Consider the following 122,387-nt stretch of genomic DNA (forward strand, 5'->3'; position numbering starts at 1 on the left):
CAGGAACTGGTTCTCTTTGGGATTTTGGCTGGGGGATGGGCGGGGGAGATGGCGCTGGCGAGCGCCTTTGTTCCCCACCAAACTGAGCTCTGTCGTCCGGGGGCTCAGCAGCTCTCCCTCCCTTTGTCCTCCAGCCTTCCCACTTTCCGAGCAGAGCTGTTAACTTATGACCTCCCAGACGCTAAGTCGCGCTTGCTGTGGGAACACAGTCCGTCAGGCCCCTCCGCTTTTGCAAGCCAGACTCGGGGGCTCTGCTTGGCCGGTGAGCCGCCCCTCCGCCCCGGCTCCCTCCCGCCAGTCCGTGGAGCGCGCACCGCTTCGCCGCCCTTCCTACCCTCTTCCGTGGGCCTCTCGTCTTCTTTTGGCTCCAGCGACTCCATTCTGCTAATCCTCTGGCGGTTTTCTGGGTTATTTAGGCAGGTGTAGGTGGAATCTAAGTGATCAGCAGGACGCGCGGTGAGCCCAGCGTCCTCCTAAGCCGCCATCTTGCAAACCTCTCTCTAGAATAGTCTTTAATAAAAAATAAAAAATAAAAAATAAAAAATAACTGAGTTAAACATCATCACCAACTTCTAGTCTGAAATTTCATGAGAAAGTTACTTTGGTAATGTCACATAATTCTCTCAGATATCTCATGAGGCTGGATCTCTCTGCAATGTTTAGTCTTGGAAATGCTTCCCCAGAGATTCTGATGTCTTTCTTGGAGTAGACTCCATCCTCTTCCCTATAAGAACCACCACGGCCTCAGTGGGTCAATGTTTACTCTGCACAATGAGTTGTACTTTTGCAGCCAGGACTTGGTGCATATCTCAGTTCCAGGGGAGTGATTTAATGACGCATCTCTACCTTGTTCCTTATGACCCATATGCTGGAAAATGTCCTACAGCATAATACCTTGTAAGTAGCTTAGAGAGTTATTGCCTGTCAGATTTAGGTGCTCTTAATGGGAACATTTAATTTCACATTGTGAATCATTCCAGTTCCTCCCCACAATTTCACAAAATCCCCGACGTCACCATTCTGTTGTTTCCTCTCTTCTCCACACCCATGACCATGTCAGTCATTGAGATTCACTGACATTCAACTCCACACCTCACTAGTTTTCTCAAGATACACAGTCACAACCTGCCTATGTTTGAGGAGGTTATGGTGAGGTCGTGTGGTGTCCCTGAAGTGTGGGGATTCTGCACCTCTCCATCACCTCATTCAACCCCTCACTTTCTGCCCATCCTATACTAACTTCCAAAGACCCATATTTCTCCTCTGTAACCTTCCCAGCAGACAGCACCATACAGGAACTCTTCTTGTCTAACACTCCTACCCCACATTTGTTTTTGTTATAAGGAGATAAAACAGTAGTCCAACAAAGAGCCAGTTTGCATGACCTATAGCCCCATTCATTAAATATGATTTCTTTAGGGGTGCCTGGGTGGCTCAGTAGGTTGAGCGTCTGACTCAGCTGTGCTGACAGCTCAGAGCCTGGAGCCTGCTTTGGATTCTGTATCTCCCTTTCTCTATGCCCCTCTCCCTGCTCATGTGCGCTCTCTCTCTCTCCTTCAAAAATAAATAAACATTAAAATTTTTTTAAAAAGAACTCTCTTTCTTATGTGCATATTTGAAGTAGGATGCTTATTGCTTTAAGTTTTTAGCATGGCCAAGTGTCACATGACATGTCACCTTAACATTTAATACTAGCTATATTAGCAGGCACAATTTCCCTGAAGGCGAATGTAACTCCAAAGAGCACCATGATTATGGTATTATCCCACTCAAATGGAAATAATATGAGCAATTTGCCTACTAGGGGATGAAGTTTAATGACTGAACTCAGATCTTCAGAGGACATAATAAAACACTGGAAAACATTCTGAAATGATCAGAATCACGGAAGATGCGAGTTTTTAAAAAATATAACAGGTTTTTTTAGTGAGAAGTCATCTGAAGATAAAATTGTTTTAGAACCTTGAAAATCATCTGACCTTATTAAAATCATGTAGATCCAGACTACTTATAGCCCCCCTCCTTCTTAACTGTCTTCTAAATTTTCAGTATCATTTAAAGTTAAATCATTTTCTTGAAAAGAAGTATGATTTCAATATTCAAATAGGCTTGCCACTTAAATGTTACAGAGGAGCTAATCAGTATTAGTTATCCAATCTTAGAAACTTAGATTTTGTTGGATGGGAAGGAAATAAAAGAATTAGAACTCTCAATCAGTTAACTTTTGCTACATAACAAACCACCCTAAACCTTAGTGGCTTAAAACAGTAATCATTAATTTAGCTTATGAATCTATGGGTTAGTAGCTGGGGCTGAGCTTAACTATGTGGCTGTCCTGGCTCACTGGATTAACTCACATGTCTGTGGTGAGCTGCCAGGTGCCTGTGGCTGGCTAATCTAGGCTGATCTCACCTAGAACAGTTCATTTATGTTCCACACTTTCAAAATATCTTTTAGCAGGGTATCTGGATGTGTCCTCAGGGTGGTGGCAAAGTCCCACGAGAAAGACGGAAGCATGAAAGATCTCTTGAGGTCCAGACTCAGAACAGACACAGAGTCACTTCTGCTGCATTTGTCAAAGCAAGTCACAGGCCAGATCAAATTCAATGGATGAGGAAAGAGGTCCCACCTCTCCATGAGAAAAACCACAAAGCTGCAGGGTGAAGCGTCATGGGTACAGGGTACAGTGCTGTGGCCATTTTTTCAAGCAATCTACCACAAAGATATTTCCCAACCTACAAAAGTATGTAAAAACATTACCCAGGGAGTTCTCGAGAAAAAAACAACAGGATCACTACCTGTAATTGCTGTCAATTTATAACCAGCTATTTATCCTTATATCTCTTTGAAGTGACTTTTCACTTACATGCTCAGTCATGTTTGTATTCCAACCAGACCTGTCCTCTTGTATCTTCTTCTTTGGTTTTCTTCAGTTTCCTAACAATAATAATAATAATAATAATAATGGTTAATTACTGATTATTGTCCAAAACTTTCCTGTAATAGTTAATATATGTGGCAAATATTTTTGATATTCAGTCCGGATGAAGAAGTTTTACAACTCTAAGGGCTTAATAAAAGTCCTGTATTTTCCCTTAAGGGACATTTTCTTTTTAATTTTTTAAAAAATGTTTATTTATTTTTGAGAGACAGAGAGAGAGTATGAGCAGGGGAGGGGCAGAGAGAGAGGGAGACACAGAATCCGAAGCAGGCTCCAGGCTCTGGCTATCAGCATAGACCCCGACGTGGGGCTCGAATTCACGGACCTTGAGATCATAACCAGAGCCGAAGTCGGATGCTCAACCGACTGAGCCACCAGGCGCCCCCTTCAGGGGTATTTTTAAAGTCATTTTTGAAGTTTGGCACACACTTATCCAAGGGAAAAAAGTACAAAATGTTTTTATAAACAGTCCTGTACTTGAGATGCAGGCTTAAAGACTTGAGGGTCTTATACGTCCAGACAGAAAGGCTAAATGCCACTTATCAGAGTACCGGATAATGGATTTAGGCTGTGAGTAAACAGCATTAGTATCGAAGCCCACTTCTGGACTTGGACCAGTGCAGGACTGAAGTGCAGACAGGTTGGCATGTGTGAGTAATTCCCTCTGGAGCAGTGTCATGCAATAGAAACAGAAAGTGAGCCACTTGTATAAATAAGTTTTCTAGCATTCATATTTAAAAAGTAAAAAAGAAATAATGAAATTAACTTTAAAAATATATTTAATTTAACTCTATATATCCAAAAAATTAGATCTTCAACATAAAATAAAGTACAGCCTCCATTTTGCCTTTAGGGGCACAAAGCATGTCATGGTTTGTAGGCTCTGTGTCTAGCTCAGTGCTTGGCACATAATACATGACCAATAAATGTCGGCTGAATGAAAAACAATATAACCATTGGGTACCTGTTATATATTATTAGGTGATTCAGTCTTTAATGACTGTATTGTCCTTACCTAAAAATATGACCATTTTTCCCATGCATTTTTGATTTCAAATTCTTGTAACTAAAAGTCCGACTAGCTTAATCATATACTCTTAACCCTTAAGTTATATAAACAACTTACATTGTCCCTGAATTCCACTTGACAACTTATCTGAGAATAGAAATTTCTTAGACATGGAGTAAGTTTGGCATTTAGACTAGTGTTAGAATAACCTAGAGAGTGTGGTCAGAACAGTCCTTGGCTGCCTTGGTCCTTCATAAAGAAATATTTTTTTTTCCAGCAAACAGATTTCATGTAGTTTACACTTACAATTCCCATTTGACTTTGGGTTCTATGACAGCTATTTTTTTTTTCTGTTATAAAAGCGCTTAGTCTCTTAACTCCACTTGATGGGTATTCCTTCAAATATTCATAAAGTTTTCTGTGAATGTCCAAGTTTCCTTCCTGCATCTATAAATATATCAGTAAAAGAAGCATCACATATCAAACCAAGGCATGTTCAAATGTTAGACTGAGATTCTCTTTCAAGTTAACAATCTCTAAAATACAGATCACAGGTTTTTTTTTAAGTGATTTTTCTTGACCAAAAAAAAAAAAAAAAAAGACTGAGTCTGAAGTTAGGGGAAATATGTGCAAAAGGAAGAATTCTGAGAAGCTGGTAGATTCTAAAACTGTACTCACCAATCTGAGCAACACACACGACGTATTTCAATGGGCATGAATCCACATGGCTAAGAATATCAATGAGGGACCTCTCAGTTTTTTATCTCCCCGATCATTTAGTTAATAAAACAAAAACTGTTGAAAATTTACTATCAAACAGTGCTGAGCAAGGCACAATGGATAGTGCTATGTGAACATAAGTGAAGATCCCTTCTTTCAAGTTGCTTAAATTTTATTTGGTAAATAAACTCAAGGTTGCCTCAAGGTTACTATTCCTCCTTACTTTCTTTCTGTACATTCTGTTCAATGGGGCAGGATTACCTCCTTAAAAATGCTTGCTTATCACCCAAATAACATTCTATGCCATACCTTATTATTTTAAATTATTGCTGTTATTAGTACCTAGAAAATACAAAAGAAGATAGATAGATAGATAAGTAATACCTTATTATTTTAAATTATTGCTGTTATTAGTACCTAGAAAATACAAAAGAAGATAGATGATACATAGATAGATAGATAGATAAGTAGATGTTTAACTGGGATCCTTTCTGTCTTTAATCTGGCTCGGGCTCTAAAAAGCTAAGAATGAACCAGTAAGTGGCAGGTTCTTGCACATTCTAAAATGAAGTGTTAAGCGCCATCTTGCACAGGATATTGGGGAGTGTATGAAAAGTTTAAGAAGGAACATCTCAGAGAAAAGGAATTTGGGGAGAGCTGTTGGTTTCCTTTGGATTTTCACTCCCTCAGCCATTTTGTCCCCAGCCTATTAGAAGCTTCAGAGGATCTTTTGGAAACTGTCTCCTAGGTGATGCGAAACAGGTGGAAAGACTCATGGTGAGAAAGAGACTGTGGCTGTTTCTATTAGTTGGTAAAGTGAGATTTATTTATAAATGAAAAGAAGAGTTTTGACTAGTCCATAGGGACTGGATACTTTTATTACTGAAATGAAACTGTTTTGTGCCTAAAAGTGATGGCAGAAATTTTTATGGTTGAAGTGACGATAGTTGAAGAAGAACTGGGATTGGACCAATATTTCACCCACAGAGACTAAGAACTCATTTCACAGAGGGTTTGAATAAGTTGCAGACAGGAAAGAATGGTGTTATTTTATGATAGCTCCTTCTAGATCTTGCTCTTACAACAAGCAGTTACATATATTTATGTGCTTGCTTATTTTCTGTCTTCCCCATTGGAACATAAGCTCCCCAAGGGCAAGGACCTTATCTCTTTTTTCTTTGTTGATTCCTCTGAGCCTAGGAAAATGTCAAGCACATTGTGAGTGCTTAATAAATATTTGTTGAGTGGATACATAAGTGAGTAGCAATGCATAGGGGATTAGAGGCTCGTCTGTATGATTTTTCTTGAGGGAAATGTCTTGGCTGAAATTAAAAAAAAATAGAGATACACTTAAATGTTCTTTCCAAAAGAAATAGAGTAAGAATAGTGCCTTCTCAATGTAGCCATCATTTACACTGGCTTCAGTGGAGAAGGCTCAAACTCACATTATGGCTCCCGTTGTCTAAAATCTCAGCTGCCTAACGATATTCAGCTTATGTAACTAATTGCTACTGTGGCAGCTTTTATTCCTCCTTTGCATTTTCTCATGTGATATTCTATTGCTAATAAAACTGTCAATTTTCTTTTACTTCAATAAAAGGTCACAGATGACAACAACCTCCTTCGCCTACTAACAACAAGAGCCTTTATTAATATTTTAAATGTACACAGTGATATTTCCAAAAGGTCAGATTTTTTAAAAGACATAAAATGTCAGTCCTAATTCTTTTCCCTCCTTTTCTCTGCTCCATATCACTACCGCTTTGCTCTTCAGCCTCAGATATTGTGCTTATTATAAATTATGTTTGACCAGGTAAACATGAGGGGGGGGCATCAGGTAGGGGGCACAGAATAAGAGGCACATGTCTCTACCATCCATAGTTTTCCTGCAACTTAATGTACAACCATGGCCATAGTAAGCTGCTTTCTGAATATAAAGATTCTAAAGAGCCATCACCTACTGGTCTTATGATTTTCATCCTTTTTTTTTAACAATGTATAGCAAACTATACCAAAATTTAGTGTTTTAGAGTAACAGACATTGGGGCGCCTGGGTGGCTTGGTCGGTTAAGCGTCTGACTTCGGCTCAGGTCATGATCTCACGGTCCATGAGTTTGAGCCCTGCGTTGGGCTCTGTGCCGACAGCTCAGAGCCTGGAGCCTGCTTCAGATTCTGGGTCTTCCTCTCTCTCTGCTCCTCACCTGCTCATGCTCTGTCTCTCTCTGTCTCAAAAATAAATAAACGTTAAAAAAAATTAAAAAAAAAAAGAGTAACAGACATTATTTGTGAATCAGAAGCATAAGTGAGGCTCATGCCACTGTACTTCAATAATATATATATATATATATATATATACACATATATATATACTTAATTTGGGTGAAGCTTAGTGAGTTCTCAGTCTCTAGGCTTCTCAAAAGCTTCAGTCAAGAAGTTGACGCAGGTTGCAGGCACCTCAATATTCAATTCAGGAAAGATTAATTTCCAAAATCACTGATGTGGCTGTTGATGGGATTCAGTTCCTCACAGGCTGTTGGGCTGAAGGCTGGCTTTTGGTCAGAGGCCTTGACAGTTTCCTTACCACATGGTCATGTCCATAGGGTGGCTTACAACATGGCAACTAGGCTTCCTCAGAATAAGCAAGGAAGAGGGCAAGAGAGAGTGAGCAATATAAAAGTCATGCTCTCATAACAATCTTGGAAGTGACATCTCATCGTTTTTGTCATATTCTGTTTGTTAGAAGTGAATCCCTAGGTCTAGTCTGCAATCAGGGGAAGGGGATTATAGGAGGGCATAAATACAGGGGTAGGGATCATCAGAGCTCATCTTAGATGCTGCCTACCACCAATATTAAGCATGAATTTGCAACAATCGCTGAAAAAAAAAAGCTGTTTGATTGCTTACTATGTGGCAGGCATAGTGCTAAGGATTTTACATGAAATAATTCATTATTTTAGAAAAGCTCTATAAGGGGAGTGTTATTAATACGTACATTTTATAGGTAGAGGCTATAAACTGAGGTTCAGAGTCATAAGGCAACTTCTTCAAGATTTTGCAACTGGTCTGAGGCAGACTTTGACTTTTATTGACTATTCTTCACAACTTTATTCTGCTCCCTTTCAAACCCTTCTTTGTGAGCAGTGATAGACATTGATAAAGATAGCTGGCTTGCATTTGGGCCACATCTGTGGCTGTGAGAGAGTACACAATGAGCCAGGCTATTTAAGAAGAGAAACATAACTGACACATAACATTTTTTTTTCTATGCTGGGAACTAGAGATAGAAGTTAATCAGATGGAGACATTACCTTCCAGAAGCTACTATGTGGTAGGGAAGCTGAACTCTAAAGTTGCTGGTATAGGGCAGAATGACCAGTGATGGAATTCTACCCGGAGAAGGGAGCATCAGGACAGGATTTGATCACTCATTTGCCTAAGAAGGGCCAAAATGTGTTTTCTGACCATGGATAATTCTTAAGAAACCTACCACACAAAATGAGGGTGGCAACCTCACTGCAGTATCAGTGAACACCACGAAGAGAACTAGAACTCCAACAAGGAATCCCCCTCACCTTAGTAGTCGACAGAACCTGGAAGTCTGTCTCCATCTGACAGTAGCGAGATGGCCCTTCCAATAGCTTGCACTGCTGGGACTGTGTAAGAAAAGGCCAACTGAAATAAGAGGTTTACATAAGATCCAAAGTCTCATGATGTAATGTAAACATATGAAGGTTTCAATAAAAAATCATTCGTAATGCTAAGGACCAGGAAAATCTAAAACAGAACTGAAAATGACAGTGAATCAATGCTACTACCAAGACTGCAGAGATATTAGAATTACTTGACAAAGATTTTAAACCATCCATGATAAAAATGCATCCATGAGCAATGATGAATATGCTTGAAGAAACAAATAAAAATATTCACTAAAGAAATAAAAAAGTTTCAGCAAAGAAATATAAAGCAGGGCCAAATGGAGATTTTAGAACTGAATAATAAAATAACCAAAATATGGCTCAATGGATGAGCTGAACAGCAGAATGGAGGTGACAGAGGAAAGAATCAATGAATAGAAAAATAAAATAATATAAATTACCAATCCCAATACCACGGAGAAGTTAGAATAAAAATTAAAATGAACATGGCCTCAGGGATCTGTGGCCCTAAAACAAATATCTACTATTTATGTCACTAGAATCTTGCAAGATGTGAAAAAGGAGAGCAAAGTTGAAAAAATATTTAAAGAATTAATGGCTCAAAACTTCCCAAATTTGACAATGTACATAAACCTACAGATTCAAGAAGCTGAGTGAAACAAACAGGATAAACTCAAGTAAATCCACAAAATGTATCTAAAGCAAGCAGAAGAAAATAAATAATAAAGATAAATAAATCAATGGGATTGAAAAAAAAACAATAAAGAAACATTAAAACAAAAAGCTGGGTCTTTGAAAATAGTAAAATTTACAAACCTCTTGCAGTACTGACAAAGAAAAGTAGAAAATAAAAACTGCCAATATCAGAAGTGAAATGGGATATTACTAAAAAAACCTGTAGAAATTAAAAAAATACAATAAAGGAATTCTGTAAAAAAAACTCAATATACATAAATTTGGCAACTTAGACAAAATGGTCCATTTTTTTGGAAAATCCATTTCAACAATTATGAAATAGATAATTTGCATAACTTTATTACTGTTAAGAAAATTGTATTCTTTTTTGCAGGATCCTGTGCATTTAACTATACAATAGCATTTTATTTTATTTTTTATTGAAGTGTAGTTGACAGGAAATTGAATTCTTTATTTTTAGTGATTATAGATTTATTTTTTTTAATGTTTACAAATTATTTATTTATTTATTTTTTATTTAAATCCAAGTTAGTTAACATATAGTGTACTAATGATTTCAGGAGTAGAATTTAGGGATTTATCACTTACATATAACACCCAGTGCTCATCTCAACAAGTGCCCTCCTTAATGCCCATCAACCATTTAGTCCATCCCCCCCACTATCTCCCCTCCAGCAACCTTCAGTATGTTCTCTGCATTTAAGAGTCTCTTATGGTTTGCCTCCTTCTCTGTTTTTATCTTATTTTTGCTTCCCTTCCCCTATGTTCTTCTGTTGTTTCTTAAATTCCACATATGAATGAAATCATATGATATTCATCTTTCTCTGACTGACTTATTTTGGAAATTTTATTCTTACTTTAAAAATGACCCCCAAAATAATCTTCAAGCCCAGATGTTTCATTGGAGAATTCTATCACGTATTTAAGACACACAATTTAATAATTAAGATCAATTCTATACATCCTTCCAGAAAACTTAAGAGGAAATCATACTTTCCAACTGATTTTATGAGGCTAATATTTCCCTGATAACAAAACAAATATAGTGCAAAAAAGAGAGTAATAGTTCAATATTTTTGATGATTATAAATGCAAAATCTTTAACAAAATACTAGCATTTAGATCTGCAATATATAAAAAGAATTATGGACCATGACAAAACAGGGTTTATTTTGGGGACATAAGGCTGGTTCAACGTTCAAAAAATCAATCAATTATAGTGCATAATATTAACAGGCTAAAGGATAAGCATGTGACTATACTGGTCAATGTAGAAAAAGCGTTTGAGAAAATGTAACACTAATTCATGATAAAGCTCTTAGATAAATAGGGGGAAATGGGAATACCCTCGAATTGATAAAGCACATCTATTTTAAAAACCTTCCTACTAATATTATAATTAATAGTGAAATACTGAATGCTTTCTCCCTAAGATTGAAAATAAGGCAAGAATGTCCTCCCTCACTAATTTTATTCAACATAGTACTGAAAGTTCTAGCCAGTGAAATATGGCAAGAAAAAGAAAGAAAACACACATATAGATCAGAAAAGAATAAACAGTACTGTTCCTATATGCAGGTGACATAATTATCTATATGGAAAATCACAAGGTATCTACAAAAATACTCCTACAACTAGCAAGTTCAGCAAGGTTTCAGGATACAAGGTAAACATACTAAACTCAATGATATTTCTACATACTACCAATGAACATATGGGCACCAAAGTTAGATATAATGACATTTACAATCTTTCAAAAAATGAAATACTTAGATGTAAATCTAACAAAATATTTACAGGATTTATTTGCTGAAAATTATACAACACTAATGGAAGAAAATAAGAAGATGTAAATAAATGGAGAGAAAATGCCATGTTCCTGGATTGGAAGACACAAAAATGATGTCAGTTCTCCCCAAACTGATATGCAGGTTTAATGCAATTACTATCAAAACCACAGCAAGATTTTTTATAGATACAGACAGAACTATTCTAAAATCTGCATGGAAGAGAAAGAGAACTAGAATAGCTAAAACTGGGTAAAGAGCAAAGGGTATCTCTCTGTATTATTTCTTACGACTGCATGTGAATCTGCAATTATCCCAGAATAAAAGGTTTAATTTGTAGAAATTGGGAAAAACCCATAAAAGGTGGTGGTGGGGTGGGGAGGAAGGATGACATCTGTGTCTTCTGTGAACTCCCAAGATTTATGCTATCCTGTATATCCAGAACTACCCCAGGATCCCTCTACTTGGAGGGAAGCTAAGCCCTGCAGAGCAGGGGTTTTGTTTTGCATTTCTCTTTAGAAGTAATGAACTTAAGCGTCATTGAAACTACAAGGTAGCCACACAAAATGATGATGAGGATGTGGTCACCAATTTAAAGACACTTAACAGAGATTGTAACTGAAAATCAGTACTTACAGAGATTCAGTAACTGTATATGTTATAGAAATCTTCCACATTCTTTCTTTCACAGAATATTAGGAAATCCCACTTAAAGAAAAGGAGATACCATGCTTGGCAACCACAGGACACCTGAACCATTCCAAGCAACTGGGAGCTGCTAGCTAATACCATCTAATTAAGGGTCACCTTAGAAAGAATTTTGAAATATGTGGAGAATAAAGTTCAGAAAGACTAGGTGAGTAGGCTCTTGACATAGAAGGGAAATGGGTTTTGCTAAACATACTTCTTTCAAAACAGAATGTAAGGAAATCCATGTCAGAATAAGTGTAGAAATGTCCAGCTTACCCATCTCAGTCAAAGCGGCAGGGAGTTAAGATCTGATTCATTTTCTGTCTTTTGTCCCAGGTTCTTTCCATAATATCATACTATTCCTCCTGAAAGGCAGTAGTAGATCGTAGACTGTTGTTGGGTCAACCTTATTTCACTTTCTACTGCCTCAAATTTAAGAATAATTTACTTAAAGAAAAGATAAAATATATGTATAATCATCCATAGAAGTAAGAAACAAAGCAAACAAAGAAACAAACAAACAAGCAAACAAAAAGTCGGAAACAAAGAAAGGGGCAGCAAGAAGACCAGGAACGAAGTGTCACTACTATTATGAATATTCTTATGACTTTAGTAAAGTCCACCATCTTTGGGTTTCATGCCTTCATGTCCTATTGCTGGAGCTCTTGTTTTAATATCAAATGAAATAAAACAAATCAATGTAACTTGAAGAGTTAAAAGCACCATGTGAAGCACCATGTAAAGATAGATCTATTATTAAATAATTGTTGCAAAAAGAGAAATTAAAGTAGCATACATCCAATAAAAAATACATCTGCCTGAGCACACCTATTCCAGATCATGCCTGAATTTCTACCTTTCTTTACCTGTCTTCTAAAGCCTCTCAGTTGTAAATCTCAATAAAACCTTCAAAGGGCAATTTGGTAGAAAAATGTTTTAGCTAAATGCCTTTTGCAATGATATGTCAAAGAGGATTTAATTCCTCCTGCTTATGCTTCTCTCATCTTACAAGGATGTTGAATACCTAAATATCCCTTTCTGGATGGTTCCTCAAGCAGAACAGAGTTGGCTTCCAGTTGATGATCAATTTAACTCCCATTCACACTAAAATTTATTTTCAAGAACTGCACGAAAGAAAGAAGAAAGAGAAAGAAAGAAAGAAAGAAAGAAAGAAAGAAAGAAAGAAAGAAAGAAAGAGGTGGGAAGTGGTGAAAAGCTTTTAAGAATCTGAGTTCTTGTTTTTATCCATTTCTCAAGAAGAATTCAAATCTGTTTTTATGAGCAAGATTTAATGGATGTCGCATTGCATGTCTTGCTGCTTTTATACCTATGTTACCCACAGCCAATATAAGCCAGATCATCAGTGATTAATCCAAAGAACCAATACCAGGGGTCTGATAAATAATGGTGTAAAAACAGAATATGGAGAGAGGATAAAATAAACCAGCATGGGATTATTAGGAGAAATGTACAAGGCAACGTTGGTTCAGCTTAAGGTGGCTGGTAATAGAAATTAAGAAAATGAAATTTAAAGATAATGAAAAAGTTCTGTTTTCCTATCTCTCTCCTTTGCCTTGGGTACAGCTATGGATGTGTCTGAAAGTTTTGACAATCTGTATCCTCCCTGAGTCATTAGTAAGAACAACAACCCAGAAATGTGAAAATGACTTAAGTGGCTGCTCTGATTTGTTAATGGAATGCTACGATTCAAGACTTTACAGAGATGGAATGAGCCAGCTAGAGTATCAGAAAATGAGCTACATGTTCTCCAAAATGGAGTGACATCACCTTGTCTTAACACCTCTCCAATTTTTTCCTGTTGCTTGCCCTTCAAGTACCACCATTCTTCTGGGGACACAGAAAAGGAACCTTTTCCCTATAATAAAGCAAAATTGATGTTGCTTCCTCTCACTGATTCCTTGATTTTGCATTGAACAAGTCAGTCATCTCTTCCACATGGGATCCTTTCAAGTATTGGAAATGAGCTATCACCTTTCTGGTTTTTTTTTCCTCACAGCTATAATAAAATACAAAAAAAGTGTATACATTTTAATTAGACTACATAAAAAAAGAATGAAAGAGGCACACTAAAATGGAATGGATAGGCTATGAATTTTTTTTCTTTTCTATTTTTTCCAAATGTTTTCCAAGAGTTTGTGAACTTGCTTAGGTAGTGGGGAAAATATATGAAAATGAAAAAGACAATATTAACTTTCCCCCTGGAAAAAAAATGTAAGTAGAAAGAGAAATGAATATACATTTGCTGAATTTTGGCAAAAGAAGAGATTGTATAATGCATTTTTTCCCTTGTGTATATGGTAAAACTGAAGCCAGAAGAGGTAAGGAGTTGACCATGGTGACCGCTCTAGATGTGCGGCCATGGTGTTAAATATTAGCCTTTTGATTCCCAGACTAGCACTCATTTTGTTACACAGAATCACATAGATTGCCTTAAAGCCATGGTATTGTGGTTTTTCCGTTTCCTTAGCCCAACTGATTAATATTCCTTAGATTGCTTCTCAGGGTTCATTCCTTGGTAATAGAAATTAAAGAAACAGAATTTGGAGACATTATGAAAAAGTCCCATTTTCCCCTGTGTCTCCTTTGCTTTGCCTTGGAGATATCTAATATTTTTCACATTTGTGTTCTTTCTGGAAGAGTCATTAGTAAAAACATCAACCCAGAAATGTCAAAATGGCCACTTTGAGTTTGCTAATGGAAGGATAACATTGAGGACTTTATAAAGATAGAAGATTGCATGGGACGCCTGGTGGCCTAGTCAGTTGAGCATCTGACTCTTGGTTTCAGCTCAGTTAATATTTCATGGTTCGTGAGTTTGAGTCCCACATTGGGTTCTGTGCTGAACGTGCAGAAACTGCTTGGTATTCTCTCTCTCCTGCTCTCTCTCTGCCCCTCCCCTGCTTGCTCCCTCTCTCTCTCCCTAAATAAAAAAAAACTTTAAAAAATTTAAAAAAACAGATAGAAGATGGCAGTAAAATCTCTCAAGTTTCTATGATTTGAGTTACAGACATGCCCATTTTTAATGCCACATGACAAGAATGTCAAGTAATAGCCAAAGCATTTATCCAGCTCCCATTTGTTCCGATTCATCAACTAACCAGGTTTTTGAACTTCAGGTGCCTATCCTGAGAAGACAGATAAACACAGAACTGAAGCAGCCTAGACAGAGAGTGATGTTACTAATGTCTGGGTCGAGGTAAACCCAGGTAATGTGCTCTACTCTGGTTCTACATTACCTAACTTCCCCATCAGTGTTAAGCGCCAGTGGCCCACAATGAAAACCTGCTTGATGACACTCCTTTTTCTTCCTTACTTCCCTTCCATTACTTCCTGGAATCACTTTCCAATAAGCTTTTAACACTCACAACTTTGTTTTAGGATCTACTTCTGGGAAAACACAATCTATCACAACCCCTTCTACATATCTTCACACACCTGAATACACACATCTAAGACCAGCAGGTGTGCTATCATGTCTATCAGTTAGAAGAAATCCAGGTGCCAGCTGGAAAATAAATGTCTCACCTATTCTTGAACATGATTGAACAGGACCCTGTTTTGAGTCAAGTCCCATTGGAATTTGACTAGGAGGCAAATGATTCATGGAAAGAATTAAGTCCATTCATCTTGAAGGCACATCCTTAGTTACTCCATCACCTCCTTCATAGGTGTGTCCTCTTCTCCATTGTACTATGAAATATCTCTATGGAACAACTTGGATGGAAGACAGATTTAACTTATCAAAACAGTCATTATAGCAGCCTCAGTGGAAGTGACAGGAGTAAACATAGCAACAAGCCTTGTTTTACTAGATAGTGACATGCTACCTTCCTCTTTCTTCTCAGGGTGTGTCACTTTATAGGCTATTTCACCAAAGTTTCCCATTAAACACCTGAATTTAGAAGATAAGTGAGCTGACTTGCCATTAAAAGTCACATTACTAAATCAGTCCATGGACATTACTAAAAATGTCTGGACCTTCCAGATAAGGAAGATAAATTAACCTATGAAAATGCCAAAATGTGCTGCTTTTGCTACCTTCCATGGTGCTTTGGAATTTGTTCTCTTGGGGAGAGAGTTTAAGAAACAGTACGCAATTTCATTGAAGTATTGACTCACAACTTATGAAATGGTATAACAATGATCTGTCAGACTCTTGTCCATGGGTGCTATTGCAAATCTTGAGCATCTGTGGTAGAACACCAAACAATCAGATCAGCAGCAGGAAGCCTGGGGAGATCTGAAGGGTCCTGAGAATGGACTTGGGGAAACCAGAGTGGTCATGGGGCCTTAGAGAAATGGCTCTTTACCAACCAGTTACTGTACAGAAAGGTTTAAATATTTTATGACCAGTTTGATTGTCAGGGTGGGTCCCAACTAAATATTATGCCCTGAGCAAGGCTGAGGTGACGAGCTTCTAGCATGCGCTCACCTCTCTGCTTCTGTTTGCTGCCACACAATGAAAGCTGGAAAGTGTCAAAGACTAACAGGTGCCAGGTAACCACAGGCAGTTCCTTTACCTCAAAGGGAGGCTCCAGAGCTTCCATAGGCTCAGGCTGAGGCTGGGATTTCTATAACTGTATACTAATTAGCTCCACCCTCCCCTTTCCCTGCCATGCTTCCTCTCCACCCTCACTAGTTTCTCCTGGAAGCACACCAATCCTGACCTCAGGGTCTGTCTCTTGGAGACCTGACCTAAGAAACTCTGTAAGCTGCAGCAATTATTTAGCTCTGAATATAATGGATTCCATTTTTTTCCCTTCCTTGACCTTGTATGAGGCTCCACACTGGCCCTTACCGAATGGCATCTTAATGTTTATTTTCTTGTACAGAGCCTCTGTTCCAAGCCCAGAAGATATTGTGTCTCCAAGTCTCAGAGCTTGGTTTTGAAAAATCACCAAGTTTGTGTCTATTGCTTTAACTACATATGCAATGAATTGGTGCTGCTTAATTCCATGCAAATGTGGAATTTCCAAAAATATGATGTTCTTTCAGAGGAAATGGTTCCCCTACAGTGCCCTTAACCGATGTCTGAACATCTTTCCTAGTTGTGGTACTGCTACCACTAATAATAATAATAGCTATCATTCACCAAGCACTTACTTAGATCTGGGTCTCTAGAAGGAATGTTTTATGCATTACATAATTTAAGTCTCAGAAAAACACTTCAAAATGAACATCATTAATTCCAATGCACTTTGGGGGAAACTGAGGCAGCAAGCATTAAGGAATTTTCCAAATGTCACATTTCTACCATTGGGTAGAGCCAGGCTATGGGTTCCCAACTATTTAGTACCAAAAATTGATTCTGATCCCACTGCTAATTGTGTCTCCCCATAGGGAACTAGGACTCCCTGTAGGACAGAGCTTCCTGCCATGGATGGGGCAAGGATAGAGCCCAGGTTATTTTCTTCAATAGCTGAAAGCTCTTTGGACCCAGCTGAGCCCTGCCTGTTTTTTCTCCTGTTATCAAGACCCTCATGAGAGCAGCCTGGGCACAAGCTGTCTATTTTCTGCCCTGTCGAGGTCCTGCTCAGACACCCACCATCATCCAATTACATTATTGCTTCATTTAGTCCCAATAGCCAGTTGTCTCATTATCCTTTCCTGAGGTTCTCAAAAAGAACCCACAAAAGCATTTCTAGTCAATGTAAAATTTATGGAAGCAAGCATCTTAATTTGTATGGGAAGCATTAATAGGTGTAGGGATCTGCTCCCTCTTTGAACTACCCCCACACTCTTTGTTCCTTCTTCTCACAACATTATTAAAATTCTGTCTCTTAGGTGGATGTGGAAGCCAGTCTGAAACTGACTTCCATACTACAGCCACATATCAAAGGCTTTTTTTCGGAAGAGACAGCCTTCTCCCACAAATTAATTTCTTAAATCTGTTGCTAAGAAGATAAATATTTCTTTCCTATGTTACTTACACATAAGGAAAGCTATCTAAATTGGGTAACGGAGCACCATTTACAGCATCTTTCTGACCCCCAGAAAATGCAGAGGACTGAGATGCATGGCTTCTTGAAGCCCTGTCATCTCTTGTGGTACACCATATATTAAGCAAAATAAAGAAAGATCAAAACAAAGTTCAAAACCTGTGGTCAATAAGATGTGTTTATATTGAAAAAAACCTCAACAATTTTAATGTATACACACAAATGTATTATAATATAATGCTATTCAAGGACAGTCATAGAAATTAGTTTTAGTTACAAAAAAATATGTCATGTACAGCAAGTTTTTTGTAGTGATCCAATCATGAATTCAGGTCTAAAGTTGTATGATGAATGTTTTTTATTGGCACCAGGTTATCTGGTGTATAAGTTTGAACTCATTTGATAAAATATCCAGTTCTAAATTTAAGGCCCTCCATGAATGTAAAAGCCTGACTAAATGGGCCTTTCTCTCCCTTCCCTAACTCATTGTATTATGCCTTGGATAACTATCAACCCAAACAGCAAGACCTATTCCTATTTGAATTTTTTAAATGTTTATTACATTTTTGAGAGAGAGAGAGAGACAGACAGACAGAGGATGGTGGGGAAGAGGCAGAGAGAGAGGGAGATGTAGAATCCAAAGCAGGCTCCAGGCTCTGCGCTGTCAGCACAGAGCCCAACGCAGGGCTTGAACCCACAAACCATGCGATCATGACCTAAGCTAAAGTCGGGACACTTAACTGACTGAGCCACCCAGGTGCCCCAAGACCTATTCCTATTTGAATAAAAGTATCCCTTACATAGACACCGACTAATACATAGGATCATATACACAAAAGATAGAACATTAAGGGGAAAATATACAACCTGAATAAGTAAATGGGGAGACACATTTAAACAGACCAATTACTTTCAGGACTGTCCCTAACTAATGCATCAGTCTGTCCAGTTATTGTTTTTATTCAGTTGCATAAACAAATAAATCCTTCCTTATAGGAAGACTGTCTTGCTGTGTATACTACCTGTATTTGAAGAGTCACATCAACTTCAAATTAAGGAAGCATTCTACATCATACCATCCAAATTGTATGATATTCTATGATGGATGAGGTTCCACAGAACATTGAGTTACTTGATAAGAAAGTGCCACAGAAAAACAAAACAATTCAAACTCTAGGTCACCACAAATACACCTCTTCTTTAAAGGATAGTATAGACTACACTCAAGTTTGTAGTTTTCACTGGAAACAGTGGATAGCATCAATGCCTTGTCAATGAGAAATATAAAAGAGGAAGTGCCATCCCTTTATTCACCAAAGGCTTGGAATGGTAGAGCTTCTTAGGTGAATAGGTATCATCCAGCTGTGGACTGTGGTAAAGTGGTTCTAAAGATAATGGTACCAATTCCTTCCTGTTCATGCTGCACTTTACATCAAGAAGTGGGACCTACTTCCCCTTCCCCCAAAACTGAACTGGCCTTAGTGACTTGCTTGACCAATAGAATGCTGTAAAGTGACATTCTGAACTTCTGAGGCTAGATCTTTTGAAGATTTTACCTGGGCCTCTTGGATGCTCACTCTGTGAACTCAGCTTCTATGCTGTGAGAAACTCAAACCACAGAGAGACCACTTGTTGGTGTCCCAGACAACAACCCCAGATGGGCTCCCAGTTTAACAGCTGGCATCAAATGCCAACCATGTGAGCAAGCCGTCTTGGGTGTCTGGCCAACCAAACCTTGAGATAACTGCATCTTTATATGCCTTCTGACCACAAGTGGATGAACAACCCAAAGTGAGAATCACCCAATTGAGCCAAGTCAACCCATAGAATCATAAGACATACTAATATGCAGTCATGTTACATTGTAGTTTCAAGCCACTAAATTACAATGTGGTTTGTTACATAGCAGTAAGAAGGGAAGAAGAAAGAGCAAAAAAAAGCAATAAAAGCAAAAAAGAAGTTTCTGGAAGTTCTATCAAGTTACACACAGGAGACCTATCTTGCTCCTACAAAATTTGTATGGTAAGAGAGTGGATCTAACCAAGAGATGTGTGTTTTGAAAATATTTCCCAGTGTCAGTGACTTTTTGATATAATCTAGTCAATGTGGGACAGAGTTGCAGCTTGCAAACATTAAGCATTTAAATTTTGAAACCCAGTCCTTAAATGAAACAGTGAGGTCAATCTGCTAATTTTATAAGTAAGAGACTATAAGAGATGGTAAGTGATCATGCAAGGATAGAAATTATTCAATTGGTATAGCATCAAAGTGATTTTTGAGTCATTTAAAGCTAATCTTTAGTTTATCCCATGAAATATTACTTCCTGATATAAACTCAAAATTTGAGAGTTTAAGCCTTCAAGTGCTGCTTGAACCCCTTGAATATTTTCATTGCCAATGCTTTTAATTTGAATAATTCAATTTTGAATTATTTAGTGGAATAATAATTAAGAAGGAAGAGAATTATTACCTCATTCATTTATATAATTTATAATAGGTGATATATCTTTATTTACTTAAATTGTGTTAATATTTTTGGTTTAGATGAACAGGCGTTGGCGAACTTATGGAAGGAACCAGAGAAAATATTTTAGAGTTACATAAAGCCTCTGTTATATATTTTTTCTTTTTTCTTTTTTCTTTTTTCTTTCTTTTTTTTTTTTTTTGCAAACTTTTAGAAGTGTAAAAAACATTATTAGCTCTGGGGTATACAAAAAGAGGCTGTGGATGTACTTGGTTCATGTGCTCTAGATTGCTAACCCCAGATTTAGAGAAAGAGTTTATACACAGAATATACAATAGCACAAGAAATTTATAGTGTTACACGAATAAAAAGAAATATCGTTGGTTGAGTGTTATTTTGACAATGCTGGATTAAACAAAGTTAAGCAAGTTTCTTTATTGCAGGACTTCTTAGAACCTTTAGTTTGTGAATAGGGCTGCCTGGGTGGCTCAGTCAGTTAAGTGTCTGACTTTAGATGTCACTGTTCATGGGTTCGAACCCCACATCAGGCTCTGTGCTGACAGCTCAGAGCCTGGAGCCTGCTTTGGATTTTGTGTCTCCCTCTCTCTCTGCCCCTCCCCCACTTACGCTCTGTCTCTCTCTCTCTCTCAAAAATAAATAAACGAAAAAAAAACACTAAAAAAAAAAGCTTTAGTTTGTGAATATGTATCGCAAATCACCAAGAGATGGATGTAGTGTTTGACAGTTTCTAAACAAATGATTAACTTTAGATATCACTTGTAATATCATCTTAAGGGAATAGCATTTTCCATAAAACTCTCTGGGAAACACACCTTTAGCCTAGTGGAATAAAATCTCAGTTCTAAGAAAATTACTGAGGGATATGTGTGAGCTAATGAGAAGGCTGAAATACCAGCTTCCTTTTAGTCCAGCAAACAGTGAGCTCTGGTTACTGAGGTACTGGTTGGAGCTGTTTCCATGTTGAAATTTAGTTCCTGAAATCATTCTGGATCAAACGCCTATTGTACATCGCTGTAAAGCCTACCTTTTCACAGGAAAGCCTTCTAAAAGGTCTGTCAGTTTCTTATGGATGGCGGGCAGATGTGTAGGTCAGACCAAAACAGCAGCATCCACGCTCAAAAACTAACTGTCTGCTCAGAAAATTACTTCTCTGACCAGGAAGTTGCTAAGAACAAAGTCATAATTTTCCTTCCTTTCTTTCCTTTCCTTTTTTTTTTTAATGTATCTGACAGCTTCAAAATACAAACGAATAATGTTATTTTCCCCCTGATGTGATAAAAGGCCTGATAAAAGAGGAATTAAAATGATTGGCTCAGATGTGAAATTTTGGTGACCTCCAGTTTTGTTACCCGTGGAATTTTTTTAACCCCTTTTCTTGGGGTCACTAATATTTTATTCTACCAACAAAACTTCCATTTCTTTGCAGCTCTTCATTTTGTCACTTGAGTTTCAGGTTAGTGTCAGAGAAAGAGCACAGGTTCATGTTGCAACTCAGTTATGCATTAATTATGTGACTTTAGGAAGCTCATTTTACTTCACTGGGCCTCAGTTCTTTGTGAAACTTTTGGAAAAATTAAAATGACACATCAAAATTAAATGACATGGCTAGAGTTTTTATCAGGTCATATACATGGTAGATGATGACAAATTATTTTCTTTGCTCTCCTTTTTTCCCTTTCCTGTTGCCTAAATTACTCTCAGTTCTAGGCTTGCACAACACAACACACTTGGAATAACACAAAAACTGACACTATGGGTGTGAGCCTGTGATCCAAGATGATAAGCAGAGTCAGCTATGGCTCTGGAAGGTCAGCTTTCGACATTCACAAGGATGTACCAGAGCTTTGGAAGAAGATCCAGGGCTTAGTGACCCCCAAGGGTGAGCGGCTGAATTTCAGAATAGTAAGTAGTAGGGAGATAGGTTTTTGCCAAGCAACATTCTCACGGACATGACTATTTTTGTGAGCTGTGCAGCATCTTAGACTTTCCACAATCTGAAAACCTTCCCTACCTTTTCTTGCCACTCAGATATGCCTGCCAATTTCCGTGATAGGAACACAGCAGAACATATACAGTTAAGGTACCTTCCTATGCTTCTCTTAGCAATTGTGTGGTGCATGTTTGGAATTTCTATTTTTTTTATTTCTAACTTTATAATAGCTCACCAAAGAAATGCAAAGTGCCCAAATAGCCGTCAACGTAATTCCAAGAATATGATTTCTCTATAGTTAACTGATTATCAGTGCCTATTCTTGAGCAAAAGTTGACCAGAACCAATTCTAGAAAATATATACAACCTAAAAAATTCAATTGTTATTGGGGGAAAAAATATTTCAAAGAACTGCCTCCCTAAAAAAGCCTCAAGTACAGATGGTTTCCCAGGCGATTTTGACTAAACCTTTAAAGCATAGATCTTTGTAATGTTTATTATTTTAAATTTGTTTAAAGTACAGGAAAAAAAAAACCTTCAAGCTTTTTTCTTTGAAAATACTATAGTATTGACAAAGTACAATAAAAGAAAACTCCAGATTAATCACATAATGAGAAGTGATATAAGAAGCCGAGCAAAATAGTATAAAGCAAAATGCAGCAATATTAAAAAACTAAGACAGAATATTCAGGTGGGATTCAATATTAAAATGCAAGAAGTATCAATATCAAATCAAAAATGAATTCATCATCATATATATGTTCATATGTGCTATAAAGGTCTTTAATAAGAGTCAAAATCCATTCTAAAAATAACACTATATAGGGGCCATATCCATTTTAAAATAACACAATATAGGGGCGCCTGGGTGGCGCAGTCGGTTAAGCGTCCGACTTCAGCCAGATCACGATCTCGCGGTCCGGGAGTTCGAGCCCCGGGTCGGGCTCTGGGCTGATGGCTCAGAGCCTGGAGCCTGTTTCTGATTCTGTGTCTCCCTCTCTCTCTGCCCCTCCCCCGTTCATGCTCTGTCTCTCTCTGTCCCAAAAATAAATAAACGTTGAAAAAAAAATTTTTTTAAATAAAAAAAATTAAAAAAAATAAAATAACACTATACAGTAGGAAAAAATAATGCTCAGAAATATAAATGATCATAATCCAAAGTCAGCACTAGGTGTATTGGGGAAACACTACTAAACATCTTCACTAATGTTAGAAATAAAATAAGGATGCTGCTGTCACCATTATCACTTAATGTTGCTGCAGAAATCCCAACCAATACAATAAAACAAAATAAAGACAAAGATTATAGTGAAAAACCAAGATATGAAATGACTGTGTACAGATGTTAATATGGAAAATTAGAATCTAGTTAAAAACTGCTGCAAACAACTTGAGAATTCAAAAATTATCTGGGCACAGACATCAGTAGCATTCATGCACACAAATAACCAGAAGATACAGTGGAATACAAGACATCCTGAAGAGTAGAAGCCAAAAAATATAAATCAATAAATTTAACAAAAATATAAACAATCTATAAAGAAATATTTTGCAAAGCTAGTGAGATACAAAAAAAAGAGATTAAAAACATGGAAAGAAATCCTATGTTCTTAGCATCATATGATATTAACCACATTGGGGCCATCTATCAATTGAAGGTGATCCAAAGGAGAAATTGAATAGTATTCTATTTGGAGCTAGATAAACTCACTCTAAACTTTATATGGAGAAATAGCCAAGCAAAAATTATCTTGGGGATTTTGGAACATTATTATATGTTGGAACATTAAGGAGAGAGGACTAGAGCCAGCAAGTGTTGAAGCATATTAAATAACCACAGTAATTTCAATAGTGTAGTGCTGACACATGAATAAGACATGAATACTTGAAGTCCAGAAATATCTATACACACATGGCAATTAAATATGCAATAAAGATAACATTTCAATTCCAGGAGTAGAGGAAGGAAGCTTATTTAACAAATATATTGGAACAGTTTAATAGCCTTCTGAGAAAAAAAAAGTATACATATATATCTTAAACTCTATACCTTAACTTTAAAATAAAGCAAATTTAAGATTGATTAGAAAAACACTTATTATAAAACTAAAACCAGAAAATTACTGAAAGAAGATATACAAAAATTTTTAAATATAATTTTAAAGTGGACAAGACTCCCTGGTGTGATAAAATATGTAGAGAGCTTAAAAAGAAAGGTAATTAAACTACATTAAAGATTCTTCTTTAATTATTTCCAAAGCACTATATACAAAGTCAAAAGTCAAACAATAAATTTGTAAAAAATATTTGTGGCTCATATTACAGAAAATTAATTCCTTTAATATACAAAGAGTTTCTACAAATCAATTTAAATAATAAAACCAACAACTCAATAGAAAAAGTGAACAAAGGATGTGACTTAGGGGTGATTAAAAAGTTTGAAATATTGAAAAATATGTTAACTTCACCTACTATGGAAAAGTTGCATATTAAACTTTGACATTAACATGAAAAGATTAGAAGGGATCATAAAGTTTGAAAACAGGTTATGCAGATCATCGTGAAGAAAGCCAATGTCTTTCATTGCCAGTAAAAGCATAAATTGGAACAACCTCTATGCATGCTAAAAGATGTATCGGAATTAAAAATGCATATACCCTTTGAAATAACAATTCACCTTCTAGGAATATATTCTACAGATATGCATGTGCCAAAGATAGCTATCCAGCTTCATTCCTTGGAGCACTGCTTGTAGCTGCAAAATATTATAAACGACCTACAGGTCTACTAACAAGGATAGGTGAATAAATTATAGGCTAACATATAATAAAATACTACATAGTCATTACAAAAAACCAAAACTAGCACATCTGTTTGAGCTAATGTGGAATGATAACCTTTAATTTTTTTTAACATTTATTTATTATTGAGAGACAGAGAAAGACAGAGCATGAGCGGGGGGAGGGGCAGAGAGAGAGGGAGACACAGAATCAGAAACAGGCTCCAGGCTCTGAGCCATCAGCCCAGAGCCCGACCCGGGGCTCGAACTCACAAACCGTGAGATCATGACCTGAGCCAAAGTCGGATGCTTAACTGACTGAGCCACACAGGCACCCCCGGAATGATAACCTTTAAAAATATCACAACGTAGAATTGCATGTACAGTACGTACTATTTGTGTGATTACAGAAAATAATACAGATTCCTCCAGAAGGATATGCAATTGACTGGTAGTTCTTAGTGCCTCCAAGGAGGGCAACCCTGAAGCTCCAGAACAAAGAAGGAAGGTGACTGGCACAGATGCTCTTCACTGCCTTTAATCCCCTTTCACCCACTCTTATTCAACATGTCAATCGGCCCTAACTATGACTAATATGGATTTTCTTTTTTTTTCCTCTTGTTTTCCCTTCTTGTTTGGGGGTGATTTATGAAAAGAATCAACTATATGCTGTCATTTCTAAATGAGAAATTTCCATTCTTTTTTTGCTTTTCAAATTTTTAACCAACACATCTATCACCTATTAAAATAAGAGAAGTAATTTAGAAAAAACAAGATTCGCACAAGTCAAATGTTTAATTTTGGTTAATGAGCCCGCCTAATTTTTGGTCACTGTTATGAGCTAGCAAAGTCCTAGGGTCTTAGACCCACCATACGAGGCACAGGAGGGGAAAGAGAGGATGGACTGTAGAATTATTCTCATTTTCACTTTAGTAAGAGATTTTTTTTCGGGTTTACCTATTAGTGCTCTGAGTGGAAGATTTCAATAAAAATGGATTCTCCTTTAAGTGTATAAACTGTTCCTGCAGTTTATGGCACCATGGAGGCACTTTTAGATAATTGGTTACCCTACATTTAAGGCTACCCTGCCTAAAGTATAATTTTGCTATTTCAAATTATTTCCATGGTTCATAATTGTTATGTGTTCATTATTTACACCTATTTTTGATGGTTTTTAGAGTTACTTAAGGCTGAGCCCTCGATTGGGAGTGCACTTACTCTGCTTGTTGCCTGTTTATTTCCTATTGCGTGTCTTTAATGCATTCTGGTGAAATTGGAAGTCGCCTTAGAATATCTAAATTTTGTAAGAAAATCCATGATCCCTTGAGATATCCAATACAGCCATACATTATAGTTTCCTGGCTCTATACTTTCTCAGTATTTGGCTTAGTTGCCTCAGTAAGTAATTATACATTTACTTTATATTTATATAAGACAACCAGCATTTTATGGATTGCTATGTTCTGGGGAAATACGCCAAGCATACTTCTTAAGTCATTGTGAAAATATAATTTGTAGAACTCAGCAGTTTCAACCAACGAGTGAGTATTATGAGGTAGATTGCCAGTCATAAAATAAGAGATGAATAAAAATTCACTCTGAATTTATACATTTTCTAATTGCTACTTCGTAATCCTCTAATAGGCATGGAGTCCAGAATCACACAGGGAGGCTGAGAGCAAAATGGGGTTTGTAGATACAGCTCTTCTGACTTCTTATCAAATGCTGAAGTCCTTGGGTTTGGTGTTGCAGGTGAAGAGCAAAGAATGGGCAGATGAGATGTTGTTTCTTCTCTGTCCTAGACTATGCTGTTATTAGCTCTGGCATTCACAATCTATGCATTGTAGATGGGAAGCATGTCAGAAGTGGCTATACTCTCCATTAACTGTAAAAACAAGCAAACAGTAAAACAAAACCAGAGGTGATAAATCTTGGATTTATTTCAAAATCCTTGGTGTTAGTGTTTCAAATAATGGTATTTCTTTATCCCACTTCTTTTGATAAACATCTTTTAGGTTTTCACCTCACCAGGTAGGAGTTGTGTCTACCAGGCACTGGCGACCAAATGATTACATGCTTTGCAATCTTTGTCTTCTAGGCTAATGATGGAGACAGACGTGGACACAGATCATGAGGGAAGCCTACTGGTTTTTCCTGGGCATGGCAGCACAAAGCGGGGTGAGATGGAGTCTAGGGCCTGGAGGTGGTGGGAGAAAGATTGTGGTGAGGAAATGGGGTGGTGAGAGAAAGTCTCCACAATGAGAAAATAGATTAGCTGAATTTAAATGATTAGTAGAAGCATTTCCAGCTTCTAAATAACTACAGAGACTCCTTGATTATTTAATTGGGCAAAGACATAGGAAGCATGTGCAGGAGCAGCAGCGGAAAGTGAGGTCAGAGAGGGACAGGACCAGATTGAAATCTCTGGCCATGAGTGCCCCACCTGTAACAGAAAGTTAAGCAAGCTTGTGGGGTTGGCTTTTCTTCCTCTTACTGAAAAGCAGTGAGAAAATGGCAGGGATTCACTGTCCCCTGAATTCGTCTGTGCTCAGCAGTCATTGCATTGCCGAAATCCTCTGACATGTCGTACTTCTCCAAGCTAAAGTTACATCAGTTTTAAATTCTGCAGCTAATATCAGCATGGCATAGGAGATAGAGAGGTAAGGGGGAAGATAATGAGAGAGAGCAAGAGCAAGAGCGAGCGTGAGAGAGAATGTCATCTCCTATGACCTTTTTTAGTCATCACCTGAGATACCAACCTGGGAGCTTTAGATCTGATGAGGAGTCTACAGATGCAGGAATGCTGTGTCTGCAAACTCAGTCTTGCACTCAGCTTGGCTGTGTCACTCTGGTTTCCACACATGGTGGCTCTAAAGCAACAACTGAAAAACATATAAGAGAGTAAATTTTATTTGCCTCTAATTTTCGGATGTTCAGTCTACATAACAATATGTACTCTGGCTGAAACTGCTGAGTTCTACAAATTATATTTTTGTAGATCATCTTTTTAAAAACTGCACATTCAGCACTGTCATCTTACAAGCCACCCAATCTTAGGTACTGCCATCTTTGCAAGCCTCAATTTTTTTCCCTCAGAGAAAGAGAGCATGAGCATGAGTGAGACAGGGAGGGGCAGAGGGAAAAAGAGAGAGAGAATCTCAGGCAGGCTCCACACCCAGCCCACAGCCCCATGAGGGTGAGATCATGACCTGAGCTGAAATCAAGAGTCCCATGCTTAGCCAACTGAGCCACCCACGTGTCCCGACAAGCCCCAATTTCAATTATGATTTCTCAAAATCTGTAAATCCAGTCCTGGATCAGCAAACATCCATGTGATGTGAGTGTGTTTACATACATGTGGACAGATTGTGCATTACACTTTATTGGCATTCTCAGCACCTAGAAAAGGGATCTTTTGCACAGAATAGGAATAATAAGTTGGACAAATGAAGCACATGGTGTGCCCAGTAAAATTAAGTAATTGTATTGAATTATATATAACCATCTGGATCCAGAATTAGCCATCTACATCCTGTAGAGTAGACACCTACATGCTATCAACCTACCACCTGCAATGAGGAGAGGGACACTTGGAGACTGTCCAAATCCGTTTCCAAATTCCTAAGCAGGAATAAAAACAGAAGAGTATTTTGTCAGACGGGAAAATGTCATTTTGAAAACCATAATTGTGGGCTGCATTTTCCCAACAAATTATAGTAGACATCCAGAGACAGCTGCTTGTGTCTTTATTAAACGTAAGGACATTACAGGAAAAAGGCAAGCTAAGCATTGTCTAGTTCTTTCCAGGTACTCTAGCCACACATCCAGCAAGTCTAGAAACCAACTGACTTGTAAACGTCCAGCCAACTGACCACTTGAGAAATCATGAGAGGTGGCCAATAACTGTCTTGCAAGAGTTCTGCTGAGCTCAGCTAATGCGGTTTTGCTTGGAATCACAATCAAATTTTAGTCTCTCCATTAGGAGATAAAGAAGCTAATGTATCTTAAACTCATCTTTTTTCCCTCCTCCCGTCGCTGTCCCTGCTATCCTGGCCATGATTCTTTTAAGGTAATGGGAAAAGAGTCAGCATTTATTGCTGCAGGTGCTGAGTTCAAACAAAACTCCTTTTCCTTTATCCATGGAGGTGCTTTCATGTGTGGAAAGAGCCCTATCTGGAAACGCAGAATTAGCCCATCTGTCCATTGTTCATTTTCCTATCTGTGAAGACTCTGTCTTCTTTTTTTTCTTCTTAATATTTGTTTATTTTGAGAGAGAGTGAGCATGAGCAGGGGAGGGACAGAGAGAGAGGGAGAGAAAGAGAGAATCCCAAGCAGGCTCCACACTGTCAGCACAGAGCCCAATACAAGGCTCGATCCTGTGACCGTGAAATCATGACCTGAGCCAAAGTCAAGAGTTGGACGCTTAACCCACTAAGCCGCCCAGGCACCCCAAGACTCTGTCTTCTTATTTTGTGTCTCTCATAGATGCTGGTGCAAAACTCATGGTATAATGGAATCATTGCCATCCTTTCTCATGTTCCACCTTGTCTGGTAAAATGCTGCTGAAACCATAGGAAAAAAACCTAAAATCACAAAATGACCTCCTTCACTTTATTATTTTATAATGCAGTTGCTATGATATATGATAGTATTATATAGTTACTATAGCCAATTATAAATTTCCAAAGGGTATCTTAATTAAGAAGAACATGTCCTTGTTTTCCACACCAATTATATTAAGAAATGCTTACAATGAATGTGAGTAAAACAACTTGTCAAGAACTAGTGCTAAAGCTTAAAAGCTTTACAAATGCTTTCAGAAAAATATAAATTCTTTACAGTAGAGTCCATCTGAAGGGTTACTCTATTCATTAAAATCATAAGAAAATTTAAAAAATTTTATCGACAGCAAGTCATATCTCCATCCTCAGTCCCTAAAATTATTTTTCAGCTCTTTTTTAAAGTATTTATTTATTTGAGAGAGAGAGAGAGAGAGAGAGAGAGAATCAGATAGAATTGGAAGCAGGCTCCAGGCTCTGAGCTGTCAGCAGAGAGCCTGATATGGGGTTTGAACTCACAAACTGAAAGATCATGACCTGAGCTGAAGTCAGATGCTCAACCAACTGAGCTACCCAGGCACCCTGATTTTAAGCTCTTTTTTATTAAAAAAAATACTTCTCCTATTATAACATGTATAGACCAAGTAATTTAATTAGAAAGCATCATCTCAGAAAAAAAAAACACCTTAATTTTGGAAATTTCCAGCTGAATTACCATGTTTCCATTATCATACAGTAGGACATACATATAACTGGTAATAGGTAATATTTATTGTTTCCTTATTGTGTGACAGATCTTGTCCTAGGCATTATACCTATCTTATTGTGTTTATTTTCACATCAACCTTATAAGATAGGTGCTCTGATTATTTTGCTCATTCTACAGATGTGTATATTGAGACACAAAGGTTTGAATAATCCATAATAGTTCTCAAGAACAGCGTGTGGCTGTGCTATAAGACCTAGTGTCTCTGGCCCCAGCCTATGCTCTGATCCACTTGAATATACTGTCTCTGTTTCAAATGCAGCCTTGCTTCTGACTAATGACCTACAGTCATTAGTATTGGTTAAATCTTCAGAATGATGTAAAGAATGTCTCAGAGGATGAGGGAATGGTTTCAGGACTCTGGGTTTCTCATACCAGCAAAACTAAGGACTTTTACAAAACTAAGGACATGAGGTTTCTAATTCTTTATTCTGCTTGAGAAAGTATCTTTTTAAAATACCCATCCATTATTACTATGTTGCCTAAGAGAAAAAGATTTAATATCCAAATGTTGGAAAGATATAATAATATCAGAGTAGATTTATTTACCTTTATGGAAATTTCCCTGTATTGACTTTTATTTTTTTTCCTCCATGGACTAGGAAAAAAAAAGTCATCTCAGTTTAGAATTGATCCATAGATGCATTTTCAAAGACTTCTGATTTAGGTTATACAGTCTAAATTGTCTTTTGCTGTCCTTTCTTAATATTTTTCCTCTTCTCCTCCTCCCCCAACTCCCATCCCTCTGTCTCCTCTTCCTGCTCCTGCTTCTTCTCTCTCCTCCTCCCTTTCTACCTTCCTCTTCTTCCCCTCCTGCTCCTCTCCCTTCCCCCTGCCTCCTGCTTCTTCTTCCTCTTCCTCCTCTTCCTATTCTTCCTCATTTGTTTACTATGATGGTCATCAAAAATATGGTCAAATATAATCCAACAGGAAGAAACAAAGGATCAGAGCCTAGGAAATCTACACGCTGAGTAATCATTCTGTGGATACTTAAAAAAATGGTTATTTATTTATTTTGAGGGAGGGAGAGGGGTTGAGAGAGAGAGGGAGAGAAAGAGAGAATCTCAAGCAGGCTCCGAGCTATCAGTGCAGAGCTTGTTGTAGGGTTCAAATTCATGAACTGTGAGATCGTGACCTGAGCCGAAATCAAGCATTGCATGCTTAACCGATTGAGCCACCCAGGTGCTCCCTCTATGGATACTTAAAGATTAATAGTAGATGGTCAGTAACTCAAGTACCCTTCCTCAACACAGAATCAATTGTACCAAATGTTTTGTCACCCCTGTGATATCTTTTTGGCTCCCTCTGCTTTATTTTCCTATGTGCAGGATTTTCTTCTGCCCTTTCCAAACTCATCCCAATTCCCAAATAACTTTCTTGAAATCAACTCCTTCATCATGATGTCACCATCTGTAACATACCCTGTCACTGCCTCCCTTCTGCCTTCTTCTTGAACCCCGCCTGCCCCTCATGTGAGGTAACTCCAAGGAATATCCACACCCTTTCCCAGAGCTTCCCAATGAGACTGATTTCCAGTTGCCTCCAGTGCTTACTTTATAACCCATGCCTTATCAGTTTCCTTCCCCTACCCCCCATGACTCAGTTTTTTCTCAGCTTGCCTTCCCAATAAACCACTTGCTCTTGAATCCTTATCTCAGGATGTGGTTGTGAACTAAGATAGTATCTTATTTCAGAGTGACGTTGGTCATTACTAAAATCATATCCCAAGAAAATGAGTGGCATAGCAAAAGAAATGTGTAAATGTAAATGTGTAAAAGTAAAACAAAGATGCTGTCTTCCTAGAACTGAAGGGAAGTCTACAAAACAGGCTGGGACCCACCCTGGCCTTCAGGCAGCTACCTACAAATCAACATTGGTTGCTGAGTCACCTACCATTGAGTGTTTCACTCAATGTGGAACAAATGATGTTGTTTCACTTCAGACATTACACAAAGAACCAGTTTGAGAACACTGAGTTTAGACCCTGTGTTTGCTCATGTGAAACACTCCTGTGCTAAGATGGTCCCAGAAAGTTAACAAGCATTTCAGAAAGTCTGGTGGCTGTGAATATGAATGAATCCTTAAAACTTTCCAATTCTCTGCTGAGTGATTCATAAAAGGCCTTCCACAAGCTTTGATTCACTGCCCTCCAAGAATGCATTTTCATGATGGATAGGAGCCATTTTGATCTATAACACCATTTTTTTTCCTGCTATAAATGAGCAAAGTGGGTATCCCATCTCTGGACATACTTGGTTATGCAGGAACTTAAATTGCAATGCCCCCATTAACATCCACTGTTGTTTTGTGAATAGCACATTGAAGATCTTTTGCCTATGTGAAACTGGATGCATCCATCAAAAATTCACCTTGGGTTGCTATGTTTGGAAAGGCCACACAATGCCTCATCTTTGATTTTTGAACTATGTAAAATAAATGTGAGATAGTTCAACTTGAGCAACAGAATCCCCAAAGAGGGGAGGGGATGCAAATCCTCCCTTTTCTCTTAGCCAGTATTATTTAGCTTGGATTTTCTCCTAGAATTTACAAAATACAACTCATTTCACCTAGCGGCAAAGACTAATACCCTATTCAAAACAATTGCATTTCTTGTCATTTTTTTTTTCTACTTTATTGACCACTGAGCAATTCATTAACTACTGACCTGAATCTTAAAATGAAGGATTGCCATGTCAACAGTGAGTCACTCTGTTGACAAGGAATCGAAGAAAACAAGTGACTCAACATGTCAAATCTGTAATAGGACTGGACGGATGCACTAACATAGCACCTGCTACAAGCCCAACTTCTTTTTTCTTTTTAATTTTTTTAAGTTTATATATTTATTTTGAGAGAGAGAGGGAAAGAGAGAGATAGCAAGCAAGAAGGGAAGGAGCAGAGAGAGAGGGAGAGAGAGAGAATCCCAACAGGCTCTGCACTCTCAGCACCAAGCCCAGTGCAGGGATCAAACCCATGAACTATGAGATCATGACCTGAGCTGAAACCAAGAGTTGGGCACTTAACTGACTGAGCCACCCAGGTGCCCCCCAGCCCAACTTCTAAAGTTAGAAACCAAGGGACTGCACTGGAGTCAAACCCAGATGTGTGCTTTTACTCCCAAAAATTTGGTTTGACACCAACCTGATTGAGTCATTGTACTTTCTGTTTTGCATACTGTTTTAGATGGAAATTCACAGGTAATGATGTCAAGAAGCTTCTCAGGAACAATTTAAGAGTAGATAACTCAAAATGGGGTGGTAAAGTACTGTTACATTATTGCTTCACGTCTTAGTAAAGCTTTTCCCACCATTGTTCTAAACTCAAATTGGTCACTTATGACAAATAAGCAGTACTTTTGAACAAGTTTTGTTCTCCTTCCTGAAACTCTAGCTAATATTTGAGGTTGTGATGAGCTAAATAGAGTCTCTGACTTAAGGCAAAATTGCCTTCTGTTAGCCTTGACATTAGAGCGGGTGGAGGAAGGAAGCTTAATGTTCTGAAGTTGTCAGGGGAGGAAAACAAACCACTTAAATGTATGACTAGTTACCAGCCAGAACTCGTTATAATAATCACACAATCCTTTGTGAAAATCAGTTAAGTGCAAGGCATTTTAATTTGCTCTCTCTAATTCTCATGGCAACCAAGCAAGTAGGGGTTATTATCACTCAGTCTTAGACAAAAATCAAGACTCCAAGAGGTTACATGTGCCCCAAGTCCAATAGCGAATAAATACTGGAGTTTATATATGAAATCAAGTCTCATTGATTCTGAAACCGACACCCAATCCGCTACTAACCTAACGTTTTCTGGCTCTGCTTTGTAGCACACTTTAATGAAATGAAATTTACCTGGACCCCTGAGATGTTAAGGAGATAAAAGAGTGGTTTCTTTTGTGGAATTGGGAGGAGAAAGCCTGGAGCCTTTCTGCAGAGATTCTTTTTCCATTATTTCCCAGCCCTCTCTGCAGCAGCCCCATGGGCATTATGGAAAGTCAGGCTCCATGGAAGCCCCGTGTTAGGTCTTTTATTGCAGCAACACCCCCCACCATAGACGTGAGCATCCTCATGCATATCAGGGATCGCACATAGATGCTTCCAATACAACCACAATGCACCTTTGAAATAAATGGAAGTTTCTTTTTCTTTGTCAGCCATGAGCTTTAAAGTCCCAGGTCTCTGTGGACTAATGTGGTCATTTTTACACTTAAAAAAAATATTTTTATTTATTTTTGAGAGAGAGAGCACAAGCGGAGTAGGGGCAGATAGAGAGAGAGACACAGAATCCGACACCAGGCACTGAACTGTTGGCACAGAGCCGGACATGGGGCTCGAACTCACAAACCACCAGATCATGACTTGAGCCGAAGTCCGACGCTTAACCAACTGAACCACCCAGGCGCCCCATGGTCATTTTTAATTTTAATTTCTGAATCCGAATTCCAAACTCAGAACATTAAAGAACATTAATGAAAGGCCATGTAAACACGATAGTCAAGAAAAAGAAAAGAGAAAGATCTCATTTAACAAACATGGTACAGCCCCTGGAAAGGTGACACTATTTACATTTTTGAATATTTTCTAACCCTACGTGGTATATATACTACATGTATCTCAAAGTGTAGTACATTTGCACACAAATATAAAAAGTAAAATTAAACTCTCCTAGGTTTCTTTATGCATTAAATATAAAATTAGAAAAAAACCATCTATCCACTAAGGAGTTCTCCTCTGGCAATGTGGCTCAGGGCAGAATGATGTTATTTTAAATTCTTCTCTCATTAGGAGGAAAAGGAGTTTGCTTCTTCAGAGTGTGTGTGTATTTATACCAGAGCTCAACTGGCATTTTCATCGTGGTGTTTATGAATCGTAATACAGTTCCACTGCAGTTTCTGACACACTCATTAATTTGTTCCCAGCGGCGGTTCATTACCAACATCACAAGCAAAACACGCGCTCTCCCTGGGCACTGAGGGTCCACCGGAAATTAAGCAGACTGGGCTGCCGAGCTCCTCAGAGCAGAGCCAGCCGGCTTCATCTCCCCCAGCAGGCTGGAGGCAGCGCGAGGAAGCAGCCAGAATAAAAGGCACCCTTGCCTTCCGTGTGCCTCTGTGCCTTCTGAGTCTCGAGCTGACAGGGAGCAGCGATTCCTTGAAAAGCATGAGATCTTGCCGTCTTCCTTTCTCAATGATGTGCCTCCTCTGATCAGCCTGCTTCAGATGGGTTAAAGCCAGGGCTTCAGATTTTTAGTGCTGAGAACAACTCAGGAACTTTCCTTGCCTTCGACTGTGGCTTTGCTCCCCGTGCTGACCCTTTCTGTCCTGGAGAGGTTGGCGCTCTGAGTTTTGATGAAATTATGAGGTGGGTTTCGTGAGCAAATGGCTGAGAAAAAACTCCTGAGACGTTTTCGGTGCAAAAAGGTGATTTTATTACAGCACGGGGACAGGACCCGTGGGCAGAAAGAGCTGCGCTGGGGTGGTGACGAGTGACTGATTATATATATTTTAAGTTCGTGGAGGGAGGGGATAGAGATAAAGTTTCTAAGGAATTTTATAAGCAAAGCTTTCAGGACCTTGAAGGGTTAGCTGCTGTTAAGATAAGATTACCGTTAGTTTTTAATAAAACAAAAACATTAAAGCAGTAAGGCGGCCGTGAGTTCCTTGAAGAAGGTCATGCTCTGCGTGTTTCAGGTGTCTATCGTTGGCTGTGAGCTGTAAGGAGATTTAATTTAAACTACATTTCTCTTGCCTTTGTTTCCTGCATCAAGTTTGGCTCTGCCCAAGTCTCCTGTGAGAGATGTTAAGTAAGCCAACAGATCCCACAAGAAGAAACGGAGTTTCGTTGAATTTTGCTCCCCAGAAAGCCCTGTTTTTAAAGGAACTCAGTGTCTGAATAAGCTAGGCTGAAGGGAAAAAAAAACCCGGGAGGCTCCTTAGTTCTCTGTTGTCAGCCAGCAGTGTCCCAGGTCCCGCCCATGGCATGCAGCGCTGTGCTGAGTGTTAGAAGACCCCAGGCTCACAATGAGCAGAGAAGTGTGGCCACTGGGCATCTCAGTGAGTACTTCTGAGCTTCGCTTGTTCCCACTGGATAGCTCCTTGGTGTCTGTTCCATGTACTGGCAAGGTCACGGAGAAGTGTAGATGAGGCAGGACATGGGAATGCCTTGGGAAGCCCACTAGGATGGTTTGGATGGAGGTAACCCTGCTACACTGGAGAAACCATTTCAGTCCTTGACCTGGAGCTGCATCATTTGTAAAATCAGGATAGTGAGAGGATTCAGGATAAGAGGACCACATGGAGTCCTTCCCAGTGGTTAATGAATTATTTGAATGAGATTGACTTTTGTTCAGTTCTGAAGTGAGGTATGAATCTGAGTTGGAGACTCAGAGGAGAACTGGAGGAGAGAGGCCTCTCACAGACACTAGCAGCAGATTCTCCCCAGAGCTCAGCCAGAGGCCTGCCATGAAAAATATAACCCTTTCTTGTTAACAAGGCCTCAGGATGTAGATCAGGGTCCTGGAAATGTCTGTTAAAGGGGGCTCTCCCAAGGTCTTAGCCAAAACCAGGAGTGTCACAACTTGACCCCAGTCTCTTGCCTCACATCGGACCATGCTCGGTGGTATCAGTTTCCATTTGGCCTATGCCACCATTATCTATCCCCGAAACTCTGAAAAAGCCTTTTAACAAGATTCCTGCTTCCACCCTTGCTTCCTCTTGTCTGTTCTTTTCACAGCAGCCAGAGCGACCCTTGTTAAAACATTAAGTGAGATTTCATCAGGTTCCTGCTCAAAGCCTGGGGTGGCTTCAAGCAGAGTTAAATGCACAATCTTCATCACAGCCAGAGTGATGTCAGTGGTCCAGCCCTTGCTGCCTCCGTGGGTCTGTCTCCTCGAGCTGCTCAGCCCCCTCCCTCTGCTCCTGGTGTACCAGCTGACTCTCCTTCCCTGGGAAGACACACACGCACGCATGCACACACGTAGGCACACATGAATGCTCCTGGCTTGGAACAGTTTCACTCCCCTTCCCTCTACCTGAAACTCCCTTTCTCAGGAGGCAGGTAGGGTCCTGCTGAGATGTCACTTTTACAGAGAGGCCTTCCCTAACCACCCTATTTAAAATAGCCTACACACATGCACACATGTGTATATGTACTCTCCCAACTTCTAACCTGCTTTATTTTCTTTTAGGTACTTATCATCACCCTCTTTACATTCATTTGTTTATTTTTTCTATTGTCTGTTCTCCTCTTTGGCCCCTAATTAGAATATGAACATAAGAGCATAGAATTGGTCTGTTTGATTCACTACTCTACCCCCAGTGTCCACAATAGTGCATGATACAATCAGTGACTTAATACATATGTGTAGAAATGACAGCATGCATGATTTAGTTCAGATATTGGAAGTCATCAGAGGGCACCAAGTTGGCGCTATTAAAAAAGTTATTGACTTTGATGGTGCAGAAGGTAGTCATGACTTCCACTAGTAGTTCCCAGGGGACAGACAGCCACATTAACTTTGGTATCATGAGAACAACCCTAGGTTTCATGGGTAAATCTCCCATGGTCTTGTAAAGAGGCACCTCTTTGGGCAGGAGGCCCCATACCTTAAAATTTATTATGAAGCAACTAGGCTGAGTGAATAATTTATATGCTACCTGTGCTGTCCTCCACACTAATGCTGATGTGCTTTCAGTATTCCATCCCTCTTGCTTCCTCTGCTATGTCTCAGACAGCAGTTTCATGCCACACAGAATATGTATCTCACAGGTGAATTTCCATCCAGGGTACAGTTCTCCCACTCTTGATGTGGAGAAAAATGTAAACAAAGCCACAGTAAAAAGTTCCTTTTGAGGCTGAGAACAGCCTGCAAAAAAGCAAGAAAGAGGTTGGAAAAACTTATTTAGGAGATGGAAAAATAAGTAAACATCCCTAACTCATTTTCTTCAAAAGTTGGATAATATTCAATAGGATATACGTACCACAATTTATTCAGCCCTTACATCCTTGATGCATTTTCCAGTTTACTTTCCATTTTCTTCATCTGCAGAGCTTCAGTACTCTGATCCATATATCAGTACCTTCTGGTGCTTTTATTTCTGTAAGCAAAATTCCCTATCGTGGGCTTCTTTGGACAAAGGGTAGCAAAAATTTTTTTTTACTTGTAAGCAATATTTCTAGGTAACTTTCTCAAGTATAGTAGCAACTTGCTCTCCCTCCAGAAATGTGTGACAGCATCCCCCAATCTGCCTCACCATTATCCCCCTAAAAGTCTCTGCACATTGGATTGCAAATCTGATGACTGAAAAAATCGTAATTCATTTTCAAGTTTGCACTGTGGTTGAACATCTTTTTCTAAATTTATTGACTTTCTCCAGTTCTTCTTTTCTGAACTGTCTAGTCATACGTATTAGAGTTATTTGTCTTTGGTTTTAATTTTACATATTGAAAGAGCCCTTTGAACAGTGGGACTCTTTACTTATTTCTGTCGTAATTATGTGAACCAATATATAGTTTACATTTTCACTTTACTGATGCTATATTTGCCATACTATTTCTTAAAATATTTACATAGCCAACTATATTTTATGATGTTTTCTGAGATTCCTGTCTTGTTTAAGAATGTCCATCATCCCTAAGTTATGAAAATATTCCCCTGTAATTTGTTCTAAGATTATTATTTTTGTTTTCATTTAGCTCTTTAATTCAACGTGAATTTATATCTGTGTGTGGAGTAAGGAAGGAACCTCATGTCTTCTTCCATATAGGTAGCAATTATTACAGCATGATATAGTCAATAAACTATCCTGAATTAAAATGAAATTTTAAAATGCCAACATTTTTCACAAGACTAGAACAAATGACCCTAAAATTTGTATGGAACAATAAAAAACCCTATATAGCCAAAGCCCTGGTCTTGAAAAAGAAAATCAAAGCTGGAGGTATCACAGCCCAAGTTTCAAGATATACTAAAAAGCTGTAGTAATCAAACCAGTATGCTACTGGCACAAAAAATAGACACATAGACCAATGGAACAGAGTGGAGTCTCGAAATAAGCCCATACTTTTATGGTCAATTAATCTACCAAAAAGGGGAAGCAAGAATATCCAATGGGGAAAAGACAGTCTCTTCAACAAATGGTTTTGGGAAAACTGAACAACTGTGTGCAAAAGAAAGAAAGCAGATCGCTTTCTTACACCATACAAAAAATAAACTCAAAATGGATTAAAGATCTAAATATGAGATCTGAAACCATAAAACTCCTAGAAGAGAATATAGGCAGTAATTTCTTTGCATTGACCATTGAAACATTTTTTTTTACATGTGTCTCCTCTAGCAAGGGAAACAAAAGCAAAATTAAACTCTTGAGACTACACCAAAATAAAAAGCTTTTGCACAGTGAAGGAAACCACACACACAAAAAAAACAAACCAAACCAAAACAAAAAAACAGATTCTTAAATATAGAGAACAAACTGGTGGTTGCCAGAAGGGAGGTGGGTGGGAGAGATTTAACTATTTCACTATTTGGCTTTTTATTTTGGTGTAGTCGCAATAGTTTAATTTTGCTTTTGTTTGCCTTGCTAGAGGAGACACATGTAAAAAATGTTTCAATGGCCAATGGTAAAGAAATTACTGCCTATGTTCTCTTCTAGGAGTTTTATGGTTTCACTATTTGGCTAAATAGTTAAAGGGGATTAAGAGTACATTTATATTGATGAGCACTGAGAAATGTATAGAATTATTGAATCATTATATTATACATTCTATATTATATACCTGAAAGAAACATAATACTGTATGTTAATTATATTTGAATAAAAGAAGAAAAAAATGCAATCTTGGTTGCATGATAAATTCCCTTATAAACCTGGATGTAATTTCTGTTTTTCCAGGTGCTCTGATGGAAGCAGCTTTGCTGAGAATCATTATGATCACCTGAAATAAAATGTGATTTGTTCACAGACCCTGACCAGATAGTGGTCCATATACTTTGTCAAACTTCCAAGCAGAAAGTTCTCTTATTTAGTTTTACGTTCATTTGAGCTCGTTGATCAAATACCCACTGGATCCTTACTATGCACCAGACATGTTTTTAAATACTTCTCAGAGATTTCTTTTTTTATTCCTTATATTAATCCTGTAAGGCAAGTGTTACATTTATCCCTATTTTGCATATTAAGAAACTGAAAATTAGATATTTTAGTTGCCCTAGATGACAAAAGATGGCAAAATGTTCAGGCTTCCAGTATGATTCCAGAGTCTTTATCCTTAACAGCTCAAGTTTCTAACAATGCTCTTTTGGTTTTGTATCTTAAATACTCCACTTAACACAGAGGCACACAGTGAATATTTGTTGTACTGGATTGAACTGAATTATTCTCCTGTAACACATTAGAATAAATTTGTCTTCATTTACTATCTCTGATGGAGACCCATTTAAATAGTCTCTGTCTTCCTTCATATGCCTGCAAAAATTCCATCCTAAAATAAACTAAAATCAGTGGAATTTAGATACCAGAATGAGTGTTCAAACCCTTCTGATTGGATTAGATCTTTGGCTTAAAAAAACATAAAACAATTTTTTCATACTATAGTCATAACATTCAGAAATAATGACTTGAAATGAGTTTGCTTCTTAAAAACCCTGAGTAATTTCAAAACAGGGTAATTTCAGTAACAGCAAAGGAACAGCTCTAATGAGTTCTGCTTAGAGAATCTTCTTCTCACCAGGAAATGATTGAAGACAAGGAGATAACCTCTCATTAATTCCTTACTAACTATTTTAATCAGGATTACATCACTGTCTCACTCAGAGCACAGACAACTGCCACAGGCTTTGGTGCTCAGTTTCATGAAGCTGACAAGGTGGAAAGGTCTGGACAGCCAGAGGGGTCATTTTTGTCTTTCCCCCTTCCCCAACCACGGGGCCATACTTGATGAAAATGTGACACCCTCATTTCTCAGAATGGTGCTTTCCACTTCTAGGTTATTGCCACACATCGCTCAAAAGCCTGACACAAATGGCTTCTTTCAATGAGTTCCCAAATGCCTGTGGTGTACCTGGGAGCACAGAGCCCTCCAGGCAGGGCTGTCTGACAGACGAAAGAGCTCCTACACTGGGGTGGAGCAACCACTCAGCATGGCCATGGAGGGCTCCCATCCCCAAGGTCACAGAGGATCCAGCCTCTTCAGGTCCATCACTCTGCAGGTGGGACTGGTCCACTCCCACTGCCCAGGGCTCCAGGAAATCATGGCCAAAGCATAGGAAATTACGTCTATGTGTGTCTGGGGGGACAGGGAGGGGAGCCCATTCTGGGCTTCCATTTGAGGATACCACACGCAGCTCACGGCCATAGATATTGGTCCAGGGATTGGTGTACATGGCCTTATCGGAGCCAATGAGATACATACAAAGGGCTTCCTGGGAGGTCACACTGGAGAGCAGATGCCCGGGTTTGAGTCCCCATTTGGCAAGTCACTTGGAATGTTACTTAACCTGTCTTAACCTCACTTTATTTCTGAAATAGTTAATAAGCTAAATACCATCTCACGTGGAAGATGTAAAGATAAAAGGAGTTGTTGTATGTAAAGTACTTGCATAGTAAATTCCAAATTAAAAGTATTCAAGTATCAGTTTTTATTATAATTGTTTTTGTTTTCCCCTGAGATGTCTAGGAGAGAAATTCTCACCCTTTTCTAGGGAATTTGAAGCTCAGAAAATGTAAGGTCTGGAAAAGCCATAGTCAACTTAAGTCTGTGAAGGAAGCATTTGTCTGAAAATAAAGCTGACATGGAACTTTGTTGTTTAAGAGTGGCCTAGAGAGTGAAACTGGTCCTGGTTTTATCATATGAGGCACAGATCAAGCTGTGCCTAAAGCAAGCCCTGTTCCCGCGATGTTATTTTTTTGTGGCACCAGTCTGATTTGGTTTTTCCAGAATTCCCACTCCTAACAAGTCTTAGCTGATTCTCTGTCTGTGGTGGGGCTCTGAATAATTCTGGACTATGGGGTCTGCATGATGCAGTGAACCAAAGTCTAGAAAGAAAGGCTGAAATTGTTCTTCCACACTCATATTCTTGGAAGTAAAGGGCCTGAAAGCTGATGCGGAGGGGGTGTGGGCTTGTGACCGTAACACAGAGTTGCATGGGCCTGCATTCCTTCGAGTCTGAAAAAACTGATATTTCACAGCCTCTAAAACATCTGCATGAATTAGCACATGGGCAGAGTCCATACCGATGAGCTAAAAAGATGCAACCCACAAGGAGTTGCGATACCTTGGGCCCGAGTGCTCACCTCCTGGGACACATGGGTGCCTTTCCAGGATGGAGAGGAGCAGAGGCAGTCAGGCCACCTCTAGGTGGATGCGAGGGTCATGGCAACAGTAGGACAGGTGTGGGTCCATATGTATTCATCTGTTCAGAAATCCAGAGTTTTGCTTAAATCCCAGCATCCATCTGCAGAACTCAAGCACATCCTTCTCTTTCTTTCTGTACTAAAAATGGTTCCATTTTCAGCCTCTAAATTCATTTTATTTTTTTTTAACGTTTATTTATTTTTGAGACAGAGACAGAGCATGAACAGGGGAGGGGCAGAGAGAGAGGGAGACACAGAATCTGAAACAGCTCCAGGCTCTGAGCTGTCAGCACAGAGCCTGACGCGGGGCTCGAACTCACGGACCGCGAGATCATGACCTGGCTGAAGTCGGACGCTTAACCGACTGCGCCACCCAGGCGCCCCTCTAAATTCATTTTAAATGCCTCCTTCCTTTGCTTAGGTGATTGCTTTGATCCAAAATGTGCATGCATGTATGTGTACACATATGTACATATACATATACACAAATATGCATACCCCATTCCTCTTTGGTTTCTAAATTTTCCAAATCTTTTAAGATACATATTTCCTTCTTTGCATCTTGAATGATTTTAGCCTACAAAGCTCTGCCCTTTTTGTGAAATCCATTAAATCAACATTTCTTCAACAACACATATGTGTTAGATCCTATTCCTACAGGCATGGGGAGAATAGCAGTGAAAATAAAAGGTCTTGCCCAATGGTGCACTGGCAATGTTAAAGGACTTCCTCCAACCCACCAAAAAGAGAGCCCTGATTTGTAGTATTTGCCAATCTCCATGGTGTAAATATATCCACTATGGCCAATTTTAAGCTACCAACATACATTGGAAAAAAATTGGTACTAGTACACCACTATATATTTTTTCCACCCTATAGATACAATTGATTTAGATAACTTCCAGAGCAGGGATAAGAATAAAATGTAAAAAAGCAATTAAAAAGTGATTAAGATTATTTACTACCTTTTTCAGCATAATTCATTTAATTATAAACTGATTTAATTTTAACAATGTGTTTTAAAACCAGCTCTCAGGGGGCGCCTGGGTGACTTAGTCAGTTAAGCATCCGATTTTAGCTCAGGTTATGATCACATGGTTCATGAGTTCGAACCCTGTATTGGGCTCTCTGTCCTCAGCACAGAGCCTGCTTTGGATCCTCTGTCTCCCTCTCTCTTTGCCCCCTCCCCCACACTGGGGTTTCTCTCTTTCTCTCTCTCAAAATAAATAAACTTTAAAAAATAAATAAATAAAACCAGCTTTCAAAATTTCTAGGAATTTAAGAGTTGGCCCTTGTGACTTAATACGAGCTGGATATAGCACACTACTGTCCTTTCTTTAAAGGCACTTACCTTCTAGAAAGAGATATTGAAAATAAATAAAATATTAAGCAATAAATGAAACAACAAATAATGTAAAATAAATATATAATAAAATGTCTGATGGCAATAAATATTATGAGGAAAAACAAAGCAGGATAAAGGGCTATTGAGCATCAGGAAATGGGAGTCTGTTTAAGGCAGAGTGAACAAGAGCATCTTTTCATCTTCACTTAAATGAAGTAAGGGAGTAACAAATGAGAAAATCCAGAAAACTGCTTTGCGGTTAGAGAGGATGGCATGTGCAAAGGCCCTGAGGGAGAGGTAAGCTTTGTGTATTCAGGAAATAGCAAGAAGGTAAGTGTAGCTACAGTGGAGTGTACAAATGAATGCTCCTAGGACAGACAGGTGGTTGAAGAGATCATCGAGGTCCAGATCATGTAGAACTTTGTAAGCCATAGTGAGGATTTGCTCTTTCAAGCTGAATAGTGGGCTAAGAAGCCATTGGAAGCATTGTCCTTCAGAAACACACTGTAGGCCACAAATATAATTTTAACTTTTCTAGTAACCACATTAAAAAAACAAAGAGACGGGGTATCTGGGTGACTCTGTCGGTGAAGCGTCTGACTCTTGACTTTGGCTAAGGTCATAATCTCATAGTTTGCGAGATTGAGCCCTGTGTGGGGCTCCATGCTGACAGTGCAGAGCCTGCTTGGGATTCTCTCTGCCCCTCCCTCACATGCACATGTATGTGCACTCTCTGTCTCTCTCAAAAGAAATAAAAAACATTAAGAAAAAGGCAAAAAAGAAGCTGGTAAGATTAATTTTAATTATATTTAACGCAACATTTCAAAAACGTTATTTCAATGTGATTATGCTTGGTCTTGACAGTTTTTAACTCGTATTTGAAAGAGAAGTCAGTCTTTCACTGTTTTACAAATTATACCCTTTTCCTTCATGTTTTATGCAGGGGGATAGCAGTTCTAGCAGTTAATCCTCATTGGGAAACCTCTATTGATTTAATTCAATATATTCCTACCTCTAGATTCTGTGAGAAACTTTAGAGACATGATCTTCTGCCTGTATTGTACCAAAATGTCACAATTTGTGGCAATTAAACTGTTGGATGGAATACAGAGTCACTAGGTACTTTTAGCCCCCACAGTGAGGTGAACAATAATGGGCAGTTAGATGTCCCTCTCTGATCTTAGCATAATGTCTGTGTCTCTTGGGGTCTCACTGGAATGTGGTTCATCCATGGTAGTCTGAATCCTGATCTTATGTTGTATAACAGCAAATGCTTAACTTAAATAGCCTATTCATTCTCTTCTTTATAAAAATATAGTGTCTTGGCATCCATATTTCTGTTGAATTGCTGTTAGGTAAGGCTTTGCCCAAGGTCAACATAACAAGCCTCTCTGCCAACTACCATGGCCAACTTTAATATATTCGGGGGACTTATGTCAGATTCCAGCCACTAAAGATTGAGCTGATAATCATAGGTATTTGGCCGAAGTATTAGCATTTCTGTCTGTACAGACTTCAAGTACAGAATTCTGCATGGAAAAATTAACCAGGGTGGCACATCACTTTGATTGCTAATGAATATGACTACACAGACATGAAGATGTCAAAAAACAACATTAGGGGAAGAGAGAGAAAAAACATGCTTCCTTGTGCAATCCCTCTGTGAAGGCCCCTGTGAATAATTTGCTTGGAATATAGTGAATGATTTTCTGTTCTCCCAAAGAATGTACAGTCTAGCCCATCCTGCAAGGTACATTCCAACAGTAGCTACAGTATAGGCCTCCTTTGGGAAAGTTGCTTTCTCTTTAAATGCAAACAGTTACAAAAAGAAAAATACATACAACATTGTATGTAATAACTCAGAAGAGGGCATGGAGAAAAGTGAAAAGGACATAGTAAGGGTCAATGAAAAAAAATAGCCAATGGAAGTCTTCTGAACAGAAAAACAGAGCTCTTTTAAGCACCAGAGTTGAAAACTGATCATGCTGGTTTTGCTGAGTCTAAATGTGCTTTATGATTATCAGATGGTGAGGCTAATGTTTATAATCTGAGCCACTAAACTGTGCAAGGGAAATAGAGTCAGCTACTGGAGTAGGAATTTTATGGCCAGAAAATATATGACCCTTTTTAGAAAAAAAGAACTTAACTTTTTCCCCAATCATGTTAAGTAATCAACCATTGTTACACCAAGAAAGAACTAACATACTCTGATTCGGGCACCTTTTGGAAGGTAAGTCAGTTCTTGTAGGTCATCAGGCCAACCCCACGGTGGCACTGTGCTTTTTCAATGACCTTTGTGCTCCGTGAGACCCTAAGTCCCCAGATGCCAAAGGTGAGGACCATTTACTATATTTTTATATATTTCAACCCTCCCAGCACATTTTTATCCATAAAGCCAATCTAACATAGAAGTATGATTATTATTTTTAATCACTATTGTAGAAATTTCCCATAAGAATTGTAAGACATATGTATCTGATTTTTCTTTTGTTTTATTTTTTTATATTTTTATTTTATTTTTATTTTTATTTTTGTTTTTGTTTTTGTTTTTATTTGAGAGAGAGAGAGAGTGTGAGCTGGGGAGAGAGCCAGAAGAAGAGACAGAGAGAATCTTAAGCAGGCTCCATGTTCATTATGAAGTCCAACATGGGGCTTATCCCACGACCCTGGGATCATGACCTGAGCTGAAATCAAGAAAGAGCTGGTGGCTCAACCGACTGAGCCACCCAGGCACCCCAAGTAGATCCAATTTTTCGTGGTTGAGCATATGTTGAGGACTCTTTTTTTCCACCTACACCTGCAGTCTTAACTCCAAGATACTGATCTTGACCATGAACTTTCCCTATCCATGTTGTTACAGGGATTCTGAAGGATATTGTGTTGCCAGTTTGCACAGGGAATGGCTGCCCTCTGCCTCATAATGCAGGCACTCTGAGGCTGCATTGATGAACTCACTCTTCTCTCTCCTTCACAGAAACAGAAGAGGCAACTATGAAAAGCAGGTATTTGTTCCGTACTTTTCACTAAATGAAAGAACTTAGAAATGTTTACTCTTCCTTTAACTTCAATTCAACATGGCACAACACAGGAAGTGTGTTTTTTTCTAATATTTCCAGTTCTCTTAGGAAGTCTGCTTCCCACTTTGGTGAATGCATATTGAATCCCTGTTGTGCATAAGGCTGGGTATGCAACAAGGCAGTGCATTCAGAGATGTGCATGACAGAGCCCTGGCCTCGTAGAGTTAGCTATTCAGTAGGAGGAGTAAGACATGGACACGTTATTCCTCTCCAAGGCCATTTGACAAAGCGTTTTTCTGAGCAAAAAAAGACTGACCCAAAAGTATATATATTATATAATTCCATTAACGTGATGTTCTACAACAGAGGTGTCCTCTAGAGTATGGATGTGACTGGCTAAAGGTATAAAGGCCACTTTCTGTTTTCGATCTTGGGAAGGTTTGGGTTACACAGGTGTATGCACTTGTCAGACTCAACACATGATGTACTTTAGATGTGAGCATTTCATTGCATGCAAATTTTACCTCAAAGGGAAACTATAAGTGTATTGAACTCTGGTTAATGACATGCCACAGCAGTATTTAGGGAGAAATGTACTAAATCCTGCAATTCACTTTGAAATGCATACAAAATGAGATGGGTTGGTGGATGGGTGGATGGATGGATGGATGAAGCAAATACAGTAAAGTGTTAATGGTAGAAACAAGGTGGGATACATGGAGTGTCACTATACAATTCTTTCAACTTTTCTGTATGTTAAAACTTGTAATAATAAATGTCGGTGGGAAAAAATAGCTTCCTATATGAGGAGGAAACTTGAAATGTTCCTTGAAAAACATGGAAGTATTTTGAATGCTAGAAAGGGCATTCACCACTTGGGAAATAACAAAAACAGAATGCAAGAAAGTAAGAGAATAGTAGACTATTAAAGGGGGAGAGTCAGGATGGAGGGGAATATAGCAGGGTCACATCATGAAGGGGAAGCCTTCCAGGCCAAGCTGAGAAATCTTGTATCTCTGGGTACAATGGGCAGCCATTGCTGAGTTTCTGAGCAGGGGATCAGTAGGATCAGAATTTCCATTTAAGAAGGGAACTTGGGCAGTGGGAGAGCAATGGGGCAAGGAAAGTCATTTGTTGGCAAGTAATGGGAGTCTGAACCAGGAAGGCAGCAGAGGAACTAAAAAGCAGAGGATGCTTGGAGGTGAGAAAAGCATAGTGTGGGGGATGCACTGGTCACAGAGCTGAGTGTGAGCGAGGATTAAAACATGAGTCTGAGGTTTTGGCTCTGTAACAAAAGGAGATTCGCTGATGATTTGCTTCATGGAAAAAGAGAGTTTATATAAACAGGTGAGTTACAGAGCAGAAGGCTTGATACATGAAATTTACAAAAGATGCGTCAAGGAGCAATAGTGTTATGAAAAGAACTCACTAGTAACCAGGAAAATACAAAATTTAATAGTGAGAAGGCATTTTCACATATCATACTGGCAAAAAGTTAACAAGAATGATAATTTCCAGTGCTAAGGAAGGTGAAGGGCAAAAGGCAGTCAAACACACTGTTTATGAGTGTTAAGTTAGCAATGACTGTCATGAGGACATTTGGGAGTCTGTAGCAAAACCTAAAAGTTTTATTTACTTATTTTCATTTTGAGAGAGAGCAGGGGAGAGGGGATGAGGGAGACATAAAGACAATCTTAAGCAGGCTCCATACTTAGTGAGGAGTCCAATGTGGGGCTCGAGCCTACAAACCTGGGATCGTGTCCTAAGCCGAAATCGAGAGTTAGACACTCAACTGACTGAGCCTCCCAGGTGTCCCCAAACATAAAGCTTTTTGTATTCTTTGATACAGAATTTCTATTTGGGAAGAATGTATTCTAACCAAGTACTTGCATCATATATACCTAAATATGAATATAGAAGGTTTATTTGCAACATTGCAATAGTGGAAAATTGGAAATAACTTGTCTATCAGTAGAAGGGATATATTTTATGGCTTATTATCTGTATTAGTTTTCTATTGCTGCCATAGAGATCACCACAAATTTAGAGACCTAAAACAGCACACACTTATTATCTCATAGTTCTGTACATCGGAAGTCCATTATGGTCTCATAGAGTCAAGATCAGCAGTCAAGATTGAGGTAAAATGTCAGCATGCTGTGTCCCTTTTGGAGGTCCTAGGAGAGAACGGTATCCTGTCCATTTAAATTGTTAGCAGAGTCTAATTCCTTGAGACTGTGGGATTGAGATGGCTGCTTTCCTGCTGGCTATAAGCTGAGGAGAGTTCCCAGCCTGTAGAAGCTGCTACATTTCTTGGCTTATTGCTCCCTCCTTCCATCTTCAAAGCCAGTAAAGGGAAAGTTGAGTCTTTCTTGTATCATTTCTCTCTGATCCATTTTTCTGCCCTCTTCTTCTACTTTTAAGGACTCATGTGATTAGATTGGGCCTACCCAAATAATCCAAAATAAACTCCCCATCTCAAGGTCCCAAGGCCATGCCTTAAATCACATTTTGAAAGTCCTTTTGGCCATGCAAGGCAACATATTCACAGATTCTGAGGAATGGAATGTGGACATCTTTGGGGGCCGTTATTCTGCCTACCATTACCACCCTTACTGTAGAGAAGTTACTTCAGTTTCCTTATAGCTAAGTTTCCAGAAGGCCTGTTTCTCAGTTTATCAGACCCCTCAGAGTTTTGGCAATTCGGTCCCTCTATTTTGATCTAAAGATGTGATTGTTAATTATCCTTATTATGGTTTTTCATATTTTCTGTTTAAAAAAAAAAACTTTTTTCCTAACTTCAACAATCAAACCTGATGATATGAAGGAGAAATAAAACAAGCACTATTTGCATTCTTATCTTTATACTCCACCAACACTGTTGCCACTGTGCTAGCATTTCCCAGAAGAGGGCTCAGCCCTCCAAACAAAATACACAATATGGTGGAGGAAGCATGGTTGCAGCTTGGGACCCTGAGTAGATCTTGCCTTTGCTTTATAATGACACTTGACCAGTCCTTCTATTTCACTTCTGTGATAGATTGATTAAAAAAATTGTCTCTAAGTCCCCACCTTTCCCTGTATCTACATACTAGACAATATGACCTTTCTGTTCCATCAAGAGATGAAATCTATTCTACTTCCTCTTAAAGCCGGTCTGGTCTTGTAGCTTGCTTTTGCCAACAAAATTTAATAAAGCGATGGCTTCAAAAGGACCTGCAAACTTCCACTCACTCTCTTGGATTCTTCCCAGTACTCTGTGATCAAGCCCAGGCTAGCCTACTGAAGGATCACCTCAGTGAACAGCTAGTCATGTGACTAAGGGCCACCCTAGATTAGCCCAGCCCCTGCTGCCCCACTGACTGACCAAGCATGCATGAATGAACCCAGAACCCAGTTCTAAATGAGAACAGAAGACTCTCCGAAGTGCCTTGTAGGCTAATATAGATTAAAAGAAACAATAACAACAACAACAACAACAACAACAACAACAAAATTTTAAGCTAGTGAGTTCTGGAATGGTTTGTTAGGCAGCAAAAGCTAACTGAAACAACATGGTTGGGCCCCAAAGTTGTCATTTGTAGACAAGGGGATTAAATGAAATAAATTCTAAGGCTTTTATTATTTTGTATATTATTTCCCCTAGCTTCATCCATCTGATGGTTTTTAGCTGAAATGAAATATAGATATATTGATCTGCTGGACAGTGAGGAGATGATGGGCATTTGCTATACCATATGTCTACAAAACACCCAGGCACTTGGAAACATATGCACAATACACAGGTGGGGGGTGGTGGGAGGGGAGTTGAGAACACACTTAATAGCAGGATTCAGAACTCAGTCACCTGCCAGGACAGGGTCAGTCATTACTCTGGCCTCACACACCAGCTCTCTCCTCACTGCAGGTCCTCTTAGATTTTATCTGAGAAAAGCACTTTGATTTCTTATATTGATTTTATACCCAAATCTCTCCTTTTCAGATACGAACAAGACTGTTTTAAGACTCAACAATTGGCTGGGATTTATATGGTCAAATGGATTAAGCCTCTAGAGAAATCATTTTGCCTTCTTTAAAAAACAAACCAAAAGTGCCCTACTGTTTGCTTAATGGAACAAAACAGTCTCCACTCAGAAGATCTCTCAGGGCCAAATAATGCGTATAATAGTATGGGAGTTCCATTGATCCAGATGAACACATCTGTATTCGCTAAGCTGCCTTCCTTTTTCCTAAGATAAGTCATTTAAAGGCACTGAACCATTTAAAGTTTCCAGTTTTGGTCACTCACCAACTTTGAGTTGGAGTGAGTTAGTTAACCTCTCTGAATAGTAGAGAGGGATGAATTAACTAGGAATCATATGACCAGTATCATAGGGTTATTTTGATAATTAAAGGAGACTCACATGGAAACCTTTTTAGACATTCTCTGTCGCTCAGTTATAATTCATTTTCCTACACATCATTCAAACTTGAGCTTAGGTTAGGCCCTTTTGTAAAGTCTTTATTATTCATATTGTCAGCTCATGTTTTCTCTCCGTCTTATTTATTCAAGCAAATTTTCTAAGTCTGAGCTAAGCCCAGGGATATAGATGTTAACAGAACTGTTCCTGCCACATGTAGAGATGTACAATAAACAATATAATACATGATTAATTAAACTCATCATGATGTGGGTTACCCAGCATTGTTTGGGGACATTATGGGAGTATAGAAGAGAGTTGAGTCAGGGAAGGCTTCTCAAAGAAGTGCCACTGAAAAAGAGATGGAGGGAAAGCAGATCTTAGTCACTAGCTGGAGAAAGCTAGGCCCTATCTAAACTCTGACGATGTTTTTTTTCCAGAGATACTCATTGGTGCTTGAACTTTATGTTGACCTATGAAATTTTCTAATAGCTTCATCTGGCTTGTCATCCCAATTACATTTTACACTCATCTGGAGAAGGTCCTGTGTGTTGTTCTTCTTTTAAAACTTCCTCTCCAGAGCATAGTAGTGCCAGGCAAATGTTGGTGCACAATAAAGAGTTGATTGGTTAATAACAAAAGACACTTGAGTTACTTAATTCTGCCTGCTCTTGATTTATAAGCTATCTCACAGTGGCCTACCACTTTTTTATGATAATTTTTGAAGTATAGAATATATACAGGAAAGAGTAAAAACCATGGGTGTACAACTTCATGAGTTTTCATGAAGTGAACAAGCCTGTATAAATAATACCCATTTCAAGAACATTGCAACCATCCAGAGGCCCCCTTGGATCCCCTTTCAGTTACCACCACCTCAAGGGCAACCATTATTCTGACACATCACAATAGTTTTTGCTTATTTTTCAGAGTTCATATACAGTGTGCACTCACTGGTGTCTAGCTTCTTTTCCTCAACATTTTGTTTTCAGAATTCATCCATGTTGTCGAATGTGGCTATGGTTCTCTCATTCTTGCTGGCATATAATACTCTGTTGTGAGAATATAACCTTTTTATCCATTTACTCTTGATGCTCATTCAGTACACTGGTCTGGACATTCCTGTACATATCTTTTTGTAAAGATATACATTCATTGCTGTTGGGATATGTACCTGGGAAGATACACATCCTGGGTCGTAGGGTATATGTATTTATCCTGACTTTAGTCGATACTGCCCCAAAGCTTTCCAAATGAATTGTACTAACTATTGCTTTCACCAGCATATGCTTACTCATTTTTAAAATACAGCCACTCTGAGAGTGAAAATATTTCTTGGATCTATGCATGTTACAGAGCACAGAAGTTGTGCTGTTGGTACCAAGTGTTTGAAAGGATACCTGAGCATTATCTTTGTGGGCTTTTCATAATCAACTTAGTTCCCTCAACTCCACCCACATCTTGATAACCTCTGGTGGAGAAATGTAGCTGAGTTTCATAATAGTGCATGTTTTCCAAGATGGAATGGTTTTTATTTTTTTATTGTTTTTTTAATGTTCATTTTTGAGAGACAGAGTGTGGGTCGGGGAGGGGCAGAGAGACAGAGAGACACAGAATCTGAGGCAGCCTCCAGGCTCCGAGCTGTCAGCACAGAGCCTGACTTGGGGCTTGAACCCAAGAACTGGGAGATCATGACCAGAGCTGAAGTCGGACGCTCAACCGACTGAGCCACCCAGGCATCCCTGCAGTGGGTTTTAAAAGCAGCCACTGTTGTTTGGTGTGACTTGTGAAGTCACTTGTGAAGTCACTGACTTGTGAAGACAGACTCTTTTTTCATCATCTCTCCCATTTATTCTGTTAGAAGGAAAAATACTTGTTTCTAAAGGCTGGAAAGATGAAAAAGTAAACAGGCCAGGGAATGGAGGCAAATGCATATTTGATATTTCCCATAACTGTGGAGTTTCTTCATTCTGCCTGTTCTTCCACACTGTTCAGCCAGGTGCTTCAGTTGAATCTCTTTCACCAGGGCTCAGCGGCAGCCTATGCTCCAGCATGGCCTCTTTGCCCTGAGCAAGCCATGAATACATAGACTTCTGGGTCAGAACGACTTTTACTGCCATCGTCAGCACCTTCTTGTTGTTGGTGGCCCAGGCTAGTTAAGAACACACCCACTGATTAAGTAAGATGCTGATTTTCTGTTGAGAACGAAACAGATTGTGAATGTTAGCCTTGGATTTTATAACCATATACTTGAAATTCGTACATTTTTATGGTGCTTTTGCACACAGCAAGAGTTCAGAAAGGATTAATTGCATTGAGGTCTTGCCCTTCACGATTGGGGACCACATTTATAAACATAATGGCTTGAGTAAGATACGTGAGTAAAACATTCCCTCACTGGACTGTCAGCCCTCTGAGGGTACTGCCCCCAGGACATTCCTGGCATGTAGCAGACAGCTTGGCAGAAATAAGGACTCCTTACACAGATATCACATCTTCAATATTAGATGCAATTAAGAGCAGAGGCAAACATAAAATGGTTCAGATAACTGATAGCTAATCAGAAACTCAATTGATAAGTTACTTGAATGTTCTTCCTTCATCCAAGATGTTGTCTGGCATTCAGCCTTTGGTTCTAACAGGGACATGGGGCTTATATCCACATACATGTTTTGAAATAGAAGAACATGCAGCAAGCTCTACACCTATTATAAAAACTGCCTCTTCAAATAATGTTATGTCAGGCATGCCTTTTTGAGCAAATATATGCCAGTTAGACAGGCTTATATAAGTCTTTGAAGGAAAGAATTTTCCCCCAGTTAGCTTCTTTCCACTATCCAATAGGGCCAGCTTACCCATACCAAAGTGATCATAAACCAAATCATAAGGATCTCTTGACATATTTAAAAGTGGTAATGTAATCACATATGATTTAATCAAGTTCATTTCAAGTTTATTGCTAAGGGATATAAGGTCTGGCCATGTTCCCCAGGAAGATTCTAAAGACATCTTGGTTTCGGCTTGTGGAAAAGAAAAGCAAATGGCAAAGCCGGCCTGGAATGTCATCTCTTGAAAAAAAAATAAAAATGTGTCTTAACTTGGACTCCCCTGTTTCAACATTCTATTTGAGATCAGTCTTTTATACCACCCAGATGTTCTGTAAGGGAATGACATTAGCACTTGTTTAAAGAAGGCCCAGAAGTATTTTCCCTTTCCAGTACTTAATGTTGTGTTTTTCCTTTAAGATTATTGTAGATTGTGATGCCAAAATTGTTAAATCCACAATGCTTCAGAGGGAAGGCAGTTGTAATAATACTGCTATATGAGAGAACAGACTCTTTACTGCCTAAGCCTCCTTATCAGTTTGCCATGAGTCATCGACCATCTATTGCCTCTTTTTCTAACCTTGTTTTGCAAAGTGATTTGTCCACACTTATTTATTAAGGATATTATATCATTTACAGCTTGTTCATCGACAGCCTGTCTCCAAATGTGACAGGAAAACAATATAATTTGCCGTCCTTCCTAAATATCTAAGGGGAGAAAAAGAAGATATTATGTCAAGCTTCTTAAAATTCACAAATGAGGCAGGATAAAAATCTCTGAAGAATTTATAAAGTCTGCACAATTCTTTTGATCTTGATGTATTACAATCCCACCCTCACTCTCCCTTCCACAGTGATGCCTTCAATATTTTACTGTGCTGGCCTAACACACAGCTCACAATTTTAAACTGACAAATCTAAGAGCATAAATTTTAGATGCTTTCTGCAAAACAGCAAGGCTGAGGACAGAAGGTACATTCAGAATATTATAGCCTATTCTAATTCATGCCATTTTCACACACTTTTTCCCCCTTTGGAGGCTTTAGGGGCATATTTCAAACAAATATCAGTGCTTTGTGTTTATGCCACGTAATAAAGAGTACCTGGGCCTGTCTGTGAGAGAATATCTGTGTTCCAAATCATCTCAGTTATGGAGAGAAAATTGATTCTATTTTGAGTCCAAATATAAGGGTAGGCCCCCCAGCAAACATTTAAAATCTGTTCATTTGGGATTTGCTAGGGGGCTTCCAACCATTTATCACTAAAATAGATTCCATCCAAAGGTGGGTGCCATGTGATGGGGGTTACAAGAAAAGGTTAGCTGCTTCCAAGTATTTCCCTTTCTTCCCAACGCCTCCCGGTCCACCTCCCCAGGCCTGTTGGAGTACATGACATCTAACTATGAGAAAGGGTAGATTAGGGAAGAGCATCTTTGGAGTTAATTCCCTACTATATGGTCAGTGCCTCTGGGAATTGTCCCCCACTCTTTATGGCAATGGCTTAAATTAGTTGAGAAGCAGCTTTCTTTTAAAGAAGAAAGGAAGAGCCAGAGCATAAAGGAAGAGCTGGGGAGAATAGACTTGGTGGTTAAATGTCTCTGAGTAATGGGATATAGTCAGTGTGGGAGCCAGAAATGGTGGCCATGTTACCACCACTCCCTCCACCATGCCCATGAAAGATATCCCAATCCACCGTGGCTCTACTTCTTTGGAGTTTTGATGTGTCCTCAGACTCCTGTCAACACTCCGGTAGCTGTTATGGGCCAGTGGGAGCTGGCAGGTGGTTGAAATTACACCACCCCCAGTCTACTACAGGAGTCATTAAAAAGGATGATGGGATCACAGGAGTGGACTTGAAAGACAGGACAGGAAAAACAGATTTGGAACTGAACTTGAAAACCAGCTATGCTTCTTACTCGTTGCACAGTATGAATAAAAACAGTTACCACGATAGGACTAGAGGCTACCATTTATTAAGTCCCTACCGTGTGCTTGATATTCTGCTGGATGCTTTACTTAGTGCAGTAAAGTATGGTTATTAAATCGGTGGGCTCTAGAGTCAGACTGTCAGAATTTGAATGTTAGCAAAAGAGGATACAGAGAGAATTCAAGCCCTAGTCCCTCATCTGTAAAATGGGGATGATAATGGTACTACCTCACTGGATGATTGCAAAGACAATTGAGATAATGTGTTGAATGCCCTCAGCATATCGCCTGGCTATCAATCAGTGTCAGTTTACTCCTGACACATAATCGGTATTCTGTTAGAGATTACTATGTAGCAGCATTATATCTTAAATTATAAATTGAAGTATTTTCTGTTTTTCTCCTTCCCCTCTTCTCTCTTGGGTATTTTGAGAGCACAGATTCCTTCCCTAGCCACACCAAATAGGTGCAAAAATTTAAAGACTTAAAAATATCTAATGAATATGCTATTTACCAGTTTTTCCTCTCCCAGAGACAAGGTAAGCATCTGTGGGGCCACTTGAACTAGAAATAAAATGGGCTAGAAGGATTAGATGCAGCCAAAGTGGGAAATAGAAAAAGAGCCTTTTATGAGGGGTCCCAGGACAAGGTGTAGAAGGAATAAGGAGGATGTGCCTCTCTTACTTCCCATTCACATCCTTGAAGAGAGGGTGGATAACTTGGAATCTATTTGTGGGAGGTGGGGCTATGAAGCCAGAGCTGGCCTTCTCTCTCTTTCCTCTGCTTCCTCTGGTGCTCTAACAAAATGGAACAAGCAGAACCTACGACTCTAAGTGGGACAGTGGTGAACTCACAGCCATGGAGATGGTGTTCATCAGCCATAACCTGTAAGAATGCTGTCCAGCAGAAATAAAACATGCTGCGTAGATAATTAAAAATTGTTTTCTAATAGGCACATCTAAGAAAGTAAAAAGCAACAGGTGAGATTAAATCTAATAAATGATTTTATTTCACCCAATGTATTCCAAATATCATCATTTCAACTTGTAATCTGCATTCAACCAATTGTACCAAGTCTCTGAAGTCCTGTATGTGTGTTAAACTTATAGCACATCTCAATTCGGAGCAAGCTACATTTCAAGTGCTCAGTAGCCACGTATGATTTTATCAACCTACACTGATTCCTTGGGCTTCTTCATGAGGAAACAGGAATAATCCATACCTTTCTGAGGTCAAGAAGAGGGCAACAAAATTAAGGAAGCAAAATTTCACACAAATATTCTACCACCATCACCATACAAATTTTTGTTTTTGCTCAGGATCTTCACTGACCTTTTTAATACAATTTATGAAGCATCAATACTATCATAGATGCTTGCATTGGGGATGAGAGGGCAGCCGCCTGATTCTTCACGCCAAGCAGGAAATGCCCAAGGCCACAGGGTAGAATGTTTAAAGCAGTGGGACTCCAGTTCAGCCAAACTCAGTAATGGCCATTATCACCCTGCATGGGAAGTAAATTTTCTTTACTAGAAATTCCTTTTGCAGTATAGAACTCTCAAAATCACCTCCTAAGTGGCTAGAAATTTACAGGAGGAGGAAGTACAAGGCTGGAATAGTCCCAGAGATGCCACTACCTGTCTCTATTAAACACTTAGTGTGGTTCCTTTGCTCTCTCCTCTTTCACTTTGACCCAGATGATGAGAACCTCCAAATTTTTCTCTAGAGACTCATTCAACCTTTGGAGAAATATATGCATTACATACATGCAGTGTAAATCAGGCTCAAAATTAGAAAATTAAGAAATCGAAGTCTCATATTGCTGGTGAGAAAATTTGATTTAGAAAAAATGGGTGAATGCCCCCAAAATCACATAGCCTGTAAGCATAAGAGGAGTATTATAAATCTCTTGATTTTCAAAAGAATATTGTCAACCCACAGAATGAAAGAAGTCATTGGCAATATTTAGGTCTGATTAAGTCTCAAATTCAGGATACATACCAACTCCTATGAATCAGTAAAAGACAGGTAACCCAATAAAAAAGGAAAAATGAGCAAAAAACTTTAACAGAAACATTATGAAAGCAAATATACAAGTTACCAGGAAAGAATTTGGTGGGCTATGGCTATCAAAAGCCATGTATAAAATGTTTCATAGAAGCTATATAATTTCTAAAACCTGGAAAAAACACAAATTTCCACCATTGCTAGAATGGATTAAAAATAACTGTGATATGTTCACACAATGGAAATGAGAAGCAATGGGAATGAATGAACTGCTGTCATATGCAACACAGATGAATGTCACAAATACAACATTGAGCAAGAGAGGCCAAAAAATAAACACATTGTACAATTCTATCTGTGTAATGTTCCCAAACAACTAACCTGTAGTTTTCAAAGTCAGGACAGTGGTTAGTTGGATGAGAGAGGTTGGTAGTGACAAAAAGTGGCATCTGTGTGTGGGGGGGTAGTTCTAGAAGGCTGAAAATGCTTTATTTTTTTTTTTATCTTGGTGCTGATTTATTTCTGAAAATGTATTTAGCTCTACTCTTACAGTAAGTATAATTTTGTGTATGTATATTATGCTTTAATGATATATTTTACAAAAGAAACTAAAATTGCTAAAATTCTCTCCAGACTGGATGTTTGTTTTAGCTAGTTGATTTGGGGAAATTTCAATCCTCCTTTCTACCCTTCACACCTACCACTGCCAGTCATGGCTATGCTTCAGGAAAATGTCTTCTGGGTGATTAGAAAGTCAATTTAATAAAATACCTGAATGAACATTTAGGGCAGGAGTTACACTGAGGTCACCCAAGCCCCAAAGTTCTGGTGAAATAGTATCAGGATGATGCTCATGTTTAGGACATTTTTTCTTTCCTCTCTTATAACCTAGAGCTCTCCCCAGGGTTCCCAAGCAAGAGTCTGCACCAGATATTTTGCACAAATAATGCAATAAAGATTGGCTTTATTGCCCCATTTCCTGTGTCTTATATATAGAGGAATGTCAAAACAGCATTTAGAAAGGAAGCCAACTTCAGCTTTGGGGCTTTATAATTTTAGCAACATCTCCATGATGTTGTAAACCCAAACTGTCCTGTTCACAATATTTAGGAAGGCTCCCATCCCAAAGGGAGTCTCTGCAGTGCTAAGATAATTCTCCAGGGTCTTGTTCCAAAGGCCTTCAACAGTGTCAGGCATTGATATATTTACTAAAGAAGGTGTAGGAACTGGTTCTTAACCTTGCAAGAAAAACAACCTACAATGGTGAAGTAATATTGTAGGGGATATACTGAATTGACCCCCCCATCTCCTTCTTCCACAGTCCTTGCCCCCCATCCCTGGCACTTGAATCATTTCTTTTTTCATGGTCACTATTGTAAAATTCAGAAAGAGAGAACAAGTTAATACTCGGCCTTCACTTTCAAAGCAGACCTTAGAGAGAAAGGTAGAGTCATGACAGTGCTCTTCACCTGCACATCCACCTCGAGCTACTGGAATGTGTCTAGCAGGTGTCTGCCATGCTCCTGGGGGCTCCCTACGTGGTTATCCTTAAGAGTAACACCAGTCAATGCACGTCACAAGCAATTTCAACACAGCCATGGGTGGGCAAATGGAAGGCTGTGCTGAGGTCCCTGAGTCAACAAGGAGGCATGGTTGTGGCCCCCAAGGCCATTAAGATGGGCAACTGGCAGACCCAACAGTGTGTTCATCAATAAGAAGATGGATGGTGAACTGTGAGACTGTTCTCTAGGACCACTCAGAAAGATGCAGGGTGAGTCCTGGAGCACCTAGCTCTTCACCCACTAAAGAGCCTAGGAATCCATCAGCATGGAGATGCTACTTGACATACATGTTGGAGCTGGATTTGCCCTCCATCAGCCGTCTCACCATCAGCAAGATGGCACATGGTGTGGTTTATCACACTGGGTCTCCACCCAGGAGTCTTCGTCCTGGCAGCTGAGAAGGCGGGCGTGTGGGGAAGAGTAAGGGGTGGCTGTTTGATCACGACCAGGAAACTACAGGGCACTACTTCAGAGTCCAGAAGGGCAGCCTCTGCTGAAACAAAGCATACATGTGCTGGGGAGGGAGCTTCCAGCAGCAACTTCAGACACCTCTCCATTTCTGTCCCCATGGCCCAGACTGCTCAGTCTGCAAGTGCTAAACCAAAATATTCTATCTCCCCATCTCACAGCCATTAAAGGTCTGTGTAGAATTGGGGGAAAAAAGAGCCTTTTTCCTCCATGGAGTTCATTCCAGATGGACGAGAGCAATATGAAGACATCAAGTGACATGTCTTCAGCTGCTCAGTGCCACTATTTATAATCACACAGCTGCCCTAAGATCCTGTCTCTATTCAGTTTTTATCAGCTTTATTTAGTTATAATTGACATATGTATCCAGAATATATTTAAATTATGCAATTTGATATGTTTTGACATATGCAGACATCCATTTAACTATCACCACAATCATAATAATGAACATATTTTTCACCCACAAAAGTTCTTCATGATCTTTTAAAATCTCTCCTTTTTGCCTTATCCTTCCACAAACATTGATCTGCTCTCTGTCCTATAGATTCGTTTGTACTGTGTACAGTTTCATATAAATGCGGTCAAATAGTGTAACATGCTGTATGACTTGAGATTTATCCAAGATATTGCATTTATCAATAGTTGATTCTTTTTTATTGCTCTTTGGTTTCTATATACAGGTATCAGAAATTCACACACAGAGTTTTTAAGGCTATGTCAAAGACATTTTTTTAAAAAGCAGACATAAGCTTCTTTCCCTGCTCCCACCAGCCTTTTCAAAGACTCCACAGCCAATGGAGAGTATAACCTTCTATGAAAATCAAGACAATCAGACCATTGGTTACTCTCCACGCAAGAGGCAGACCAAAGTGGGGTGGGAGCAGATGATGGGAGCATCCTCAGTTAGATTTGGGAACCCCAGAATACAGGGCACTACTGTCCTAAGTCCAGCTAGAAGCCCAGATATTTCTGTGATACGAATATAGGACAGCAATGACCACCAGGGCACCCATGTTAATGTAAGCATGGGGGTAGGAAACAGCATCAAGTAATTCCCACCATGAGAAGAAGCATGAGAAATCCCTAAATTGAGAAAACCCAGAACCGCCTTAAAAAATGCTACATGATTATATTTACCCTAAGATTTATGGTTCTCTAACTAGAATTACATTTAGTTTTATAAAAGAACAAAAGTTACATCTTGCACTTAGACTATGAAGTCACACCTGCTGCATGATCTGGTGAGTGGCCCTAATTAATTATAATCTGGATGTTGATTCCTAATGATAAAGCTGCTCATAAGGTACTAATATACAAAATTGAGAAATGAAAACAATTTTGCCTACATTTTCCTGCCTCTCCCATATATCATCTTTGCCTTGTAATAGCTCCCTCTCTGGCTTTCCTACCTGTGCCTGTTCGCCTGCTTCTCTACAGAAAGGCAGATCTTGAATCCTGTTAAATGCTTAGAGCATGTCTTTCCTCTGTTCAGAATCCTCAGATAGAAGCCCATGCCTTTGCAGTGAGTTCTAGCTCTACATGATTTGCCTGCCTGCTCTCTCTGTTCCTCCCTCGCCACTTAGCCTCAGCCCCTAAGTGCCCCACCACCACCTGGGCTGGCATGCCTGTGAGTCCCTTTGCCTGCTGTTTCTCCAACAGTTCCCCAAAGCTTTTACTTAAAAGTCCTCTGCCACTCTGACCTAAAATTCCAACCTCTGGCCCTCTCTTCCCCCCAGATAGATAGGTAAATAGATAATTTATTTATTGGGCACCTGGCTGGCTCAGTCGGTTAAGCGTCCGGCTTCGGCTCAGGTCATGATCTTGCGATTTGTGAGTTCAAGCCCTGCATCGGGCTCTGTGCTGACTGCTCAGAGCCTGGAGCCTGCTTCCCTTTCTGTGTCTCCCTCTCTCTCTGCCCCTCCCCTGTTCACACTCTGTCTCTTAAGAATAAATACAAGTTTAAAAATAAAAAATTAAAAAGAATAGATAATTTATTTCCTGACTCCCAGACCAAGAGGATAAATACTTTAGGAGGCCATGGATTTGTGTTTGTTTTATCCCCAGTTGATAGAATAGTGCACTACATAGATTGGACCCTCAGTAAATAGCTGTTGAGAGGATATAGTGGAGTTTACTTAACTTCCAGGAAGATACACATGCCCATCCACCTGACAATGCCTTCCTTTCTTGTAGGCAAGATTCAGTGGTAGATGAATTACAATCTGTAGGAGGAGTTTGCTCTAGAGTCCAAGATCCAACATTATATTCCAAGGGGGACTGGCATCTAGGCTCTGAGAGCCACACATTTCTGTTTCCACTGTAGGATTTCACCTGCCTCTTTTGGCCTTATGTGGAGGCATCTACTCCAGGAGGCATCTACTCCAGGACAGGTAGCTGTCCTGAGCAGCTACCAGGTACTGCTCACGTTACCCTCTGTGCCCCACCCCCACCCACAACCAGCCAGAGGGAGCAATTCCCAGAGGGCAAGGCAGGATCCGTCTTGTGCTTCATGAGTTTTGTTTAACTGAACTCTCCTTTTCCAGTGCTTCTAAGATGGGCCGGGTCCTATCTGGTGGATAAAGTCTTTCTTTGAATATATCACTGTGTTTAACCAAGCTTCAGCCAGATATCGGGGCTCTTGATATCATTACAATGCCTGCATATATCCACTCCAGTTTGTTATAATTAGACACTAATTCTGAAAGGGCCTACTTAATTTTAAGTTTGTGGGGAAATATCATTGTAGCTCTAGAGAATGTTTGCTCTAACTACCAAGACATATACTTGCAGATAATAATACAAGGAAGCATGTGCAAGGGTTAATGAAAATAATAATAACTGAATTTAATCACCTCCAACCATGTCCCAAAAAGTACCCTAGCACTTTACATTACTTACTTAATATAATAATTCTGAGAGATAGGTACTATTTTCTATCCCATTTTACAGGGAAGGGAACTAAGGAATAAAGAATTAGGGAACTCACTAAAACTGCATAATAATGATTGGCAGCATTATATATATTAATAATAATAAATTTGAAAAAAACCAAGAATAATATTTAAAATATTTAACAACAAAAGCAGTGACATAAATTACTATATAAATCTATTTATAAGTCAAAACATAAAGGAAAAACATAAATTTTTATTCTCTAACTTCACTAAATTTTAAAGATAAATAAAATCATAAAAGTGCTTATTAGGTGGTATAAATGACAGCACAAATCATTCATCAACCCAACCTAATAGTTTCCTAATCTTGTCTCAATTCTAGAAGCTGCTACGTATCTTTTTCAGGATGTGGCCATCCTCAGTTACAGCTATTTGACTCTCAGGTGATGGGTAGTTGCACGATGCAAGGTCTCCTGACAGTTTCCTTATTAAATCAAGAGCAGCCAGGTCCCTGGAGGTCAAGGCTTTGCTGCAGCCCGGGACAGCTGGGTATGCACCTTGATGCTGGTGTTACGCACTGCCCTGGACTCGAAGAATTGACACCTAAGCTCCCACATGAAACACCCTGTCACCAGCACCCGCTGCCCCTGTTCCGTGGCTAGACCGCAGCAGGACAGGACTGGAGCAGTACCCACTGTGGTGTGGTTTCTGTGGATCGCTGTGTGGGAATACTGCATAGAAAGAACAGTGTCTGTAAAGCTGCACAGAGAGCTTGACAGGAGTAGCTACCTCGTCAGGCCCATCTGAAAGCGTTGAAAAGCAAATGTTTCATGTATTATTTTTGTAAATAATGTTTCATAAGCAAAAATATTTCATAAGCTGAAATGTTTCTTCAAATTACTTTTATACACCTAGCCAGTTAGCTGGAGAAAAACAGATTTTTTAAAAATGAGTATCTTCCGTCTTTAATGCTAAATTCTTCACGTGGACCCACATTGTCCTTCTCGAATCTAATATACTTTTCTACTATTTTCTGGATAACAGTTGAACTTCAGCTCACATTCTTAGTGGGGAACGTTCTTTGTTACACTTGGCTATTGATTCATTTAAAAATAATTGTTTTAATGAGCATCTACTCTTGCCAGGCCTGGTGCTAGGTCATGCAGATGAGGAGTGAATGCAATAGACGTAGCACCTGCTCACAGTGCCGTGAATGGAGATGGGAATTTCTACAGTGGAAAAGGAAACATTTCCTCTTCACTGGGGCCTCACAAACAGGGTGAATAATGAAGAGTAAGAATTGGGGAAAGGAGGCAGGCACCTGAACTCACAGGGTTCAGTGGGAGGACTCTGGACTAATTCATGGAGCACCGATGAGGTTCTAACAGCTAAGCTGACTGATCAGATTTGTGTTATTTAAAAAATCACTGGTGATGGGGCACCAGGGTGGCTCAGTTGGTTAAGTGTCTGACTCTTGATTTCCGCTCAGGTCACAGTCTCACGGTTCATGGATTTGAGCGCTGAGTCAGGCTCTGTGCTCACAGTGTGGAGCTTGCTTAGGATTCTCTCTCTCTCTCTCTCTCTCTCTCTCTCTCTGTCTCTCTCTCTCTGCCTCTCCATGTGCTCCCTATCTTTCTCTCAAAAAAAAAAAAAAAGCTTAAAAAAAATCACAGATGCGAGTTGGAAGAGTGCAACCAATGCCAGCTACATCTGGTTTTCCAATAGTCATAGGATTAAAATGTAATAAAATGCAATCAACACCAAAACTCGACTGGAAATGATATAATTCCCAATAATTAGGAAATGACAAACAAGAGACAATTCCGGTCCCTAGAGAGCCAGGTAACAGAGTTCACCAAGGGTTTAATGTGGAATCATTACCAGTACTATCCCAATTTTCCTTTTTTAACCAGAAGATAATTTAAAGGAAAAGATGGATCCCATTTGTACAGATGTGGCCCATTATCCTCCCTGCGACCCCAAAGCTTGCCTACTGTCATCCTCAGCCTCTGATTGTGTCCTGTAATACATGACATTTATCCTGTGCATGTTCTCACAGATGCTAAGCTATGGGTTTTTGTTGATGAATCAAATGACCATGATATTTATTAGCTGAGGTTTACCCCACTGCAAGTTTCTGATTCCTCGGGTCTTAAACTTAAATGCCTTTATTTCCAATTCAATAACTCAGCCAGTTGTCACATTTCTCTCTTTTAGATTGGTGAGTATTCTTGATAAAGGATCTCAGAAGACATGGAGCTCAGGATACCTGAATTATTACACATCAAGCTTCTAATCGGGGAGTGCTACCTAGTGGGTTGGAAATAATGTGCTTTTATCACACAGCTGGCAGATGAAATACTGTGCTTGTTTTATAACAAATGTCATACTTAAAACTGGAGGCATTTGCAGCTCTGAGGGGTAATAATTTCTATTCGTTTACCTAAACACAGGTGTCCGTTTCACATGCTCCTCTTTAATACGAAAGTCTACCAAAAGCAGCGCCGCATCGCTAAATCAACCACAACTGGAAAGCTGGGGTGAACAAACATACTTTGGGAATGTAGTGCTTATTCCCATTTTCATTTTACAAGGTTTAGGAGAGATGAAAACAGTGTAAACATGAAGGGCACAGAGTAACCACTGAGGTCCCTCCTGTTTTCCTCCAACTGGAATTTCTAATAAAAGTGTATTTGAGTGTGAGCCCGGCACGGCCTTGGCAGGGCGCCCAGCGTCACAGTTGCAGTGGTGTTAGAAGGCGCTCAGAGAGGTGGCAGGTGGTGGGGTGGAGACCGAAGGTGGTGCCCAAGGCAAAGGAGAAGAGCCCTGGGGGCAAGACTGGCTGCATAATTAGTGGACTCAGAGCAAAATGAAATGCGGGGGGTCCCTTATTCAAAACTTATAAAGAATCTCAGAGAGAGTGATGGCAGAACATTAAATCAAGCACGGGCCCCTTCTAAACATGGGGTTCTGTGTGACAGAACACAGAAGTGCAGGTCAGGGATCTGTGCAGGGTTTGGATTGAGGCTCCTGAGAACGCCCACGGGGAGAGGAAATTTACAATAGGCTTCTTTAAACAGCCTGGGCAGCTGCAAAGCCTTTGTGTATTTTTTTCTTACTTTTCTTTTCTGGACAGGGAGGCAGAGATCAGGAATACGTTAAAATATAAACAGGGTTATGGTCTAAAAGCTATTTATTCCTTGTAAAGTTAGAAAAGACTCAGCCAAATGGCTAAAACTAACCCAGCTGGGGGTGGGGGGGAGGAAAAAGGTTGTAAACTACAGATTTCCTACTGACACCAGGAAAGGGGATAAGACTTCTCTAGAAACAGCTGGTTGCCATGGTAAAATGGCAGAGAGAGCTTGCTTCAGTTTCTGTCTTCTGATTAGGAAACACAAAACCGAGCAGAGGGGCTCAGAGAGAACTTCAAGCAAAATAGCTGCACTTAGACCTCGTGTAAAGCAGCAAGAGGTGATGTCAGAGAAGTGGTTAGCTGAGGTGACAGGGCTGGCTCACCCCAGTGCCTGGTGGAGGAGCAAGCAAGGATGCAAAGGTCCCAGGAATGGTTGAAACTTGGAATGGGATTGTAATCACTGCTTATTGAGCATGGATCCTATCTCCAGAGCTGTGCCAGGCAGCTTCTATACATCGTTTCATTTAATGTGTGTATTCCTCAGAGCACGCTAGCATGACATGTATTACCATCACCATTTTGCAGAGGGAGAAACAGAGATGGAAAAGGTCACACAACTTGGCCAAAGTTGTATTGCTACTAAGTAGCAGGCTACAGCCCTGACTTTTGACAGGATGTGGCCTGTTTAAAAAAGAAATGAGCGGGGTGCCTGGGTAGCTTAGTCTGTTGAGCGTTCAACTTCAGCCCAGGTCATGATTTCATGGTTTATGAGTTCAAGCCCTGCGTCGGGCTCTGTGCTGACAGCTCAGAGCCTGGAACCTGCTTCGTATTCTGTGTCTCCCTCTCTGCCCCTTTCCCCACTCGTGCTCTCTCTCTCTCTCTCTTTCTCTCTCAAAAATAAATAAACATTTAAAAAATTTTAAAAAAGAAAAAAAAAAAAAAGAAATGAGCAAGGGCACCAAGATGGGGACCTGTTGTAGAAATTGTGAACTTTGTAGCAATAATGTGAGTGTAATAAACTAGGAGAAGGTTAAAAGTTTAATTGGATATAATGGTTTGACCTTAATTGGTAGGACTTAAATATTGTTTGAGGGACTTCTGGGTGGCACAGTCAGTTGAAGGCCCAACTTCAGCTCAGCTCATGATCTCACCACTCATGAGTTCAAGCCCCACATCAGGCTCTCTGCTGTCAGCATGGAGGCTGCTTCAGATCTTCTGTCTCCCTCTCTGTTCCTCCCCTGCTGGCACTCTCTCTCAAAAACAAATAAACATTAAATATTGTTTGAAATTATGTTTATGTTTCTATCTATTAGAGATGAGTTTTCTAAGTATTTGGTCAAGGTTCAGATCGTTTTTTTTTTTTTAATCAGAAGAGAAACTGTTTACTTTTTGAACAATAGAAAAGCACACGCTCCATCTAATATAGCAACTTAAACAGATATTAAAGACATGCCATACTTAAGAGTTTTGTAGGCTAAGTGGCACATACTAAATGTTCAATAAACACCTGATGAATGAACAGTCACAAAATGGGGAAGGAAGAAGTATAAAGGTGCATGTAGTAAGAAGACAGAAATTTTCCTGTTTCTGTCAAAATTGTTAATATTTAACGTCAATGCCAATTTGTACTTCTAAGCAGGTTGCTGTATATTAAGTAAGGGTTATAAACCTTTGTTCGACTGTATGTCCTCTAAACATATATTTATCAAACTACCAGTGTCATGGACTTGCATTTTATGGTAGAAAGAAACTTGGCCAACCTGAACACTCATTGCAACCTCTTCATTTCTAGGAATAATTTCACACTGGCTAAGAATTCTGTGTGGCAACAGCAGAATTTCTCTTACTAAACTCTGGTTACTCTCCTATCTCAGAAGTAAGCCAAGGGAGATAGGTATTCATTCTCCCTCATTATAGATCATCCAGGGGCCCTAGAACACCACAGAGGGAGGCAAAGTGGGTCTTTACAATGCTCCTCTCTTCTCCCTGCCCCATTTTATCTTTGGACTTGCGATGGGAACCCATCACAATGGCTACCCAACTCCCCTTAGGATGGTTGGAAAGGAGCGGGCACAGTGCCTGGTCCATGGCCCATGCCCAACAAATGTTTAATACTCTCCTTTATAGCCATGGCCCATACCCTGGCCCCTCTATCCACCATCTCCCTATCCATAATGAAAATTTATGTCTTATTTCCTTGGGAGTGTGTTCCCAGGCAGCTGTCATAGCTGAAAAAGAATGTGTCAAGCTAATTCCTACTGAAGTGTTAATTGTTGACAATAGCATAATGTGTCACCTGTTCAGAGATATTTGTATTTTGTAGAGGGTCTTAGAAACAGCCACCTCTTACCTAGCACATAACCCAGTGGCTGTTTCATGAGCAATATTTAATGAATTGTTTGAACGAAACTCACCAAAGGAATGAACCTCTAATAGTAGGCCTTTAGGTACCCATACAAGCCAGTAGGGAACATGTTCTTGAACAAAAACATTTTCCAAATGTCCCTCAAACCCCGCATAGAGCCAACTTCAATTCTGACTCTCCATTTTAATCAGAAAATCTCTGCCCACATGTGAATGGAATTCCTTTCAACAAAATTTAACATAAGTCCTTTTGTACAATGCTCCATGGAGAATTGGCAGAGTCCATTGTTTTCCTTCACACAAAAACTTTTCATATATTTGATGATTATAGTACTGGGGGGGGGGTAACAGAAATTGATTTATTATCCAAGTGAAGTACTAACCTACCAGAGTTCTTCTATGAGCTATACGGAACAATCCAAATATATAAACCTAATATTGTTTCGAATTAACTTGTAGTGCATATTTACTTGCTTATGCTTTTCCACTAATTAGCTAGTACTAATTATACAAAAACAAAACAAGAAAAAACCAAAAATGTCCAATCTTCATTATGGGGATATGTTTCAAGAAAACATGGATGCTTAGATTTGGGTTTTTTTTTTCCAGTTGAGTGAAATATGAAAAATCGTACTGGATTTGGATCCCAAAGAGTCGCTTTCCAGTTCCAGAATATCTCAGTTGTATGACCTGGGTCAGTGAATTTAACCTTCTTTAGCCCTTGATTCTCTGTTGGCAGATGGGGGGACTTCATTATTTAATGTTACGTAGTGTCTTCTCTAGGCCACATACTGGTCAGAGTGCTTCACAAATGTGAATTTATTTAATCCTCATGGCAACCTCAGAGTCCAACACTATCAGCACACTTATCTTACAAATGAGGAAACTGGGGAAGAGAAAGATTAAACAATGTGACCAAGATCATACAACTAGCATGTAATAGTCAGGACTTGAACTTGGGCAGTCTGGCTCCAGAGTCTGGGGTCTTAAATACTTCTTTCACATCAGCCTGCCCTCATAAACTGGAATCTCAGGTCATGCTGTAGGAGGGGGCTTTAGGAATGACTTGGTCCATATCCTTAGCCAATGTTTAACTTGCACAGGAAATGTGATCTTCTTGACACACAGAGGCCTTGAACTACCCACAAAGCAGGAGGATGGTCTTTGTTAGGTGCTTATGAGCATTTGGGTTCCCCTGGAAGTAGTCGTGAGATAAGAATGCAGTTTATTCAAGAAGTGATCACAAGAAGATCCCTAAGAGAGCAGAGGAGTAGGGAAGTAATTCAGGGAAGGGATGGAAGTCTGTAACGCGTATGTTTATGAGAAGGTTACCACTTGGCAATGGTGGGTTGAACCCACTGCAGACCTCTGGGACATGGTAGACATGGTAGAGAATGGTCTCAACTGAAGGGCATATGCAGCTATCAACTCCCTTTGCTCATCATTTGAGGGTACTTCTAGGGGAATTAGCTCCCTGGTAGTGTGAGCCCATGCTGGATGTGGGTCCCACAATGTTGCTATGGACAGAGAAAACTTTCAGGCACAGACAGAGGTGCTGAAGCAGGAGGGACAGCAAACACCCAGGGCACAGGAAAGAACACTGACAGCATATACAACAAAGTGCAAGGTGCAAATACCAAATTATAAACATCTCCACCACCTAAGAAGAGTCATGCAGTCTTCTGTGTGCTGTCGGCCCTCCAATATGGAGGCATTCTCTCTTCCTGGACTTTCACTGCTGTCTGTTATTAGCATCATGCCCATCTCAAAGCATGACAAGAAAAAGAAAAAAGAGTTTCAAGGATTCATTATTTCATCCTACAAGTTTTTACTGAGCACCTCTCTGAAGCAGGAACTCTTTTAGACACTGGGGATACAACAGTTTAATACATACACACACACACACACACACATATATGTATATGTGTATATATATATATATATGTATATGTGTGTGTGTGTGTGTGTGTGTGTGTGTGTGTGTATATATATATATATATATATATATATATATATATAGGCCAAGGTCCTTGCCCACATGGCACCTGCACTCTGGTAAAGGAGAAAAAATATATATACAATAAAACCTTGGGTTGTGAGTAACTTCTTCTGCAAGTGTTCTGTAAGATGAGCAAACATTTCTCATAAATTTTAACTTGATAAACAAGTGGTGTCTTACAATACAAGTAGTATGTGTCACCAAATGCCACAGGATCACAACTGAGCCAATGGTTCTTCTCTTTCTCTGTCTCTCTCAGTGTAGGATTGCGGGTGATAGTCTCCCATGCTGGGATGCTTGGTCTCAGGCATGATGTTTGGCAGAAATCAGTGCTTTTTCAGAACATTAGAAGTGCACAAAACTGGCAGTACTGTACTTTTTGTCACCTTGAAGCACCTATGGACAGTCCTTTGCTTTTCCATACAAGAGTAAGTTAAGAATGCTTTGCTTCCGGGCACCTGGGTGGCTCAGTCGGTTGAGCGTCCGACTTCGGCTCAGGTCATGATCTCGCGGTCTGTGGGTTCGAGCCCCGTGTCGGGCTCTGTGTTGACAGCTCGGAGCCTGGAGCCTGCTTTGGATTCTGTGTCTCCCTCTCTCTCTGCCCCTCCCCTTCTCATGCTCTGTCTCTCTCTCTCTCTGTCAAAAATAAATAAGCATTAAAAAAAAAAGAATGCTTTGCTTCATTCTAGGTCAGGCTGTCTGCAGATATAGACCCTTTCTTCTGCTACCTTATTGCCAGTTACATCAAATACAGTATATGACAAGAATTTAGGAATACTGAACTGTAGTCAACATCTGTGCAAGCATATACAATGGCCCCCATGCAGAAAAAGGTTGAAAAGAAAGGTGATAAGAAGGAGATCAATACAGTGGAAGTTAAGAAGGAAATCATCAGGAAGTACAAACGAGGTATGCAAGTAGCCGAAATTGCAAGATTCTATAAGAAGTCTGCATCTGCATCTAGTCTGCAGAGGAGGAGGAGAAAAAGGTGGAGGAATCCCTCACTTCAAATGAGATTAGGGAGATGTGTAAAACGTGGGAAAGAGTGCAAAATTTTTTAGAAAACACCACCCGAATAAGGCTGTAGCAGTGTGAGCGATGAATCTGTTTAATGACAACCCAATGTCACATTTCTGCAAAATCCTCAAAAGGAGGCAAAAGCAAGTGTCAGTGGATAGGTTCCTTGTTAAAGCTGCAAGAAAAGAAAAAAATTCCATTGAGCCAATAGACAGCCATGATTCCATTAGTGAGAGTGAAATTTGTCCTACACAATAACCCTCCTCTCTCATGTCTCCTTCACACCAGCCACAAAGGTTTTCAAAGATAAGTGCAAGTTAATTTGTGTATTTTTATTTATATTTTGTATTTTCTTTATTATTTTGTATTTTATTACAGAATTGTCATCATTTTTATCTGAATATGTTTGGGTTGTGGAACGAATCATCTGAGTTTCCATTATTTCTTATGGGGAAATTCGCTTGGATATACAAATGCTTTGGATTACAAGCATGTTTCCTGAACAAATTATGCTTGCAAACCAAGGTTTTACTGTAATTGATATGTCAACTATATTATATATCAGAAGTTTGGAGCTATGGGAAGTAAAAAGGCAGAATAAGGGGATTAGCAAGTACCGTGGAGTTGATGCACTTTTAAATGTAATGGTCAGGGAAAGTCTCATCTAGGAGATGGCAGTTGAGTAGGGGTTGAAGGGGTGACAGGGATAGTCATGATCATATCTGGGATATGGTGGGGTTGGGAGGGAGCAAGAAGAGCAATCCAGCAAGGGGAACGGCTGACACTTGGACGTGGATTGAGGGCCAGGGGGGAGGAGGCTGGCTCTGTGGCTGCATGGAGATAATCAAGTGAGAGACGGTAGGAGATGGGATCAGAGAGATGAACCCGGGTCAGGCCCTCAGGCACTAGGGACATTATAAGCACAGAGAGAAGAGGTGTGTCACTGGGGAGCAGTATGGCAGGATTTCAATAAGACGATCCAGTCTGCTGTGTTGAGAACAGACTGTGGGGGGCAGAAGAGAAAGCAGATGGGTCAGTTCAGAGGCTGCTGTGATAATTCAAGTGAGAAATGAATGAGGAAGCTGGACCAGGTCCTAGCTGTGGAGATAGTGGACAGAATCTGCCTATATTTTGCTTATAAATGGGATTTCCAGAGAGGCTAGATACGGGAGAGGAGAGAATCATAGTGTCATAGAATATATAGTCTCTGGAGAGGTACTGTAGTCCCAGACTCCCATATTCTCAGAAATTCAGAGAGCTAGATTTGCTTACCCTGCAGGAGGTAGACACACAGATGAGCTGGGAGTAGATGCCAGGACCTCCAGCTTCAGTTTCAGGACCCCAAATGATGCCTTCCAGTGATGGCAGCAGTTTTTCAGGCCAGCCAGGCCCTCTGGGAGACACCATCAGTAAATGACCTGGAAGATGTATGCACCTCTTGTGGGCCCCACTCTCACTGCAACTGGCCTGTTCTCTCTTGACAGCAGAGACATTTTTCTTGGGAGAGGTATCCAGTCCAACTAATGATGATGTTCTCGTGGAAGGCATGCACAACAGACCTCCCTTTTAATTTAAGGATAAATAGTAACCTCTTGGTAAAATCTTGGAGTCTTCTCATAATAATAATGGTATATATACTGCTGGGAACATCCTTGCCACAATGAGTAATGCGTTCTGTTCTCCTTCCTTTGGTTATCACTCTGACATTTCTCACAAATGCACCTTTCACTCTCCCAATAACATCTATAGAGCTATTTGCCTGTCAACAGCAGAACCCTGTTGGGTAAACTCAAAACCCTGAAGAAGCAAAAAACTTGGTTTCCCATGCTTCCTACTCTCTATTTTGTATCAGTAGGGACCCTCTGCCAATAATACCTCTATTTATATACTAGAAAAGAAACTTCATAACAAATACATAAAGAGTGATTTTCCACCCATATGTGGCTGAATTAAGGACACTGGCTCTGGAATGTAGCCAAAGTAATTTGGAAGAAAGGCCATTTTGTCTCCCCCATTCCCTGGCACTGCTATGCATCCCTTCTCTCCTGTGTTTATACATATGTAATTGATGGAAGCACCCATTCATCAAATGTAACTTACATTTGTGTACAGAGTACAACATGTACAGTCGTTTTACATAATATTTAGGTTATTGGTTAGATTTTTCTTCAATCTAGTAAAAGAATCAGTTTTCATCCTCTGAGCATATATCCATCAGCAAGCAGGAGAAGCCTCCAGAAACCTGCTGAGAGACAGGAAGGAGTCTGCCTTGACGCAAAGCCAACTTTGTTCATTCCATAAAGCTGCTCATTCAGCTTTCACGGTGACTAATATAAGGCCCATCTATGCCAAGTATTATTTTGAATGTCACATTTTATTCCAAAGACTAAGTTCAAGCTCTCTCTCTCCCAACACTGATAACAGAAAAACAAACTTGGTCTCACAGATTTTTCTAATTATTCTCTCCTGTTGTTGACTTTAGTTCTGACATCCTTGTCATCACGCTCTTTTCCAGAAGCTAAGAAGTAACCAAACAGTGTCTTTTTCAAGCTATGAGACACTGAGTTCGATGTTTCTGAAGTCTGAAGTCACATTTTCTTCTTAAAACACCAATGATAACCTTCCAGCCTTATCTTCTGCCCTTCACTCAAGACCTACAGAAGGGGTTCAAGGAAGATTAGGCATCTCACATTTACCTCTGCTGATGACGAATGCTCTTAGGATCAAGTAATGGCTCCTCTACTTGAGTAATTCTCGATTAGGAGAGAGAAAACCCGGAGAGATTCAGAAAGGATGTGTTAGAAAATGGGAGGTCTGCCAAGTCTCAACACAAAAAGTGATTTTGATGAGAAGAGTTTATGAATATGTGGGGGCAGAATCTGGATTTGAAAGTGACATGTTTACTGGGAGATGAGATGCTCATGCCTGCTTAAATACTTTGGTGCAGTTATTAATAATCCCCAAACATAACAAACTCACAAGGCATATGTTTCAGTTACAGTGAAACTAAGTCACTGCATCATCAGGCAGGATAACATGCAAGGCTTATCCTGAGCCGCCCAGCATTGTCAGTAAGCAGCCAACTTCAGATACGGGTGAGCAGTGGTGCTGCTTCAGTTCCCGGCACCAGAACACAGGAACCTGGCACAGATGGAAGGAAATAAATGAGATCAGAGCCCAGGTGGGATAGTCATTCTGTTGGGCAGCAGGGTGGGCCCCAGAAGAAAGCATGTGACATAAATTTTGCCGAGTCCCAGCAGAGATGGGCTGTGTTGCACTAAATGCTTCCAATAAGACAAATTCATGATTCAAGAATGGGGAACGAGAGAGGATTTCAAGATGTTCGTTGTGGATCGGTGGCATCTAAGTGAGTTATTCCACCTTCCTTTGCTCTGGCTTCGCACATTGCTCACTCTTCCCCACCCTTGTCCCCCCATTAGTAACCTGATTTTGGCTCTGCCTCTTTTTCTTCAGAAAGTCAGTTTAAAAGTAAGGAAGTTATCTGGAAAACAGTGGCAAATTCAACCATCACCACTTTAAGTGGCATGCTAAAAGGCAATTTCTTTTGGGCAGAAGGGTCTAGGCACTAATGATGACCTCTGACTCTAGGTCCTTGCTACACAAAATGTGGGCCATCGACCAGCATAATCACAGTCCCTGGGAGCTTATTAGAAATGCAGGATCTCAGGTCCACCCCAGACATTCTGGGTCAGAATCTGCATTTTAACAAGATCCCCAGGGGATTCATGGGTAAGTTAAGACTAAGAAGCAGTGTTCTATTTTACTTAGGATCATTGGGTTCCAGGAAAATATCTTTAGAAACATGATGTTGAAAATGCAGAAAACAAACTTTTTATAGTTGATCTCTTGACCTTGGGGGACAGATACCTGCTTATTTCTGTTATTCCACAAAATGGCTCTTGCAGGAATCTTTTGAATACAGAGGTCAGGAAAAAAAATAATGGAAGAATGAACAAAAAAGAGTATGAACAGAAGAATGATTACACGGATTAAAGCAAAATTAGTAATATATTGGGTTGTACAGTCAAATATCCAAGGACACATGTCTTCAGGCATGGCTGAATTAAAATCTGTCCTCAAGAATACATCCCTCCTGGCACCTTTTGGGATGAGCACTGGGTGTTGTATGGAAACCAATTTGACAATAAATTTCATATAATGAAAAAAAAAAAAAAGAATACATCCCTCCCTTTCTCTTGGTTCTTTCTTCTACATGAGTATCATTTGAAAGCAAACTCTCTCAAGAGGTAGTAGTAAGTGCAGCCTTAGTAGTCCAGGTTCACATCCTGATAGTTTTGCTCTAGTAGCAAAGGAATAAACTTCTTTTCCAGTTATTTAAGCAAAATAGATAAGTAAATAAAACAACTGGCATTCACTTTAGTAAACCCATTTGAGCTGTGTATCTATCGCTGCAGCAATCACTTTGAATCTGATTGACCAGGTCAGGTCAAATGCACATCCCTTGGCCAACAGGGTAAGGTTAGTCACCATGACCTTTGACATAGGAAGACATAATTTCTGAAGGAAAAATCCAGATGCTTTTACTTGACGGAGATGGAATGGGTGCTAGGCAGGCAACATAGCAGATACCTACTCCTTTGATGTCTTTCAAGTTAATAATTCTATTATCATTTACTGAAGTTCTACTTTGTGTCAGACAAATGCTAGGAACTATGGGTTATACCAAGACAATAGTGCCAGTCCTCAAAAGAGAGAACAGCAGACCCCAACTGTTGTGCAAGGCTAAGTGGAAGCACAAGCCACGTGCTATGGATTCCAGAAGAAGGAACAATTAGTTCTGCCTCAGACACATGGAGAGTCTTTGTAAACTTGAAGAATGAATGGGCTTCCCATACATGCAGCCCAAAGGAAAGCAAACACTAGGATTTGAAGACTGGTGACCAAATTGTAGAGTTTAGGGAGTGAATCGATGGGAAATTGGAGCCAGTCTGCAAAGACCGTCTTCAAGTGTGAACTTGCTGAAGAGTTTAGACTTTATTTATTAGAGGAGAGGAATCTGATAGAGGTCTGAAGAGGGGAAGGACATCTGTTAAGGAGGTAAGTTTGGGAACAGTTGTGGGAAGATTAAAACAGTGGATGTGAGATCAATTTCTAGTGACCCTTCAGATGAAAAAGATAAAGATTCTATAGCTTAAATGCCCACATCTAAACTAACTTCAGCTGGCACCAGTGGCTCCAAATAGTTATAGACTAGTTTGCAGTCAAAGATGGTTTTCTACTGGGGAAGAACTGGGAGAGATGGTTAAAAGTCAATATTCAATGCCTGTTAGTTGATCAACTAAATTTTATAACAAATTTTGAAGCACAATCCTACTTGAAACAACTGGACATCCCGCTGATGTGGATTATATTTAAGTAGAGGCTTGCTGTACACTCTTCCTCTTGAAACACAATACCATAGCTTTCTCTGATCTTAATTTAAAAAGACTAAAACCTGTAGAGGGAGAAAGGAAAATAGTAAAGAAAAAAGAAGAAGCAAGGAAGGAAGGAAAGGAGGGAGGAGGTGGGGAGGAAGGAAGGGAGGGAGGGAAGAGGGGGAGGGAGGGAGGAAGGGCAAGCAGGTGAATAGGAATGGAAGGGGAAATGGGGGAGACAGAGACAAGGGTGAACAGCACAGCTAATCGGTAGGGTTCTCAGTACAGTAATTTCCATGAATTGATTTTCCATCAGAGGCAACTTGAGACAGCCCTTAAACTTGTGAAGTCTGATGTCACTCTAAGCCTCCTCTGCATTTGACCTTCATACTCACAGTTCTGACAGCGGCCTGCAGTGCACTTAAAACTTTTTCTTAAAGGCAAAACTGAGGAAAAGACAGTCACATAGCAGGACATGAGAGTATGGCTGCGGATCCCGAGGGAATGCCTAGCCTTGCTGAGGGGAGTCTCTCTTAGAGTGCACTGACACTTCTTTGAACTTTCACAGACACTGAGCAGATCTCCATCCTCCAGAGGGAACTACTGGCCACTCCTAAGGATGAGGACTCTTGGTCTCCCAGTGAGGAGCATTCCAGGCAGAGCTGGTCCTTCCAAGTAATCAGTCTGTAGGAGGCTAGAAATCAAGCCCAGCCCAGAAATACCACGGAACAAAAGGGTGCCTGAGAATGATAGGGCTGTCCATTCTTGAGGACATTTCCAAGCAGGACTGTCTCATCTTCCTTAGTGATGGATAGCCTCATCCTCAGAGAGATCTCTTTTCATAACACATAGTATATTCCCAATACATTCCGGAACCAATACTGCCTTCCGTCACCATCGCCCCATGTATATTACAAATGTGTGTGTGTGTGTACATGTGTGTGTATGTGTGTTATACTCTGATTTTATTTTTGCAACTTTGGCTTTGACCTTTCATTTAAACTGAGGAGAAATGGGTCTGAGTGTACACAGACAGGACATGGCAACAAAGGAAAACCACCACTTGGCTCCAAATATCTGATGTTATAGAAGTTATTAAAATTTATTAAAAAATAAATAATATTAAATTTCATTCCAAAACATCTCCCACTATAAATTCTTAATGTAATATTTTACTTCTGTTTATTTATAACTTTTTCACTGCTATTTTTGGTGGGTTAATATTTTCACTCATCCTCACATACCTGATAGTCCTATATGTGTGTGTGTTTGTGGTTTTTGTATATGAGGATCATGTAGATATGTGAATGTGTGTGTATGCATGCATGTGTGTATATGGAATATGTGTATTCACATATATGTGTTTGAGGGAGAGTGGAATGTGTGTGACTACAGTGTGTGCATGTGTGTGTATCTGAGATTGTATGTATGCATGGAGTGTGTATGTGATTTGTTTGTATAGTACATGTGTGTATTGAAGTATGTGTGCTAGTGCATGGTACGTGTGTGACTTGTGCTGGGAAGACTGTGGTTGTGTGTGTACATGGAGTGTGGGTGGGTGTTCCTATTTGATTTTTGTGATGTTTGTTTTGGGAAAAGCATGGTGTGTGTCTGTGAAAGGTGTGTGTATATGCACTTATAGGTGCACACACTGAGTTTTTTTAACCTTATTCTGATCTAATAAAGATACAGTCCAGGAATATAAAAGGACACTGCTCTGTTTCTTTTCTAAAAATCTGTGTTTCAAGCAGACTTTGAATATTTGCTTTCATATACAAAGCAATTATTCTAGTTCATAGCCAAAGGCAGCCATCTTGGACTTTTGGGAAAATGCCCAAAATAATACTTCCGAAAAGCGATTTAAAACTGGAATGGACATGCCATTTTTAGGTGTCCAAAGGGATGACAGAAGATAGTTGATGGTGTGTTATTTTAGAGGGAGAAAACTATTAAAATGTTTCTGACTGTAGCAACAATAAAATACTAATGAACCAAAGGAACAGATGGAAATTGAAAAGCATGTGCAATGTCAAAACCCAAAATACAGTGATTTGTTAAATTACAGGGTTTGTTCCCCTGAGAGAGGAGCTGCAGTTTGCTGATAACTCAACAACAAGCAGGATTATTACTGTAACACAGCAACGCCATTTTCCGCCTGAAACCTGCAAGAACTAATTAATTAGAGAGCTTTGGTTACTAGGTTAGAACCAAGCTTGGCTGTCCATTTTCCAAAGACTGAACTTTCTAAATTGTCAGAAGAACAGTATTTTCCTAATTGTCTGCTGACTACTATAGGTAGTTACAAAGACTGCTATCAATTGCCATAAGGAAAATGCCTCGTGATAAATTGTTTGCTTTTTTGGCCATTGGGAAAGATTCTTTTCTTATAGCTTTTTATGTTCTTGAGTCATGAGTCATGCAGACTTCCTTAGTGAACTGAAATTTGCTGTGTTGTGTTGCACCTCTAAATATAACATGAGAGTCAGGACAGGGAGTGGCTCCTCAAGAAGGGTTTTATAGTGGTGCCAGTTGGGCATACAAGGCTAGCTGGTGATGGGGGAAAAAAGTACCGCTCTCTCTGCTTGAAACAAAAGATCCCAGTGTATTTCCTAATAAAGAAGTGAGATTTGGGGAGCCTCCTGAGCACAGAAAAATGGGGAGAAAAAATCCTCTCCCCATTATAAAAGAAAATAATCTCTTTTGTGTTATTTTTCCCCCTAAAAATACTTGGGAATTGGAAACCAATGTGAGTCCAGGAGCCTCAATGAAAACACTAAAGGAAAGACACTTGTCTTGAGTCTCTTGTGGTTCTCAGGGACTTTTCTCTCCCCACCAGACCTTGTCGTTTTAACCTTAACATTTGCTGCATTCCTGATGCCAGGGAAACAAACGCCTGTCATGGCCAGTGAGAGTGGAACTGGTACAGCTACACTGGAGGGCAGCTTGCTGATAGCCACTAAAATTGTCATCGTACACATTTGATGGTCCACCAAGTATATTTCTCAGTATCTTGCCTAGAGAAACACTCATCCATGCACACCAGGAGGATTGTACTAGGGTGACCAGTGCAGCATTGTTCATAATAAAGAATTGGAAGGGAATTTCATGTTTACCAACAGTGAAAGGGTTAGATAACATGGTATATTTAGATTGTCAGATTATTGGCCACTTTATATAGGATGGATTTAATATTGGTGACACCAGAAAACTTCCAAAATATAGTGTTAAATTGAATAAACCAAGTAGCAAAACAAAATATGCCAAGGATATGATATGGTAGCATTTCACAAGAGAGAACCTGCACACATATACAAAACAATATTACACTTTTATAAATATGAATACAGATACACAAAGGATGGTCTGGAATTCCTTCCATTGGATGGAAGAAGCAATTATTCTTTGAGAAGAAAGTGGGTGTGGAAGTAGTGGCCGGATGGATTTAGACTTATCTCACTAATTGTATAATCTTGGAAAAGTTACTTACTCTGTTTTGGGTTCTTCATCTATAATATGTAGATTATAAAGTATGTCTACATGATAGAGGTATTATGAGGATTAAATGAGTTAATAATAAAACAGATAATATGTGTGTAGCACTTATTCAGGGCCTAGTAATGCTCTAGGTGCTTTATCTATATTACCTACTTTAAAATGAAGTACGTAAAATCATTATTCCCATTTTACAGGTCGAGAGACAGATATAGTGAGGTTGATAATTTGCCAATAGTCTCATAGCTTGTAAGAATAAAGTTAGAGAATGAGACAATGACAATCTTCAAAGACAGGCAGCTAAATGAGGAATGAAGAAGTTTGAGAAGGTCTAAAGAAATTTCCTGGAGCTCATATATCTTCTTGCATTGGAAAGAAGATGAGTTTGACCCATTTATTCTCCATCTACAGCAAGACTCAGATGCCTCATCTTTAACTACACATTCTCTGGCCAAATAATGAAGCAGACTAGAAGATGGACAGTTTTCCAGTTAATCAGATTCAAAATCTTGGAGTAAATTTTATTTCACTTTCTTGCAACCCCATTGCTACAGATTTGACAGTTGATCTTCATGCTATATCTCTGTGGGCCCTCAGTCTGCAGAGTGTGCTTTCCTTCTCACTGTGATGAGTAATTTTATTTATCAACTTGACAGGGTGCCAAGATATTTGATCAAATATTATTCTGCTGTGTCTGTGAGGATATTTTGGAGGAGATTACCATTTGAATCGGTAGACAGAGGAAAGCAGATTGCCATCCCCAATGTGGATGGGGTTCATCCTATCAGGTAAAAGCCTGAATAGAACAAAAAAGCCAACTGTTCTGCAAGTAAGAGGGAACTCCTTCAACCTGACTTAACTGAGCTGGGACATCAGTTCTTTCCTGCCATCAAGCTTGAACTGGAACATGAACTTTTCCTGGGCCTTGAGAAGCCTGCTGGCTTCTGGAACAGAACTATACCCTCAGCACCCCTGGGTCTCCAGCTTGCTGACTTCAGAATTTGGGACTGGTCAGGGTTTATAATCACATGAGCCAATTCCTTATAATAAGTAGATAAGTAAGTAAATATCCTATCAGTTTTGTTTCTCTGGAAAAACCCAACATACCTACACCTTGACTTTGGGTTTGTCCATGTGAATTGCTGTGTCCAATGGGATGTCCATAGTTGTGATGTGAGCAAAGACTTACCATATGCTTACACAGCTGGGTTTAACCTTTTGTACTTGTACCATTGTTATGCAAAGAACAGATTCTGCGAGGCCAAGGCCCTTCCAGCCTATGCCTCAGAATGAGACAAGTGGAATTGGCTTGAGCTGGGCCTGCAGCCTGGAGCCAAGCCCTGCTGAATCCAGCAAAGACCAGCCAAACTTTAACTGGTGGCTTCATGAGTGAGAAAATGTTGTGTCTATAAGCTACCAAGTTTTCGATTGTTTGTTATGTTTTCTATTGCTGTTTTTAGCATTATTATGGCTATAGCTTACATATACACTCAACATATATAAAACCTTCTTTTTTCAGTGTCTCTGAGAGCCAGCTCTTCCCTCGTTCTGGTGTAGACACTTTGACTCTGCAGGGAGATAAAATGAGAAGAGAGCCTCCCACGGCTCTCCTTGTTTATAGCAACGCTCTATTCCTATCAGTGATCAGTGCTGATAATTCAGTAATCTTTCTAGAGCCTTGTTCAGCTCCTACCATTCCCCTTCAATGACTTCCTAGTACAAGATAGGGAGCTCTGGCCCTTGCCAGGACCTGCTGCATTATACTTGTGGACTATATGCAATTTCCTCTGCCTAGAATGTTCTTTCATTCTATTTCCATCGTCCCTTATCCACATGGTAAAATTTTAATAATGATTTGATATTCTAATAAAGCTTTCGTTCCTCTTTGGGCACCCCCTCTTTGACAGGCATCACATCCTGATCCCTAATACATATGCACACATTAAAGAATCACACCTAGGCCTCTTGGGATCATCATATTCCTTTCTAAGCTCTCATAAGCTCACCATCCACCTTCTTAACTGTATAGCTATCATAATAGTTTGGGCCCAAGGAAGGTCACAGACCTGTGGGCCTGTTAGTATTTGTCAGGCTAGGCTTAGTTACACAACAGAAACCAGTTACTCTCGACATCTCAGAATTTATTCCGAGATATAAGTCTTCCATTAATACATTTAATCCATGTGGTATTTTCAGAATACAGCACGGGTTCCTTTCATACTCATATCGTGGTGCAGGTCAGTGGGGGTTCTGCTCCACCTGGTCACCCAGGCTGGAGAAGGCTTTGTCTCTACACTTGCTTCCTCACTTTCACAGTAGGTAACTGGTGGAGCTGGGATTTGAACAAGGTAAATGACTTCCAAATCCAATCTTTAACCACTACTTTATATGTTTCTCCATTCAAATCAGGGCATAGAAAAGAAGTGCCATCTAATTAATAATATGCAATTATTTTTGATTTCTTATTTCATTCTTACAGAGGAGTTAGGAAAGAAGTACTGTTATATCAATTTAGTATTAGGGAATAAATTTCCTTGAGGTTAAGTAATTTGCCACAGGTCACATAACTAAAAATATGCCATAAGCAGGATTCAAAACATACTGACATATTTCCAAGATATCACTTAGGACATAGCACTTAAGAATTGGAAGAAAAACCTTTTCTTTTTTTTTTTTTTAATTTTTTAACATTTATTTATTTTGAGAGAGAGAGAGAGAAAGAGAGAGAGAGAGAGAGAGAGAGAGAGAGAGAGAGAACGTGAGCCAGGGAGGGGCAGAAAGAGAGGGAGATACAGAATCCGAAGCAGGCTGCAGGCTCTGAGCTGTCAGCACAGAGCCTGACAAAGGGCTCGAACCCATGAGTGAGATCATGACCTAAGCCAAAGTCAGACAGTCAATCAACTGAGCCACCCAGGCACCCCAAGAAAAACCTTTTCTATAAATCAAGGGAGGTGAGAGGACGCCAGCATGGAGAGAACTAGGGACAGAAGATACCAAAAATACATACGTATGTGTGCGTGTGTGTATATATATATATATATATGATATATTTTGGAATATATATCATATATTTTGTAATATATATATATACATATATATATCTATATATATGTATATATATGTTACAAAATATATCATCCCTGCCCTATGAAAGCATGAAAAAATACTAATGAAAATTCAATTTGAATTACCCAGAGCTAACATATGAAGCATGAAGTCACAAGAATACACAGTTGATCTTCATTATTCATGGATTGCATATTTGCAAATTCACCTCTTCTAAAATTTACTTGTAACTCCAAAATCCATACCTCTGGAACCTCCACAGTCACTAACAGGCAGGCACGGTGTACTGAAAATCAGAGCTGCTGGACACGCACATTTCCATCTTCCGTTGTCTCGAACAAGACAAGGCTTTGCTTTTTCTCAGCTCTTGCTCTGTAAACAAATGTCCTTTCCATGGTCTATTTAGTGTCATTTTGTTCACATTTTGTACTTTTTGTTGGTGATTTCACTGTTTAAATCAATCCCCCACAGAGCACTCACATGCTGTCTAGTGTTTCCAAGGGTAGAAAGGCTGTGATGTGCCTTACAGAGAAAGTATGCATGTTAGATAAGCTTTGTCCAGGTAGGAATTATGGTGACATTGGCTGTGGGTTCAGTGCTCATCAATCAAAAGCATGGTACTTCCAGAAAAAAAAGAGAGGGAAAGTTCACTAATCTGTATGGGAGGCCACTCCACAATGTTTTAAACTATCATCTGTAGTGCTTCAGAAAAGATGAAAAAGTAGCTAAATTTGTGGATGTGTAAGTTGACAACTGGTAAGCAATGTATACTGGATGACACTGCTGTGAGGCTGGACACCAAAGAAATTCATGGTCATGCTACCCAGGGTCAGGAAAATGTCAGGCCCTTCTCAGCTAGGGAGGGCTGGCTTGCATGTTTCAAAAAGTAATATGGCCTGAAAAATGCTAAATTTGCAGGTTCTGCAGGTCAAGAAGCTAAGAAAGAATTTTTTACAATTTTCTCTCAGTGTTATATAGGAAAAGGATTAAATGGAAGAGTGTTTTCAACAGTGATGAGACTGGCTTGTTTTACAAGAATATTGGCAAACCAACCTCTATAACACGAATGGCATTTGAGTTGACCAAAATGTTGTGATCAGAGGCATGTGGAAACTTAAAGCTGACTTTCCTCTAGGAGCAACAGTTCAATATTTGCTAATTCAGTGTCCATAGCGACTTTATAGAATATAACAACTGAATAACGAGAACCAACTGTGTGTGTGTGTATGTGAGTGTGAGTGTGTGTGTGTGTGTGTGCGCGCGCGCATGCCTGTCTTCATAAATACCTATTGCTAACTGAAAATGAGTGAGGTTCAACTTAATTTTCCCGTTTCTCCAGTCTGGGATTTAGTACTTCCAGATCACAATCTCCCATTGCACATGTTAGCCATGTGGAATTTTCATAACGTGTGTTTGGTTGTTGCTTTTGTTTGATTTTATATCTTTAAATCCTTGGTCACTTTCAAATGAGTTTTCAAAATCAGCTAACATAAGAATTATGGCCAATACTCTTTTTCTAATTGCTTTAGCTGTTTTTTGAGGTTTGTTTTTAGACCTTGGCTTTTTCTAATATCTTGGCTTTTTTAGTAAAAATGGAAAGTAATGTGGAACTAACCATATCCCTCTACAAATTATCCTAATTGGGGAACTCACACTTAAGTCTGAGGATGGCTGAGAATTTGTTCTTTCCTAAATGAAAAGTTGGATTTTCCCTCCTGCAAAAATCCTTTTGCCAAAGGGACTGTTTGCCACTTTTTTTTTTTTGGCACTGCAGTCTATATGCTATTAATGTAAAATCCGATAAATGCACAGATCTTGTATTCACACAGACCCTATTCTCTTCTAAGAATCTAAGAATTCTTTTTAAGTAAAATCATCTTGGAATATAAATTGAAAATTGAAGAGTAATAAAAAGAAGCAGAATTTCTACTTCATCTCCGCACAGATTTTCCATCTCCTGTCAACTCTTCTTGCAGTTTAGGGGAATGCGCAACAATTTAATTGTTCTACTTGGTTGCAAATAGCAGGACATGCAAGTAGAAGATGAATCTATCTTGGCAAACGCATTATTAAAAATCTTTTAGATGTGCTTGCACAGAAGTGAAGGAAATGTTTCTGTGCCTGGATGGGAAAGGCAGTGAAAGGCTCTCTGTGCAGAGACTCTGTTTGTAATACAAATAGGACTGCCATAAATGCGCAGTTATCTGGACACGCTTGGGAAGGGGATGGTGGTGGAGGAGTGTGGATAGACCTTCTGAAATAAGAGCAGAAGCTTCAGGTTTGTTGATGAAAAACAACACTCTTGTGTTGGGGGTGTAAAACCCAAGGTTCTAGGGTATAGGATTCTGGGGACTAGAGGCTTGGGAGTAAACATGGAGCATAGTGATGTGGCAGCCACTGTCGATACCTCACTTGTATTGCCCTTGTCTTACCCTTCTAGTTCTTGGCCTCCAACTGTGAGCATCTGCTTCTGGTTGCCTGAGAAATTCTCAGATCTCCAGAGCCCACCTTGCATGCAAGTACAACAGACCAGAAGTCCTGGGGAGGGAACACCGCCCACCCCCAGCAGTCCTCAAGCAATGAATGAGGCCTGACCTCCTCCACACAAGTAGCAGACCTCTGCAGTGTGTTCCACACTGGCTTCTAGAGATCCTTGGTGGGACTGAGCTCCAGATGCCCACACTTATTGGCCTCTTTTCTTTCCCTGTCTCCCTTCCCCAGTCCCCAGCTTTGTTCCCATGGATCATGTTGTAAATGAAATATCTGCACTCACATCCTTATCTCAGGGTCTGTGTCCCATGAAACCCAAACCAAAGAAATAGGTGAGCCAGGTTCTAGAATCCTCAAAATGAGTGGTTGTGGGGCTCTCATATTCATCTGTGATGTTTCTTTAGTCACAAATGAAAGAAAAGAAAACCCAGAAGCAGGGGTCAAGAAAGTATTGTCAGTGAATGAAGCAACTGGTTGGGGATGGTGGCTACAACTAGCTCTAGTCATCTGATTTCATTGGGCAATGTGACCTTTTGTTTGCCAGATCCTCTTATGGGAAGTGAGATTTTTATTTTATGTTTATTTATTTTCCAAAGTTTATTTATTTACTTTGAGAGAGAGAGAGAAAGAGAAGCAGTAAGAGGGACAGAGAGACAGAATCCCAAGCAGGCTTCACATTGTCAGTGCAGAGCCCGATTCAGGGCTCAAACTCATGAACTGCAAGATCATGACCTGAGCCAAAATCAAGAGCTGGACCCTTAACTGACTGCCATCCAGGTGTCCTAGGAATGTGATTTTTAAAGGCTGAGAATTAATTCGGACTTTTTAAAAATACAAAGCACAATACAGCAAATTTGGAAAACTGTTGGGGATGTCTGCTAAAACAGAGCATGTGCATGCCCTATGATGAAGCAATTCCACTCCTGGGTAGATACTCAAGAAAACTGCATACTTATGAGCACCAAAAGACATGTACTGGAATGTTCATAGAAGCACTATTCATAGTAGCTCCAAACTGGAAAGGACACATATGCTCCCAAGCAGTAGGGTGGAGAGATAAATCGTACATACCCATGTGCTAGGATACTTACTATACAGCAAGGAGATTGTGTAAATCATTGCTACTGACCACAGTATGAATGTTCTTAAACATCATATTGAACCAAAGAAGGCTGAATGAAGTATATGTCCTGTATTATTCCATTCATGTAAGCTACATAACTACATAAGCAGACAAAATTAATCCATGCCATTGAAAGACAAGTCTTTCTTATTCAAATAAGTTTCTCCAGTCATCTGCTACACTGCCAAGATCCCATGGGTAAGGATATACACACTTCAAGGATAAATCATTTCTCCTTCTTTTAAGGTATAATTCTTCCTGAAAAGGGTGATAACATAGATCTATTAGTCATTATTATGTTAGCATGAATTAGGACACAACATTGACAGAAGGCCTGGTCTAGATGAACCTACCTCTGTTAGGAACTGTAGATGTGGAAATGGACAAGTCAGAATCTGTGCCCTGCTGAATGGGCTACACCTAAACCAGTCATGGAAGTCATATGTTGATTTGCATCAGTCTTGGTTACTGCCCACCCTTAATTCAATTGCTGAGGACAGGGGGTGTGGGATCACACTCATTTGCTTATGTCATTTAGAAGCTGCTTTTGGAACAGAAACTGGGATTCATTTCATCCAAACCTTATGACTGCTACTGTCTTACTTTGGGTTGCCCTAGAAACACATCCTGAAAACAAAGATTTAAATATAAGTAACTTATCTTGGGGGTAATTCTGGAAAACACCAGTAAAGGAGTAAAGAGGGAGGGGACAGCTGAAGGGCAAGGGAGTTGGAATGTTTATATACCCATCTCTATCTGTCATTAAGTGAGTACTGGTCCTAGAAGACATTAATTCTCTATAGTGTTCTCTATGTGTTCCTGGCTCTGCAGTGTCACCTTGGATATGTCCACAGGCCCTTGGACCAGACACTGTGTTCACAGCATGGGAAGTGATGGGCGAATTTTCCTAACATTTAATCTTTCTTGTAGTGATTTTCAGATGAAGTCAATGAGACTCAGAAAGGTTAAGTAACTTGGCCCAGATCATACACTGACAAGTGAGAAAAGTGAGAGTCAAATACAGAATATCTGACTCCTTTAAAATGCTTCACTCGCAGAGTGCCTTTGGGGGATGCGCGCGCGTGTGTGTGTGTGTGTGTGTGTGTGTGGCTTTTCTCCCCTCACCTCCACTCTCACTCCCAAGTATAGCTACCAGCTCTCCCTTTCTCACACCTATCCCACACCCCATACCCCGCTGCCTTATGCAATGAGACCAACCTCAGATCATCAGCACTCACTCTCCACTTATCCTCCATCAAAATGCACCTCTTTGGGCCAAAGGAGCAATGGATTCTCCCAATGAAACAATTGATGCCTTTGTGATAAATAGCTGGTATTCCCCTCCAAGCCACAACTAACCCTTGGAGGATGCAGAGAGGCAGCTGAGGTCAGAATTCCTATCTTGAAGCAAACACAGGATAATCTGGGGTTTCTTGGGGATTTGTGGTACAACCCAAATCATATCATATAGATATATACCCACCTAGTCAGCCTGTGGTTAGGCTCAGACTCAGGTCCCACCTAAAGGGAAAGGGGTTGGCCCTAAGACTACCAGTCCACGGTGTACTGGGGAACACATCAGAGCCCCCTGCCATGATGTTTGGGATTCAGTGTGCTTGCCTCTTTTCCTGTCAATACTATCACAACCTGCTTTGTGGATTCCCCAGACAGACATGCTAACCAGACAATGCAGGCCAGTTGTCTCTTTAGAGAATTGTCTTCTTTCCTGGAGCACAATGCAGAGTGGGAAACAGAGCTATTTCCGTAAGTGCTTATTTTCACAGTCAGAGCAAGGAGTTTCAGTCGGACTGCAATGGGCTCAAAGCTAGGCTCTGTTTTCCACTACTAACAGGCCAGTGGGCTAGTGTCTCAACTCTCTGAGCCTCAAGTCCCAAACATAAATGTGAACAGCCTTCACCACTTCATAAGCTGCTATGAGGATTAAGTGTTATGATACCTGTGGATGTTCCTTGCATGCTGTGAGTGCTCAAAGTCACTTTTCTTTTCCTGCTATCAAAGCAAGTCCCACTATCATTCTAGTACAGAAAAAAGGAGTATTTTGAGATTGAAGTTGTGCAGTCTCTTACACTCTCTCTCCTTCCTTCCTTCCTTCCCTCCATCTATCTTTTTGGCTTAGTATTTTTCAAAAGTATGGTGTGAGACAGGAATACAAACTTCCCTTGGCAGAGTCAGCTGGTGACAGCAATGTGTTTTATCAGGAGCAGAGGACTCCCCAGTTCCCTGCCTTGTCCCCTACATTGGTCATAACCATTGCTCATTTTTGTGCTCTGTTTGCCCATTCACGATCTGCCAGACTCCACTGTAAAATCTGCCTTTACTCCTGCCAAAAATGATCATTTTCTCTTTTCTTGCTTCCCCATCGACCCTTCTATTCATTCCTGATGTCAATTGAAAACTTATCTTTCCCTCCCCAATCTATTCATCTTAAATTCAATCTCCCACTGCTATGATTTTTCTTCAGCATCTGGGTTAACTTACTGTGTGCCATGGGGGATACAGATGTGTGGCAGATGCCAGGCTAAGTGGAAGGAGTGTCGTGTAAATGTAAAATGTATTCAGATTGTCGTGAGGATGGTAGTGTTATTTTCCTTAAGACCTCTGGCCCTGAAACTTGGCTGCAAGTTAAGATTTTTTTTGAACATCTTATTAAAGCATAGCAAAGAGGGAGAAAAAAATATACATACATATAAATGGATGGCTTGGTGAATTTTCACAAACTAAACACACCTGTATAACCAGTACCCAGATCAAGTAAGAAAACATTATCAGAATTCCACTTGCCCATGATTGTCCCCACAAAGGTAACCACTATCTTGACTTTTAGCAGCATATCTTTGTTTTTAATTTTTGTAAACCTGAGATCACAGGTGATGTACTGTTTTGTCTGCCTTCATTTCCTAAATATTGTGTTTGCAAGATTTATTCATCCTGCTTCAATGTGGTAGCAGATCATGTTTTCTCATTATGGAGTAGTGCTCCATGGTGTAATTATGCCACAATCCATTTATGTTTTCTATTGTTGAAGAGCATTTGGGAGGTCTCCAAAGTGAGGTTCTTATGGAAAGTTATACTGTGAAAATGTATGTGTCTTTTGGTGTGCATATGTGTTCTCTTGGGCACGTACCTAGCAGTGAAATTGCTAGATTATGATTGTAGGGTTTCCATATATTCAACGTTAGTAGACTACCAGTTCCCCAAAGTGGTTGGATCATTTTACGCTTTCTTCATCACAGCATAATAGTTCTAGGTGATCCACATTCTCACCACCACTTGGTATAATCTGTAATGTTTTTGTTTTCTTTTCTCTTGCCTTTTTTTTTTTTTTTGGCATTCTGGTGGGTGTCTAGAAGTACCACATTATGGTTTAATTTGCATCTTCCAAATGATGAATGAAATTGAGCACCTTTGCACACATACATTGGCCACTTGGGTATTCTCTTTTGTAAACCGTCTACTCAAAGTTTTTGTATATTTAAAAAATTTTGTTACTTAATTTTTCTTATTGATTCAAATGTTTACGGTTTTATATAAGATGGGAGTTGAAGAGTTGCCCATGCTTTGATGGGCTTTTCTACCACTTTACAACAGCTACAAGTGTCTCTAGTTATCACTACTAGTATCTCAAATCGTCAGACATTTCTCCAAGCAATTTAGTTTTATTTAAAAAAAATATATCCTATAGCACTTTGAGAAGTAAAGCATGCAGAGTTGGAAACCTGGTTTGGTTGTTTCACTAAATAGCTCTGTGATCATATGAAGGTCTTGGTATCCTCGTCTGAAAAATAAAAAGGTTGGATTTGAGATCTGGCAAATCTAAGATTCTGTAAAATATAAATAAAGTCTGTAGTTTGGAGAGGTGAGGAACAGGGAGAAAAGGAGGTTATAAACTGAATCAACTTCCACAAAGTTGATAATCCCCGCTCTTACATTAAAAAGACACCGAACATTCCAACCTTAATTTCATATTCCATGTCTTAAATTTTACCTGAAGTGTGAGTTTTCCACGTGAAAAGGAGGAGAAATTTTGTTTCAAAAACAAAAATCTTTTATCTTTATTTATCCTTCTCCTCTCTAGAAATGTTTCTTTTATGGAAAATGGTACCTGGATAAGAATTGACCAAAATAAGGAACAAAACTTCTTTCTGGTTTCTTGAGTGTCTATGGGCCTGAAGTAGTCTTAAGAGAAAATACTTGTTATCTTTCACGGCCCAACCATAGATCCTGTGCCAAGACCAGCCTATTGCATCACCCTCTTTTTTTGTGTACTTTGGCCTGTGTACAGACCTTTTCAAGCCTTCTATGGTAAATGGGTGTCACCAGCCTGAAATCCACATCTCCTCTCTTCCCTTCCTCCCTTAGCTCCAGCTGCTTGATGATAAACTCTGTAGCAGCTCCACCCTAACTACAAGCTTACAGAAAAACAAACAAACAAACATTTAAAAACATCTTCACAACCTCACAGAAATGAAAGGTTTCATACAAGATACAAAAAGACCTAAGCATACAAGAAATGATTAATAAATTAGACAATATTAAACTTGAGAACTTGTGTTCATCAAAAGACTCCATCAAGAGAATGAAAAGGCAAGGCACATAGTGGGGAAAGATATTTGATACATGTATAACAAAGGATTTGTATCCAGATTATATAAGAAAATGATCTTATAAATCAATGAGAAAAATACAGACAATCCAATCTAAAAATGGGCAATAGTTCTAAACAAATACTTTTTAAAAAGAGGATAAATAAATTTATAAACAGATACAACCTTCTTAGTAATCAGAAAAATGGGTATTAACTCTTCAAGGAGATAACTCTATATGCACACCAGACTAGTTAGTATGTAAACATAACACAGTATTTAATGTAGGAGAGGGTATGAAACAATGTAAAATCTCATATGTTGTTAGTGGAAGTATAAATCAGAATACCCACACTAAAAAAATCAATTCGGCAATATACACTATAGTTTAAGATATATAAATAAGTTGTGATTCAGTCATTGTACTATGAAGTACACAGACTACAGAACAGCATATGCATGTGTACTTCTTTGTACGTATGCTCTTCTTGAAAAGCAAAAGTCTAGAAACAACTTAAACATCTGTCGATGGTACAGTTTGGATAAATCATTATTATCTTCTAATGGTAGCATACTATACAACAATGAAAATGAATGACTCAAGTTATATGGAACAAGATGGATGAATCTTTAAAACATGATACTGACCAAAAAAAAAAAAAAAGCAAATGCAAAAGAGGGCATACTATCTGTTTCCACTGACATAAAATTGAAAAAGAGGCAAACTACACTATATTATTTAGAATTATTAAAATATGAAGAAAAGCATAGAAGTGATTGCCTAAATAGAACAGTGGTAACCTCTGGGGGAGGAAGGAGGAGGAGGAGATAGGTGTGTGGTTTCTGGACTTCAGGCAACGTTCTGATTGTTGACTTGGTGGTAGTTCATATAGGAACTTTTATACATAGGTTTTATTTCACAATGTAAAAGATAAAATAACGTGTGTCATGTCTGGCACATAGTAAGTGCTCAATAAATGTCAGTTATCATAAATACATAATATACGAATTTTACTTTTATTATCCATTGCACGTTACAAAGTGTTTTTATGAAAATCACCTTTTTTTAACCCAGACATTGTCATGATTCCTATTTCACAGATGAGAAAATATAGCTTAGTCTTGACACACATACACACACACAACAACAACAACAACAACCAGGAAGGAGCACAGCTGGAACCACTGCTCTGGTCTTCAGGTTTCAAACCCTATTGCTGTTTACTAGACTCTCATTTACCCTGTTAGTTAATGGAGGGGAATGAACCAAGAATCTAAGGATCCAAAACCTGACCCATAGCTAATATTGTTTAACTGTGCAAATGGAGTCAAACTTCTTGATGTTTGTGTGTGCCCTGCTTTTCCCATCTGTCAAAGGGACATGACATAGAACTGTCATAGAACAACCCTGCATAGAACTGTGTGAAGAGAAGCCGAGATAAGGCAAAATGTGTTGAAATGTGTAAAATGCTGTATTCAATGAGTGTTATTTTGAATAACAAAGCTCTATGCTTTGAGCCTGAGCTGACTTAAACAGTGAGTGTTAAAGCAGCATTGCTGTTAGTAGTCTCTTTCCCCTCCTCTCAGTGCTCCCACCCCCACCCCCACCAAATAAGTAAATGATAACAAAATTAATCTAATTGGAAGACTTGGACATGGGGTCATTTGTGACCAAGCTGCCTGTCCCCAACACAGCCCAAAGAGAACTGGGAGCAGCAGAAAGCGACATCTTTTCTTCACTGAAAGTTGTTACAAAACACCTTCTCACTGCATCAGTCTGAGAAAGGTTAAAGTGCATGGTGTGGGAAATTAAACTTATTCTCAGCCTGCTTTAACAGAAAACAATCTCTAGGGCTATCTCGTATGTCTTCTGACAGAGGGGCATCATTTGGGAAGATTACGTCTGTTATCAAGGAAAGCAATGAACTTTCCATTTACATTGGACTTTTATAATCTGATGAGAGAAAAGGTACATTTATCTAGTCTTTTAAAAGGGAAAAGGAAACTCTACAAATCTGTCCATTATACCTGCTGAGAATCTAAAGTGAGGTCAAGACAAAAGCAGATTACTTTTGATAGTGTTAATAAGAGTTTATTGCAAAGCCTGCAGGCCAGATCTCCCTCCGTGGATTTCTGAATGGCTTTGGGAGCTGGGCTATTCTTAGAGTAATGAGAAAGAGCCTTATCACACACCATAGGAAATTCAAAGATCCCTAAGGCTTCAAAAGTCTTATTGATGCACTTTAGTAGAACTAAAAGCCAGGGTGGTTTCTCATCACAAATACCTGTCCAATGTGGGGAACATAGGAGGAACCTTAAGAGGTGCAGACATGCAGCTCTCAATATGGCATTTTAATAACAGTTTCCAAAAGGACTTTCATGTGACTGAGACTGTCTCCATGACTAAAAATCATGTTCTGAGGCAGTATTAGCAATAGTAGTATTAGTGACTTAGAAGTATTGGTTACAACCATCAGAGGCTGACTTTGGCTTATTTAGGTAATGGGAAATACATTAAGAAAATATTGAGGGCTTAAATAATGAGTGGCTGGTTGGGTTTTAGAGGAAGTAAGTGCTAAGAGAGTGACAGAGAACAGGAAGCAAGATGCACAGCAATAGTCTCTTGTCTGGAAAACCCTAGTCACGATACCACGTGTATCATGTATGACCGACAGTTCCTGTGTTCTTGAGTCATGGCTCAAGGTTTAAAGTGTTAGGAAAGACCATATGATTGTCTGATCTTGGTTCATAGGAAGTCTCCCTCATCCCCCAAATAAACCTACATAGGAGAGAAGAAAGATGGAATATGGCCGTAATCAGCTTCAAAACTGAGCACTGGGTACTTGAATTTCCTTTCACACCAAGACTACACATGGGCTCTTAGAGAAAAAAAAAAATAGATGCTGTAATGGTCATTTTTTTTCTTCAATCATGTGATAACAAACATTCCAAACTCCAATGCCTTATAGCAACAAACATTTCTTTTTCTTGTCTGTGGTTCCGTGAGTAGACTAGGATGGCATTGCCTCAGGTGGAAAACTGGCTGGGGTTGCTCCAGGCCACAGATCAGGTCCACATCTGCTCCACATCTCTCCATGAACCAGTGGCTACCACAAGCATGTCCTTCTCATGGAAACTCACAAGAGCAGAAAAGGGTAAGTCTCTGCTTGCCTTACATCTGCTCACAATCCTTTGTTCAAAGTCCATCTCATATTCAACCCGAATTCAGTGGGGCAGCCAAATGTAATCCACCCCAAAAGGAAGGAGGAAGGAAGCGAATAATGTTGATAATGATAATTCAATCAATCTAACACAGATGCTAAGCACTCATCCTCCATACATAAGTCCTAACTACCTCACTGACAACTCCCTAAAACCTCCATTTTGTATCTGATCCAAATCCCCGATGAAAATTCATGAAAAAGATCTCGGTCACTGTTGCTGGAGGATACACATTAATTGTATCTACATGTGTCCCTCAGATCTCAGTCCCACATTCTTGGGTAATTATAAGCATGCTTTATTTTCACTCTTAGGTAACGAATGCCTTGGGGCAAAGCATATGTCTTTTTGAGGATCCTTGCAGATGTTTGGCTTGTAGTTGTTTTCCTTGAATTGCTGGTGAATGAAACAGTGGGAGCCTATTGGACTTTACCAGTCACTTCTCTGATAGGGCTCACCAGTCTCAGAGGAGGGTAGGCATGGATAGCCCAAGGCAGAGCCAGTGGTGGAGATCAAGGTTTGTTTAGACTTAACACCCAGTTTTCATGTACCACAGCATGAAGGAAAGACAAGTTATTTACCTTTCAAAACCCTCACCTCTTGACTCTGAACACTACCAGTCAAGGCTGAAGGCACTATATACATGAAGGGGATGCCTAAACCCACTTTTAACGACTTCAGACTTCATCTCCTTTGTACTTCTATCTCATTATTGTCATTGTTGTCTCTAAATGGCTTGCTTTTTCTTTAAGGCACGTAGCATGCTTTTAATTAATTAATGGTAACCATGAATAATATTCTGTGCCAGGTACTAAGCTAAGCATTTAATCTGAACTAATATAATTATTCTTCACAATATCTCCATTAGGCAAGAACTATTCCATTGTGATCACTTGACTTGAAAGCTCAGACTGGCCTTTTTTTTTTGTTTTGCACTACTTACCCTGTTGGAAATATATAATAGTGTGAGTGTTGGAAGTGCAAATTCAGGAACCAGACAGCTTGAGCTTAAACCCTGCTCCCAATCCTTACATCTGTGTGACCGTAGACAAGCTACTTGTATTCTATGCCTCAGTTTCCTTTTCTACACAGAGATTGTAATAGTACTTATGTTATAACAGTGTTGTGAGTACTGAATAGGCAAAAGCACCCAGAACAGTGTCTGAAAGCATTTGATAAATGTTTGGAAAAGCCATCAGCCCTCCATCTACCTACTCAGCTTGTCACTTTATGATACAGGCTCCCCCATCCAGAAGGGACTCTTATTCTGGCTATGTAGACTAGGGTGGTTTTGTGTAGTGGCCCATCTCAGCAAGAAGGCCGACATTCACCCCCACCTTGATAAAAAGAACAAAATCCCTTAGCATCTTTTCTGTGTTTTCCCCTCACATTAGAGTATTTTTGTTCATTCTCCTTCATCAGCACCTGTCTAGAGAATAGCTAGCTTTTGGTTATGGATTTGATGGCTTAAGACAGTTTTTTATTTATTTTTTTATTATGAGCTTGACTGCTTAGAATTTTTGTTCTTAATTTTGGACACTTATATCTCATTTTCTTTATGAGAAAATCTAGAAATTATAGTTTTAATGTTGTAGTAAGTAATATTAAAATAAATAGAAAGCCAAGAATTGGGGAATTAAAACACCTAATAATTGGATTGGAGAAATATAAAAACGTTGGATTCAGTGAACCAGCACCAGTCTAATTTAAATGTCTAATTAAAAGTTATTTGGAGGCACAGCATACACAAACTCCATTGCAGTCTTCTAAGGCTTGAAAGGAAGCCTGGTAACCAGAAGCAAATTTAGAACTGCATGAAGAAATGGGAATGGACTGTAATCTTTAAGCAGAGTATTCCATTTTAATCAAGGCATGTCCTACTCTACATTCCATTACCACTTCATTAAAAGATGCTGTCCCCGGTGCTGAAACTGCTGTTAGTTGTTTAACAGCAGAGCAACCATGCTTCAAGTCAGGAAAGGAAGTGGCAATGCCTGGCTGAAGGAAGAAGCTTTGTTGGCTGGAGCACTATTTATCCAAAGTTGCCTGAGAGCTACTGAGGAAGAAAAAGAAGAAGGTTTGTGATTAGCCAAGCTTAGATTAGAACTGATTTGACAAGAACAAGCCTGCCAGTCTACAAGCTGATTCATACAGAGGGCTATTCATAGCAGAGGGCTATTTAGCACATTGTCAAATATGACATTCTAAAAATGCAGTATGATCGTTGGTACCAATAACTAATGAACAGTGACATATTTAGATTGCCTGCACAGAGGTAGATGGGTGTGTACAGTTAGGCAAAAAAGAAGTCCATCACCATATGGAGGGGAAAAAAAATAAAAACAAAAACAGAAAATGTCCAAAGTAAAATTCTAAAACTGGGTTTGTTTTCAGGGGTTGTCAATTCTGTCACTATCAACTTGCCACTATCACCTTTGTCCATCAGTTTTCTAATCTTTAATATGAAATAATAACTGTGCCTACTTTGCAGCCTTGTGAGAATTAAATTGAGATTAAATGGGTTAAGATATGTAATGCAATTAGGATAGTGTCCAGAAAAGAAGTAAGCTCTCAATAAATATTGGTTGTTATCATTATTAATATTATTATTGACTGGTATTTTTCTCCACTAAGGAAGTGTGAGATATCATCATTTGTATAGCATCATTAAACTAAACCTAAGTGTTAAGCTGAACCCCATTTACAGTGTTAGTTAAATGGTGCCTCCGCTTCCAGAGAACAGAATTTCTTTCCCTAAAGATGTTTCCTGTGTTTAAGAGGTCAAAAATGAACTGCATTCTCTGAAACACCACTCACTTTTTCCTTTCCTCCTATTTTCTTATGTCATCAGTTTAGTTTGTTCATTTGTCCATTCATGCACGTTGGAAAGCTCCTTTAATGAACCAGGCATTGTGCTAGACTAAATTACTAAGAGATGTCAATTAAGGAACTTAAAGATTCTCTGTCATGAATGAAAAGAGCTACCATAAGATACAACAATCTACAGTATACTTGTACATTAACATACACACACACACACACACACACACACATTAAACTTGTTACATTATCTCCATGTTACAGATGAGGAAACTGAGGCTTAGAGGAGGGTGGATCTGCTTCGAGCACTCTGCTTTAAGGACTCAATGAAGATACCGCAATGTCCGATCTATACTGACACTCCACTGCAGAACAGCCCATTCAAGGAAGTGTGAGCTTCTTTTCCCACCTCCCCTCTTCTTTGGACTCTAGGAAGGAAATAGTTCAGGGAAATGGTGTGACTTCAGGTCCAAGACTTACCCATGAAGGACAAAATCACAGCTCCTCCCCTTTCCCCCATGAGACAGTCTGTCAATAGAGTGTGAACTAAGAAAAATCTCTGCAGTCAAAATGGGGTGAACATGGCAGATAAATTACCTCTTATCTTTAGTTCCACTTCCTCTCCTAATGAATAAATGAGTAAATCAATAGATCCCTGCATCCTGTGTGCCTTTTTTTCTTTTTACTCGAAGCAAGTGTTGTTTTTGTTGTTTTTTTTTAAACTAAGCAACCTAAACAACCAGAGGCCATTTTCACAGTTTACCATCTAAAAAAACAGTAGTGGTAATTAAAACAATCTGGGGCTAGGGGGAAATGGAAGGGAAATCTGTCACTGCTGAGACAGGAAAAAAAAAAAAAGGTGTTCTGGGGAATGGGGAATGAAGCAGAAACACTGACAATTTGTTAGATCTAACCCCAGACTGGCATGCAGTGAAAGGGTGAGACAGAAATTGTTGCTGGGGGAAATGTCACCTTTACGTGAGAAGTCCATGGAAAACTGGAAAGGTGCCCACAGTTTCCATCTTCTGCCAGGGCCAGGAAGGAACTGAATGTCTTTGGCACAAATGGGAATCTGCTACTCTGTAGTCATCTGCATAGACTAGCTTGAGAAAGAAATGACCTTGTCTACTCTATTCACACCATGTCATCTTAACGTCAAGGGTTAAAAAAAGTCAACCCATACCCCAACTTTACAGTACTTTAAATTTAATGTTAACTTATTTTAAGAATATTGCAAGTCTTTTGGAGTCATGGTTACTTTCGTTTCTTTCGTTCTAAAGTATTTCACCAAACCCCATCCCACTGACTGAATCCTTTTAGCCCCCTAAAAGAGGTGAGATTGTTCAGTATCTTTCCATCTCCAGCTGAAGGTAAAACCCCCTAAGGCAAAACCAGCAAGAACAACCCTGCAATACATCTGACCTCATGCTATTCCTGATCTATTTTGCAGGAAAGTCTTTCCAGTCAGGTATATAAACCATGAAATCCAGTCAAGAACTTTTGGTGCTCTTTATCTCATATAACTGCAGTCTTATGGAAACAAATATGCCAGAGATTTGTAAATTCCCACACAATAGGAGAAACGATCATTGGACTTGAAGCAAATCTGCTAACCTCATTTCTCTTGCCATGTTGGTAAAGGACATAAGTTGGCTCATATAACAACAACGATAATAACTAACCACTGTAAGGTTCTGTTCTTCATGGTAAATGTCATTATTTTAATCCTCAGTGCAACCTTGTGAAGTAAAACACTTGTTACCCTCACTTCACAAACAAGAACACACAAACACATTGATTTGAAATGGTAGGTCACACTGAGTGCTTTGGGAAAAAAAAAGAAGAAACAAACAACTAAAATTAAATCTTCCTTCTGACTGTATTTCCAAAATTTAAATCATCTGATTTATCATTACAAAAATATAAGTATAGCATGGATTGCAGGCTACTTGTATATCAAGTCAGCATTTTCCAGTATTTAGAAATTTATTGGGTTTTAGCCAATCTATTTCCATTTTAAATCATTGTTGGAGAACAACAATTCTAGTCATCAGAAAACCTTCTTAATGGCATTGTTAGATGTGGACATTGGGAAACAGAAAATATTATGGGATTGAGCTGGAAGGATATGCATGTAAGAAGTAAAAGTGGTAATAATCTCTGGGGAAATAGGAGATGAGACTGTATATTCTTCTTTTCCCATGTATTTCCTTTTTTTATTATTGAAGAAAAATGCAAGACTAAAGAAAATAAAGAATAATGCAGGAGGGTGTTAACTTTTCCAAGGAATTATATCTACTCCTGAATAATGAGTTTATTTTACCTTTAACTCTAAAGTCTGCAGTAAGTGCCTACTAAGATGAATCTCTTGATCTTTGCTTCCTCTCTTTAACTGCTCTCTCTGATGATTTAGAAATGATCTGTTGTCACCATGGTTACTACCCAACTTCAGAATTCTTGAAAAACATGTACTACTCCAAATCACCAATTATTTAATAGATAACTTGAGTAGCCCTGTAACTATTATATTCACTGAACTTATGATTTAAAAAACTTCCAGAAAAGATATCTTTAAATAATTTTGAAAAATAATATAGGATGAGGAATCAGTTTCCCTGATTTCAAGACTTAATTATGCACCCACAGTAATCAAGACTATGTAGTATTGGCAGAGAGATAGGCACATAGATCAGTGGAACAGAACAGAGCACTCAGAAATAGAACCACAGAAATATCTTCAACGGATTTTTTGACAAAAGTGCAAAAACAATTCAATGGAGGAAAAATAGCTTTTTCTATATATGACGATGGAATAAGTAAAATAGACATCTATAGGCACATGTACAAAAAGAATCTCTGTGTAAGTCTCCCACTTTGCACAAAAGTTAACTCAAAATCTGTCATGGACTTAAACATAAAACATAAAATGACAAAACAAACAAACAAAAATAAGATAAAATCTTCCAAACCTAGGCAAAAAGCAGTTAGAATTGACATTAAAAATATGATCAGTAAAAGGAAAGAATGGTAAATTAGACTTCATCAAGATTAAAAATTGTTGCTATGTAAAAGACTATTAAGACAATAAAAAGACAAACTATAAACTGAGAAAATATTTGCAATTCATATATCTGACAAAAGACTTTTATCTAGAATATATAAAGAACTCACAAAACTCAACAGAAAAAAATCCAATTAGAAAATGGGCAAAAGACATAAAAGACATTTCACTGAAGAAGATATGCAGATGGCAAATGGGCACATGTAAGTAGGTTCAATATCATCAGCCATTAGGGAATGCAAATTAAAATCACAATGAGATATTGCTACACACCTATCAGAATGGCTAAGAAAAGAAGTGACAACAACTCTAACATGCTGCTTAGAATGTGGAGATACTGGATTACTCACACACTGGTGGCGGGAATGTAGAATGGTACACCTGAGTAGCTGAGTCAATTGAGCGTCCAACTCTTGATTTCAGCTCAGGTCATGATCCCAGGGTCATGGGACCCAACCCTGCAGTGGGCTCTGTGCTGAGCATGGAGCCTGCTTGAAATTCTCTTTTCCTCTCCCGCTGCCCCTCTCCCCCACTCATGCTCTCTCTTTTTCTCTCAAATTAAAAAAAAATAAATAATAAAAATGCTTTAAATAAATGACTGAATAAATTAAATAAATAGTACAGCCACACTAAAAAACAATTGTTGATTTCTTTAAAAACTAAGCATGCAACTGTTGTACAATCTAGAAATTGCATTCTTAGGCATATATCCCACAGAAATGAAAGCATGTTCACAAAAACAAACACACAAACAAACCTGTAAATGAATGTTTATAACAGTTTTATTCATGGTAGCCAAAGAGCACAAACAACTCAGATGTCTTTCAAAGGGTGAGTGGTTAAACAAAGTGTGGGACATCTATTCAATGATTGCCAATCACCAATAACAGGGAAAGAACTATGGATGCACTCAGTAATATAAGTAATTTCCACAGAATTATGCTAAGTGAAAAAAGCAAGTCCCAAAAGTTTACAATATTCTATATTATTCCGTTTATATTATATTCTTGAAATTATAGACATGGAACACAGAATAGTCATTGTCAAGGGTTAAGGAGGAAGGGGAGGCAGGAGGGAAGCAGATGTGGCTATAAGAGGGCAAAATCAGGGACCCTTTGGTGATGGAGTTATGAGGTATTTTGACTGTGTCCATGTCAATATCTTGGTTATATTTGACTTTGGTTTTGTAAGACATTGCCACTGGAGAAAACTGAGTAAAGATATGTTGGATTGCTGTGTATTACTTCTTATAGGTACACGTGCATCTACATTTATCTCAAAACAAAAAATGCAATTAAAAAAAGTCAACATGAGCTTGTTAGTCGTAGTTCCACAGCTAGCCTTCAAAATATATATGTTCACTTCTACCAAATAAGCTGTCAGTGGAAGCTGCTTCTGTAAGTTCACTTGGCACACAAAACAGATATTCTGCCATCTGTACAGACACCATCCTTCAGGCTGCCCACACTCTGGTCTTCCTTCCAAACCCAGAAGGCTCTGACTCACCACTTTATTTTGATCTTTCCCTCATCCTAAATATATATACAAATGCTAAGTCATATATACATACATACAAATGCTAAGTCATCACAATTCCTATTTTCCCTTGAAATAAAGTTTTAAATCAGCATTACACCACTGCCAAATACCGAGTAATGACAACAGCACATATGCCACAACAGATGGCTCATGAGTTGTGGTTTTTACCCCCAAAGTTCTTCAGCCTAGTAAACCTATCAGTAAGCATGTTCCAAATAAGTATTGTAGAATAGAGAGAAAAAGGCAGCACGTTTGGGTTGGGAGGGTAATGGGATCTCAGAAAATGGAGGAATAACATTCTGGAAAGTTCCAACCAAGGACCAGTATTGTAGCATCCATTTTATGGCTCAAGAATCCTTAGTTTTTGTTTTGGGGGTGTTTTTGTTGTTGTTGTTGTTGTTGTTGTTGTTGTTGTGTGTGTGTTATAAAAAAGACCTCAAACACTATTGAGAATCAAATGACAATTTTGGAGACTGTCCCCCCTCCAAAGTACAAGCATTTGTCAATTGATTGAAAAATATGATCACTGTTGAAACTATTTTTTCTGACCTGACTGTTTTAGAGAATGCTCAAATATTCAAGATATTCAAGTCCAAATCAGTAAGTGTCAAATGCATCTCTGAAACTTGGAGCCTGTGATTGCCAGATTAAATGCCAGGATCTTTAGGGACACTTGCTAATAATAAATATCTCCACTTTATTGTTTTCTTCCTGTATTCAAATTGCTGATCTTCCTAACTTATTTAGATGCATTGAACATGCATTAAGCTTAGTAAGTGATGTCTTCGCAATGCATCATGTATTAGTCAGCTATTGACACAATTATGTTGCATAACCAACCATCTCAAACTGAGTGGCTTATAACAACTAGCATTTGTTTTCATGCTCACTGGTCTGTAGATCAGCACCTGGGCTGCTCTGAACTTGACTCAGCCAAGTAGCTTTACTTCCGTCTACACATCTGCTAGACTAGGCTTGGCTTGGGTTTGGGTCTGATCTAAGTGTCTCTTGTATCCTTGGATGAAAGAATTCTTAGGAAAGGTCTAATGGCAAATGACAGAAAGAATAAAAGTAAGGCAAACCATCTAAGCCCAGTTAAAGCCTCCACTTGCCACACAAGTCTAACATTCCTTTGGCCAAAGCAAGTCACATAATGGCTTCCTGCATCAAATGCTCGCAGTAGGAGAGGGAACGGAATACTTGATGTACACTAATCCAATATTTCACACACCACACACTTCTTTCTAGTATTTCCATAAGGCAACAAAGATGCTCTAGTGATATTTCACCATACTCAAATGCCTAAACCAACTGGTCAAAAAAATACAGCTACACTAAGACCAAGTCTCAGTATCCAAGTCATGATTATCAAAAATGTCTCTGAGCATTGCCAGATATTCCTTTGGGGTCAAAATTGCCAGAATTTATAACCACTATTTAAATTTTTTTAATGTTTATTATTTTTGAGAGAGAGAGAGAGAGAGACAGAGACAGAGACCAAGCAGGGAAGGGGCAGAGAGAGAGGGAGGCACAGAATCAGAAGCAGGCTCCAGGCTCTGAGCTGTCAGCACAGAGCCCAATGTGGGGCTCAAACTCACAGACTGCGAGATCATGACCTGAGCCGTAGTCAGCTGCCCAACCTACTGAGCCACCCAGGCAGCCCTATAACCACTATTTTAGTGAAATAGTCAAACATTCAACATATGATAAACATTGTCAATTGCCAAGTAGAAAATGTCAGTAATACAATATTTTTCTACATCAATATAAATAAATTTGCATTTAAATAAACTTGATTCAGTCCTTTTATATAGCAGGCATTAGATAATCACCCTCAAATCCCTATAACCACTCTGCCAGGTGGGTGTCATTATTTCAAGCAACTGATACTAAAATTGAGCTGCACTTAAGTGAATTGTGCAAAGACTGAAAGATAAAAAGAGACAAAATGAAAAATTTTAAAAATGATTTAGCTGTATCTTTATTATAGGAATACCACAGCATTTCTACTTTGAAATGAGTAGGTGAAAATTTCATTTATATTGTAGGGTTTTGTATATACCCATGAAATTGTCACCACAATCTATGCCATAAACATACACACCACCTCCAAAATTTCCTACAACTTTCTTGATTTATTATTATTATTTTTGTGATAAGAACAATTAATATGATATCACTTATATGAGGAATCTAAAATAGTCAAATTCTTTTTTTAAATTATTTTTAAATTTATGTTTTTATTTTGAGAGAGAGAGCATGAGAGAGATAGCAAAGAAGGGTCAGAAAGAGGGAGAGACAGAACCCTAAGCAGGCTTTATGTTGCTAGCACAGACCCTTGATATGGGGCCGAACCAACAAACTGTGAGATCATGACCTGAGCTGATCGAGAATTAGATGCTTAACCGATGGAGCCACCCACGCACCCCTAAAATAGTCAAATTCTTAGAACAGAAAGTAGAATGGTAGTTTCTAGGGTCTTCGGGGAGAGGGAAACAGAGAGGTATTTGTCAAAGGGTACAAAGTTTTAGTTATGCAAGCTGAGTAAATTCTAGAGCTCTACTGTACAGCATAATGCTTATTGTTAACAATACCGTAGGATACTTAAAAATTTGTTCAAAGGGCATATCTTAGGTTAAAAGTGAGATGTGAACTGAAAATCCCCAACTTAAAATCAGTTTTAAGTAATAACACATATTGTTATACCACCGTTAAGAATTCCTGATTATGCATTTTCATCCTGCTTTATTAGGTATTTATTTTATATTAAAATTTGTGGTAACCAAAGACTTAATAGAAAATTAACTAATATCAATGTAATGTTTTAATGGAGGATGTTTTATTATTCACAACACAAGCACTAAATGATAAATTACTCGTAAAGTCTCCAACCACTAAGAACAGTAGTTAAATCATATGCATATTGTATGTATATATTGTTATGGTCATATACACTTTTGTTCCTATCAACTATACCCACAATCATCATTATCAAAAGCATAATCTTCGGTGTGTCTAAGGTAGCTCAGTAGGTTAAGCATCCAACTTTGGATCAGGTCATGATCTCATGGTTCGTGGGTTCAAGTCCTGCTTCAGGCTCTGTGCTGATAGCTTGGAGCCTAGAGCCTGCGTCAGATTGTGTCTCCCTCTTTCTCTGCCCCTCCCCTGCTCAGGCTCTGTTTCTCTCAAAAATAAATAAACATTAAAAAAAATTTTTTTTAAAGTATAATCTTCAAGTGGAAGTAGTACCAATTTACCTTTTCTAGGTAATTTATAGAAACCTCCGTTCTTACTATTTCACTGGCCATTCACCTAGAATGCTCTTCCCCAGATCTTTTTTCAGGCTCTGCTCCAATGCTACTTCCTCCGAGAAACCCTTCCTGACCATCCTATGAGAAAAAGCAACTTCTAAGGCTTTATTCATTTTCCTTGCTTGGTTCCATATAGCACCTCTGAATAATTGACATAAAATTGCATATGTTTTTTGCTTTTTTATTTATTAACTGTGTCTTCCACTAGAATGTAAGCTCTAAACAGACAGGAACTATGGTTTGTTCATTCCCCTATCTCCAGGACCTATAAAAGTACATTGTAGGTCTTCAAATATTTGGTGAGTAACTGAATAAATAAAACCTAATTTTTAACTAGGGACTTAAAGATTTTTGAGGTTTACCTAAGTTTTTTCCTAAGTGCCCCAACTACCCCATCACCACAACCCACACATACTCTAGAGATTCCAGAAGTCCCCGGAAGACTTCTGGGAATTTCTGAAGTTTTATATTCTAGGACCCCTTGAGTTCTGGCTGCCTGCTTTCATGATTTATTAATCATCTTGCCATCCTATGCATTCCATCTTTGTCCCAGTAAAAACCTTCTTGCATAAGGCAACTCATGTATTTAGTAAACTTTATTGAAGATTTATGGACAATAAAAAGAAGAGGATTTTAGACATGATGAAGAAAAACTTTGAGGTAAACATCAAGCATTCTTCTTTAAAAGCCTTCCGTTGCCACCCCATAGGGGTTTTCCATGGATATGCTACTCTCTGAGTTTCCCTAGCCCAATAGCGACTTCCTGGTCCCGGCTTTACTCCATGCGTCCTCTTCATTTCATGCTCACCCAAGGTAGAAACAAACTCCTCTCCATCTCACACAGAGCAATTCAGTCTTCTTCTCTTTTCTTGCTTTAGATCTTTCTGGTCTCATGCTTCAGGGTCTTTTCTTCCATCCCCCAAATTTACCGGCATTTTCCTAAACAAAGATTCTTCTTTCTTTCTAAGAAAAGAAATGTCTGATGCCAGATGTTAAGATGGTGTATCCGTTGCTTCCATAGCTATGAGAGACTCTAATATTCCACATGGACACCAAATATTACTTCTGAATAACTATTATATATTGCCCTTATATATGCTAACATTTTTCCATAGTTATACATACCAATATACACATGGATATATGTATATATATATATATGTATATATATATATACATATATATTATATATGCTATTATAATTCATAATCAAATTATCAGAAAGTATTACTAAATTGACATGACTTCACAGCACCTTTTGGTCATTGGGTATTTCATCAATAAATCAGTTCTAAAAGATCAACTTTAATTAGGTAGATGTCTGTAAGCCTTTCTGATGTTAGAAACAGTTTCCTCACACTTTAAAAGACTGATAATTTATTGCCTATCCAATATCAATTTTTCAAATGGAACCTAAAAATTAAGATTTGAAAGGGACAAAGGCAGCCATCCTTGTAGATTCTTTTCATGCTTGTCAAGTATTTTCATCAGAGAAATTGCCACAGGGATGGAGAAAAACACAAGGACTGTTCATTTATCTAAATTATATGGACACATTGTTAAATGAAAGAAGTTGCATGCAAACCAATATTTAGCGTGTCATCTAAAAATAAGAATATGTTTGTATTATCACTTGGTTGTGAGACATAAGGTCTCACTTACCTGGAAGAAGAAGCCCATTGCTTGGTAGGACAGGAATACCTGAAACCTCAGATAGCTGTAGTGGTGCTGGTGGTAGGTAAAAAGACCAGTGCCTGCCATTTGTCTTGCACCTTGACCCCTCTGGTAAAATTGTCATCCAGGCCACCTGGATGCATTCTTGATTGCATTCTTGATTGCATTTCTAACAGTTGGAGGCCTCAAATGTGTCATGATGTTGCATCTACCACACTCTGCTGGGTCTTGAAAAAAGTTAGTAGTCATTACCCTGTCTCCTAAAATACTGCTTCTGATATCCCCAGTATCCTGGCATACTCCATTGAATTGCATCAGCCAGTACTTTGCAATGAAGTCAATTATATAATTTTAATCCTAGGTGCTAAGGTCAAACATGACATGCTAGTTGAATCTTTACTTATTATAGGATGGCATGTTCTCCTTAGTATAAGAGTCTTGAGACCAATTCTTCAGGCCTAGATGAGATATTCTTGACCTATGAAAGGCACCTACAGATGCCATCTTCAGCCAACTTGCCACACTGCTTAAATCCAACAATGGAGAGAAGGACTACTGACTACTTGACTCAAATGACTATACATGACACTTTCCACTGGGTGATGTCACTCCCCTGGGCTACTATTTCCATATGGTTCATCAGACCTCCCCTTACTGTTTCAGTTGAACATAATCTGAACCCAAGACACAGGTGGTTATCTTGCCATTACAGATTTTCCTGCACCTCTTCTAAGACCTTACTTATCCCTTCTAGCGCAAGTGTGAAGAAACAATCTTCTCAGAGTATGTTTGTCAGTTCAGGACCTCCAACAAGCAGACACCAAGAGTTAAAAGTATAAGAGATTCACTGAGAGTAAAACCTGTGGCATGTAAAGGGATGAAAGGAAACCCTTCAGACCATGATGCAGATATGAATCCAGAGAGTGAAGGGAAAGAAAGATTGTGTAGGAAATGGCACAGGCTGTGGTGTATCTCTAAGAAAGTTTCAACCACCCAATGGGGAGCTCCAGTGCACAGAATGGCCATTGAATAGTCCAACGTTGAACAGCAAAGTCCAGGCCCTCATACTCTCATGATGGTCACACACTGGCTTAGAGAAGCCCAGGAGCAGTGTAGCCTCAGGTGAGACAATACAGGAGATCTTGAAAGTGCTACAGCTGGGCACTGACAGCTATCTGCATTGCTTGACACAGGTTCTTTCTTGAAGAGAAATCTGAGTGGTGCAAATCTATGGTTGCCTCAGGAGGAGACATAGCATACTACATCCTTGACCGTAGTCTAGTTCCTGGGTAAGGGATAACTGTGATGATGACAAAAATATAGAATTTGTCAAACATCTAGGCCAAGTAACCAAAAAGATTCTGCATGCCTCAAAGACCCAGAAGTTTAGCCTAAATTCTAAGGTCATCTTAGAACAGAATCACTATTATGTGTTGGCCAATTAGTCTTATCCTAGACTAACACACTACCTGGAACTATATGCGTCAACATCAGTGCGGAGTCAGAAGGTTCAGTGTCCCACATATGGGACACTAGGAAGAAGTGTTGTCTAGAGCTCTTAGCAACCTGGGACCTATCCTCTGGGCTGGGGCTGGGCTCTCTGAGACTTCACTGAGGGGAGCTTAAAGTTATATTCATGGCTTTAATTTTCCTATTCTTGTTCTAACCATCCTCCAATGTCTTCTACAGTGATACCAGAGACTAGCCTCATGAGCTTACAGGCTAAAATGGTATGGGTTTCTGACACATACCATCTACCCCTTGGGATAGGAGTGAACTGAGAAGTGAAGTTTAAACTTTTTTCATAGCCTGTAGGCTAGCTTCTCAGAAAAGGTGATTATCTCCTCTAGGGCACTACAGAAAGTGTCAGTCTGAGGCAATTGATCCCCGAGAGGACTGTGGTAATGCATTTGGTCCTGAGGACACTGAACTATTGTCACATAGCTGCAGTCACAGGATTTGGACTCTATCCCAGCCCTCTGTTCATGCCAGGGGAGGGGAATCTTGCAGCCCACCAGCCAAGGGCTGGATTCCTGCTCCTCAAACCTAAGGATCTGCCTTTCTAGATCCCCTTCTGCCACCTCAGAGAGTGATAAGCAATGAGGACCACATATCTGCTAACTGCTTATGTTTCTATGATTTTCTTTCCCGATAAATTATTTTCCAGATGTCCTGTTATGTGTGCTCTCTGGTCATGTGCCCTTGTCTGCTAGGTAGCATCCTTCTGTTTATCAATACATAATGGAAGTACACACAAGAAATTGATAAAAATGGTAAACCAAGAGATATTAGAAATAACTGGTAGATGTAGACAGAAGCAGAAGCAAGACTTGTCAATGCACATATTTGATATCTGAACAATGTGAATGTCTTACCTAATTTTTAAAAAATAAAAATTGGGGGCACTTGGGTGGCTCAGTCAGTCTAATGTCTGACTCTTGATTTCAGTTCAGGTCATGGTCTCGCAGTTTGTGAGTTCAAGCCCCACAGTGGGCTCTGTGCTGACTGTGTGGAGTCTGCTTGGAATTCTTTCTCTCTCTTTCTCTGTCCCTCCCCTGCTTGTGTTTTTTCAACTAAATAAATAAATAAATAAATAAATAAATAAATAAATAAGACTTTAGTAATAAATGAATGAATAAACAAACAAACAAATAAATAAGTAAAATGAACATTGGAAGGAGAAAAGCTTAAATTAATAACTTCTAGGGAATAAATAAATTAAACTAATGCCACACAGTTTCCCCCTCTTGTACAAATTTTTTTACATGGACTTGAAAGTGACACTGACAGCCATAGACATGAAAATGCGCCATGTACAATGGAGAAAGCATCCCAGAAGTAAAATAACATCATGATGGAAAAGGCATAGTGCATATATTTTCGCAAATAATACATTAAGATGCAATTTTAGTTAAATATAAAGACATTTCTAAAATATAGAGAGGGAAATTATCTAAAAGTAAGAAGTATTTTGACTGCTTGAGAGTGGTAGAAACTATGCATCACACAGATGGTTCCCCCAATGAAGATTAAGAAGGTGTAATTCACATTCTTCTTCCCAGCCCTTCACAGCCTGGATGGGGAGACAACTAAATAGATAATCAAAATACAGTGTGATAGCATACATGAAAAATAATTCCAGATATATTGTTGATGTAAATATGAAAGGGAAAGCAAGAAAAGTTCTAGAGGAAAACATCCACAACTATCTTCTCTACCTCAGGGGAGAGAAAGTTTTCCAAAACAGAACAAAAACATAAAGACCATGGAGGAAGCAATTATCCAATATCCAATTGGATAATTATCCAATTATCCAATAAATTGGATAACATTAAAAATAAGAATTTCACCTCATGAAAAGACACAATTAAAAGATGAGAAGGTAAGCCACATAGTGGGAAAATATATTTCCATCACATGTACCTGAAAAGTCACTCCAATAGATAAATGATCAAGAGACTTCAACTGACATCCACAAAAGAGGACACATACATAACCAATAAACATGTGTGAAGTAACAAAAGAAAATTGTAGCCGCAATGAGACACCACTCTACAATCACCAGAATGGCTAACCATTAGCAATGTCCATTGTTGCTAACCACTGCAAGTCCCCAAAATGGGGAACAATTGGAATGTACATGCACTGCTAGAGAGAAAAAATTGGTAAGATCATTTTGGAAAATGTTTGTCAGTGTCTATTAAAGCCAAACATGCACCTACTCCGTAACTCCTAGACATGTATCCAAGAGAAATGAGTGCTTGTTTCTACCAAAAGATGGAGAAAAAAATGTTCATAGCACCATAGTTAAAATAACCAAAAACTGGGAACAGCATAAATGCCTAATAGTAAAATGGATACATAAATAGTGGGTCTATTAATTCAGTGGAATATTACACAGTAATGAAAATAAAATTATTATAACTACACACAACAACATGGAAAAATCTCACAGGCATACCCAGTAAAAGAAATCAGACATAAAATTAGAGGTACTGCATGGTTCCACTTATATGAAGTTCTACAGAAAGCAAAACTATGATAGTAAAAGTCAAATGATAATTACCTTTGGGAAGAAGGAAGTATATTGATTAAAAGGGAGCGTTAAGAGGGCTTCTGGGTTGGGGGTTATTTAAATTTCTTGGTCTGGGTGGTGATTTCATGAGTATATTCACTGCAGGATAAGTGTACTGTACATTATGAGTGATGCAGTTTTCTGCATGAATGTTATATTTAAGGAAGTTTAAAAAAAAGTGCAATTCAGTCCTCTGATAGAATTCACAGAGGGAATGTGCAGGAGAAAGCTCCAACACTGGTTTAGGTAATTGGGAAATATTTCCTGGAAGGTCTACACCGAGCCCTGGAAGATGGATAGAAATGATCTTGGTCAATAGCAGTGAGAATGTCCCAGAACAAAAAGCTGGAGGTGAAAGACATTGTGGTGCCTTCCAAGAACCATTACTATGTCTTAAGGCAAAAATACAGTGTTTTAGGGTTGTGAGGAAGGACAGAGAAGAGATGGGAATGTTCAGAGAATCCAGGTTATAGATTTGTCAGCCTTGTTAAGGAATTTGAACTTTGTTCTTTGAGCAAAGAAGAGTTGATTTTAAATAGGCAGTAATGTGATTAGATTTGCACTTAGAACCATGACTATAGCCACAATGGAGTATTGAGAATACAAGATTGGAGGTACTGGAAAATTCCAGGTTAAAAAAGAGACAGAAATGGAGGATATTAAGGGGTTGTTTTGACAATAGACCTTGACAAATGATTATGTATGAAAGACAAAGGAGTCTAAGGCAAATCCCAGGTCTTAGCCTGTGCCATTTCCTGAGAAGAGAACACAGGAATGTAAACAGTTTGTGTGGAAAAGACGGGGTTTATGGACCAGAGATAACTGATACTATTATGTGGGACAACACCATAGTGAGATTCTAAACACACCAAGCAAGACTCTTATTTTTTTTTTATGGAATTTTACAAGTTCCCTTGGTAGTTTCCCATCAGCTATCTCATTTTGATCTTTCCATAGCCTCTAGTATGGTCAGCGGAGGTATTATCATTGCACATAGCAAAAAGTCTCCTCCTCTCAGATATGTGCAGTCATTTAGAGTTGGCAAAGCACCGGTGTAGAGTAGCAAAGTGTGGATAAGCTCTAGCTTTATCTCTTTGGGACATGATACATCTCACTCCATGGTTGACCATGTAAAAAAGGTCAACCAAGGCAACACATTCCAAAATGCTTTTAAACGTGAAAGAAATACAAAAACGTCTCTATTATTATTACATCTAAAAAGTGTCAGTAATCAAAAGCAAACCCCAAATGAACCCTGAGTCATCTTCCTTGTCTTCCCATAGCCCTTGCTTTCTCTTCTCTCATAGTCATCTAAGCCAATCTGAGATTAGCCTTGGCCCTGGTGTGTGGAGCTGTGCTAATTTGCATGGCTTTTGAGGTCCAATTATTGATTTTCTATAAGGGGAGGCTATGTTTGGACAGGTGGGTGGCATGGCTATTTGTCCAACAGCATTAAGAGTAACTCACTGACAGCTTTATCTCTTTGCCATGGACACCCAGACACAGGGTCTCATCAAACACTGGGGATGCTTTGGCATCCCATGCTTGATGTCTCCCATTACCCCACAGATCCACATTAAGGTGATGAATTCCTTGTCAACTCATTTTATTTATCACCTCTGAGGTGGGCTGTTAAAAACCACAATTGTCAAATTTCTCATATATCTGTCACAAGCCAAGTAGGAAAAGTCCACAAATAGCTGACATTTGAACATATTCCTTCTGGAAGAGACATAAATGAAAATTGCCTTTTCTCTAAGTTTAGCGTGAAATCAGATTTAAAACTAAATATTGTCCTACTTATAAACAAAAAAGAGTAAATTAAGCAGGAAATATTAATATCATTGAAGTATTTTGTTATAGGTGATGGAGTGAGAGGGGAGATCTAGTTATAAATCATTTTGTCTGAAAAGAAATGTAAATAAATAAGATTCAAACAACTAAAATGGAAAATTAAAATGTCTAAGCACAAATGTCAAAATTTCAAAAATCTTAGTATCTATGGATAGGTCCTCTAAAGCAAAGAATCTGAGACTTACCATCAAAATTCATGTTATTTCTACATGTTTCTACCTGTTGTTTGAGTCCACACAGACATATGGTACATGAAAGAACTTAAGGGAATTAATATTTTATCATCTGTCACCTGTAAACCTATAGCAGAAGCAAAATTAGAAGCAAAGACAGAGTTTCATCTGGAACTCAGCAATTGATGTGGCTGATCGTTTCAGGAGACTTGGGACAGGACATGGAAAGAGATTGTCACCAGGTAGCCACTGATCAAAGGGAGGATGTACCCAAAGGAGAAACATGGCATTCCAAAGAGTAACTATCAACTTTCACTTGAAGGTGCCCAAGTACAGAATACACTACTATTCCATTATCTAGCTGGAAATGAGCCTAAATATTATTCAGGTTTGACCGTTCATTTTGCAGAGAAAGTGTCTGAAGATTGAGAGACTGAGAAACTGAGCAACAGTCACACAGCTGCTTTGGGACTCTGCTAAAATAGAAACTGGAGCTTCTTGGGTTGCTGTTTGTTGATCTTTCTATTACCTGCACCTCATGCATTATATTCACTGACCCCATAAATCTTTATTGACCATTATGTGTAATTAAGGTATTTTAATAGCTACCATGGGAATGACTTAACACTATCTGTTCTCATTTTGATCAAATAAATCAACTGGTCTTTACCAAACAGTCACTTGTTCACTGGGAATTTAATATCACCGAGACTCATGTATTCATTCATTAAGTCATTCATTCATTCATTCATTCATTCATGTCGTACCTCTCCAAAAATACTTCTCTAGTCACACAAGCATCTTGGGTGAGCATCCCTTCCATAATACACACCTGTATTTTCTGGTATGGCTGCTCTTGGGAACTCTTTCTGACACCTCCTACCCTCAAACACACAGCAGGTTGGCTTCTGTATCCTCTATGTAAACAGAGCTATTTCCCAGCAGTCTTCATGAGGCTTTGATGTTTTTTTTATTTATTTATTTATTTATTTATTTATTTATTTATTTATTTTAATTTTTTTAAATGTTTATTCATTTTTGAGAGAGAGAGAGAGAGGTGTGAGCAGGGGAAGAGTAGAGACAGAGGGAGACACAGACTCTGAAGCAGGCTCCAGGCTCCGAGTTGTCAGCACAGAGCCCAATGCTGGGCTTGAACCCACAAACCCCGAGATTGACCTGAGCTGAAGTCAGATGCTCAACCAGCTGAGCTGCCCAGGTGCCCCTGATGTTTTAAGTTGAGTATCATTCAATGATGTTTTATCCTTCATAGTTGTTCCCATGTGCAGCCACCTCTCATTTCTTTGATCATACTGCTGTGCCCTACCTATGAGGCAGACAGGAAGGAGGATGTGTAGAGCATGCATTTAGTCATAGGGAAGACCTGAGAGCTCGCGGTCACTTCACCATTATCACAGCTATTGAATCCTGCTATTCCACTGTTAAATACTGTATAGAATCCTGTGATTACATCATTAAATATGTCTTCATTTTTGTTAAGCACTACCCTCCCCTTTTAAATGCAAATAATTTTGAAAGTGTTAGTACACCGAACTCTTAATTTAGATGATCAGATTGTGTTCATTCTCAACAGGAGAGAGAAGTGAATTAAGGACTGGACACTCCAGGCAGAGGTGGAGTAATTGCCGTGATGACCTCAGATGAATCTAGTCCTGTGGAGGGAAACGTGGAGCGAGAGGGCAGTCATTCTGTGCTGGCAAATTGGCTCTGTGTAGCCTCCTCTGGGGTGATAATAACCATAATCGTCATCATAATCATTAAAGCAGCTGATATTTATTGGGGGCTTATTATGTTCCAGACGTTTGGCTGAGAGCATGATACTATTGAGGCCACAGACAGGTCTCTTTGAGAATCGGAAGCCTTCACTTCTGACCCCTGAAAGGCTGCTAAAGTATTATTAGCAGGTCTTGGTCTACACCTCTTGCTTCCACCTCCAGACAAAGTGACTGATTCTCTCCTGTGTAACTGCCAAGATAAAATATGTTAATTGCAAACATGGTTACCTATTTAGTATTAATCTATGCCTACAAACTCAGGTATATGAACGAGAAATAATCACCGTCTTTGACAGCCACCAAACAAGCATGGATCCTAGAACTGAACAGTCTAGATTTGATTCCTGGATGTGTGGTCTTGGTTTCCTTATCTGTAAAATGGGTTGTAAAATGTCACTTTGTAGGGTTTTCATGATGACTGAATGAGTTAATATATGAGAAGTGATTAGAACTGTGACTGGCACATCATGCCTGCAATGTAAGAGCTAGCTCTTATCATGTTATCACTATCCCAAAATATTGGCTGAATACATCTGTGTAGAGTCCTGGTGTGGTGAGAAATAAGAAGGAATGGTGTGATTGCAGTCAGACTATTGCAGAGAAGGTCTTCCTTTTGGTCAGGGACCTGACCAAATGGTCTCAGTTGTCTATGAATGACACCAAGGATCCAGGAACTTTCCTGCGAGGCTACATGGAACCTGTCTCCTAAATGTACCACTTTGCCACTTTCTCTCCAAGGCTTTGCTTTTGGAGAAAAGCATTCTTAGAAGGCTCCTGCAGACCCTGTCAACTACTTTCCCCTCTCTCACTACTGGACCAAGGAAAATAGTTTCCTACTCAGAAGATGAGAGCAAAGCTTAAGTCCTTTTTTTTCCCTTAGCTGCAAATCTCCAATTTCCCCTAATTGCATAGGATTTTAGAACACAAAAGCCTGGGAAAGCTACAGACTATTTTTGATTTCCTGGCCTTGCCCTTATACATCGGTCCTCTGAAGCAGGAATCACCTTGCATGACTGGAGGGAAAGGGAGAATCCAGTGTGGGGCGGGGGGTGAGGGGGAGAAAAGGTGAATATCTTCATACATTATCCACCCTACTTAAGAGGATGTTTCTTACAGCATGATTGGGGATATCAGTAACTCAACAGAAGCCAGGTTCCCACTGCTTCCTCATTCCTAAGAACCTCTAAATGCCATGCTGTGCTTTCTTCCTGACCCAACATTGGCTCCTGGAGGGTGTCTGGGCAAGGGAAGCAGAGACTGGTGAGCTGTAGGTACTGTGAGTGCATGAATGCAGCTAGATTCCATCCCTGCCAGGTGCCAATTCTGGGTTTCTACAAACGTGGGGATCTGACTTCTCCAAGTGGCCTCTGACCACTCAAACACACTGTCAATGCCTCTTCACACCACCAGAAACAGGATGTGAGCAATGATACCAGCTACTGGTTGAACTTCAGGCAAGTCTGGGTGCCTCCATCTTTAATTGTAGAAGTACTACAAGTCTAGAGGCAGTCCTTGCCTCAGCCAAGAAATAGAGTTCAAGTGAACCTAAAGCCTTGTTCTTCAGTTTCTGGTGTGTGTGTGTGTGTGTGTGTGTGTGTGTGTGTGTGTGTTATAGGTCTGACACTGATGTCAGAGATGGAAATCCATAGGACATCAGGTAGCTGGGAAGGTAAGATGGTTGTAAGGTGGGGAGAACAAGGAACAAAATGGAACCTACACACATTATCTTAAACCTGAAAATGGGCTGAAATGCATATCACTTCGTATTGCCACTGACCTTCGAAGTTTGGTGTCCTGCAAAAGACTTTCATCTGCTGCTAAACACACACACCAACTCCCTGGGTCAGAGGAACCACAGGAGGGCCACAGGATGGTGGAACGAGAATTTGCAAGCCTGCAAGGATGAGGCAAGTTAGCAAATCAGAGACAGTGGGTGTGAATCACAATATGGCTGCCATCTCACTTCCACACTCTACTTCTCACCCCCAAGTCTTTCTTATTGCATACCCTCACTGGAACCATACAGGAAAGGGAATTTGGGGGATGTAGTTCAGCCTGGTCTAGTTGACATATTGCCAAACCACTACAGTGATAGTACCTACCGCATCAGGCTGTATTTTCTGGATACTCTTATTGAAGCTAAAGCCAAGCTTCAATAAGTTTCCTCCCAAGCTTCAGCTTTGGGAGGAAAATGCTAAGTGTGTGCACTCACATGTGTGTGTATGTGTGCCCACATGTGTGCGTGTGTGTGTACATAGATGGGGCTATGGCAGGGAAGTGTGCCTTGAAAGAGGCATTCCTGACGCCGTGCTATTTTATAACCATCATCCCTACTCTTCACAAGAACCCTGTATGAATGGGATAGGATGACACCCTTTCACCTGTAAAGAAACACTTTCAAAAAGGGCAAGCGTCTATAATCACTATCAAAACTAAGATTTGAATCCACATCTCTCTAATGTCAAATTCAAGATTGTAACTATACTGCCATCTGCCATTTGATATTTTCTTACTGATTAAATCCCAGTGAGACTTACCAATGGATGATTAAAAAAAAAAAAAAAAACTCATAAATTCAGACATGAGGACTTCAGAGGTCCTGGACTCAGGACTCATCACGAGGCCAGAACTCCCTGCAGCTTTATGAGCCTTCAGCCTATTCTGGAGTTTGCTACCTTAGAAGCCACAACTCAGCCAATTTCCCAATAGGTATGGCAGCTCCATCACTTGGGGTCCTGGCAGAACACAGGTAGAGATATTCAAACTCGTAACAGAGGATATTTCATAGAAGGACTACTTTCAGACATGGAGGCAGGTTTCCAGAAGCCAGCTTCGGTTGGCAAAGCACCCACGGATTAGCAGCAGCAGGAAGTTGATACCGCATAAAGAAGCAGCTCTAAGAAAAAGCATGAGCAGAATGTTGGCGGGAGCTACAGCGGGGGAAAGAGACTGACCTATCCTCTCCTGGCTGAAATTGTGACCCCAATCTCTTCCACTGAAGATCTTCTACCATTGCCCCTCTCTGGTGGACACACAGGAAACCAGACGGCAAGGTGGTCCAGGGGAAATTATCTGTTGAGGTCAGCTTCCTGGAGCAAAGGGAAGCACAGAGATTGGATATGGAGGAATGAAGGAACTCATGGGCTTTCTCAGTTGTTAATTTTCTTTATGAATCATCAGCATCTAATGACTGAAGTGTTCACAATGGCCCAAGTGGCAAAACTACGGAAATACATGAGGTGGTCAGGTCACAGCATCAAAGAGCAGTATCTAAGGACAGGATGCCATTTGACATAAACCCCCTCCTGGCAGTTATGAAATATACCTTATAATGCTGAAAAGGGAGGCTGGGGCCATCTCTAAATTTTAAATAGCAATTTGGGTTGAATGTTCCCTATACAGTGATATAAACTTTCTCTTTTGCCCTAAATTTGTAGAAGCCCTCGGGGAAATTGCTGAAGAAAAGCTTTAGTCTCTTGAGTCACCTGTCAGTCTCCTGGCAGATACCTTCATTTCCACGTTGCCGCAAAGCAGTGGCATTACTTTTATGCACACATATAGAGAGAGGCATGGAAATACATAAACATAAAAATAGTACTGTGGTCTATTAGCAATGCAGCTCATCTGCACTGTTACCCACACTGTGCATCTGCGTTGGCACACCGCAGAGACAACATCATGAAACCAGAGTGGGCAGGGGAGCCAAAAATCTTTAGACCTGATGCAATTGCTGGGACCTGCCCAGGAATGCACCCACTTCTCCAGGTAAATTAAGTGCTGTGGGGAAGAAAATAATGATTCACCTGTTCATTGCTGTTGCTGTTGTCATTGTTGTTGTACAGACTGTACAAAATAAGGTACTAAACTTAACGTTCTCAGGTGTCAAACTCATCGAATAGGAAAAGCCTGTTGCCTGCAGTCACTGGGTGGGAATCAAGATGCAGGGGGCCTGGTTAAGGTGGGCACAGTGCTTCCTTGGGGACAACCAACAGAAACACAGGGGAGACCTGTTCCTAATAGCATTACCGTGTGAGACGGCTAGCAAGGAGCATGGCGCCTCATCCAGGCAAGAGCTCTGTTTTGTCAGGGCTGCAAGTTACCTTCCTTCTTTCTTTCTTCCTTTCTTCCCAGTGCAAAGCACTTTTCCTCTGTGATAATCAAAACCTGCCTGATACAGGAAGCCTGGCTTTTCACTCTGTACTTATCCCTCTTTTTCAAAGTTTTTTTTTCTTTTTTTGCTTTTTCCTGTGTGTCGTATGACATTTTCAACTAAAAAGTGAGTTAAAAAGACCCAAAATCTGCATGTTGCCTCCTACCATTCTTCCTACCATTATTAGCAGGCACTAGAGTTGCAGGAGCAAGCCTTTAGCAGGATGGGAAGATTTGCTTTGATTCCAGCCTCTGACTCAATCCCCTTTTTGCTGCAAAGTAGGACAGTGAGGTACAGCAGCAGTATTGGCCTCCTTTTCTCTATTTATTCCCATGCTGCAAAACCATGAGCTTTAACTCCAGAAGGGCCAGTAAGCAGGACACAGCTCTGGACAGCCTCCCTGATAAGTTATTCTCTGACCCCGCATCAGAGGTTGGATGAGAGAAATAGACGTAAAAGGCTGTCATTTGGCCCTATGCTTCCGGCACCTTTATGGTAAACCTCTTCTTCAATATACTGACTAGAAGGAAAGCAAAATGCTATCAGATTGTAAGTTGCGTTAGGATTCATTCTTACCCCTATCCAAGAGTTTCATATCTGCCAACACTCACAGGACTTAAAATCCTCTGTGATTTTTTCCTATGGGTTTGCTCCAGGACTCGGCATCCTGCTATGCCCCCATCTCAATGAATACATCTTCCCTTCTCCCAGTTCATGGTCTTTCTGCTCATTTGACCCTTTTCCTCTCAAAAGCAGTTATGAATCCAACTTCTTTCTATGCTTTGATATGCAGCTACAACCTCTGCATTAAGAGCACTGATGAGGCACAAGGAAACAAGATGGATGGTTTAGAACTGGTCACGAGAAGAGAGGAGAAGAGAAGAGAAGAGAAGAGAAGAGAAGAGAAGAGAAGAGTGGACAAAAATGGAAGTGGAGGAAAGTGAGGCAGATGCTCTCTCCAGCTGGCAAAGAGATTTTAGAAAATGGGCTCTAATTTAGACAGCGCAAAGGCAGGCCTTGCCTTTCGCTATAAAATCAAGGCCATCATCTGAGAGTCACATCAATTGAAGTTGGTCCCTCTTGAAATACAGACCTTGTGCAGGCTATTTTTTATATAAATATTTTTAATTAATAGATGGCTTCATCAAACATGAGAAGGATTAAGCATTAACACTCACCAGAGACCCTGAAATTAGATTGATTATCTGCATCTTAATTTGCTTTTTCGACACCACTAATTTATTTTTAATAGGTCTGTAATTTAGCTTTATCTATTTCTTATTCTGCTTGGCAGACTTAAATGTTTGCAGCTCACCAGTCAGTCTCTGTAACCTTTAGGCACTTCTGTCTGCACAGTGTATTAATTTTTAAATTATCCAGCCCAGTGTGAGGAAGAATATCAATTAATTTCCATATGGGAGCCAGGCCCAAACCCATCCTCTTCCAGTAGCAGTGAAATTTAAATGAAGGGGAAGGCCAGTTGTAGGGGGAACCTAGATAAAAACAGTAAATTCTCACTCCTGTGTTACAGAATCTGTCACCCTTGAAATATTTTCCACTTGAATCAGTGGCATTGGCATTATTATTGCAGTGAAAATAAATGCTCCTCTGTTGGCACCTGTTATTGGCAGACTGACTCATGGAATATTGGGGAATGGAGGGTAAAGACCTTTCAGCAGACCTTTTCAATTCCTTCCCAATTCTGATTATATTAACACTGTGTTACTTTGAAAAATTCACCCCACCTTCTCTCAAGGAGGAAACTTGTCTTCCTTTTGGAAGATCCTCAGAGGGTAAGAAGAAAGAATAAAAAAGTAGACTCATAACAACAAAGAGGAATGGTCGTGTTTATGCATGGGGAAAAAAAGAGTTGTATTTGTTTTCTTTTTTGCCTGTTGTACAGGGATGGATATAAGAAAAAAAAAAAGCACCATTGAGGAAGCTTAGGTAAGGTGGAAATGGCAATGTGAGATTCGCATGCTTAACATCACTGCTGGAGTATGATCAGGGAGAGCAGTTGTGTTAATTCAGATGAAGACCACGACAGTCACAGCCAAAGGCGTGTTAAGGAAGATAGTGAGAGGTGGTCAGATCCAAGACATTTATTAAACAGACTCACTGGGATCACTGCTGATCCTACGCAGAGAGGGAGGGAATGAGTCACAGGTGAAATCCTAGACTTCTGGCATGAGCAACTGAGTGGCTGGTTGTTAACACCATTGCTGAGAACAGGAGAAACAGGGGTGAGGGGAGGGTGGAAACCAATCATTCCATTTAAACAATTATGTCTCAGATGTCTGTGAGATATCCAAATGGAAATAGCACATAGGCAGTTAAATAAGTGAGATGAAAGCCTAAAGGAAAGATACAGCTTAGAGATAAAGTTGGGCACTATCATTATAAGATGGTATTTAAGTTATGAAAAAGGATTAAATCACCTAGGGAAAGGGAGAAAAGGGAGAGAAAATATGCTGGCCCAGCTGTTAGTCTTTGGGAACCCCAAAATTGGATACAGTGAAAGAAAGGGCCTCTCCAGTGGGTAGGGAAGAGAGGCAGCCTGAGAGGAAGGGGCATCTAGGAGGGGTTAATGTCACTGTAGCCCAGGTAACAGGACACTGTCCAGGGAAGAATGCTAACTGTGCCCAGGGTTACTGAGAAACCAAATAACACAGGAACAAAATGTAAATTTTACCTCAATAAGTCTGTTGAATATTTTTAATCCTTTTCAAGGCATTAGATTGGATGTGGGACTTGGCCTTTGATAGGACTATTTCTCCACAGGAATAACAACAGGGAAAAGATGGATGCCACTTACACACCCCCAAGTGTCCACAGAGGATAATGTCCCTACGGGCAGCAACCCTTTGATATAGAAAGCAGCTAATGATCTCACCTCCACATACCTCAAACACTTGCAAGAGGACCTTTGATCCTCTTAACTCTGAACCCCACAACACTTCACTGGGATGCTTTTCATAGTAGCAAATTGTGGATTTGTGTACAAGCATATAAATCTCTTGAGGGTATAAACAATGCTGTACTCAGCTCTGCATTCTGTGGACAGAATAGTATCTACCTCAGAGTAAATCCTCAATTTGTGCTTTTCAACTGAGGTCATAGACTTTGGGGGTAAAACATTTCTGAAAAGTTCTTAGCATCACCAGTATATGGTAAAAGATGGAAGAGCCTGGCCCAGAAATTAATAAAATTACAAATGAATTAATCTAGAAAGAGATTACTTTTCTAATTTCAGGGACA

At 39.4% G+C, this 122,387-nt stretch overlaps 1 long non-coding RNA gene across 1 annotated transcript; it reads left to right on the plus strand.

Annotated features, from left to right (window-relative positions):
- Window positions 1-46,329: 46,329 nt before the first annotated feature.
- On the plus strand, window positions 46,330-120,753 carry LOC111559793. Its single transcript, XR_002741053.2, has 2 exons — window positions 46,330-46,674; window positions 119,923-120,753. It is a non-coding gene; the product is annotated as an uncharacterized LOC111559793 (long non-coding RNA).
- The last annotated feature ends 1,634 nt before the right edge of the window (window positions 120,754-122,387 follow it).

Source organism: Felis catus, chromosome A3 (assembly GCF_018350175.1).
Source record: "Felis catus isolate Fca126 chromosome A3, F.catus_Fca126_mat1.0, whole genome shotgun sequence".
In the NCBI taxonomy this organism is placed as follows: Eukaryota; Metazoa; Chordata; class Mammalia; order Carnivora; family Felidae; genus Felis; species Felis catus.